At 29.2% G+C, this 144,179-nt stretch overlaps 2 protein-coding genes across 2 annotated transcripts; one reads left to right on the forward strand and one right to left on the reverse strand.

Annotated features, from left to right (window-relative positions):
- The first annotated feature begins 33,031 nt into the window (after positions 1–33,031).
- On the forward strand, positions 33,032–36,983 carry LOC122506424 (3-ketodihydrosphingosine reductase). The gene is made up of 4 exons (XM_043618587.1): positions 33,032–33,411; positions 34,215–34,644; positions 34,750–34,991; positions 36,651–36,983. Exons 1-4 carry the CDS (start codon positions 33,298–33,300, stop codon positions 36,861–36,863), a joined length of 999 nt encoding a protein of 332 aa, XP_043474522.1. The 5' UTR covers positions 33,032–33,297; the 3' UTR covers positions 36,864–36,983.
- A 13,066-nt stretch (positions 36,984–50,049) lies between these two features.
- Positions 50,050–100,942, reverse strand: LOC122506511 (lachesin-like). Its single transcript, XM_043618737.1, has 5 exons — positions 100,160–100,942; positions 64,808–64,959; positions 59,051–59,261; positions 56,591–56,932; positions 50,050–51,255 (listed from the first exon to the last, which is right to left on the reverse strand). Exons 1-5 carry the CDS (start codon positions 100,227–100,229, stop codon positions 51,062–51,064), a joined length of 969 nt encoding a protein of 322 aa, XP_043474672.1. The 5' UTR covers positions 100,230–100,942; the 3' UTR covers positions 50,050–51,061.
- Positions 100,943–144,179: the final 43,237 nt, after the last annotated feature.

Here is a 144,179-nt window from a genome sequence, read left to right on the forward strand (position 1 = left end):
CGGTTCGATAAATCTATCTTTGAAACTTTTCGGATAAAAATTTAACGAATTACATCGATTTAAAAAAAATTAATAAATTTTCTATTTAGACAATTTGGTATTTTTTTCAATAAATATATATTTTAAAGATTAACTACCTTCTGATAGTGTTAGGGAGTTGTAAAATATTACCTTTAGACTATTTACTGACTATTTGAAACAAACAATTACATTTTTTTCAATTTCATAAAAATTTACTAATTTGGAAAATTTTAGATTTTTATGATTTTCTCTAAAACTTTTGGCGAAATTTTAAATCTTTCATAATTTCCTTAAAGATAATCTCAAGACGATTCGATGGACCTATCTTTGAACCTTTTCGGATAAAAATTTAACGAATTACATCGATTTAAAAAAAATTAATAAATTTTCTATTTAGACAATTTGGTATTTTTTTCAATAAATATATATTTTAAAGATCATCTACCTTCTGATAGTGTTAGGGAGTTGTAAAATATTACCTTTAGACTATTTACTGACTATTTGAAACAAACAATTACATTTTTTTCAATTTCATAAAAATTTACTAATTTGGAAAATTTTAGATTTTTATGATTTTCTCTAAAAATTTTGGCGACATTTCAAATCTTTCATAATTTCCTTAAAGATAATCTCAAGACGATTCGATGGACCTATCTTTGAACCTTTTCGGATAAAAATTTAACGAATTACATCGATTTAAAAAAAATTAATAAATTTTCTATTTAGACAATTTGGTATTTTTTTCAATAAATATATATTTTAAAGATTATCTACCTTCTGATAGTGTTAGGGAGTTGTATAATATTACCTTTAGACTATTTACTGACTATTTGAAACAAACAATTACATTTTTTTCAATTTCATAAAAATTTACTAATTTGGAAAATTTTAGATTTTTATGATTTTCTCTAAAACTTTTGGCGAAATTTCAAATCTTTCATAATTACCTTAAAGATAATCTAAAGACGTTTACTGATCATTTGAAACAAAAAATTACATTTTTTTTAATTTTAAAAAAATTTACTAATTTAGAAAATTTTAGATTTTTATGATTTTCTTCAAAACTTTTGACGAAATTTTAAATCTATCATTACAAGCTTATAGATAATCTCAAGACGGTTAAATGCATCCATCTTTGAAACTTTTTGGATAGAAAATTAACAAATTACATTAATTTAAAAAAAAGTAAAATTTATTTTTTACAGTATGAAAATTCAATAACTGAATATAGTAACTTTTACAATGACACAACACATTGTGCAAGTTGAATTAGCGTTAAAACAAAGGTGAATGAATAAATTTATATAAATATAATTTAATACATGTAGATACACTGAATGATGAAGTAATAATTATAAAAGACTCTAAACTAAGTTCCATCTTTTATTTTTATATAGAATATCTAAAATCTAAAAATTCTCATCAAACAATTCATTGATTAAAGGGGGATAAAGATAATTTCAAGAAGAGACTCTACATACATCATGGACCACGTGCTAGACAATGACATCGGTGTGCTAATAATAGTAATGACGTATACATATATATGAAGAGCCGCACAGGAATAAGAAAACGTTATGCACCTGTCAATGCACCCGCATGCATCGAATATACACATATAAACACTGACGTCTTCTGTGGACGGTTTCAAAAGGACGATAAGTATGCCAACGAATTACAGGTATGTACATACATTTTTTTTTTAAGAAAAGAGAACGGGTATTGCATGAGCAACAATCAACTCTCTTAATACAAAAACATATGGCAAAACCTTCATTATTTTCTTTTATTCGACAGATGCAATTTATTTCCATTCGATTGTTTCATATGTATGGGAAAAGAAGATATGGGATCCAGGTGGGACCTATGGTTGCCCTGGAACTTTGGATTTGTTTGCAAACTTTGAATTTAAGTAAAATTTCGTTCCAAGTTCATTTTAGTTTCAAGTTAATTTGGTTTCCCTATATTAATTTTGGTTGCAAATTAATTTTTGTTCCAATTTTATTTTTGATACTAAATCAATTTATGATTTAAGTTAAATTTGGTTCAAAATTAATTTGGGTAAATGTAAAATTTGATTCCAAGTTAATTTTGGATCTAAATAAAAATTGGTTCAAAATTAATTTGGGTCAAAGTAATATTTGGTTCCCAGTTAACTTTGGTTCCAAATTAATTTGTACCAAAGTAAAATTTTGTTCCAAGTTAATTTAGTTCCGAATTAATTTGGATTAAAGTAAAATTTTGTTTCAAGTTAGTTTGGTTCCGAATTAATTTGAATCAAAGTAAAATTAGTTCCAAGTTAAATTTGGTTCCAAATTAGTTTAGGTCAAAGCAAAATTTGACTCCAAGTTAGTTTGGTTCCAAATTAAGTTTGGTGTAAGTAACATTTGGTTCCAAGTTAGTTTGGTTCCGAATTAATTTGGTTCAAAGTAAAATTTTGTTTCAAGTTAGTTTGGTTCCGAGTTAACTTTGGTTCCAAAATAGTTTGGGTAAAAGTAAAATTTGGTTCCAAGTTAACTTTGGTTTCAAATTAATTTGTACCAAAGTAAAATTTGGTTCCAAGTTAACTTTGGTTTCAAATTAGTTTAGGTCAAAGTAAAATTTTGTTTCAAGTTAGTTTGGTTCCAAATTAAGTTGGGTCTAATTTAAATTTGACTCCAAGTTAGTTTGGTTCCAAATTAAGTTTGGTGTAAGTAACATTTGGTTCCAAGTTAGTTTGGTTCCGAATTAATTTGGTTCAAAGTAAAATTTTGTTTCAAGTTAGTTTGGTTCCGAATGAATTGGATCAAAGTAAAATTTGGTTCCAAGTTAGTTTGGTTCCGAGTTAACTTTGGTTCCAAAATAGTTTGGGTAAAAGTAAAATTTGGTTCCAAGTTAACTTTGGTTTCAAATTAATTTGTACCAAAGTAAAATTTGGTTCCAAGTTAGTTTGGTTCCAAGTTAACTTTGGTTTCAAATTAGTTTAGGTCAAAGTAAAATTTTGTTTCAAGTTAGTTTGATTCCAAATTAAGTTGGGTCTAAGTAAAATTTGGTTCCAAGTTAGTTTAGTTTTGAATTAATTTGGTTCCAAGTTAATTTAGTTTCAAAAAGGTCTGTTTTTGGTTGTATACATCTAATAGTAATTTTTGATTTCTTATTATCTTTTTTATGATTTGAGGTCCAATAATAAGACTTAAAATCGATTGGTTTGTTAACCAAAATTGTTTTTTTATGGTTGTAGGTTTAATTATACGCTGTCCGTCTAATTAAAATTCATATATTGTAATTAATTAACGAAAAAAATGCATATATAAAATAAAATAAATACAGTAAATATAGTATATAATATGTTTTAATATATTTACATACAGTGGTTATATATGTATAATTTTTTCAACTTCCTAAAAATAAGGACGAACAGGAAACAAATATTTGTTAGGATGCAGGTGGTGGAATTGTCAAATATATATAGGAAAACCGAACATTCTCTAATAGTTGTCTCAGGTGACTTTAATAGCTTCCAGTTCGTATATATATATTCACATTTCAATCAAACCTACCACATAACCAATTTATTATTTGTACCTCTATTTTATTTTAAATAAAATTTTCTTCTCTTATGAACTAATTTTTTTATAAATATTGTTTTACATAAAAGTTTTTTATATTATTATAATTTTCATTAAATATTGCTGTTTAAAATGTTTTCAAACTATTACTATTTTACTATTATTTATTATTATTTTACTTTTTCTATTTGGCTCATTAATTAAATCAAATCAAAATTTCAAAAATAAGATTTATATCAGTCGATTTTTATGAAAATGTACAAATTAAAAAAAAATTATGGATAAAAAAAAAAAGTTAAAAAATATTAATTTTCTCCCTTCTTTTTCAGGTAAATAACTATTTTTACATAACTTTAAAAATAAAACTTTGACGAAAAAATTTTTTTATTAAAACATTCGTTTGTAATATTTAGAGAAAAATGAAAATATACTTGGATCTACTTTTTGAGTTTGATATCTAACATAGTGGAGAAGAAGAAAATACAACTTTGAGGGGGATCGATTTTTAACTAACTAAGGGGTCGTTTACCTTCGAAAGCAACAATTAATTCCAACTTACCCTACGAGTTGTCTTTCCTTATATTTTTATAAATACATTAAACATATGTTATTTTTTTGAATTTCACTGAAGCAAAACTGTTAAAGAAAACACTAAATATTTTAGAAAATTTTTTCTATTTTTTCTACTTCTAAGTATATTTTATTTTTAATATTTTATTTTATATGTGCAACTGTATGTATGCGTGTACGTTTATATGTGTAAATGTACATGTGCTAAGATTATATGTGTAAATGTACATGTGCCAGGATTATATGTGTAAATGTACATGTGCTAGGTTTTGTATGTGCAAATATATATCTGTACTTGCTAGGATTACATGCGTGTAACTGCATATGTGCAAGTGGTAGGTTTATATGTGTAAATTTACATGTGCATGTGCTAAGTATATATGTGTAAATGCATATGTGCTAAGTTTATACGTTTAAATGTACATGTGCATGTGCTAAGTTTATATGTGTTATATAGGTTTAAATGTACATGTACATGTGCTAGGTTCATATGCACAAGTGTATATGTGAATATATGTTTATTTGATGTAAAAGTTTTGGGTATATGTGTATGTATATGTCTGCATGTTTATATGTATATGTGAATTTGTTTTATGTATATGTGCAAGCATAAGTATTTAAATGTACATGTGTCTTTTGGGGGTGGATAGTTGACAGAGCATTCATACTACAGAAATTAAAAACTTTAGAAATCTTCTTCCTTTATTAAGGTGATTTCTTGCGAAAAAAAAGATTCTAAATAACCCATTGAATTCTAAAGAAAAGTAAATGTGCATTTAGATGCCTCTCAGCAGGTTGTAGCGAATTTCTTCATATTTCAATATAAATAGATGCACAGGTATAAAGGTGTATTAGGAGAGTCGCAAAAAAAGTGTATCGGACTAGCAGGTAAAATTTACATGCGCCAGAGAGAGAGAGAAAGAGACTGGATCCTTGGCGAAAAGAATTTCGGTACTGGGATTTCAGTTGACGAAACGGGTCCCGAAAGCAAAAGGTAAGAAGGAAGAAGAAAATGAGGAGGGCAGGGCAGGTGTTCCGGACAGTCGGTCCGCCTAGCAGCTGCCTCCCACCTGGGACGTTCACTTATACATATATATTGGTTGGTGGTATTTGGGGGCCTTATTTCTAACTTATCGTGTGCGTGCACACGCGCGACGACTACTATATACATTCACGTGAAATGCATGGAAAAAGATACAACGTGTGGGCCTAATGGGCACGGTGCCACCTGGCTGCCGAGATGTTTCGCCCTTCATTTAAACTTATACCGACTCACTGGCAGACGCCAGCGTAATGCACATCTTTTAATGGTACAAGTTCTTCAAGAAGGCGCTGTGTAATCGTTGGGTTTATATATATTAAGAATGCTGAAGGTACGTGCGCGCGCGCGTAAGCCTAACTTACGCGTTTTTCTTTAAAGAATGCTGCCACAATACACTTATATATATTGTGTATATATTGTCGAGAGAAAATATAAAAGTATTTCCACGTGCCGAAATATAAACGCATGTACTTATGCAACCCGAGCAACTTTCTCACAAGTGCTAATTAGCGAAAAGCTAAAATCAGTTTTTCAATGATTTTTTGCAATTTTCGTTCTTATTATACTTTCCTTAAATGATATTTACCCATTTTCAGAATATTTTTGAGAAATATTGACTTTAAATGATTACAGTAATAATTTTGTTCTATATGTGTAAGTGTATATGTACATGTGCTAGGTAACATATATGTATATATACATATACACTTAGGCATATAAACCTAGCACAAGCACATGTACATTTACACATAAGCACATGTACATGTGCTAGGCATATACACATATACATTTACACATATAAACCTAGCACATACACATGTACATTTACACATGTAAATCTTGCACATATATATTTCAACATATAAATCTAGCACATGAAAATTTGAAGTTAAATTAAGTTTTTTTGATAATGTGTACATGTGTACAGTGTACACATGTACATTATCAAAAAACTTAATTTAACTTCAAATTTTCTGAGAAATTTATGCCTTTTGTAATAATTTGAAGAAAATTATCACCGGTTGGTACTCTTTAATAACCAATACATCATGTCTCGTGTCTGTGTGAATATTGTGCGTTAAATATTGATTTCAGAGGTTGTGTGAAGAGGGCCCTGCAGCAAGAAAAAGATATCTATGGACTCTCAGGTTTCATAGATATCTACAATAGTTATAGTATAGCTCAGTCTCTCTCTCTCTCTCACTCTTTTAGTTTAAAAGAGATTCGTAGATGGATTAGGCTTCTTTTTCTTCATCGTTGAGGAAAAATTTTAAAATCCGGCTTTGTATCATCAGCTGGCGTTGATTCATCTCTCAGCAGCACACAGCCGCTTCGGCACCCTGTGAAGAGTTTTGCCTCAGAGCATTTTTTTTTTTCAAGATAAACGCTATATAGCAAAATCCTGATGATGAATATGAGACCAAACCGATATATACAACAAGACTATTGTATTTATTTCTTTTTTGTATTGGGAAAGAATAAAAACGCATCTAACAGCTTTATTTTCTTGTTTTATAATTTCCTATATGATAATTTATATTATCACATATTTAAATTCACATATACGCTTACACATATAAACAAAACCGATTCATATATTAATTTACACATATAAATTAGAGTCATTCACATATTCACTTATATATAAATTTTGCACATGTGAAAAAACTCATTCACATATACACTTACACATTCACATATACACTTACACATGTATACAATATTTATACATATATTAATTTACACATATAAACAAAACTCGTTTACTTTCGTATATATAAACTTGCACATGTGAAAAAACTCATTCACATATACACTTACACATATAAGCACATGCACATGTATATTTAAACGTATAAACCTAGCATATACATATATACGCACTTACACATAAAAACCTATCACATGTACATTTACACATATAAACCTAGCACATGCACATTTACACATATAAACCTAGCAGATGCACATTTACACATATAAACCTAATACATGTACCTTATATGTACATGTACATGTACCTTATATTATACATGTACTTATATGTACATGTACATATAAACCTAGCACATGCACATTTATACTTACACGTATAAACCTAGCACATGCACATGTACATTTACACCTATAAACCTAACCTAACATATCTATTAGAAAAATTAATTCTTTTAACCTCAAGTTTAAATGGTAATTATATATTAAAACTTTGTTATAGTATATCATAATAACGTATATTATATTGTAACATAAACATAGTGTGTTTTGTTTATAAGAAAGTATGTCACTTTTTTTTCGAAGCATTATTTATCTATATTGATTCTGTAATTTCCTTTAGTCGATTAAGCATAAAAATTTGAAAAAGAAGGTATACTTTCTATTCCAGAAGCACTGAGGTTTATTCTCGAGTAAATAATAATTGACTTGTAATGGTTGCAAAAATACAGAAGTATATAATTTTCGATACTCGAGTAGAATAATTAGAGTAATTTGACAATAATAATTATGTAATGTTAAAGTAATATTAATTGCGTGGGGTAATATTGAATTTTAATCCTAGGATAATTTTATTTTTCCTAAATATTATAATTAATTAATGATACTAAAAATGTGAATTTAACATTAATTGCAATTCTGTTTATATAGAAGAAGCTAAAAAGAAAGTAGTAAAAAAACACTTCCTTCATTTGTTTGTTTCATCATAGTTGTTGAGGGGTCATTTTTCATAATTTTGCTTTTTCATGACATGAAAAGCGATTTTGGACCTCATTGATTTGAGAAATGGAAGAGATATCACGTGATACAGACTTGGGGAGGGTTCAGTCTGGTTCCTGAATTTATATATATATATATACATAGATCAAGGGATATATTAGTAACGCCCTTCTGGTTTAACTCCTACAATATCATTAATGCAATTCTTCCTTTAAAATTATTTAACAATTTTTATTTTTTTTAAATACTAATAAATAATTTGCAACAATTTTTCTTTTAAAAATATAAAAATTGAGTTATTTTTTTTTTTGAATCCCTGCGTAAACTCCTTTATGAAAATAAATTTAATTATTACGAAGAATAAAAAAATGTTACATAATTGAATTTTTATTATTTGTGAAAATAATTGAACCAGAGTGTTTGTAATACAAACAGTTTATGCGACTATTGTTTGTTAAATTTGATTTTGGAAAAAATATCCTCTGGGAAATCGTATTTTGAGAAAAATATACGAAAATCGTTTGTTTATTATATTCGAAAAGTCGAGAGAAAAAATTTTGAGAGTTACATAAATGTTAAAATTAATAAAATATTTAGTTGGCTTTCAAATTACGTCGAATTAAATAGTATTTTGGATGGAAAAAAAATTTAACCCTTGGGAAGAATCGAACCCTGACCATTTGGGTGGACCATTCAGGACAATCAAGCACTTAACGACCGTGGCTATTGGAGATAACTTTTTTTATTTTATTTTTTTTACATTTTTTGCTTTTTTCATTATTCTTGTGAGAATATTGGTGGTAATTTATGTTGCCCCTGATGATTGTTAGAGTGCTCTGGTGGAAATTTGCATGTTAATATAATGAAGTATAATATAATGAAGTATAATATACTTAAGTTATCGAATATGTTCCCAACAGTGATTTCAGTAAATTGTTGGATGTAAATTTTCAGATGTGTATTAATATTACACTTTACTGTGGAATACGAAGAACACATTTTCTCTTGAGAACAGTCGCGAGAGAGTGAGAGAGAGAGTACACGATTCCTGGTATTTAATTTACCTTCTGTATATACGTTATACTTGTATTTGTAGCCTATATGCAAATGTGAGATGGGTAATGAATAATATTTAGTAGAGTCTAAAAGAATTAATATTCATGTGCGAATGTTGCATATCAGCGAGTTGCGCACTTTTTTTTTATATTCTTAAAAATATAAATAAAAACCTTTTCCATTTTTCACTATTTTTTTTGAATCTAAACCCAAAGACGAAGTATTATGTTACAATTACTAATAAACAACTCCTGGTTGATAAAATTTGACTTATAAAATAAAAAATTAAATTACTATTCTATTTTTAAACTGTATTTTAAATGTATTGCAGGTGCATCAATTACTGCTGGTGCATCTTTTGCTGAAATATCTCAGTAATTGAGACACTTTACAATTCACAACGAACTGCAAAAACAGCAAATGAAAATTTAAACCAAAAAACTATTTTTGACAAAATAAAATTTCCATTTTTAAATTTTCATTTTTATTTTTTTAAATGATAAAAAATTGACACGCGAAATTTTTTGAAAAGAAACGCTTTTTTTTACCATTATCGTCTGACAAGTATAGAATCATCAGAAAATTACTGGTTCTTCTTTATAGTTAAAGAATCCAGTTCCCGCATGTTGAGACTCCCAAAGAGATAGAAAGAGAGCAAAAAAGAAAAAAAAAAAAGAGAGAGAGGGATATTTTTTGGTGGGGCCTATTTTGCTCTCGCTTCTCACTCCCAGCTTCCTCTTTAAAGAGAGGAATCGCTTTTGTTTGGATCGCCAGGTGAATCAGGTATATATACGACCTGGCAAATCGGACCAGGTAGATACTCTTCCAACAAACCCAAAACCTCAACCAATGTCTGCAAATTCCCTATATATACCCATTTTCTTATTCCCAAACAAGAATCAATTTCTTGAATCTAAAAATTTACATTTTTGCAACACAAGAGAGATTTATGATTGTTCAAAATGTGCAAGTCATTTTTAGTTTGTGTTCCAAGTCTAATTTTTAAAAGAAAAATTTTTCCTTTTTTTAATTTCCCTTTTAACTAGAACGAATTATTAATATTTTTGATTGACATTGAAAAATAATGCAAAATAACGAGTAATATCGAGTAATATTTTCAAATAATAAACATAATAACAAAAAATAACATTAATTTTAATTAATTAATTAATAACATTAATATCTCATTTAGTATGTAATATCGAATTCAAAGTTAAAATAAAAATTAACGAGAAATAACTTGTAATATCGAAAATTTGTTAATTTTTTGTTATTTTGTAATATCGAGTAATATTTCGAAATAACAAATATAACGTTTAGCGTCTTATATTAATGTGGAATATTGAATGCAAACTTAAAATAAGGCTTAAAATAAGAAATAACATAAAAATAACACGTAATATCGAAAATTTGTTAATTCTTGCTTTTGGTAATATCGTGCAATATTTTTGCACGATATTACAAATTTCTCATTCTAATGTAATATCTCATAGAAACGTGTAATATCTTATTATTAACATGTCTTATTTCGTTAGAAGAGTGTAATATCTCGTTAATAATATGTAATACCTCGTTAATAACATGCAATATCTTGTTAATATTATGCAATATCTCGATAATTCCCTTTTTACTAGAACGAATTATGAATATTTTGATTGAAAAATAACGCTCAATATAAATGAAAAATAACGAGTAATATCGAGAAATATTTTCGAATAACAAACATAATAACGAATAATGACATTAATTTTAATTAATTAATTAATAACAATAATATCTCACTTGATGGGTAATAACGAATTCAAACTTAAAATAAGGTTTAAACTAAAAATTAACGAGAAATAACACGTAATATAGATAATTTGTTCATTTTTGTTATTTCGTAATATCGAGTAATATTTTGAACTAACAAATTTAATGATAAATAGTAACGTTTAATGTCTTAAATTACTAATTAATATTGAATGCACACTTTAAAAAAGGATTAAAATAAGAATTAAGGTGAAATAACAAGTAATATTGAAACTTTGTTAATTTTTCTTATAGGGTAATATCGTGCAATATTTGGAAATAATAAATTTCACTTACAAATGTAATATCTCATAGTATCGTGTAAGATTTTGTTAATAACATCGAGTAATATTGAAAATATTGAAATATTGAAATAATAACATTTAATATTTCATATTAATGTGTAATATCGAATGCAAACTTAAAATAAAAGGCTTAAAATAAGAATTAAAGTGTAATAACACATAATATTGAAACTTTGTTAATTTTTCTATTCGGTAATATCGTGCAATATTTTGAAATAACAAATTTCACATATACTAATGTAATATCACATTCTAACGTGTAATATATCGTCAATAACATTACATATAATATTGACTTTAAATGTATCATGTTAATTTCATGTATATAGTATCTCGATAATAACATATAATATTGCGTAAATATCAAGTTATACAGAATTAATATTATTAATTAATATTAATTAATTAATTGAAGTAATAACTGTACACAATATTATTAAGACCTATACAAGCCAAATATCTTAGGGATTTTTATAATAAATTTTTACGAGAACCAACATTATTTTTACTTCTCATTAAGATATATATTCTCAATTAAGAATTAAAAGGAACCAAAAGAGAAAAAAAAAATTAATATCGATTAAAATCACGAATCTTTCCCACGTTCTTGTCTTTTGCAATGATCCCAGCGTGTACCAAACAGTTCCCTAACTTGCTCAGGCAACGAAAATTACAAACTTCTCACACCCCAATTTTATCAGCCCCCTTTTCACAAGAAATTATTGATTAAGCAGCCTTGAGAACTTGTCTCTCTATATATATGTATGTAGGTATATGCCTATGTGTATTATACTAAAGTCTAAAGTTTAACAATTAGATTTAATGTATTTGCCGCAACAACAATATTAATATGACTAATGACAGGCGAGCTAAATTTGATAAATAACTTTACGATATTATAATAAATACAATTAAACCAACAAAAACGATAATAATAATAATAATAATAATAATAATAATAATAATAATAATAATAATAATAATAATAATAATAATAATAATAATAATAATAATAATAATAATAAAAATAGTAATAATAATAATAATTATTATTAAAATAATAATAATAATAACTTGCAATGTAATCTTGCTACAAGATTATAATGCTAGGGCAAAAAAGTACCTATTATTACCCTAGAGCAATAAAGTACTCATTATTGCCTTAGGACAATAAAGTACCCATTATCAATCAGGGGCGGATACAGAAAATCGAAAATTCTTAAAATTCAACATTTTTCTTTTATTTTCAAAGGCAAATTGCTTAATTATTTTTGGGCTCTTCAAAAATACTTCACTCGTTTTTTAAACTTCACTCTGTGGTAGAAAAAAACAACCCTGACCTCTAGCACCAAAAATCGAAAATTCTTAAAATTCACCATTATTCTTTTATTTTAAGGCAAAATGCTTCATTGTTTTTGAGCTCTTAAAAAATACTGTACTCGTTTTTTAAAATTCACCCTTTGATAAAAAAAAACTGTGACCCCCCTGGCAGCAAAAATTGAAAATCTTTAAAATTTAATATTTTTTTTTTATCTTAAGGCAATTTGCCTTAATATTTTTGGACTCTTCAATAATATTTAATATTACAAAAATATCTAATCACTTTCAGAGTGAATCAATATTCTTCAGGATCAGGAAAATAGTCGAAATTTTGTCTGGAAATGAGGGAAAAGTCAGGAAAAAACAAAATTAAATTCTTGTGTCAACCCTAATTGCTACTTTATAGACAAGCGGTCAATAAAGTGACCATTATTGCCCTAGGAAATTAAAGAACTCATTATTACCCTATAGGTATTGACCTAGGGTAATGGGTACATTATTGAATGTACCCATTATTACCCTAGGGCAATAAAGCAGTCAAAATAATAAATAATAATAATAATGACTATAATTATAATAATGTTAGTAATAGTAGTAGTAGTAATAATAATAGAAATAATACAATAACGATAATTGTAGTAATAATAATGATATAGGGATTTTAGTTTATTATTGATACGTCCGCATGAAAATGTCCATTACGGTCTGGTTTATATAGAGCAATATATGCGTATGTTCTAATGCGTGTACAATGTTGCAAAAGCGCATGGACCACGCACAAGTCTTGCTTCGATTCACATGCAAACGGATACAAGTAGTAGCTTGCCGGGAACGTTGGATCGTTTGCTGCCGGTAGCAACGACCCTGGATGCATCGACGACTCCTGGGGTTGTTCTGGGCAGGGTTTGTAGAGAGCCAGATAGAAGAGGAATATGCCGCGAATGAAAGAGAGAGAGAGAAAGCGAGAGCGCGAGTAATCGAGAAGAGTGAAAAGGATGGAGAAATTGAAAGGGTGGAAAGATGAAGTGAGAGGGAACGCAAAAAGGGCTAGGAGAGAGAAGGGAGAGAGAGAGAGAGAAAAATAGAGGGCGAGAGGGAGTTTAACGGGGAGTAGGGTTTCCGGGACTAGGGGAGTTCACCTTTTGTTTACTCTCTCTCTTACTCTTTTGCGAAAAATCTACTCTTCTCTTCCCTCTACAATCTCTCTCTCTCTTTAGTTTTCTCTCTTTTCTACCTCTCTCCCTCTCTTTCTTTCTTCTTCATCATCATCCCTCTCACTTGTACTTCCTGTCCCTCTTCGTCTCTCTCCTTGTCACGATTTGTCCCTCTTGCCTCTCCCTCCCCTCCTCTTGGCTATGATTCTCTCTCGTACACATACATATATACAGTGCTCTGCTCTCTACGCTATTGATCCCCAGCATCTACCGCGAAATAACGACGTACGCCCCTGCTCGCTATATAGCGGAAGGACAGTTTACGGGCTTGCTACACCGCTACTGCAGCAGCAGCCAACAGAATCCTTTCAATGTAAATTGACAATCCTAGGTCTGGGAATTCATTAAGGGTAAGCTCTAAGTATCCGTCGATCACCAAATATACAGAGCGAGAAAGAGAGACGGGCAGATTCTGCAAGGACGGAATCCACTTCACGAAAATCAATTCTATTAATTATTTTTTTAGAGGAAGGAATAATATTTATTTCTCTAAAATATTTTTAATTAATAAAATTTCCATTACTTTATATTTATAAGAAGTTGACGTTTTTTTAGGTTAGGTCCGGGTCTGATTGTGGAGATACGACATAGAAGGCAACGAACTTGTACGAGGGATAAGGTTCGACGCTCTATCATTCAGGAGGTCAATTCTGTAACTTTTCCACTTCCCACATTCACTTTCCACTCCAACAATCACTTCCAACATTCACTTCCCACCTCCCACATTCACTTGCCACCTTCCACTCCCACGTTCACTTTCTGCTTTCACATTACCTTTCCTCTGCCCACATCCACTTCCACCTTCCACTCTCACTTCTCACCTTCAACTCCCACATTCCCTTCCAAAATTCACTTTCCACTACCACTTCCCACCTTCCCCTTTACACTCTCACTTTCCACCTTCTACTCCCACATTTACTTGCCACCTTCCAAGTCCTACCTTTCACTCCAACATTCTCTTTCCTCTTCCCACCTTCCTCCCACCTTCCACTCTCACTTTCCACTTTCCTTTTCCTCTGCCCACATTCACTTCCCACCTTCCTCTCTCTCTTTCCTCTGCCCACCTTCCACTGTCAACTCCCACATTCACTTTCCACTACCACTTCCCACCTTCTACTTTACACTCTCACATTCTACCTTCTTCTCCCACATTCACTTCTCATCTTCCACGTCCTACCTTCCACTCCAACATTCACTTCCTACCTTCAAGTTTAGACTTTCACTTTTCTCTGTCCACTTTTCACACTCACTTCCCACTTTCTTCTGCCCACCTTCCACTCTCACTTCCCACCTTCCACTTTACACTCTCACTTCCCACTTTCACTTTATTCTGCCCACATTCCACTCTCACTTCCCACCTCCCACTTTACACTCTCACTTTCCTCTGCCCACCTTCCACTGTCAACTCCCACATTCACTTTCCACTACCACTTCCCACCTTCTACTTTCTACTCTCACTTCCCACTTTCACTTTCTTCTGCCCACCTTCCACTCTCACTTCCCACCTTCTACTTTACACTCTCACTTTCCACTTTCACTTTCTTCTGCCCACCTTCCACTCTCACTTCCCACTTTCACTTTCTTCTGCCACCTTCCACTCTCACTTCCCACCTTCCACTTTACACTCTCACTTTCCTCTGCCCACCTCCCACTGTCAACTTCCACATTCACTTTCCACTACCACTTCCCACTTTCACTTTCTTCTGCCCACCTTCCACTCTCACTTCCCACCTTCCACTTTACACTCTCACTTCCCACTTTCACTTTATTCTGCCCACCTTCCACTCTCACTTCCCACCTCCCACTTTACACTCTCACTTTCCTCTGCCCACCTTCCACTGTCAACTCCCACATTCACTTTCCACTACCACTTCCCACCTTCTACTTTACACTCTCACTTCCCACTTTCACTTTCTTCTGCCCACCTTCCACTTTACACTCTCACTTTCCTCTGCCCACCTTCCACTGTCAACTCCCACATTCACTTTCCACTACCACTTCCCACCTTCTACTTTACACTCTCACTTTCTACCTTCTTCTCACACATTCACTTCCTACCTTCCACTCCAACATTCACTTCCTACCTTCAAGTTTACACTCTCACTTCTCACCTTCTACTCCCACATTCACATTCCACTACCACTTCCCACCTTCCACTTTATACTCTCACTTTCCACTTTTCACTTCCCACTCTCACTTTCCATTCTCACTTCTATTCCCTCTTTTCCCCATTAGGAGGGGAAAGTGAGAAGCGAAAGTAGGAACTAAGAGTGGAAAGTGGAAGGTGGGAAGTGAGAGCGGGAGTGGAAAATGGGATGTGAATGTGAATTAGTCTGAAATTTTTTAAATTTATTCTTCACTTAAAAAAAAAAAATTATTTATATTAAAAAAATAATTCTTTTTTTTAGAAAATAAATATTTTTCTTAAAACTAAATATGCCTCTCGAAAAGAAAAAAGTATTTTAAAACAAAAAAAAATTAAAATAGTTTGTGTTATGAACAAACTAGGAAAAGTGATGATAGTTCGCAAAGTAGAAAGGTACAACAAACTTTGATTCATACAGTTTCAAAGCATTCCTCTACTATGTCAAGTTACTTTACATTATGTTATATATATATATATATAACATTAAAGCTCTATTATCAGTTGTCAACAACTTTGAATTTGAAACTTAGAAAAGCAAAAATTTCATTTTTCTACAAAAGGAAAATTTCTAAATATTTGAAAATTAAAATTTTCTAATCTAGAAAAATGATAAATTTACTTATATCTTAAAATTAGATTTGAAATATTTTTAAATAAAATTTGTAAACAAAATTCTAAAATAAAGATCTGAAATAAAATTCCTTTTGAAATATTATTGAAAATAATTAATATCGACAAAAGTTATTAATATTTTTTCTTTTTTTAAACGTATTTTTACAAAATAATGATAAATATAATGTGGGGGAATATGTAGTGAAAAAATCGCACCCTACGCCGATGATGTTATTTTCCTTACAATTTATATATGAATTGGGGCTAGAAATATTTTTTTGGAACGTTTCCCAACGGCCATTCGTAATTGAAGACTATCTTTCAAAAATTGTTCTTTTCTCCTACGGTATCTTTTATTTCGTTTCTAGTAGCATTTCAACAAAAAAAAAAAAATATAATATATCCTGAGCCAAAATTAATATTCAATTGTAATAAACATTTATAATAGAAATATGGTATTTGCATGATGATTTATTGTATTAAAAAACAAATTTAAAAAACAATTTTAAAACAATTTAAAAAAAAAACTAGATTAAATGTTTTTTTTTTAATTTTACAGAAATATTAATAATTTTAATAAAGCAAATAATAACCATAAAGAACTTGTATCATTAATAAAAGTAATTACTCGAAGCAAGGTAGAATATAGAATATAATTTATCCGGAAACGCTTAGCAATTGTGAATAGTCGACTGGATGACGTTTAAAGAGACGTGAGGTTTGCACAAAAGAGAGAGAGAGAGAGAGAGAGGATTTAATATTTGTTTAAAATTTTAATTAGTTCATCAAGTGGGAAAAATTAGGCCGAGTGCTACTTTCAAATGTGATTCTAAAACACTTAGCTACCTGGGATTTTAGTTCGATCATTCGTATAACGAGAGGTATAAGAGAGAGAGAGAGTAGTAGTGTATAATGTTTGGTCCCAGTTGGCCACCCTGATTCTAGATTTTCTCTCACTCTCTCTCATTCTCTATTTTCCTCTCACTCAGACGGTTGACAAATTAGCATAACAGGGGATCGACTCAACCGCCGAGTCAACCCTGACTTGTGAAACCCCCTGCTATGTCAGTCGTCTCGAGTGCCAGTTAGACATCAATGCAGAGGAGAAAGATCTGATATAATACAAGGGCGTTCGTTATTACCTTTTTTTCGTCAGTTCTCACGAAATAAAAAAGTAGGTCCTTTTATTAAAGAAGAAATAATTTCATTCATGACAACAATGGTAAACGAGCTCTGATAAAGTTAAACAAGTCTCAAGAAATAAAGCAACAAAGAGGTTGACAAACTACTGTTGATGAATATTCACTAATTTTTTTAATTAGAAGCTCTAATGTCTGCTATTTGTGACATAAAAACTATTCTATTAATGTTCTTCAAATTTTTGGGCAAGAAAAAATTGGATGGTTATGCTAGGTTAGTGTCTGTACTAGACGACACGAGACCCACGAACTTGCACGAATGATAAGCTTTGCCATTTTTCGGTTCGAGAAGTGCTAGTAGTACAATCGGAAAAGGACCAAACAGAACTGTAAGGGGTTTTAAGGTGAATTTCTGAGCTAATCTAATCACTTTCAATAATCATTATCGAGAAATTTAATATTAGTCCCTTTGCAGGAGTGTACACACAAATACTTTAATGATGTCCTTCTGCTAATTCTCATGTCTACCTCGTCAGGGTAGGTGGTTCTCAGGTACAACTGGGCCTACTAACCTAGGCAAAAATTCCTATAAGGAGCAATAAAGCTTTTGCCCTAATCGCCCCATGTGAATCATCCAGGAATTTAATAGTACTCGAAATAAAAGACGAAAGTAAAAATAAGCAAAATTTGTTCTAGACAGTGTTATGTTTCGTGAAGGATAAGGTAACGTTTGCAAATAAGATCAAAGGACACAGTGTGTGGAAATATCAGCCTATCACCTGACCCACTTCCAAGGGCGTGCTTAATCTATAAAAGATTGTCGGGCAAAGGTAAGAAGCTTCAGTAGGGTGTAGTCGGTGATCCAGAAAGGTAACACTCGAGATCCCCTACTTAGATTGTCGAACACATGATGAAAAAGACCTGAAAATACTAAAAACAATTTTCTAGAAAGTAGCATTGTGATGGTGTTCGGATTATCCTCGCGGTTAAAGTCAACTAGTCAACTGATCCTCTGATCTGTTTGGAGTCCCCTTTTCTGTTAAATTCCCTATGACGGAAGATTCAGTGTTAGGTGTTTACAGTCCGCTAACTTGAGATTCGTTTATCCTTACATAAAGTACATTGAGGACGTACCTAGCGTTTTGAATTCTCTGCCATGTAGGACCGGAGTCAACTCACCAATTAGCCATTTCTCTCTGTAGAGTTATATCTAGAAAGTTGATATATGCTTCCAGACTGCGAGGCCCCGCTGGTAGTGCACGAGACTTATCCTCGCTAATTCACTCCCAATTCTGATGGAATATTATCGGGATCAATACGATTGCAACTAAATGCTTCTCCATTTCATTGGGCACCAGTGTTTTTGCATTCTGGGCACTGTCTATCTTTCGCCTGGACTCGCTTAAGAGAATAATTCTCTCACCCAATCTCACAAAAAAAGTAGAATCCTGGTTACAATAAAGTTTTGAAAACTGTAAAAGCCAGCAACAGTTTCTAATAACCGGTAACAAATTAGATGTTAGATTATTGTTGGACGAACAAATATTTGTGACAGTCAGCAGTCATTCTTCATTCAGGAAGGAGGATCAAAGAGGGAAGAATCTAATTCTCAAGTTTACTTTAAAACAAAAGAAATTTGTAATTTACCCAATCGAATTATTAGATGTTATAACATAACCCCTCTTGGACCGCTATTATTATTTGTCCAGAGACAAAAATTTCAGTCCCAGAACCAGTAGTTGAAATTAAAAGACCATGGTCTTCTTAATTATCATCAGCACAAACTAGACAGACAAGTTTCCCCAAAGTGTAGAAAGTGAATCACCGATTTGCATTCTGTCATTGCCCAAGTTCGGAAGAGCAATTTGACAACAAAACTAAGGTCAAACGTTTGTTAGTCCAAGATGGATTAGCAACCTATTGGTGAAAGAGGTTTTTGAATTTCTACAGCTACAGGAAAACAGGTCTCCGAACGGTTTAATTTATTTCTAGCTAATAGGATGCAGACACAATGGTTTCCAACCTAAGTGCTAACTTTCTTAATCGTGAACTCCGTGTTAGACTCATATTAGATTAAATTAGATTATGCAAAGAAAAGTTTAACCGCAAGGAATCTACTATCTGGAATTTGCAAGATCTTGAGATCAGTGTTAAACATCCCGAGTGTTAGTTTTCAACCCCAGGCGCTTTCTAAAACCACAAATTTCTAGTCTTAGTCTCCGTATAACCAGGTCGAAATATTTGACATTCAGAAGACGAAAATATTTTTAATATTTTAATTTTAAAGATATGATAAAATTGTTAATTAAAGTTTTATCAACAGAGACATGATAAAAATATGCTTATTGAGAAATTCTAAATTCTGCAAAATGACCCAAATTTATTTTTTATATCGGAAATGATCTATTTTACATAAAAATGAAATAAATTACAGATTTTATGAATATTAGAAAATATGTTGAATTGATAAAACGGAAAATATAAATCAAGGATATCTTTTTCTCTTTTCGACTATCATAGAGTATTGATTTTCGTTATTTTCGTCATTGAGCCACATTTTTTTTGGATGAAACCAACTCGTTTCAGAGTGTATAGTTCACATTAGGGGGATGAATGACCAAGAGTATAGTATGCCAGAACCCTATTCAAAGTCAGAATTCTCTGAGTGGTAAAATTCAAATCACTCAATTATTGACGCTATTTCTTGAGTATGTTTCTTGCATCAAGAGATTTCATTCTGGTATTTGAATGTAAAACCAGTTTTTTTTGGCCTCACACAACAAATCATAATGGTTATTGAAAATAGAAGAAAAAAAGACTCTCCTTCCCACATTATTTCTTTTATGAATAATCATTTCACATATACTTAAATTTTGATTTATTTATTTTCTTGGGTAGGGCTACATAAGAATTGTGAATCAAAATAAAATTTATAGCTACTAAAGCAAAATCTCCATCACTATGTAAAGAATTATTGCATCAATTTTTTTTTAGAAGTTTTTAAAATTTTCCACACCAAAAAATTGCTCTCTTCGTCTCTTCAAATTTTTGAATATAATTCTTTTTACTCCACACAATATGTCAATGGTGCATTTTAACAAAATATTCACTGAGCAAGCAAATAATCTTTCCGGTTCGGAAAATGATACACACTCAATTTTTTTAGGGGATATAAATATGGGAGTTAAATAAAGTTAGTAAATTTTTAATTTGTAAAGAAAAACCAAAAATATTCACACTCATTGAGCAACTGAATGTTTTGGACAACAATGAATTTAATATTGTGGAATTTTGATTTCCTTTTTACGTGCCTGAATATTTTAACAAACGGATGTTTTAAAAAACAGTTATCGTAGCTGTTGTTGCGTCATGTTTGCAAATTGTTTTTTTAAAAGACACTAATTTTTACGACCGTAAAGTATAATTTTATTTGTGATTTGCTTATCAGTCTGGCGAGAGGAAAACTTTTCCAAAATTTAGAACAAGTAAACTTATTCTATTAGACTCTACAAGAGTCTGGACAATTAGGAGCAGCAGATAAAAACTGTTCAGGTGAATTTCTGAGCTATTATTACAAGATGCTGATAAACAAGGCGACAGTTACTAGGACAATTGTTTCTAAGGGATTTAGTACCATAGAAACGGTTATCATAATAAAATTTGCAAATGGAGACATTAGCCTAGAAATTTGTTGAAGGATTTGTTAACTTAGTGATAGATGACATCTTCGACTCGATTTAATTTGTTATTTGTCAACTTAATTCGTCTAAAACATATTAGACACAAAAAGGAAATAGTAGAATCCTGGTTACAATAAAGTTTTAAGAACTGTAAAAGCCAGCAGTAGCTTTTAATAACTGGCAACAAATTAGATGTCAGATTATTGTTAGACGTCCATACATTTGTGACAGTCAGCAGTCATCCTTCATTCTGGAAGGGGGATCCAAAGTGAAATAATCTAATTCTCCAGTTTATTTCGAAAAAAGAAATTTGTAATTTATACAATCGAATAATTAGATGATCATTGTTAGCCGTCAATGTGACTGTCGGACATCCGCAGAATTATTTTTATCGTGCACTGTTTCTGCGAACGATGTAGGAGTTAAGAATCTCTGTCAACGTTGGCTTTGAATACGTATTTTCCAAGCTGAGAATAATGTGAATTTGCAATCGTATAGCAGCGGGTCCAGGTAATTTATAAGAGAGCTGGATGTCTATCCCGGGCTGTGGCCGGAGTCCCTACGTAACAGGGCGCAGCCAGGAGGGATAGTTTTTTTTGGGGTGGGGAAGGGGAATGTGGTGTGCGCGGAAAGAGGTTGCTACGGGGTTGATGGCAAGCTCGCGAGACCAGCAGCAGCAATGAGAGAGAGAGAGAGAAAGACCCTCTCCCATTCTCTCTCTCCGTCTGTACCAGGAGTGTATCCTTCTCGGTGCATCGAGGGATGGATTCTCGTTCGTTCGCTAGCTCGCTCGGGTCAGTGCCCTCCCGTAACATTGAACCACCCTTTGGTGCAGTCACGGGCGAGCAAAAGGCGCTTGCGCCATTCCCACCCTCACTTCCGCCCTTGCAGATTTCGCCGGCCGGTCGACCGGACGTCTTCAACTTTTTCTTTTTCCAAACTCCTTTTTCTTTCTTGTTCTCAACCCTTTTTTTCTCATACAACATCGCCCAGCGTCTTTCTTTTTCTTCGATTTCATTTCCACTGTGGAAAATTATTCCAGAAATTCTTTCTTTATTTCTATTTTTTTGTTATAGCCTGCGCAAAAATTTTTAAATACAATTGTCTTTTAAAAAATTCCAAAAAAACTGTTGTTTTCTGGAGGAATTCTCTTGAAAGATTTTGATGACAGATTGCCTTTTGGGGTATGGGAAGAGATTTCTATATTTAGAATACTCGTGATATTACAAACTCGCATTCTGCATGCAAACGAGTATCATACGTGCGAATGCTACTCTTGGGAAATAATGGAGAAGTTGTTTCAAATTGTGAAACATATGTATATGTATATGTGTGGCTCGAGACAATTAGGATGTTTTTAAATGTTTGTTTAGAAATTCCGGAATGTTGATAGCAAGGGGAAAATTAAATCAAAGTTTGTAGCGTGTACAACAAAATACTTCCAGTTGTGAAAGGATGACTTTAGTCAAAGACATACTGGTGGTTGGTTGGATTTTTTCTTAAAGACCTAATAAAACTTTGGGAAACGGCTCTAGGACCCAAATTCAAAAACATATTGTGTTTAATTAAATAATTGTTGGATTTGGATGGTGTTGAATATAACGCCAATGCTCCGTGTCTCTTAAATATTTACCGGATTTACCTTGATGATCCCGTAGGTCACCACTTGATACGGAGCACCTAATCTGTTAAGGATTAGACTCGACTAGTGGGATTACAAACTAGGACATTATGATTTTAGGTGTCTGTTGCCGAGTGGTTTGTTTCCATTGTAGCGTAGTAGGTGCTAAAACCTCTTGATACTAAAATCTTTTCTTCTAAGTGGGATAGTTTTCAGGTGGATTAGGGCTCAACTATGCTGAAAGGGAAAATATATTTCATACCATCGATATCATCATCGACTTCAGTTAGTTTGTTATTTGTCATCTTAATTTGTCGAAAAAGGATTAGACACAAGTGGAAAATAGTAGAATCCTGGTTACAATACAGTTTTAAGAACTGTAAAAGCCAGCAGTAGCTTCTAATAACCGGCAACAAATTAGATGTTAGATTATTGTTGGACATCCATATATTTGTGACAGTCAGCAGTCATCCTTCATTCATAAAGGAGGATCCAAAGTGGAATAATCTAATTCTCTAGTTTATTTCGAAAAAAGAAATTTGTAATTTATACAATCGAATAATTAGATGTTAGATTATTGTTAGGCTTATGCGGTCCCCTTTGTAACGAAGGCATATTGCATTGCATGAACAATAGCCATAGGAGGTTCTCTTTGGGGTATCTCTAGAACGACTTTTGCAGTCTCCCAAAAATGTTCGCAAATCCCCAACGTCCCAACTAAACTATCGATAAAGATTTCGCTTAGGGGTCAAGATACAGAATGCAACCCATTAAAAAAGCTTTGCCATAAAACAAAATCAATCCTTCCCAACAATAGAACACTGTTTTAATTATAAACCATAAAGACAGTTTTATTATCCATAATTTTATTTTCTATAAAGTGGCAAGGGCTATAATTTTGTTATTAAGTTAAGATCGATTATTCAAATTTGGTGAAATTAAATAACTTTCTTGATTAAAATCTGCTGCGGGCAGATCGAGATGAATACGCGCTGTAATCGTAAAGTAGTTTATGCAACCCCCGAGCATCGAACTCCCTGGATTGTTCTAGAAGCGTTGACGGAAGAGAGCGCATGAGAGGGAAAGAGGAAGTGAGAGGGAAGTGGAATGTACCTTTAGCAAAAGGGAGACACAGAGAACTAGAGAGAGGGAGAGAGAGAGAGTGATAAATGGTGAAAGGGTGTGAGGCGTTAGGAGGGCTCGAGTAACGGCCTCGTTTTGAGGCATGCGGGATTTGCATTGCTGCTCGTTGAAGAATCTACGGAAGAGGAACATATTTTTTTTTTTAAACTGTAATTTTCTTCTTTTTCATATTTTTTATTTTCTCTCTCACACACACTAGAAATCGCGGGAAAAAATTAAGAAAAACCCATCGATGGCAAAAATCCCATGTTTTTGCTAAAAACATGTATTTGCCATTAGAGTATTGGTTAAAAGTATAGTTTGATATTCCATTGCGCAAAATGGAAAAAATTCTTCTAAAGGCATGTGCATACAATGTTTCTGTATTCAAAAGGAATTTTCTGCTTTACTCTCAAGTCAATACCATCATAGCTTTTGAAAAAAATTCTATGCTAATTTTTTATTTTGTAGCTAATTTTGAATCTAAAAATAGAAATATCAACTTGGTTTTAAAAAAAGGATGGAAAAGTTTCTAATTTGATCTGCACAAATTGTATTAATAATTCAAAAAGCTATATCTATTGTCCCAACAGATCTCGAATACTACTGCATTTCGTACTAAATGTCTATGAATAAGTTAACAGGAATCGGTAAATTAAATTTTGCATCTTTCAAACATCAACGTTTGCAAAGGGGGGGTCACAAAGTTCACTGCACTCGATTTTAGATAAAAAGAAAAAATATAAAATGTAAACTTTTTTACAGATACTTTTCGAAAAAATAATTTACCAAAAATCTGCAATATGTAATCGATTTGCGTTCCTGCTAAAATAAACGGAATTCTCGTACAATAGGGATAAATTTCAACAGTTGCATTAGTGAAATATGTTTGTTTGAAAAATTTATTGATTTCTGTATTATAGAATGTGTTGGAATGACCAATGGGATTCGAAAATTGGATTGTTGGATTAGAGAGGGGATTTTTTTTTGTGGGGGGAATGTATTATTTGGCGTTAAACGATGAATGTCACCCTATTAAGTATATGAACTTGAGGTTTGACTCACGCTCAGCTGACTTATTTTTCAGAGGGGGGAAATAATGATGAGGACCGAATTTATTTTATTCCTAGGGATTACGTCTTGTACGGTGACGCAACCTCCATAAAATATCGTATGTACATAATCGTCATCAATTGCCCTTATGACTTTCGCCATAAAATTTCAGGCAATGAAATGGAACATCATGATTGTCATGATACTTGATCTAATAATTCAATTAAGATTTGCAAATTCAAAATTCGAATTATCAAAAAGATTTAGAAGAACTAGTCTAAAATTATACAGTATAGGAATCTTATCGGTCATTTTAAATTTCTTGAATTGCAGGCAATTATCAGATTGTGTAAATCAAAAGGTTTTTATCAACTGCACTGATGAGAGGGTTTGTCGTTTCCCATATACATAATTATGTTTTCAAAGCCCGTTGACCTCTCACTGGGTTGCATTGGCTTTGGAATTTTTCAATTTTTTTTTTCACCCCAAAAGGGGGCCAATTTTTAGGAGGTTAAGAGGGTGTATCCGAGAAAATCTCACGTGAGGAGACGGAGAGTGACGTGAAGGGGTTGCTTGCAACGAATAGAGATCGATTGTGAGTCTGGGTCAGGCAAGGGCGTTCACCCCAGTTGCAGCCCGGGAGACACGGAACCCGGATTGTGGGTGCGGGATTTGGGGGAGGGAGGCCGGGGGGGGTAGTGGTGAAAAGGGTGGCGAACACTCCCTTCGTGTGTGGGCAATGTCCTCTAGCTTGAATCACATTTTTTTTAATGCGAGATTTATAGAATAAAGTTTGCAAATTCCAATATAATGTTTATAGTTTCGAAAGTCAGAAAGAATAACTGGAGCAAGTTAAATTTTTAGCCAAGGGTTTTTTTTTAAATTTCTTTGGGAATTTCCTCACAACCTACAACCTACCATCCCCATTCTGAATGACCATACAATTTTAGAATCAAAAAAACCAACGTCCTGTTAGTTCTAAATTCCTGTTAATCAAAAAAATCTTTTGCAACCATCAAACTAAAAGCAATTTTGCTTGTTGTTGGTCTTATTTTTCCGCAACGAAAACTAAAAAGTTGATTATAGAAAACGGAAGTTAGACGCAGGGTGTGGAAAAAGTTATCTATCTCTACTTTATGCTGATGCTGATAATGATAATGATGATTATGATAATGATGATTATGATAATGATGGTAACGATGATGATGATGATGATAATGATGATGTTTTGGAAGAATTCCTTTAGTTACAAATGGAAAAAATCCCCTGAAGATAATTTGCGAAAAAAGTTTATTTTTTTTACATGTTTGTAAAGCTCGATTGGCTGACATCATTGAATTCAGATGCTGCTCTATTATTGGAGCTGTGAAATAGATATGAATGAACGTGACGGCTAAATCAATACACCTCATGTTAGTGAGCTTGTAAACGTTGGAAAAGCGTTTCAGCAGTTACCGATTGTGCTTGACATAAATAGATATTTAATGGAATGTTATTTTTACTAAAGCAATGCCATAAAGAAAAAAGGTACTGCAGAGGACTGCGGATACTTTCTGCATTTACAAAACAATAAAAATTTTTTTGCAAATCAAGAATTAATTTTGTTTTCATCAACACAATGTTCTTAACTTATTCTTTTCGGTTTATTTATTTTAAAAAATCTTTAATTTATTTTTTTAAAATTTAGAATTAACTAATAATGGACATATCGTTGTTGAATAATTGGCAAAGACTAGAGGTAAATCTCTGCGAGTAGAGCTATCAAAAAAAAGTCTATTGATTCAATAATTGCTTTGGCTTTCCTACTCGATCTAGTTATTAAGAGATTGATTTTCATAGTTTACTCTATGGAATGTGACTGTAATGAGGGGAAAATGTCTCTGGATTCTAGAGACATTAAATCTATTAAAAAATACACAATTTTTTTTCTACACATTCTAGGATGAAAGGATTAAAAAAATTTAAAGTTAGGTTTATGACCTAAAAGTTTGGTTTATAGAAAAAGGCCTTTTTTTAAGAAAAAGGAGAATTTCGAAAGTAGAAAATAAAAAGAGAGTTTCATATACAGATTAAAGAAATTATTGGATGATGTATAAAAGGATTGTGAATTTATTATAACACACTTGCAGAGCTAAACGTCAGAGATGATAAAATGCTAAAAGTAGCGACTATTGTATAAGTAATAGGGTTTCTATTGATTTCCTTATTTTAAGAGAAGTTTTTAGAATTAAAAAAAGAAAATGTTTTTGTTTTTTTTCAGATTTCAAGTTGCAATAGACTTATAATGTTCAAAAATGGTTTAAAAATAATATCCCTTTTTCTTTTACTAAATACAAATATATCGAAAAATCTTACCTTACAATGAAGTCGTCAAATTTGCGAAACACCATATCTTGAAACATTACTCGAACGATATTTTCCACACTGAAAAAAATACAAAACTATTTTATAAAATTTAAAAACAAAAAAAAAACGCCCGAATAATTATACTAATTATAAAATTAAATTCCGGTTATCAAGCGAGCACTGCCGGTATCACGTGACTCTACAATTAGATTAGAAGTATTTGAATAAAAAAAAATGCATGAAATTAAAAAATTTTGAAAATAGAAAGGATTAAAAAAAATTAGAGTACAACTTTTAACACTTTTAGAAATAAAAACAATTTTTTGCAAAAATTAAATAAAGTTGGAAAATTAAAAATACTTTTGAAATTTGAAAACGTATTTCAAAACACGTGGCACTATCGGAAATGTAAGAAACTTATAATTTAGTGCGCATGACAAATGTCAAAAGTTAACAATGACAAGAAATTTCATGTTTTAACAGAAAGCGATTCACTAATGAAAACGAAACTTATTTTCTATTATTATTATTTCAAAATGTTCACCGGTTATTTTACCTGCTGCAAAACTTGAGCCCCGCCCGCAAGTCTATTGTTTCTAATCGAATGTCAATAAACTGCCTGCGGAGAATTGTAAATAATATTCCCGTCTAATCCTTCTTTTGTTGTAATTCCTGGAAATAGAGGACAAAATAAAAAATCAATTTTTATATAATTTCTAAGGTGTATTATTTAGTTTAATCTTTTACTAATAATTTTAAATTATTTACATATACTTCTTTATCTGAAATGAATTAATTTTTTAAATTAAAATTTTACTATAATAATCAAATTATTTAAATAGCGACTTCTTTAACTGAAAAATTAATTAATTATTTACATAAAATAATATTAATAAAAAACTTAATTTATAACACAATATAAGAAAATTAAATATAATTATTTTTATAGTACTTTTTTGAAAGCTTAGGGACTTTTGGGAAATCTGCTTACAGATACCTTGCATTCCGCATTCCAGCGTTATGTAGGTTTATAAAATAGTAAAAATAATATAAAAATAACAATATATGTTATGAGCTTTTAAAAAAAGTATATATTTAAAAGTTTTAAAAGTATTTTAAAATATTTAAAGCACTTAAAAGTACTTAAAGTGTTAAAAGCACTTAAAGTATTTAAAGAACTTAAAAGTACTTAAAGCACTTAAAAGTACTTAAACTATTTAAAGCACTTAAAGTATTTAAAGAACTTAAAAGTACTTAAAGCACTTAAAAGTACTTAAAGTATTTAAAGAACTTAAAAGTACTTAAAGCACTTAAAAGTACTTAAAGTATTCAAATCACTTAAAGTATTTAAAGAACTTAAAAGTACTTAAAGCACTTAAAAGTACTTAATGTATTTAAAGCACTTAAAAGTTTTTAAAGTATTTAAATTACTTAAAAGTATTCGAAATCAAAATTAGTATTCAAGTACATATGAATTATTTTAGATTGAAATTAAGACTTTAATATCAGTGATTTATATTAGAATTTGATCTTCTTTTTGTGTTTTTTGATTTCAAAAATTACAAATATAACTTTTAATCGAGCTTTAAATTTTTTGCTGTAAGTATCATTCTTCAGAGTTCACAGACATCAAATCATATAATTAATTTGATGTCTTTAGACGTCAAAATATTGAAAACGTCATAATTGTTGTCTATTAAATGTCTATAGACGTTTATATCGCCTATAGAAGATTGAATATAGATAGACATTGAAGATTCAATACTATATTTACTGTCTTTTCTTTGAAAGAGACAATATATTTTAATCTTTCCTTCAGTATTTATATACATCTTATTCCCCTATTACTTGCAGTCACCAATTTCATATTTACATATTTTTACCTCAATTGTAGGAAAAGTAAATAATAATCTTCCTTATCTGTTTTCTAATATGTTTCTTGAAAAATTTTTTTTCTTTTTGAATTTTGAAAATCTGATATCAGATTCATAATCGGTGACCTCAAAAAACCCCCGAGTTGCAAGTTTCAAGCGATTTCGTTGATTTTTTTTTAAATTTTTTGCCGCCATGTTGGTTCCACCATTTTGAATATTTCAATTTTGACTATAAATTCGTAATTTTTGAAAAAAAACCTAAAATACCACTTAAATTTTACGATTTAGTAGTTTTAATTATTTATTTTAGAAGCATTTTCTAATACTACTCGTCTGTTTACTGAAAATTGTTAATCAAAGGTTTCTGGAAACAGTGGTTACGAATTTAAAGTCAGTTTTTAAAAATTCAAAATGCCGGATCCAATATGGCGAACGAGAAAACTGAAAATACAGCGGATTCGTTTCAAATTTGTTACTCGAGGGTTTTTGGGGTCGCTGTTTACGAATTCGTAGTCGGTTTTTAAAAAATTCAAAATGGTGGATCCAATATGGCGGACTAGAAAATTAAAAACCCAGCGGATTCATTTAAAACTTGTTACTTGGGGGTTTTTGGGGTCGCTGATTACGAATACAAAGTCGATTTTGAAAAATTCAAAATGGCGGATCCAATATGGCGGACGAGAAAATTAGAAATTCAGCAGATTCGTTTAAAACTTGTTACTCGGGGGGTTTTTGGGGTCGCTGTATACGAATTCGAAGTCGATTTTGAAAAATTCAAAATGTCGGATCCAATATGGGGGAATTTTTTTTTTAACTTTATTCTATTTTTAAATTCGTTTAAATCTTGTCATTCTGTGGCTTTTAAGAATTCATAATTGTGAAATTCGTCAAAAATTTTATTGTTTTTTGTTTATAGAAGAATTATATTAAAATTTTTCTATAGAAGAAAAATTTTTTCGAATTAAATTGAAAATTTTCATATTTGCCATATCTGAAACAGAATAATTTAAAAATACATGAAATTCCATTGAGAAAAGAAGAGTAAAAAAAAAGAAATGTATTTTTAAAAAAGGGGGGTAAATGTCCTTTGTATCTTCCGCTTTAACCTGGTATCCCAGGAGCAAGTCCCAGGACGAGGTGAACGATCGACAGGGTGGTGGTGGTACGTGACCTTTTGCAGGAAGGATAACGGAAGGGGAGTGGTGGAGTTGGTGGGGTTGACTCTTGGGGGTGAATGCACGTAGGTATTTTGCTATACATATATATATTTTGTATATATATATTTATTCAGAGAGAGAGAGAGAGAGAGAGAGAGAGAGAGAGAGAGAGAGAGAGAGAGAGAGAGAGAGAGAGAGTGAGAGAGACAAAAGATAAAGGCTGGCAGGCTAATTGATAACCGATAACTATGAGACATCACTTTAGGGAAAATGACGACACAATTTTGTGATTTGAAATGAAGAAAAGAGACAAACAGCAAATTATTGAAGCTTATTTTGTAGGTAACTCTCTCTATATATATATATATTGAACGTGAACGCCTGAAATCGATGCAGATGAGGTTTGCGCTCGGCTTCACTTCTCTTCCAACCCTGATGTTGAGGAAATATTAACATTCAGCCTCACTATATACACTTTGCTTCTCATCTCTTTTTCAACTATAATATTCCATGTGGATAACATCAAAGAATTTTTATCCCTCTCAGAAAAGTCAATATATGCTTATTCTTGAACGTATATATTATATAAATTAGCATACTTCTCTTTCTTCAATAATCTAATTTATCAAAAAATTTACAAAAAATTAAAAATAATTTAAGATTACCATAAAAATTATAACCATATATATGGAATTTACCCCTCCCTCCTTTTTTCCCCACAAAACTCTTAATTTAAGAAGATTGGAAAAAAGAAATCCTCATCAATTTTAACTCTAAAATTTCTATTTATACTTTTTAATTCTCGATATAAATTATTAACATAAGAGAATTTTTTTTTTACAATCCTCTAAATTTAAGATTATTTTTCCCTAGACATTATAAGAAAAAGAATTGTTTTTTATAAACTTTTCTCCAATTCTGGTGTATGTATAGTGAAATAATGAAAAATGTGTTAAATTATAGGATTGCATGAGTCCTAAATGTTGAGAATCGATAAAAATAAGGCGGGGTGGAAGTCAGTGCCAGTCACTGACATAAATCAGTAGATGTTTGATGTTATCTTGATAATTTGATAAGAAAAATTTATATAAATGTAATTTGTCTAAATTTGCCTTCTATATTTATTTAATATTTCTGATGTTTCTAATTGTAATAAAAACAAATGACCATCAAACAAACTTTCCATTTAATAAATATTAATAAATTTCAAAATTTTAATTTTTGTGACACGCCTCGAAGAAACTATATTTTAGGTTATGTTTGCAATTTTTTTTAATAAAAATTTAACAGATTTAGATTGAATGTCTTAATTTAGTTAATTTTGATTTAAAAGTAATAATTAAAAACTAATTTTAATAAAATAAAAACATGTAGATACTTTTAGTTAAGGCGCAAATAATACAAACATAACCTTAAAATATATTGCTTCTTGGGTATCTTTCTTCACTGCGTCAAAAAATTCAATTATGTATATAAATAACTTTTCACCTATTTGTTAATTTTTAAATCGAAATTTAAAATGTTATAAAATATTTTAAAATGTAACTTTAAGTCTAAAGTTTCTACTTTTTATTTTTATATTCAAGAAATTATTTTTTCTTGTTTTTTTTTAAATAGAAATTCTTCAAATTATTGACTTTAAAGAAAAATGAGAGCAGAAGCATTAAAATTTATTGATTCATATATATGTAAATTTTAGAAATTATTTAAAATTATTGTAAAGTTCGTAATAAATCTTGTTTTAGGAGGTAATTTATAGAGTACGAAATATTGAAGAAAAATTATATTTTTTAGTGCAAATGTTTTTCTAATTATAGAGTATAAAGATTAAAAAAAAGTCAGGGAACACTTTTTCTTTTAATTTACAAACTACGACTTCATTAAATTAAGTAATATTAATTAATAATTAGGAATTTAAATTATCTGAATTTTTAAATTAAATAAATTCACGATAGAGGATTTATTTAATAATTAATAATTAAATTATCTAAATTTAATTAGATAAAATCTCCATAGAGGATTTATTTCTAAATATACTTTTTAACTTCTTTCTGTATAAAAAAAAATTAAATTTTGAACCTAAAAACATAAATTTCGAAATTTAAATTATTTATTTATTTAAATTATCTGAATTTTTAAATTAAATAAATTCACGATAGAGGATTTCAACTTCTTTCTGTATAAAAAAAAAGTAAATTTTGAATGTAAAAACGTAAATTTTGAAATAATGTAAAATAAACTGAAAATTGAAGTGAAGTTATTGAAAATTTACAATTTTTGTAGAAATAGAAATAAAAAGTGCAATAACGATAAAAATGGTAAATCTAAGAAAAAGTATTTTACACTTTTTGAATTATCGATTTGTAGTGTGATTGTTTCTACTGAAAGTTAAGGCCATCGCCACTTGGCGCCAGTTATTGAATACTCGAATATTGCCATCTATGTGAATTCGCCGGAACCTTTCACTGACCAAAAGCACCAAGAGCAAATAGTTATCAACAGTTTCCTGCTCCTACCGAAAGATGTCGACTCCTCAATTTTTTTTAATCTTCTGAAAGTTTTCAAGACTAAAATAAAATTGTTCTTTTCTTACCGGAAGTTGATAACTGTTTACAAGTTTGATTTATATGAAATTTACTTCATATCCATAGAGTAAAACTACAATTTTAACCGTAAAAGGGATAGATGACGTTAATGAAAATTTCTTCGATAAAATGTCAGCTCTATCAGAAAAATGCTTTATTGTGCGTAAAATAACCAAACAAATATAAACACTCCCTTAAAAAAAATTAAAGTTGATTTAAATTGTTTGTACCTTTACAATTCTTTAGATTTTTAACCTAATTTTACTAAATTATTCGGTAATTTTTCAAACTCTTTACTAGCCGGTAAATTTTCATGTGTATTTTACTTCACCTTAGAGGTTAATGTTGAAAAAAAATTGATAACAAAAAAAACTAGTGACAACATGGAACATTTTATAATAATGGGTGTTTGCATTTTTGTGCTACTTATTATGGTTTTCGCGCTAAAATTATTTTGCCGAACAAATATGAAAAATGTGGAGAATAAACACGTTGTGGTAATAATTATATTTTTAAACTAAACAAATAATTAATTTTAATTTAAAAATAAAATTAAAATAATTTTTATCTTTTAATAAAAAGAATTTTTTAATTAACAAATATTTCATAGGATTTCGAATTTATTTTTAATTTCATATTTTTTTGCTTCAAAAATTGTAAAATCCTTTAGAGTCAATATATAGGTTTTTTACAAATCTTTCGCCATATTGGATCCGCCATTTTGAATTTCAATATAAGTTAAGACCTACATAACAAATTTTTATATTTTACTAAGAAAGACAAATTTTACTACATAAATAGAAATTGGTTTTTTTTTCTAAAAATACAAATAGAATTCATTACACAATTATAATATTTATAGTTCATAGCCACTTTTAGTAACTACAATGTTAATTATAAATATACCTTTTACGATATAATTTTTGTAATGAAAAAAAAAATTTACCAGTGATATTAAATTTTTTATCTGAGAATTAAATACAAAAGAATTAATTAATTATCATAAATGATACATTGAAAATCAAATTATCATTAATTTTTGTCTTGAGAGAAAGAATAAGAAAATAAAAATAAATAACTAACTTGACTCGGAGTGATCGTTCAGTTCATTGTTTTATATTTCGAAAGATAAATAAGATTTGCAGATAAAGAAAAATCTGCAAATGTAAAATTAAAAATAAAAAAGATAAAAATAATTAATTTTGATGCATCAACAAAATTTGATATTACAAATGATATCGTTGATATTGTTTCTTTCTTTCTCATCTTTTTTTTTAGAAATATTGTCTTTTTTTTGCAGGTAACTGGCGGTTCATGTGGAATAGGAAAAAGCGTCGCTTTGATTGCTGCTCGAAGTGGAGCTCACGTGACCATCATTGCTCGAAACATTCAAAAATTGGAGTCGGCAAAAAATGAAATTGTTGAAGCTTGCAAAAATCCTTATACACAGAGAGTCGAATATTTGTCCCTTGATATCAGTAAAAACTACGACGAAGTAGAAAAATCATTACTCGATCTTGAAAAGACCATGGGACCAATTTACATGCTGGCAAATTGTGCTGGCACTGCAATTGCAGCAAAAATCGAAGATACGACAGTGGAAAATTTAAAAACCATGTTTGATATAAATTATTTCGGTACATTTTATTGTACAAAGGCAATTGTCCCAATGATGAAGAGTCGAAAGGAGGGGATTATTATTTTAACCGCTTCTCAAGCTGCCTGTTTAGGTTAATTAATTTTTAAATTAATAAGAAATTTGTTTGCTGTTATTAAAAATTAAAAATTTAATTACTAACTTAAAATTGAATTGGTAATTTTTTTTTTGCATCTAGGAATCTTTGGTTACACTGGTTATGCGAGTTCGAAATTTGCCGTTCGTGGATTAGCGGAATGCCTTTCTATGGAATTGTCCCCTTACAATGTGTCTGTAACTTTAAGTTTACCACCTGATACCAATACTCCTGGATTTAAACAAGAAGAACTGACAAAGCCCTTGGAAACGAAATTAATTTCACAAGCCGCTGATCTCATGGAACCAGATGATGTTGCAAAAACCATGTTCAAAGATGCTCTCGTAAGTATTTTAATAAATCACGAGGATTTTCTCTAAATTACGTAGGTATTAATACTTAGTTTCCATTCAGGAGGAAAGAGAAATTCTTTTTCAAATAAGTCGCACATTTTTTAATAATTGATTTTTTAAATCTCGAAATTTTAACCCAATACCGAAAAATTACTTTTTTTTACCTCCTTCCTAATGTAACTAACTTTTTTAATTTCAATTTGAAGTCAATTTTAAACATTTAAATTGTATTACAAAGATTTAATCAAAATGTAAAATTCTATGATCGATTTTAGAGTTCCAATGACAATTCGATAAGAATCTATTTTACAATACTCGGTAGTCTCTTAGGTGACATGTACAATTTGATGAAAACAACGAATGGCACTCAATTCAGAAAATAGAAAACAAGAACGAATGTTACTGATTCCAATAGTCGGCTTGAAAATCAGATTATTTTATACGCGAGGGTGGTCTATTTTTAGAATTTTGATTGACCATTTGGGACTTTTGAATATTTTTCAATATTTCCGAATTTTTATCCTAATTGGAAATAACTATAATGACCAAGTTCCAAATACATATTTTGTATTTTTGAAAAAATGGCATTAGTTATTAATTTTTATAGCTCAGAAATTCACCTTAAAACACTTGTCGAATTAAGTTGTCACCCCGTTCCAGTTCTCTTCGATCCGTGTCCGATTGCAATACTAGCGTGTCGTCTGGAAAAAGTAAACAAAAAAATATTTAGAAAAGTATTTATGAAAAATAAAAAAATTAATAAATTATTAAAAACGAAGATATTTAAACAAAGATTCTTTAATTATTCTAACATTTCGAGAGCCACAGATTAACAGCAAAATATAAAATTGTCACTTTCTTTCTTAATAAAAATCATTTCAGCAAATAAACGTTTTGACATAGTTTTCCTACTCTGTTTGGTTTGTGTCCAGTAACACCACTAGCGCCAACTGATAAGTTTTTTTACTTGAACCAGCAATGAGTTCTAGATCTTTCCGTTCATACGGCGCTAGTAGTCCAACCGGACAATAACGAATGAAAATAACTGTCATATTCTAAAAAGTGAACTTTAAAACTTTCATAGGTGAATTTTTCAGCTATTGTCAACTATTAACGAGTATTTTAATATTTCTTTAAATAAGCTGTCTAGACTTAGGTAAAAAAAATATATTAAGAATTTATCTCTTTCCTGAAAATATCAGATTTTAATTTCTTTAGGTATATCAATATTTTTTTTTCTATAAACAGAACACTTTTATTTCGTGCTTTAATAAATTATTCTGTTGCTATAAATTTTTAAAGATGTTTTAAAGCTTAATAATTAATCTCTTTAAAGAAACATCGTTCCGAATATTAAACAATGAATTATTGAAATTGATAATTTAATATTCAGTATTATCTGAAAATAAAAAAATTAATTGAATATGTTAAAATTACATTAAAATTTAAATTGAAATACTTACATTTAAATTTTGTAAAACAGAGAAAATTAAATGTAATATGTAAATATTAAGTAATAGTGATAATTAAGTAAAGTGAAACTGAGTGAAACATTCCTCCAATAGTTAAAGAATTATTAAGTTTCTTTTTTAATGAATAATAATCGTTTTCTATCAAAGTCAATATAATTAATTAAAAATAATTTTTCAGACTGGAAAATTTTTCTCGATAATCGGCTTTGAGAGCTTTATGGTGGCGACCGTCTGCGCTGGAATGTCGCCTTTTTCTTCATGGTGTGAAGTATTAATTCAATCAATATTGATGGGATTGTTCAGGATTGTGGGTGCTTTTTATTTAATTTCATTCCAGAGAATAATCATAAGGGTTATGAAGAATCGCGACAAAAACAAAAGAGCTGAATAGAAAAATTGGACTTTTCTAATATAATAATTAATATTTACAAGTGATGAGAGACCATAAGTATTTTGAAATATTTAGGAAAATATTATAAAAAGGCTTTTTTAAATAAATATTTTTATATAACCTCTGTTTATTACTATAGTGACGTACACTTACCATTGAAAATATTATTTTCCTTTTATTTAATCCTCTTTTGAAATTAATTCCCAAATGTATCCAGAATCAACGAGGAGATGATGATTTCGTCAGCTAGCAGTCCAGTGATCGGTGTGCCCCACATGATAATTTGAACGCTGCATTACCGACGACCGAAAGAAAACTAAGCGTAGTTCTCAAAATACTTACCAAGAAGACGGATCGCTCTTGTCGGACCATTTAATTCTCGTTTGCTGTTTGCGACTGTTTGCGACGGATAAACGTCATCATAAACATCGGTAGACTAATTAATTACTAATTAGATTATTTTTTCATGTTAAAATTATAATCAGTGTAAAAAAGAATCAATACGATAGTACTAAAAGCGTCTAATTACCGAAAGTACGGAAATTATTTTTCTTTCTCTCTTCTCCAAATCAATTAGTTTCGCGAGTGATATTTTTGGTAATAACAGGTCAACTCTATTATTCGATATTCACTTTTGATATTTTTAGCATTTTAAAATTCGTTTTACTATTATTTAAATAAATATTTAATTTTTTTATTTATTTTTAATTATCTATTTGTTTTAATTTAAATAAAAATAAATTAATTAAAAATAACTAGTCGCAGAAATATTAAAATAATAGTAAAAATTTAAACGTATTTTTAAATCAAACTTTGAGGTTAAAAAAGTAAACGCAAATTCTTAAAATTTTTAAAAAAGTAGATAACATAATTTTGTTTAAAAGTTTCTTTTTAATTTTTTGTAAATCTTTATAAGGCGATATTTTTAATAAAATTATCGATTTTAATAAATTCAATGATTTTAAAGTATAAAATTAACAGTGTTTAGAATTAAATGAAAGTTTGTTTAGGATTATTTTAAAAAATAGATTTAACGGTGTTGCTTATTATATTTATTTAGTTTCTCGTAATTTTATATTATTGTGTTCTTTTCGTTAAGCTGTATGAGTTTTGCACACATAAAATAGATTATTGTTTATTTCATACATGTTTTTCAAATAATACTTCGATCTTACAAAGATTATATTTTATCGGACATTTAAACATTTCTGACACTTTAATTACACCTGAAGTATGAAAAGTGTTTTTTATTTTGTTGTTCTAAGGATTATATTTTTTCCGCTAACATAATTTTCTCATTTATGTCTTCTCAAATTTATAAGTTGTTTTTAAAAATTTATTTGTAGGTTAAAATTAACAAAAACAAAATTTACTAATCATTTACTAATAATAACAATTAGATATTTTAAAAATTTCTTTCTTTTGCATTATAAATACTTTTAAAAATGTACAATTTTATACATGAAAATACTACATAATTATTTAATAATGATTTATTATATAACATTCAGTAGGTGTAAGGCAGCATCAGAATTTTTTTTAAATAAAAATTGAGATTTGTCACAAAGGCTGACACAATAAACATTGTTTGTTTTGCGTTATAATGATCCATTCACGTGGACATTTATTCTCTTTCGCATTTATTTTCTTCGCTCGTTTATTCATTCATTCTTTTCAATTTTTTTTCCTTCACTCTTATATAAACTGTTTTGGCACCTCTCCATGCATTTGAAGTCCCTTTTTTGTAGCATCACTTGAAGAGTGAAAACTTGAGTAATTTTTGCGTAATTTAAAAAGCCTTTTTTAAATTCATTTTAAATGTGGAAATTGAGTAGTTTTTGTGGAAATTAGAAAATTTTATGATTGACTTCCTTCGTATTTTTTTGACTTTGAAATTTTTGTATTTAATGATATTTATATAATTATAATAATAATAGAAAAAATTAAGGCATCGATATAAAGAATTTTCTCTCGACATTCATGCTTGAATGAGAGAATTTCGTGTTTCGATAATATTTTAAAAATTCGCGTGAAAAATATGTCGAAATGAAAATCTATTGGACGGGAGGGTCGACGTATTTTTCTTTTCCATTCCGATTACATTGTTAAACGATAAAATATTTAATTAACAATTGAGTAATATTTCATAAATTAACACAACATATGTAATTAGAAAATATTTCTAGACTTAATAAATTTGGCAATTAATTGATAAAATAATTTTAAATAATTGAAATTTTTAAAATTAATATATTACATACTTTACAGAGTAAATTTCAAAAATTTATATTTTCATTATCTTTTTGAAAATAAAATTTAATATCGGCACAAGTATTAGTGTATATAATAGTGAAAGTAAAATAGAACAGTCAGATAAGGAAAATTAAGAAATAACTGGTGGAGTTTAGTATCAGCCAGTCTCAACAATAATGTGAAATGTTCTTTTGTTTTCAAGAAATCGAGGCAAATTATATTCATTGAAGTTTCTTGTACAACAATTACATTTAACGGGCTATATTGCAAGCAGTTTTATACTTTTGAGAGTAATATTAATAGGATGAACACCTTCAGGCTGTTGAATCCATTTTATATACATATATATAGAGAGAGAAAGAGTTGTTAAATACATACCTCTGAAGTACTCTAAAATATTTAAAAACTCTTAAACTTTGGAAATATTTTTCCTTATAAAATATAACTCTTTTTAGATATTACGATTGTTTAATTTTTCTTTCTCTGGAAATTAACTGTTTAAATTTAAAAAGAGTTTTTAACGTACTTAAGTTAATTTAAAAAATTTATGTTAATTAACAATTTTTTAAAATGTATATAACAAATTGGGGTTTATTTGGTTTTACTTTGCTTTTTATTTTTATTTTGTAAAATAATTATTTGACTTAATTTTTGTTGCAGGCAGTTTCTAGAAATTAATTTCTAATTGCATCGACAGGTGGCGCCTCACTGACTTTCCCACTTACATGGAGGTAAGCAAACAAGTTGGGGTCACTTTCAATCTAGTCTTCAGTCGCGTGGTACCGGTCAGTCGTGTTCAATCAAGGAAAAAGAAAAAGTTACCAGTGAAGCAACAAAAATGAATCATCATTAAAAACCAGATAAAATTGATTATAATCTCAAACTGACAAATTAAAAAAAATGCTTTAAACAAATTGGGTAAGTTTGTTTAACCATACAACTAGTGACCAAAATGAGTCATAGAAAAAAATGGTTATAATCTCAAACTGTCAAAAGAAAAGATTTAATTAACCAAATTGGGGTCAATTTGTATAACCATACAAGTTATGACCAAAATGAATCAAACATTAAAAACTGATAAAGTTGGTTATAATCTCAAACTGTCAAATAAAAAAAATTCTTTTAACAAATTGGGGTCAATTTCTATAACCATACAACCAATGGCCAAAATGAGTCACACAAAAAAATGGTTATAATTTCAAACTGTCAAAAGAAAAGATTTAATTAACCAAATTGGGGTGAATTTGTATAACCATACAAGTAATTACCAAAATAAATCAAACATTAAAAACTGATAAAGTTGGTTATAATCTCAAACTGTCAAATAAAAAAAATAATTCTTTAAACAAATTGTAGTCAATTTGTATAATCATACAACCAATCACCAAAATGAATCAAACATTAAAACTGATAAAGTTGGTTATAATCTCAAACTGTCAAATAAAAAAAATTCTTTTAACAAATTGGGGTCAATTTGTATAACCATACAACCAATGGCCAAAATGAGTCACACAAAAAAATGGTTATAATCTCAAACTGTCAAAAGAAAAGATTTAATTAACCAAATTGGGGTGAATTTGTATAACCATACAAGTAATTACCAAAATAAATCAAACATTAAAAACTGATAAAGTTGGTTATAATCTCAAACTGTCAAATAAAAAAAATAATTCTTTAAACAAATTGTAGTCAATTTGTATAATCATACAACCAATCACCAAAATGAATCAAACATTAAAACTGATAAAGTTGGTTATAATCTCAAACTGTCAAATAAAAAAAATTCTTTTAACAAATTGGGGTCAATTTGTATAACCATACAACCAATGGCCAAAATGAGTCACACAAAAAAATGGTTATAATCTCAAACTGTCAAAAGAAAAGATTTAATTAACCAAATTGGGGTGAATTTGTATAACCATACAAGTAATTATCAAAATAAATCAAACATTAAAAACTGATAAAGTTGGTTATAATCTCAAACTGTCAAATAAAAAAATTCTTTTAACAAATTGGGGTCAATTTGTATAACCATACAACCAATGGCCAAAATGAGTCACACAAAAAAATGGTTATAATCTCAAACTGTCAAAAGAAAAGATTTAATTAACCAAATTGGGATGAATTTGTATAACCATACAACTAATTACCTAAATGAATCAAACATTAAAAGCTGATAAAGTTGGTTATAATCTCAATCTGTCAAATAAAAAAAAATAATTCTTTAAACAAATTGTAGTCAATTTGTATAATCATACAACCAATCACCAAAATGAATCAAATATTAAAACTGATAAAGTTCGTTATAATCTCAAACTGTCAAATAAAAAAAATTCTTTTAACAAATTGTTGTCAATTTGTATAACCATACAACCAATGGCCAAAATGAGTCACACAAAAAAATGGTTATAATCTCAAACTGTCAAAAGAAAAGATTTAATTAACCAAATTGGGGTGAATTTGTATAACCATACAACTAATTACCAAAATGAATCAAACATTAAAAACTGATAAAGTTGGTTATAATCTCAAACTGTCAAATAAAAAAAATAATTCTTTAAACAAATTGTAGTCAATTTGTATAACCATACAACCAATCACCAAAATGAATCAAACATTAAAACTGATAAAGTTGATTATACTCTCAAACTGTCAAATTTAACAAAAAAATTCATTAGATAAATTTAGATCAATTTTAAACAAAATCAACCGAATAAAAACTCGGATAATATAATATAAATATTTCTTTTTATTAAATCGAGAAAACATTTGACAATGAAAGTAAATATTACACTCTCATTCAAAACTATATTTAAATACATATATTATAAATAAATCTATGTCAGTGATAAATATTTAAGTTAATATAGAAATTGCTTACGATAATTGTTAACCCAGATTTCTTGTTAAAATAGATATATGCATATATGCGATGCATATATTTATTATATTTCAATATTTGATGTGATATTATAACAAGGACTGCACGATCAAATTTTGTTTGTGTTCGGGATAAAATGAATAATTCACTGAATCAATTACTAAAGCCAGCTAAGCATTAAACTACCGTAAAATTTATATTGCAACATAGTTCTCAGGAACGAGTTCAAATACATAAATATAAATACGTAACATAAAAATATAATTTATAATAAGTAATGTATCATATGATTATTTTTAAAAGCTATTATACCCTAAACATATTTAAATAAATTAAAAAAAAATAATACAAATGGTAATTAAAATAATAAAATTAGTTTCTATTTCTCCTAGTTGACTAATTTTGCTATAATTATAAAATTCTGACAATGGAGTAACAATATTTTTATTTATATAAAATTTATATTTTCTCGGGGAATGTCAGTTGATATTATCGTCGTCTCTCGATTAACTTTAATAATACATTATTTTATTCTATTCTTTAGTATTTCTTTGAATCTCTTTATTATACGTAATAAAATCAGACAATGCTTATATATATATTCAACTTTTATTATTTATACCTATATTATGCGACTTGCGCTAATGCGTTAATTATTGTTACTCCCATCGCGTGTGGCCAGCCCGTGCTATCCTCACAGCCATCCGTAGTATAGATATAGAATATATATACAACATGAACGCAATTTGCAATTCGAATCCGTGCGCCTATTTTCTATGCCAATGGCGTAGATATAACTACCCTTTCCTATACCTATATATATATATACGCTTGGGGAAAACTTGTAAAATTTAACATCTCGTGATATTTCAATTTCTGAATTTCATTTTCTTAATTACACTTTTTTTCATTATTTTTGTTTCTATATAAAACTTTTTTCTTTACTTTCTTTACTAACTGCAAAAATTCGTTTTATTTACCAATTTATCAATTAAAAACTTAAAATGGTTTCACAGAAAATTAAGTATATAGACACTATAAAAAATGTAAATAAAATTCTAACTTTTCTTGTATATAAATAAATAATAAAAATATATTTACTTTTTGACGACAAAAATTTAATCTATCTAATGAGTAGGGCTGCCACCCTTCATTTATGTCTCTACATATATATATATATATAGAAAAAAAAGATTTAGAGAAAAAGAAGTGATTTGTAAATGTATAGAAAAGGGGAATGAAACTTGTTTTGATGTTCTGCTTTTTTGGTCCATTACGAGACATAATATTTTTGGTATACAAAAATTAGGGTGCATTTCAATTTTTTTTTTTGCTTTTCTTTCTTCTTTCTTGAGTTTCTTCGAAGGGTGAAAACAAATTATGATAAAACCTCTTCTGTCATATAATGCGTGTTTGGTCCATGAAAAAAAATTCTTCTTTAATCCAACATATAGTATTTTTAGTGTGTTAGTCTTTTTGGAAATTTTCTTCAAAGACTACTTTGAGTTTGAAACAAAATAAAATGAAATGAATTTCAAAAGTTTTAATAATCAATGTTTTTTGCTTCTTTTCTTGTAAGACGAGTGAATTTCTTTCAAATAAATAAATTATTTATTTTGACCTAAATTTCAATGATACTGTGAAATAAATTAGAATTATTTAACCTAATATTTCTTTTAACTTATTTACTTAACTTTATTTGAATTCAATTTTAATTTTTACTTCACATTATATTAAAGCTTTAACGTTCACTATTTTCAGTCAACTTCGTTTTTCATTTTTATTTGGTAAAATAATTATTAGACTTAATTTTTATTGCAGGTAGTTTCTAGAGATTAATTTCTATTTTTTTCGAACAGATGGCGTCTCATTGCCTAGAGGGCAGCTTTCTTTTCCACTTATAAGGACATAACCTCACAAATTTGAGTCATCAGCAGTCTTTTTCAATCAAGCCTTTCAGTCGAGTGATGCCAATCAAGTGGTTCAATCAAGAAAAAAGTAAAAGTTACCAGTGAAGCCACAAAAATGAATCGTCATTAAAAACCAGATAAAAATGATTATAATCTCAAACTGTCAAAAGAAAAGATTTAATTACCCAAAATAGGGTTAATTTGTATAACCATACAACTAATGACCAAAATGAATCAAACATTAAAAACTGATAAAAGTGGTTATAATCTCAAACTGTCAAATAAAAAAAAATTCTTTAAACAAATTGGGGTCAAATTGTATAACCATACAACCAATGACCAAAATGAATCAAACATTAAAAACTAATAAAATTGGTTATAATCTCAAACTGTCAACTTTAAAGATAAAAATTTTACCTCGAAAAATATTAAAGTTTTACAATTATTAATTTTCTGTACATATAAATAAAAATTATATAAATTCATCAAAATAAATGTTTTTGATTCTGTTTTTAAAAGGAAAAATAATAAATTGTAAAATATTTATAGATACAGGAAAATGTAATATAAGATATAGTTTCCTATACAAATGGATTAATTTTTAATTAAAAGTTTTTCAAGTAAAGAATATTATTTTTTTATATTGTACACGTTATGTACTAATCTAGGCAATTCTCTTAATAATTAAATGTCGTAAAGATTTCTTTTACAACTAATGAGTTTTTGTCCGTTATCAAATCAGATAGCACAGGCGGTCAAACTCGTGTGCCAAAAAAAAAAATGTTAACAAATTCAGGAGAAATTATTACACACAAAAAAAGACAATGTAGGTTTTAAATTTAACATGTATGGCATTTTATTGTATATAATTAACGGTATTTATTTATACTATTTATTTACAGACAATCACATGAATCGTGGATATTTTTTGTTATTTATTTTCATTGTAAGCAACTTGTTTTTTTTTCGTTCGGAATGTTTTCGTTCGATCTCTAATTTACATTTTTTTTTTATTTTTCAATTTCTTACAATGTTTAATACGATCGTTTTTTCTTTTTTTTTATTGTTAAAATTGCTATTTTGTTTTTTGTTTTTTTTAATGGATACAGTCAAAAATTTTTTGTATTTATTATACAATAGTTTATTTTTTAATTAAAATGAAACATTTTTCGCAAATTAAAATTCAATTGTAGATTGTAATGTGTTTTTATTTTTCAGAGAGATAAAATTATAAACGCATTTGAGAGGTATTTTAATTTTTAATTTTCATTCTTGACAATCGCGAAGATTAAAATATGAAAATTAGAATGAATCAAAAGTTATGAGTTTCAACAATGAAAATTTAAATATAAATTGGGGCGTGCGACTATATTCTTCATATTGCACTTGACATATTTTTTCCTTTCTTTTTTTTAACGAGCTGATCTTTATAAGGGTTGAAAATATTGCCACAAAATAAAACGATTCGAACTTTTCTTTTTTGTTACTTTCAAATTTTTACTAAATTCTAACTTTAAATAGCGGAAAAATTGGATTTTTCGATTTTTTTTATTTTTGGAAATTTTCATATTTTAAATTTGAAACATTTTAAATTTGAAACATTGACTTTTCGAAGGTTGGAAAAATGCGAACTTTTGAGAATTTATATTTGAAGTTTGAAACATTATATTCCGGAAATATTATTGAAAATTTAAATCGTTTTGATATTTGAAATATTTGATTATATTTCAAAAGTGTTAAATATTTAATGTTTTGAAATCGTTTAAAAACTCTTTCTTTTAAATTGCAAACATTTTGAATATTTTAATTGTTAAAAATTTCCATTTTTAGAAGACTGTGAGAAATTTGAATTTTTTATTACCATTATTTTTCCATAAACAAAGAAATAAAGTTGGTAATTTTTTTTTTAAATAAAACTTCTTGACTTTTAATATTTTAATCTTATGAAACTTACGGTGGAGTTTATAAAAGACAAAAAATTCTCTTTAATGGACAATTGAAATTCAAAGTTATAAAATTTTAAAAAGATAAAAAATATTATGGAACGATAAAAATTCTCTCTTGAAAGTGTAGTAAAAAATGATGTTGAGCGCAAAATTATGTCAAGTCGAATTTAAAGAATATTTCATTTGTGGTTTTTAAAACGACCACTTTTTTTCTTCTTATTTTCATTAAACGCTTCTTTTTCTGGAGCAAATAAAATTTTTCACATTCTTTTTTAACAATTTTTGAATTTGTTTACAAACTCCAATATTTACTTAGAAAAAAAATTAAAATTTTCTCATCTCATGTTTGAAATTGGTTTTATAATTTAGGATTTTCTTTTGTACAAATAAACTCCGAAATATATGTTTTAGAAAATTTTTTATATTTCTAATTCAGTTTTTTTCGTTTACGTAAAAATATAAAAAAACAGATAAATAGAAACTAATAGATTTTATTTAATCCATTCTTTTCTCTCAGTCCTTATTGATTTTTCAGTCTTTAATAATAGTTTTAATTCACTCGGATGTGTTGGTATAAAAATTCATTTTACAAGGAAGAAAAAGGAAAAAAAATGAGCGAAAGCGATGAGAAAAGAGAGAAACTAAAGATTTCTCAGCTGAATATTGAGTAGTCTTCAAGAAAGGATGTTGATGGCGAAGAAGTGGAATAATATTAAAGATTTCAAGGCTCTTGAGAATAGAGGAATAGAAATGAAATTTACGATGAAAGCTTTCAATTTTTCAAAGATGAGCAAAAATCACTGTGGGCGGAAGAGAGGAGGCAAGTTACAACAAATTCCCACTTATGAGTTCCTGGAAGAAGCAAAAAATAAAATAAAAAAAAATGCTTTTATTTTATAATAGAAATAATGCAAATATTTGAATTTTATTTCTATTGAAATTCAAATATTTGTAAATATTTTAATAATTCAAAAAAGTGCTCTGGTTTTACTTTGCTTTTCATTTTTATTTTGTAAAATGATTATTTGACTTCATTTTTGTTGCAGGTAGTTTCTGGAAATTAATTTCTAATTGCATCGACAGGTGGCGCCTCACTGACTTTCCCACTTACATGGAGGTAAGCAGATAAGTTGGAGTCATTTTTAATCAAGTCTTTTAGTCGAGTGGTACCGGTCAGTCGTGTTCAATCAAGGAAAAATAAAAAGTTACCAGTGAAGCAACAAAATTGAATCATCATTAAAAACCTGATAAAATTGATTATAATCTCAAACTGTCAAATTAAAAAAATCCTTTTAACAAATTGGAGTCAATTTGTATAATCATACAACCAATGACCAAAATGAGTCATACAAAAAAGTGGTTATAATCTCAAACTGTCAAAAGAAAAGATTTAATTAACCAAATTGGGGTCAATTTGTATAACCATACAACCAATGACCAAAATGAGTCATACAAAAAAATGGTTATAATCTCAAACTGTCAAATAAAAAAAAATTTAAAACAAATTGGAGTCAATTTGTATAACCATACAACCAATGACCAAAATGAGTCATACAAAAAAATGGTTATAATCTCAAACTGTCAAATAAAAAAAATTTTAAGCAAATTGGAGTCAATTTGTATAACCATACAACCAACGACCAAAATGAATCAAACATTAAAAACTGATAAAGTTGGTTATAATCTCAAACTGTCAAATTGAAAAAACCCTTTGTTTTGGAGAAATCCATCTTTTCCAATAGCAGAAAGAAAAAAATTTCCCCAAAAAAGTAAAATTCCAAACTCAAATGCAAACAATGGAAAACAAAAATCTCGAACGGGAAGTTATACAACAAAATTCTCACTTATGACTTCCTGGTGCCAAAAAAAGGAGTTGAGTCTTATATAGACCGACAAGGAAACGTCGTTGAATTGAAATTCTCCGGTAAGGAACGGAAGCATCATGGCGTGCCTAATTGCAAAATCGATTCTCTTCCTTGTAGAAGTTTACGGAGGCGAAAGCATGTTCAGGACGGCTCTTCTCGTGAAGCTGAGCTCAGAAATAATATATGACTGTTAAAGGGGTGAAAGGACGGGAGGGATAAAGGGGAAGGAACTTTAAAGTTTATTCGGTAGATTAATTGAAGAACGGCAGGAAGATAAAATAAAAAAAAAAAAAGAAAAAAAACACCCCGAAGACGTTATGAGCTCGTAAGGTAACTCCAGTGCTCCTTCTTTCTTCTCTCAAAAGAACATTTTACGAGAAGTTATACGAAGACGTATCGATGAGTAGAAAAACAATGGCCAAAGGCGTAGTCAACTTTCTTTTTTTTTCCTCCTTCCTTTCTTCTCTCATTTTTCTCTTAAAAAACTTTCATCGAAAAGTAAACTCTCAAAACAAAATGTATGCAACTAAAAAGGAAAAAAAAAATTACAAGTAAGAAGAACGTTAAAAAAAACTCTTTTCAATCTAATAACATTTAAGAGCTTTGGTTTACCTTCCAACTTCATACAACAAGAAAATCAAATTCACAAGGAAAGGAAAAGAAAAAAAAATTCTTCCGGATTTTATTATGACTGATGAGAAATTCTTTTCTACAGAACATTATAAAAAAACTTCCCGCAAATAAACTGAATTAGAAACGAAAACATATAAACTTTTGTAATTAGTTTGAAGGAAAATATCTTTATAGAAATAAAATGATTCACGATTATATTTATTTTTTATTTTACGAAAAGGAAAATTGAAAATCTATTGGGAGCGTGTTCGACCCATTTCTCGAGTCATTGAAAATGTATCAATCGTTTTCAATAGGATTCAATTACTTTCTTCAAGGGAAGATTTTTTTTAAACGTTTTTATAGCAATTGGAAAAAAAATATTTTTTTGTAGAAAAGTTAAAAAAAAAGAAAACGGGGTTGAAAAAGAACGAAGTGGTAATGGAAATGAAGCTCCGGTGAGTGTATATTTTTTTTATATGCGATTCACGTTTTCTGGAATAGTTTATCGTTTCCCGGCCCCCTGAACATATACGTCTTTAGCCGCAGTGTCTTATTAACATAATTTGTACGACGATGCGGAAAAATTTTACTGCGGCATTCTGATTTCGTTCAATAATTATTATATACAAATGAGCAATCACTTAAATATATTTATATAAGCTTATTATCGTGGGCGAATTACGAGCAATAAGCATTTCGATAATATTCTCCACGCCACTGTGGGATTCATAAATTCAGATAAATCTCTATTTGCTAACGGCCGGATCAGACAGTTGTGAGATTAAAGCGTAAAAGAGGCGTTTCCATTTTGAAATTGAAACATTAATACCCTTTTTTTTGTTTCAGGATTTAGAGTTTATTTTTGAAAAAATTTTCCCTTTTAATTTTTCAAATTCTTTTTCAATATATTTACATAAACAAATATTTAATTAATTTAATTAAAATTATGATTATAATCTCAAACTGTCAAATAAAAAAAAATTCTTTAAACAAATTGGGGTAAATTTGTATAACCATACAACCAAGGACCAAAATAAATTAAACATTAAAAACTAGTAAAGTTGGTTATAATCTCAAACTGTCAAATTGAGCAAAAATTAATTAAACAAATTGGGGATAATTTTTGTAACCATTCTAAAAAATTTCAGTACTCCGAGTTAAGGTAAGAACTTAAAAAAAAATATAATTCTTCTTTTCACTTTATAACATGATGTTTAAAAACACCCTTAAGCAATATCTTTTTAATATTTAACATTTTCTTTCGAAAAAGCTTCACAACTCTCTAGCTTCATATTCCATCTCAGAGTAATTACCATTTTAATGCAACTATTTTTTTTAATAAATCTTTTGAATTTTTTAGCAACGAATTTTTCCATTAAAAGAAACTCCATAATTAATAAAATAAATTTTTTCAATGTTTCAATTTCAAAATAGATAGTCTCAAAATGATTTTTCCTCTTTTAGTGGGTACCGTACTTCAACAATAAACTCTTGTTTTAAGTTTGAGAATCTCATATTCGCACTTTTTTTCATCATTTTGATTGACAAGTACATTTCTTTTTTTGTAATTTGTAAAAATAGATAATTAATTAAATTATTCTAAGAGTGATTTTTTAATAAAAATTAGAGAATGCACATGTCTAACATATATAAATTTTTTTTTTATAAAACAATACTCTTTTAAATATAATGATTTAAAATTTTGTTTTTATCCTTTTAACACGACTTATAAATAATTAAGGAAATTTTTTTAACGTTTCAAATAAATTTCTTTCATATGAGTCATTTTATTCTTCTTCAAACATGATAAATAAATTATGTACAAATTCGAATAAAGAAGCACCATAGAGACAGAAATGTTGTGAGAAGAAAAATTTGTCAACAAGAATTTTAATCCTAGACTCCCCAGTAGGGGTAGCAAAGTAACACCATTTTTTAAATTTTTTATTCATTTTCTGAATTCTTCGACAAAACAATGTTATTTTATTAAAGATTAAAAAATTGTTATATTAAATTTATTTTCTAATAAAAATTAAAAGTTCTGGTAATTGAGAAATTCTGCGGTACTTTAAGGAGTTTAGGATTAGTATAGAATATATAAATACTTGTATTTATATATTTTATAATTAAATATAAACATTTTTAAAAAAAACTACATTTCTTCATCTCGTTCCCTGTTTTTTTTTTTTTTTTTATTAACAATGTTTTAAATCGAGCGCGAGGAAAATCGTCAACGCAGATTTAGTTAAAAACACATTATTATAATTTGTAACTATAATGGCAGAAGTAGGGTACCCCTTTTTTTTGTTCGTGTACGCCTTCTATTTATTTTCCTCTTTACATTTATCTCTTTCTTTCATACTTTTATATTATCTAGACGTATCATTTGTATTCCTCATTCACATCATCATCATTTTCTTTATTTCTTTTTATGATTAATTGTCGCCAAATTTTTTTTTTTTTAGGCGTTTTGTCCTAGGTTGCACGATACATTTGAGTACGTGATTTCCAGTCTCATGAATACCGTAGTCCGTGAAAAAAAATTGTATATTTAAAGTTTTTTTGAACCCCTTTTCTTTTAAATTTCAAAAGGTCCTGCAAAGAGCTATCACTCGAATTTTTAAGATTTCGATTGTACTTGATAAATTATTCACACACACATATATATATAATATTTTATATATATATAGTTATCATATGCAATTTTTTTTTTAATTAAGCTTCTTGATTATCGTGGCACTGCACTTGCAGGATAGGGTAAAAAACTTTGGGTAAGAACTACCATCATTGCCGTGAGCACAAAAATTAAAAGTCGTTTACTGTTATTTTGAGTTAATGTCACTCCACCTGCTAACCACCAGAGTACTTCACAACAACCGGGAATTGAGCTTTTTCCACGTTGTATTGCCGCTGGATGTTCACCTGAAACAACAGAGATAGGAGGAATTTTTAATTTCATTTCATTTATTTTATTCGTTTAAATAAAAAATAAGATTATTATAAAATATGAAGATAAGGATCACTTCGAGTCTTCGACTCTTAGTGATCCTTATCTTCATATTTTATAATAATTAAAGTCGACCGAAAGATCATTATTTTGGAAAAAAGAAATCTGTTTATGGAAGAATTCATAAAATCTTAATTAGGTTTCTTTTGTATAATTTTCTAACTTTTAATGGTCTTTTGATGATTTCAGCTGTACTTTAACGGATCGGTGCATCTTGGGTGATACGAACTTCTTTGAGTAAAAGTAATCAAGACCCCCGACACGAAGCGATTGATCCGAGAAATATTTCATACCAAACCAAGTCTGCGAATCAGTATTTCGTCACCAACCACTAGTGGAAGAACATTTCCTTGGATCAACGACTCTAAGATTAAATTAAAAGGTAAGTAACGATCACTTTAAATTTTGTCTGTCCTCTTTGTAAATTCGCTATTCTAATTTTCTTTCAGTGTATACCTGAAGACATCTGGATCTAATCTCTCTGATTCTAATTGTAAAAGATTCAAACAAAAACTTTAATAATTTAATTTCAATTTTAGTTTCACTTTCCTAAACCAGTCCCTTAAGATCTGAGCCGTCTACTCTGGACATTAAATAAAATATTATGTTCCATCTCTCCACTAAGATGTAACATATTTTTACTTTACAGAAGTCAACAGTGAAGGAAGGAGGATTATCTGCAATTACTTTGCATCAATCGTCAAAACCAGATAACTTCTATTGATGAAAAATAGTTATAATCTCAAACTGTCAAATTTAAGAAAAAATTCTTATTGTCCCACTGCTCCGGACATTAAATAAAATATTATAGCATGTTTAGTCTCTGTACGGAAATGTAACTTAATAACTTTACAGAAGTCACCGGCGAAGGGAGGAAGGTTATCTATCATTAAAACCAGATAACATCTATTAATGAAAAATAGTTATAATCTCAAACTGTCAAATTTAAGAAAAAATTCTTATTGTCCCTCTGCTCCGGACATTAAATTAAATTATTATAGCATGTTTAGTCTCTGTACGGAAATGTAACTTAATTACTTGACAGAAGTCACTAGTGAAGAAAGGAAAGTTATCTGCAATTGCTTTGCATTAATAATCAAAAACTTCTATTGATAAAAATTGATTATAATCTCAAACTGTCAAATTCTATATTTAACAAATAATCAATTTGTATTCAATTTGTATAACGGTACCCCAATCAGAAAAATAAATTAAACGACGTTTCAGACGGTAATCGAAGATGTCAACCTCCCTTTTGTGTGTCATGTGGTCGACAACAAGTGACTTTGGTAATTCCGGTAAACCGGAAACATAAACACAAACTTTAGCTATATGTGCATAGCAGGTGTCGGGAAATTTGGACATTGCTGTCTTATCTCATGTTAGAGCTGACGATCACTAAGTTTAGAGAAATTAATCAAAAAAATAGTTTTCGATAAAGTAGAAAGATTTCATTTGCTGAAGAATAATCTAGAAAAAATAGACGCGAGTAAGGTCGACCAGTACCTAACTTTGCAGATACTTTTGATTACAAAAAAATCTAATACAAAGGTATTATAAACTCGCTATAGACGAAATGAAAATTTATTTCTTGGTATCGTGCTAAGTATGGGCGATGCGGGTTGGTACTTTCTGAAAGGTTGATGTCACTAGGTGTCATTTGCGCCTGTTTTATGAGGACATAAATGTGGAAAATTTAGATCAGCTGCGTACTTTAAGTGCGTTGAAGACGATCACAAGTTTGCTGACTTTAAAAAGAGTCCCAGCTGCTTCTTATTTAGAGAAAAGTTCAAATCCCTCAACGTTGCCTGAAGTGGAGTTTTCAAGGTCTTCTTCTAGAGGAGGCAATGACATAATAGATCAGTTAGGACAAAATCAAATAAAGTAAATTCAAGGAATAGAAAATTATGATCATGATTATTATCCACTTAGGAATGATAAGAAGTCTTATTACGATAAAATGTTTCTAAGACGTTATGTGAAGAACATAAAACGTTCTAAAAAAGTTTTAGGAATGTTTCTAGAACAAAGACGTTGCCGTGCCTAGAGGGTTACCGAATTCCTTAAGATGATCCAAACTGTTTTTCAGGAAACATCCATAAGACACTTTTGGACGTCTTCAGATCAGACAATGACAAAGATAAAGAAATTATTTAGGTACCAGAAGCATAATTCACCATAAAAAATATCTCCTTATTAAAATTGAAGATTCTTCAAATAACGAATCCTTTATCCAAAAGATGACAAACTAAGAAAGCTGATAATTTAGTGAGTCGAGCAGAACAACAGTTTTTTTTGTCCAAATGACTTCTCAGTACAGAGTCCTCTGTATCTAACAGCAAATATTTTTCCCTCAAATAAATAATAAAGTACTATTAACAATGATCGATTCTTATCCCAAGCAATTATTAAAATAAAAGTAATCCGAATTTCAACTATCCCCCCCCCCAAAGAAAAAGTTTGTTTTGTTAAATCATTTCAAAAGTATAAACAAACTTATAAAAAAAATTCTGTTGAAAAACTTATTTTTCAAGTGTGTAACAAAAATATGTACTTCTGCTTTGTTTTCTGAATTTCTCAAGTCAGAATGCTCCAATAAATCTTTAAAAGTATAAGGCTGAATTGCAAAGTTTGAAAGCTTTTAGTATAAAAGTTTTAAAGGTTTTTTTTTCCCCCAAACATCAAATTTTAAACGCAGAAAACTTTATGGTTTTATAATTTTAACAACTCAAGTTGTAAAATACGTCGTTTAAAAAAGTTCTAATAAACTGAATCAATATGGGATATTCTAAATTTTATCACATAGTCAATAAAACAAATTTTTTCCTCTCAATAAATTTTTTAAATAAAAAAATTCTACATTAATGCTTCCTGTGATAAATTCATAAAATAATTTGGTATTTAATTATATTTAATTATACATCTTTTTGAATAATGTAGGTAATATAACTAGAGCGGTATAATTTAATTTAGTATAATTAAATAATTAATTGATCTTTTATTTCCAATGAATATTCAATTCAAATAATTCAATTTAACATTTCATTAAATTTTCATAAAAAATATTGATATTATACGAATTATTAAATGTCAGTAATTTCCTTTTTTTTTTAATTCTAAATAAAATTTCGTGTCAATTTTTACTAATTTAATACTTTTAGATATTTCTCTCTAACAAAATGTTCGTTTCATACAAAATTCTTATCTGAAATTTCTATCAAGTTTGTCAGAAGTTTAATGTGGATACGATATCGGAAAATACTGTCACAAAATCAGAAATTTCTGAGAAATTTGACATAAATTTTTTTTTTTACAAATAATACGATATATAGAAAATTCTCTGATGATTCTGACACGTTCCACGTATTTACATTTCGTATAAAATATGACAAAATAAATTACTATCGAATAATTTTATACTTTGTAACCTATATTGAAATTGATGTCACTGAATAAAATATAATAAAATATATTTTACATTATTTACATAATAGAGTAAAACGTAATATCAAATGTAATGCATAAAAAACAATTTTTTCTCTCGATTTTTTTTTTGGTTAATTATAATTTAATTTATAATTCAATCTAAAAAGCATAGTGAAAATGTGGAATATAATTTTAATAATCTCGACTTAAAAAAAAGTATTGCAATGAACGAGAATATTTATGAGAAGTTAATATATACGTGTATGTAAATGTACTTTCATAAAGGGCAGTGCTCTTGTAAGAAAAGTCTGTTTTTATAAAAATAGAACGACCTGCCGTGCAATTAATCGCATCACTGCTTACTCAATCGATTTTTTCATTAAGCTGCTCAAAGACACGAAAAATTAAATTGGTTTCGTTCTTAACGACTTGTGACCTTGTTAAATATTTTCAACAAGGTGACATTTAAGCTGACTCGATTTTTTTTTCTACTCATATATTTAAAAAAAAGATTATTATGAATAAGGCGGTGAAATTAAAATTTCCGTAACACTTCAAAGTGACTAATTAATTAGTAATTATTATTAAATTCAAAAAAAGGGGAAAAATTTTTAAGTTGATAAGCAAGAATGGTATGAAATTCTTGTATGAAGAATGTAATTAATTATTGACTGTTTATTATAATTCACTGCTTGTAATAATATTATAATTTTCAAAACTGTTTTATCGGCGGTGGATAATTACCGATCGTGGATAACGAAAATCTAAGATTTAACAAGTAGTTCACTTGGGACTTACTTTTGAAAAGAAAGCGCTGAGACAGAACACCTTTGGAATAAATTATAATTACTTTTAATTGTACCATATCTTTTAGTCACCTTTAAATAAATTAAAAAATAGTAAAAGAAAATTTATCTTCTTATTGAAATTATAGATTAGATTATCTTTAGATAATAAAAACCCCAAAAAGCCGCCCACTAAAAAAATTCTTTCCAATTCACAGTAATTGTAAGAATTAGCACCAACATTGCCGATTTGAGTAATATCAGAATATTCATAAAATTTCCATACCATTAACTCATTTCACCTCAATTATTATTCTAAAAAACAATTTCTCCACTGTTTTTAGAAATAACGACATAAAAATTACATTGATTTTAAAATTTTCCAAAACTGAATCTTGATTTAAATGATTATTATGCAAAAATGGACCAATTCGACTTTAAAATATCGAACTTACTATATATACAAAAAATTAGCATAATTCAGTTCGGAATGAAAATTGAATATTTAACGATTGCATAGATATGGAATTTTCATTCTCTATCGAGAAAATGACTTTGGAAAATTATTCACAGTAGTTCTATGTAGAATATCGAAAAAAAAATTTTTTCCTCTTCCAAAACGACGAAATGGTGGAAAAATGTTAAAAAAAGGTTTTAAATTTACAGAATTGATAAGAATTTGATTTTATTACAAAAAATCGAAAAGAGAGAGAGAGAGAGAGAGAGAGAGAGAGAGAGAGAGAGAGAGATTGAGAGAGAGAGAGAGAGAGAGAGAGAGAGAGAGAGAGAGAGAGAGAGAGAGAGAGAGAGAGAGAGAGAGAGAGAGAGAGAGAGAGAGAGAGAGAGAGAGAGAGAGAGAGAGAGAGAGAGAGAGAGAGAGAGAGAGAGAGAGAGAGAGAGAGAGAGAGAGAGAGAGAGAGAGAGAGAGAGAGAGAGAGAGAGAGAGAGAGAGAGAGAGAGAGAGAGAGATTATTGGAAATAGATTTTTTGGGGATAAATATTTAGGATTATAATTTATTATAGTAAAGTGTCCTATTACCATTCAGCACGTGGAGCACAACACTGGCGCTATCCAAATTATTTGGACTGCAAGTGTAGTTTCCTGAGTCCTCCTTTCTCGTATTGGGTATGATGAGATTGCTGATAAAGTCAGTAATGCCATCGACACGTTTCGATAATATTTGCACTTTATCGCCGGCATCGTAGTGGGGCACTCGATCGCCTTCGTGGTACCAGAACACGAAGGAAGGTATTTCAAGTGACTGCTTTATTACACATCGCAGTGTTACTGTATTTCCACTTTTTACATACATATCTCCATCGGACTTTTCTCGATTCAATTCAATTTTATTTGATTCGATCTCGATCTCGATTTTTGGCACTGAAAACATAAAGAAAGAAAAATTATTACAGACAAATCAGTGATTATTACAAATATAAAAGTTTCGATTTTTGCCACTGAAAACATAAAGAAAGAAAAATTATTACAGACAAATTAGTGATTATTACAAATATAAAAGTTGTTGTTGGACTCGACGTGTCCTGGTATTGTCCCAAAATTATAAAATGTTCTCAACGTGTTCTGAGAATGTCCCAAAGTCCTAAAATGTTCTCAACGTGTCCTGAGAATGTCCCAAAGTCCTAAAATGTTCTCAACGTGTCCTGAAAATGTCCCAAAGTCCTAAAACGTTCTCAAGGTATCGTCCCAATTTTCTAAAATGTTCTAAACGTGACCTGATAATGTCCCAATGGCCTAAGATGTTATCAACGTGTTTTGAGAATGTCCTAAAACGTTCTCAACGTTTCCAGATAATGTCCCAATTTTCTAAAATGTTCTTAACGTGACGTGAGAGTGTCCTTAAGTCCTAAAACCATCACATTGGGTCCTGAAATTGTCCTAATGGCCTAAAATGTTCTCAACGTGTCCTGAAAATGTCCCAAAGTCTTAAAACGTTCTCAAGGTGTCGTCCCAATTTTCTAAAATGTTCTTAACGTGACCTGATAATGTCGCAATTTTCTAAAATGTTCTTAACGTGACCTAAGAGTGTCCCGAAGTCCTAAAATGTTATCAACGTGTTTTGAGAATTTTCCTAAAACGTTCTCAACGTTTCCTGATAATGTCCCAATTTTCTAAAATGTTTTTAACGTGACCTGAGAGTGTCCCAAAGTCTTAAAATGTTATCAACGTGTTTTGAGTATTTTCATAAAACGTTCTCAACGTTTCCTGATAATGTCCCAATTTTCTAAAATGTTCTCAACGTGTCCCAAAGTCCTAAAACGTTCTCAAGGTGTCGTCCCAATTTTCTTAACATGACCTGATATAAAAAAAGTTCTTTTTTAATGTCCTAAGAATGTTCTGGAAAAGATACCCTATAATGACACCTCATGGATCTCTTTGCCCACTTTGTTAGGGAAACCAATTTTGATTAGCGGCTCATTGTGTTATATTTGCAAGAATAAATAATTTATTTAAAGAAACATTTTAAATTCTTTGTCACCCTTAAATGTTTTGAAAATACAAATTTTCCATAATATTCTCATCGTAAATTTTTTTCTTGCAGAAAGAGTGGAGCTTAGAAGTAGACCCCCCAGGGTTTTTGCAGATCTCTCTCCTTTTTTTCTATATTTTATTAAATTCGTCTCTATCTATAATAAATCAATCTTATACAAAGCAAATATGAACGTCACTTTGAATTGCAAAAAATATTTTTTTATGATCTTTATACTTACGAGGGAGTAACAAATAAAAATTTTTTTTTCAATTTATATATTTAATAGTTAAAATGCAATTCGAGTTTTTGAAAGAAAAAGAAACTCATAAAACTTGTTCCAACTGTGGGTGAATCCCTTAGGGCTCGTAAACAGTAATACGTACAATATTCATTGCAATCTCCACAGTTTTTCTCGTAAACAGTGTTTCGCGTTTCGTGCATTAAAAAAATATTTTACCACGAATTTCACATATCTCGTACTCCATTTATACATGTATAATTCTCTATATATGTGTTAAAAAAAATTCTCTGCCTTGCTTTTAAAAACTCTAACGATAATTAAAATATTTTTGGGGTAAAAAAAATAATTCAAACAAAAGAGCTTCCTGTATTTATTGCTCTATTTTGTGTTTTATTACTTTTTTCTTTTAACTTTTCCATTCAACGGCAACATTAAAAGCCGAGCATGTTTCGGTACATTATGGCTTAACTTTAAGGCAAATCATTATTACAACTATAACTTGTTGGTCGTTCAAGTCTAACTGCAGTTTTGCTATTTTTTTTTAGATGAAGTTTATAAAAGGATTTTTTTTTTGAAAAAGAAAATGTTCCACTTTTGTTTTTTTATTATTATTTTAGATGACCGAGTTTATTGTTTCTATATTTATTCTGTTATATAAACGATGAAAAAAAATTAATTAACATGCAAAACATTTTATTCTTTTGAAAATAAAAAAAAACAAAACAAAATGGAAAAATAAAATTATTGCAAAAATATAACAACGTACCAACGACATTCAATTTGATAATGTGACTCATTTTTGGTTCGGTGGAAATTTGACATTCATATTGGCCCTCGTCTTTTGCCTGGACGTATTTTATTTGTAGTTTCCATGTGTCCGCATGTTCGACGAATATCGACTGAAACCTATCGTCAGCGATGAACATTGCTCTGTCCACTGACAAAATGTGAGAATCCTTTTTCCTCACCCACGATACCTGCAAAATAAATAGTTTTAAATTGTTATTTTTACGATTTCAATTAGTTTACTACTAAAATATTATTCGAGGCCATGAAAAACTCTTTTTGCCCTAAATTAGGTTCATATTTTAAAACTATAATTCAAAACCCGCTGAAAAATAGAAATTAGAAATATTTAAAAAGCTTTCAGTTTTTGACGTGTAACAATTTTTACCATTAAATTTTTGGGCGCAATATAAAATTGAGAGAATGAAAATTCAAAAAGTCGAAAAACCACTATTTTATAAAGTCATTTTTTTTTAAAAGCTCTATAGTAGTCTTTGTTATGAATTTTATTTAAAATATTTTTTCCGCCTGTGACATTTAAGAGCAATAAATTCAACGCCTAACGAGCCTTGTTTGAATAGAATTCATGAAAAATTGTTCGAGTTATTACGGTTTATATCTCTTGTAGTCACAATAATTATAGATTTAGGCGAGTGACACTAGTTTTTTAATCCACGATAACCCAGTTAAAATATAAAAGGTATACACAAAGATAAAACAAATGAAAAACTATTGGAAGTAGAACACACAGATATTTATTTATTGAAACAATCTTTTACTTTTTTTAGGGAAATTTGTAATAATATCCAGTATGTCGATAAATATAAATTGATTTCGAATTCGGAAAATTACGATTTTCAATTTGAAATGAATTTATAAATAATTTACTCTCGTAGAAAATAAAATAAGATTATTTATTTTTATTCATATATATGAATTTATGACACGTTTTTAATTATGAAATATTTATTAAAATTTACTCGCTTGTGAAAATAAAACTTATGAATTCTAATGATAATTGTCAAAGAAGAGGGAAAAAAAAATGTAAATTTGTACCTCACTTGAAAAAACATTTTTTAAGGTTAACGCACGCGAGAGAGGACCCTTTCCTCCAACTCTAAGCTCTCGAATAGAGGTCTTCATTAAGTAAATCTTAATGAGGGTCAGACTCAGGACGTGCTCGTGAAACTACCGCTGCTACATTTAATTTGTAGAGATAGCATCGTGCGAGCCTAAGTACGTCCACGTACCGGTAATTATACGAATTCGCGTGTCGCTGGTCACTTTGTTAACGTCATGCCTCAACCGACTTTTAGATGGTGATAAATTTTATCTGTCTTCAATCTCTCTCTTATTTTTAAACGTTAGACACTTTTCATAACGACCAATTAGTCATTACCCCAAAATAAGGGTATCGTTAAATTAATTCAAATTAGGGGAAAAGGAAATTATTGTGCATAATACTTTTAGTTGTGGACGGTTGAAAATCTTTTTTTTTTTAATAATTTGTATTTTTGACACAAAACTTGTAATGATTGACATTTTGTAACTATTTAGTTAATTATTAGGACCCAGGGGGTCGATTTCCTACTTCTCATTCTCACTTCCACTTCCTACCTTTCACTTTACACTCTCACTTCCACTTCTCACCTATTACTTTCCACTCTCACTTCCCACTTTCCATTCTCACTTCCACTTTCCACTCTCACTTTCCATTCTCACTCCCACTTTTCACTCTCACTTCCCACTTTTTATTCTCACTTTCACTTTCCACTCTCACTTCCCACTTTTCATTCTCACTTCCCCTTCCCACCTTCCACTTTCCACTCTCACTTTCTATTCTCACTCCCACTTTCTATTCTCACTTCCACTTTCCACTCTCACTTCCACATTCACTTCCCACTTTCCATTCTCACTTTCACTTCCCACTTTTTATTCTCACTTTCACTTTCCACTCTCACTTTCCACTTTTTATTCTCACTTCAACTTTCCACTCGCACTTCCACTTTCCACTCTCACTTCCACATTCACTTCCCACTTTCCATTCTCACTTTCACTTCCCACTCTCACTTCCCACTTTTTATTCTCACTTTCACTTTCCACTCTCACTTCCCACTTTTCATTCTCACTTCCCCTTCCCACCTTCCACTTTCCACTCTCACTTTCTATTCTCACTCCCACTTTCCATTCTCACTTCCACTTTCCACTCTCACTTCCACATTCACTTCCCACTTTCCATTCTCACTTTCACTTCCCACTTTTTATTCTCACTTTCACTTTCCACTCTCACTTTCCACTTTTCATTCTCACTTCAACTTTCCACTCGCACTTCCACTTTCCACTCTCACTTCCACATTCACTTCCCACTTTCCATTCTCACTTTCACTTCCCACTCTCACTTCCCACTTTTTATTCTCACTTTCACTTTCCACTCTCACTTTTCATTCTCACTTCCACTTTCCACTCGCACTTCCACATTCACTTCCCACTTTCACTTCCCACTCTCACTTTCCACTTTTCATTCTCACTTCCACTTTCCACTCTCACTTCCACATTCACTTGCCACTTTTCATTCTTACTTCCACTTTCCACTCTCACTTTCCAGTTTCACTTTCACTTTCTCACTATTAGGAGAGGAAAGTGAAGGCTTTAAAGCTTTAAAGGTTCGCAGCTTTTTTCACGTTCATGAAAAAATCAAGAAAGTTTATTTTAGAAATTAATTTGTCCAAAGAAAGTAAATTTAAAAAAAATTAAAAACCGTAAGAATTTAATGACCAAAATAAATAATCTGTAATTCTTTTCAAATGTTTGAAATATTAAAATTTGAAATTACAAAAATTAAATATAAAATTAGTACTCCTTTGGAAAGTGAGATGTTTTTATTTTCGATATGTGAAAATGTTTTATATTTATATTTTATCTTTTTAATTTACCTTTACAAGCTTTTAATACACACTTTGGAGTCTTTGAAATTGACGACGATTGCATTTTACTGAGATTTCGTCGGGGTCAACAAAAAAAAAAGTGGAGTTTTCACGATAATGACTCTTAAGCAGCAGCACTTGAATCCGTTTGAAGTGTGGTACAAGCTCTTCACCTATCGTCGCGAAACTTAAAATTTAACGTCTTTGATAACTGTTTAAGTGTTTAAAAACGCATATACGCAGCACTTTCTTTACAAGAAATTTTAATCTTTAAAAATTTTTGTAAAGATACAAAAGAAAGGTCAGATATTAAATAACAATTTCAATTACGTATTAAGGTAAAATAAAATATTCATAATTGGAAATATTTTTTGTTTATTTAAAAAATATATTTTCTAGAAAATAATTGCGATATTTAAACTATATTTATAGTTAAATATATTATATATATATATATATATATATATTTGTATATACAAAAAAATTTGCATCACCAAATATATTCTGCTTGATATATTAAATGCCGAGGTGACATTTACGTTCCTGACTCCTATCTGTTGGATTTACATATTAAATGAAATCTCCCTTTTTTAATTTTAAATTTTTGCCCCGAAAAAAAGAACAAGACAATCTTTAGAGCGTGTAATAAATTATCATTTTAATTAATCAATTATGAGTTATCTGAGCCCGCAAACTAGAGGAATTATGGCGCGATCCATTGATGCATCCTATATAAACAAAATAATGGATTTCGACCCTTGCTTGTTTAAGCTAATTTTTTTTGTTCCCCCATGTTTCGTTTATCGCTATTGAGTTTCTTTAACAAACTTTTTAATAATTTTTAATTTGATACTCTGACCTAAAAACTAAAAAAAACGTGCGTAAATATATTGCGACGATACATAAAGTTGATTTAAATTTTTAATTTCTACCCTGTCTATAAATTTCCCTTGATTCAATCATAATATTAAATATATTTTTGATGTTTATTTGAAGATTCTTTAATTTTAATAAGGGGACTATGGGGATAGGTATACAATTTATAATGATTTTTCTAAAGCTTCTTTCGACAAAGTAAATCATAGTATTCTATTAGTGAAGCTCGAGGTCCTAGATTAAAAGTTATCTATAAAGAAAAGACTATTGAGGGACCTCTAAGGCTTTTGGATAAAACTTGAAAGGATTGCAGGTCTTGGTGATCAACAGTTTGTACGAATGGGCACTTTTAGCCCGTGTAATTAAAAATAAATAAATAGAATAGTAGGTAAACTGTGAAAAACATTTGAAAAGATACCAACATCAATTGAAAATTAAAAAAAAAAAAACTTTTCATTTGATAGAAATAATTTAAAATGCAAGTGAACCGAATAAACACGAGATTGAACTGACGTAAGCAAAACGATGTATCATTAACGCAAGTAAAACAAAAAAAATCTCTTTAAAATTTAACTAAATGTTTTCGCCTCTAAAAATGAATAATTAAACTAAATGCTTAGAAGTAGATAATGTGAAAATGAGAAATTGAAAAAAGAACACTTTTCTATGCAAGCATTGCATATAATCTTCATATATTTAAACCTCGTGTCAGTAATAGAGATTTTATGAGGGAATTCCATAAAAATAATTGGCGTGTACTCGTGTATAAGTTAGAGCGTGTCAAAACAGCTTTCGCAGCTTCATGACCTAGATTGTTTTAATTTACTCGTTTAAAGCTTCATTGTTTGGCTGTTATTTTCCATCCAACTGGCCTTTCACTGACATAAATTAAACATATACTCAAATTTAACTTGACAGCATATCTCGAAATGTTGACATAATTTTTTTTTTCACTGGTACTTTACGCAATCACCATATAGATTCATGCTAAAAGCACCATTAAATTTGCCATTTATCTCTTATAAAAATGGGAATAAATTCATTTATGAAAATCAAAATTTGTAGATATAGTTATTTTTTTGACCTGATGAATTCAATATTTGTTTTTTGTGCAAATAAAACGAGAAGTTTAATAATAATTTATAATCGTTCAACTCAGTGTTTGATATTTTAATAATTTATAAAATTGTGATGATTTATTTTATACTCGTTTAATGGAAAATTATACAAAAGTTTGATTATTGAGGATTAGGGTAAAATTTATGAGGGTAATAGAAGGCTCACCTTGTGGATGTTAATGACTAGGCGATGATTTAAGAATAGCATTCTTGATAACTTTGGAATTATAATAATGAAACCATTTTACACGTTAATATCATCTTGATGATGATGATGACTAGGCGATAATTTAAGAATAGCCTGATAACTTTAGAATAATAATAATGAAACCATTTTTACTAATATTATTTTGCAAAAAAAAAAATACTGCGCCGTCGGATTTTATAATTGGCGTGAAACCTCCAGCTCACGATTTTTATCAGAAAGCAAAGAAGAGAGTCCCTTATGGCAATTTGTCCCCTCGTGCATTTAGTCTATGTATACAAAACGAGGCAAATAAAAGACAGACGCCCTTCCCCACGTGTTTGGTGGGTTCACGTGTTAAATTGAAGAGAGCACCGTCTATCAACTGCAGCGCACAAAGAACTTTGAATTTCGCTTTAAATATTATTAAGCTTACTCTTTAATAGTTGTACTATCGATTTATGGGATGAAAAACATCTAGTCTTTGAAGCACCTCATGTGGTTTCTTTCATTAAAAATTTTTTAATGTCAAATGTGTTCATTGCAAGTGTCTTAAATAATTATCCAAGAAATTAAATTATTTCTGAAATAACTTTTTTTTTATAAGTAGTAATAATTACATAAATGCAACTTACAGATTTATTGCCTAGTTGACGGACTTTGCAGGGTAGAAAAGCACGTGTGCCCAATTGTGCCGTTATGTTCGTTGCACTGCTTGAGTCAAAATAAGGCCCTGTGTATAGTCCAGTCATTCTTTTTACTTTAGTATGCGATCTCGTACTCACTCCTAAAACAGAAAAACGAAATAGATTTTAAAAAATAAATCACAATATTTGATGAAAAACATTGTATCCGGACTTCCACTGGGTCACTTCTGAAAACTAACTTTCTGGTCTGTAACGTCGAGCTTCAATTTTATCTTATTAAACCTAAGTACCGTCACCTTTCAGCCTTCTTCTAGCGTCTTAGAAATCTTTAGTACTATGTCCTTAATGATTTTTTCCTCCCTTTTGTAAGTTACTTCTCCAATTTTAGTGAGGAAACTGTTTTTTGAAAAATATTAGTTATGTTAATCTGATTGGTTTCTGTTTCCTAAAAATACTGATAGCATTATAAATTTTAGGTTCTTGCTTCTTCTTTTGTGGTTGTAGACCATTTCAGTCCGTCCTTGATTGTCATGTTGACATTCTTCTGCACCTTACAGAACATCAGCAGCTTTCTAAAGGATGAAGTGGAACGTCTTCAAAGGTTTGAAGAGAGAGTCGTAAAAATGGTGAATCCAAGAAGATGGGAAAAATCGAAGAGAGCGTATCCACCAACGTCAGCTTAGACGTGCTCTTAAGGACTTAAGTTCTAATAAGAGGCGTTGGAGGAAAGTCCTACGTTGATGTTCCGGGCAAACCTTCACAAGCAGATAATCTCTGACGTCAAGAATACAAGATTTATAGGGGTAGTACCTAAAAAAGTGGGTAAGGGTACAATCCTGTCTCATCAAGTGGAGATTGTAGGTCACTAGGTGTCATGATAACATAATAAGACTTTGAAAGACGGTGGACAGATCGGCTGCGTGCTTTAAGTGCAGAGAAACAGATCACAAGTTAAAAGCCAAAATTGATGAAAATGTGTACAAACTCCAAGTATCTGATTATATTCCTCCAAGGTTTATGCAGACTTTCCCCTAGCCAGATAATAAAAAATATATTTACATTCACCTACAGATAAATGGACATTGATCTATAAATATTTTCAATTAGGATTTATGGTTTATTAAAAAAAAAACTAATTCTAATATCATAAAACATTTACGTGTAAAAATACTTTCTATGAAATAAAGAATAATGCAAAAGACCATAAAAAAGGGGAATGTATTTTAAACTATACCCTATGTATCCGGATCATATTAACCACCATCAGTATAACTTTGATATTCAGGACAGTAAATGTTAGCACTAGTTGAACTGACGATATTACAGTTTTACAACTAGTACAGTTTTCAGCCGATTGGGAGTTCCAACAATATATTCACATTTTACACCTGTGTACGAAAGTTGTAGTACTTAACTTTTATTATCAATCAGGCATGAAATATTACACTGCAAAATTATAGTTTATTCTTAATGTCGAATTTTATCATCTCTACATAATAAATACAATTATTTTGAGAAAAAAAAATATCTCCTAAATTTTACAAAATAATATTTTTGATAAAATTCTTGAGTGCAACACTAATTATTGAATCCAATATCCAATTTGGTTTACGTTATAGGTTTCGCACCTATAAAATAAGATATTCGATCGACCTATTTTAAAATTAACTCATTTCCGAATTTCCCTGACATCAATAGCAGAAAAACGAAGAGTACAACTTCCGAGTATCTGTTCATTATTTGCAAATTGACATATCGACGTTTGCATTGCCTGAAGGGTTGCGGAGCTGATTAATCCATATTACCTAGATCGATGTGATCGTAGGATTTCTTGCAATTAGTCTCTATGTTAAGTGTCTAGTGTCAAACGTAATTAATGATGCTTTTAACGATTTCTGCGCATGGAACTTTATTGTAACCAAATGGATTATTTTGATTAATTATAGCCTCGAATCGTATCATTTTTATAAAATTGAATAATTTTATAAAAATTTCTTGAATAAATTTTGAAATTCGGTAGTGAAACTTGATACTTTTTAATCATAGTTTTTAAATTCGAATGTGGTTAAATATTAAAAGGTAGAAATAAAAAGAAAATACAAATTTGTTTTAGTAAAATAAATGATAAGGAACAATACATTGTTACAAATACGTTGATTGAACATGACGTGTCTATCGACAAAGTATTAATTGTTTACTCAAAATCATGTTCATCACTTGCAAATTGTGATAACATGATTCAATTTCTGAGATTAACGCATCAGTAACAGGAAGTACGCTCGGCTATTGATGTTGGAACTTGATTGAATATGGGTGTAACAGAAATCAATATTATTTTTTTGTTCTCTTTTTTTTATTAACATCAAGTTACGTGTGATTGCATCGTATAACTATTCTACTTTGGAATTATTTAGTAGCAGTCTCTGTTGTAATTCTATAGTGGTTTAAGCATCAAAGGTTGTATTTGAATTAGAAGTTTGAATTATTAGTCACCCGAACCATTTCACAGCATCAGTTATTCGGCAGTACGAAACTTGGAAATTTCCACCAATTACACCAATTGATTAAAGGAAAGCAAACAATACAAATGATCAGAAGTTTGAAATAACTGTGAATTATAACTATTCTCAATCTTATTGTTCCAAATGTCAAAATTTCGTCTAAATACATCTAATTAAAAATCTATAGTGTTTGTACAAATTTGTTGTCTTGATTTTGATTATTTTTATACAAAAAATAGTATGCAAATTAAGTGAAGAAAAACATTCTTATATTGGAAAGCATTATCGTTTTAGTTGAATTTGACAGTTTGAGATTATAATCATTTTTTTCGTTCTTAATAACTTATAGATAATAACAAAACATTTTACAGTTTTGCAATGTTGATGTTTCTTCCAGCAACTGATAGAGGATTTCATGTAATTTTTACTTAAATTTGACAGTTTGGGATTATAACCACTTTTTTCGTTCTTAATAACTTTTAGATAATAACAAAACAATTTTACAGTTTTGCAATGTTGATGTTTCTTCCAGCAACTGATAGAGGATTTTATATAATTTTTACTTAAATTTGACAGTTTGGGATTATAACCACTTTTTAAGTTCTCAATAGCTTTTGGATAATAACAAAACCATTCTACAGTTTTGCAATGTTGATGTTTCTTCCAGCATCTGATAAAAGATTTTATGTAATTTTTACTTAAATTTGACAGTTTGGGATTATAACCACTTTTTTCGTTCTTAATAACTTTTAGATAATAACAAAACAATTTTACAGTTTTGCAATGTTGATGTTTCTTCCAACGTCGGATAGAGAATGACTGACGACGTGTCACGCATCCATGCGTTGCTTAGGAGCGATTGGTGCGCTACGGTGAGTGATAAGTGAATGAAAGTGACGATCAAAGAAAAACTCGATTATCGACAGCCGATACGTAAGTTAAGATCTGTTAAGTAGCGTTGATTTTTTTTTCTCTGCACGTATATTTGAAAATAATTAATGTAAGTCAAAAGCCCTTTTAATCGACAAGTTAGAATGGTTCTCCATTCATTTAAAAGCTATCGATTAGTCTTGAAGTTGAAAAGTTTAAAAAAGAAGGTTAAGTAGATAATGAAACTTTCGTTGATCTTAACCACAAGAGGAAGAGCTTAATTTAGGCAATTAAATTTGAATAGACAAAAAGCAAAAGCTCGCAAAAGTCTAGAAGTCCTATAGTGTCGAGTGTAATTACGGATTTGAAGAAAGAGTGGAACAAATGATTTTTCATCTCAATTCACGCTTTATAAGTGCAACATTTTTTTTTTTTTTTTTTTGATAGAGGAAATACATTGGAGTTGGCACTGTGAAAATGAAGGATTTAATTTTTACTACAAGCTCCTTTCTTTGTCCAAAGTGAAAAGCCTTCTTATACCAAGAACTTGATTCTCATTCCACTGAATCGTACGAGAATAATCTAACGCCTTTGTCCATAGACTTTGTCAAGACTTCCTCTGAATATATTCATTCGAGCAAGAAAAATACGACGTGAACTTTGTCAGAATTTTACTTCTCGAGATAAAATATTTTTCAAGTTTGTCTACCAGTCTATATTAAACACCCACACACACAACCATTCAAGAACTTATAAAATTTTACACCCCTAGAGAACTAATTTATTGATATCATTTATTAATAAATCATTTCTAGAAGAAATAAAAATAACCAAACCCCATTAAAAATTAAAAAAATAAAATTGGTTCAATCAATTAAAAACTATGTTCTTATATAAATTTCCACTATTTGCTATTTATAAATTCGTGCTTTATTGGCTAGAAGAAAATGTCTGTGTGTTTCTTTTATTGATGGAGAAGTGTAAACAAATTTTTCTCTTTACTCTTTTATTTCGACAAGAATGAAGTCGTGTATAACAGTTAGTGTGAAACTTTCAAAGCTCTTTTAAAGTTGTCGAAATAAAAGCACATAATGCAAAGTTTCGCTAAACAAAAAAGAATAAAAGAAATGCAAAGGTTTCTGAAGTAAACAATATTCACTATTCTAGTTGAAAGCATATGATTTGTTTGCAATAGCTCACTTTTGTATTTTTTTTTATTTAAACTTTTTTTGTTATTGAAGCGAAACTTTTGCAGCAAAGCTAATAAAAAAATTCCTTTTTACAATTAAGAGTAAAATTAAATTGAATAATTGACTTTGGTTGTCCTTTAGTGAAAAGCCCCGCCACCACGTCAAGGTCTACTGAACATATCCATGATGACCCAACACATCTTTTTGGATATTTAATTTTTTCTCGTTCCAGAAAAAAATTTTCGAAAAAGTTCTTTCGCTTTATGACTATTGTACGTTAAATTAGATTTTTTTCTGCTCCAGTAATAAAAAGAAATATGTTCTTTATAGAGGTAATAACAATGCGATAATATAATTCCTATGCATATTGATTTCTTATAAAAAAAAATATGCACATAATAAAATAACATGATAAAAAGAAATGGAAATGCATTTTTTGATCGTTAAAATTTATTACACGGATCAAAGGCAAATTTGTTGGGTGATAAAGAGTACTATTTTATAATTTTATGTTAACAGGGTGATTATTAGTTTAGTATTTCAGGGAAATGTTGCTTATTACAAATAAGATGAACTTATGTTACTTAATTAGAAGTGTACTTTGAGGTATACTATTACCTGTTGAATCACTTCCCTAATCTTTAATTATCTCTACATAGAAAAAATATTTTACGTTTAAAGGAAGATATTAATTTTATTTTTAATTAATATTGACTGTTACGAATCGATACTTTATCAATTTTTCTCACTCTTGAATTTTAACTTCAGGATTAAAAGTGCATAATAATTATTTTAATCGGAAATAAATTTTTTTATGTAGATGATCTATTAGCAGCAATTAATGTTGTTGCTTCTTTTGTTTTAATATAAATTGCAATGATATTCTATTTTTAATTTCTAAATAATTATCTAGAAAGAAAAATAGTGCTTGGGGTGAAAATTTGTCTAGTATTCCAAGATAGAATAATTCGTTTTAGAAATGAAAATTTGCAGAACATTTTTTTTAAAAATGAGTACTAGTTTTTATCACTGGATATCTGGATAAGAAGTTTGTCTTGAGAAATTTGCAAAGTTTTCAGGCTCATTTCCTCAGAGTGGATGAAATATTGCAGTGAGAATTAGATATGGTTCTGACTGTGTGTTGTGCACTTTTGGAGTGGAGGATGGTTCATTTTCAACATGGAAGCTGGTAACGCGTGAAACTTCCCACTCGATTTAACATTAATTCTGTAGATTAATTACTTCACATGGAGGTAGTGTTGATTGCCTGGTTTCATACTCGTATACAAAGGTTTTGAATTATATGCATATTTATACAAGCAGGTTTCGGTAGCCCACTAACGATGAAAATTTACAAAGCATCACTTGCTTGTAATTACAATAAATTTTAAATGACAAAAAAAATTTTAAATATATGCTTTTTATTTTCATAGCCATAATATTGCTTACTGGGAAATTTTTTCACAAATATATGGGAAAATTTACTATAAAGATGCAGATGCAATTTTTGGCATCGTCAATTTCACTTGCACGCCACCACTCCATATTCACAAGTACACTTTTATAGCCAGACTGGCGCCGTCCACTTTCGAGTAATGTAAACGAACATCGAACTTCCATTCGGTGTGGTTTTGCTCATTTCTAAAGTTCGACTTTGAATTTTAACAGAATTTCTCTCTCTCACACACTAACTCATTTTTCTTTTTTACTTTCTTGTTGGTGTTTAATTTTAATTAAACTTTCCACAGGGTTTTTTTAATGTTTCTAAATATTATTATTTCTTAATTACAAACTTATGGTAATTTGATGTAAAAGTTGTTAAGCAATTGAATGAATTTTGAATATCTGTTCCGTTCACCACAAAATCAATACAATGGGAGAATGTATAATAGGGCGTCGACATTAATGATAGATTAAGAACTGGATGATCTTGTAATAAAATGAAAATTCGTTTCACTTTTGCAATTCAGATTATCCAAATTTTCAAAGTGTTCCATTTTGGGTATGTTTACGGAGACATAAAGTGCGACGCCTGTTATGATCGTTACGTGTGACGTTAATGCATCCAATTAAGGTGCGTTAATATACACCAAAAATATGACACCTATGGTGCGCAACTAACACGAGATGTAGGAATGTTATTGTTAGAAACAGTTTTATTGGGTTATAAAGTTTCTGTATTTCACGCCAATTTGGATTACATGTCATTGTAATAAACAAGTTAGTTTTAATAAATATTCATTCTAAATTATTGCATCTTGATAATTTTGTAACATATTTCGTGGAGAACCTGTAATTAATGATAATAATAAAATAAAACTTATCTAAATATTTATGATTTTAATTAATAATGTAAACTGGAATTTTTATTGATAAAGATAAATTTGATCAATAGGAAGGTATCAAACATAAAAGGCTTACGTCACATTTAAAGTTGCGACGTTTCGATGGTGTGGTTTACCATCCTCTTCAGGCTCATTTATCTAATAAATAATAATATTAAATTTTTAATTATGATTTGTATTGGTAAAAAGGTCTGTTTAAAAAGCCATTAGATATTTGTTTTGTATACGTTTCGAAAATATTATTAAAGCGATCTACCTCCTTCACTCGCCTTCGAGCGAATGACTCTGCTCTCTGCGAGACGCTCCTTATATACCAGCGCTTCGAGCGAGTGACGTCTGATTGGTAGGTAGCGAACTGGTGGGGCGCTCAGTCTCTCGACCTCAGCGCCGTGGGAGAGACTTGCTCGCAGTAGCAAACCTAAGCTTACGAAGGGCAGTTAAATTTTCCGCAAAGAAAAAATAAACAAAAACAACACAAGATTACCTTTCTTCAGGCAGATAAAAAAAAATTGACATATATTATGTCTTGCTTTTCAAATGATTTTCCATGCGAGATTTATTCAATACTTTACAGATATTTCTCAACATTAGGAGTGAAACATCAAAGTTATTGAATTTGTATGTTGTTACTGTCTAATTCTGCAAGGTGGTAAAAATCCATTTACCAACCACCAAAGTTAATAAACTATATTGAGGATTTCCCCACCAAATTTTCATTCTATAAAAACAATTGACAAGGAGAAATCTGGGCAGTCGACTGCGTAAACTTGGCGAAACTAAGTAAGACAGTTAGCCGTTTTTTAATTGTTACAAGTGATTTTGGTCTCGAGTGAAGACCCAAGGACAAAGTTCCTTTTATAAACGTTCTTTCAACTCATGAGTTTTGAGTAATTTTCTACATCGGCAAATAATTTGAGAATTAAGTGAAGGACATTAAAAGTTGATTGAGATATTTACGAGAAGAGATTTAAACTGACAAAACAGCACAAACTACAGAATTGTGAGTTTACATTTATTATTCCTTTACAACATAGCACAACACAAATATATAATTGAATAAATGTTATTATATTTTATTTTAATAAAGATAATGAATTATAAAATCAATTTATGAACTAAATCTTAAGTTTCACTTTTTCAAAATATGTTTCTTTTTTAAACGTACAATTGAATAATAATTGTATAGAAGAGAAAATCCACTACCTCTTTAATTTTCTTTATTAATTTGCCAAAGAGCAAATAGGTACGTTACTAAGGATAGATTTAAATTAATATAAATAAATTTTTTATTCTATTATTTTATAAATTCCATTCTTAACATCCATCAAAAACAAATTCTTGAAAAAAATTTTTTTTTTGCGTTTACAGTGACCTTACTCCTTAATTTACGCTGGGGCCCGTGCAGTTAATGCTCTAAATAAATAATTTATTTTTACCCTTTACTGGATAGCATAAAAATCATTTTACAAATTCCAGCTAGTATGATCACAAGAAAGAGAAAGATTGTTAAAAAATTTTGTAGTCCTTCCTTCACAATGCTTATGACGATAAAAGTTTATTTTTACATTTTATTGACAAGTGAAATTTTTATGATGATAGTGAATTATTTATGTATTTTTTATTACTTACTAGAGGGATGACAGATAGCAATGAAATAAATAACTATGAATAAAAAGAAAGTCATCACCCTTCTGATTAAACTATATAGTATTTTTCTAGCACTAAACGAATTATTCAATGTTTGAAATATTCATATTTATATAAAGAATATTTATATCTATTAATAGTTGTCCGCTCTCTACTAAAATATTTAACAAATCATTTTGTTTAATTTGTCATCTCCTTTTTATTTTCTTAACGTTTTGAAAAGATAATAACAAAGTATACATAATGATGCAATTAATTTCTTTACCTGCTAAATGGGAGAAAATTTATTATTTACTCGTCTTAATTCTTATTCTTGTATATTTCAATGTTGATGAATTGAAATAAAATATTAATTTCAATGTCGACAGGAATAATTTATTATTTATCAATTCAATAAAGGATCTTTATTTTAATGATTGATGAAAATAATTGTAATAAACTGCATTTTTACTTGTTAGTTAAGTAGAATTTAATTTTTAATGATTTAATTGCATGTAGAATTTTTTTAAAATAAGAATGACAAAAATAATTTATAACTAATTAAAAGTTTCTGATAATGGCATCAAGGATTTATGCTACAACACCGCTGCTAATTTAAATTAATCCAATCTCCCTATTACATAATTTATATCTCTAATATTGTAAACTAAACATATGTTAAAATAACTTGGCTCTCGATAATATTGATCTATGGCGATAAAATACTGAATGCCTGGCTTCGTTACAATATTACATGTCCCCTATTTCCCAGCATATTTTGATCTTAAATTTTCTTTTATTTTATTAATTTCTTCGTCGCACAAGTAATAATTTCTGAATAAGGTTAAAAGTAACTTAAATGCTGATTTGTTTTCTGCTATTTGAGTTTGTGTTACTTTGTTTTTGATAGTTTGATGATGTTTTTTATGTAATTACTGTATTACTGTACTTACAAAAGATCACTTTTCATTGTTGCAAATAACAGGTATTTTTTTAAATTTGTGATTAGATTTTTAGTTCAATTAAAGAAAACCTTTTTATTTATTAATTGTATTTAGTGAATGCATTTCGTAATCTCTTTTAATAGATGAGATCGCGCCCAAGCAGTTCTTCCGGCAATGAAAAAGATGATGTTTCTCAAGAGAGTTCACGGGCTAACAGGAGATGAAAGGTCAGGAGTCTGAAAGGTTAAAAATAGAATGCAGTTTCACGAAACAGGTGCCTGGTGATTCTTTATGGGAACTTTTATTAAGAGCAAATTAGCATAAGCTGAAGATGAAAATTTGGTTTCCCTAAAGATACGGTGTCTGAATTTTGAACTATCTCGAGGCATAAATAATTAAACTTTTTGAAGACACGGTGTCCCCTAGGTTCTTAATTACACATAACTTACTATTTTTAATAATTCTATGTGTTTGTATCCTCGTGTACTGCTTTTGGGTATTTTCAAGTGAACATGACGTGGAACTTCGATTTTTTAATCTTTTTATTTTTTTTTAATTTTTAACTTTATATACCAATTATTTTTTTTATCCCACGTACTTATGTATCACCTACAAGTAGGGTGACAACTGGTAGAGGTCCAGCGGAGCGAGAAAGTTGCAACTTCCCTCGAGACCTATAGTTCTCGGAAGCGAGTGAACATCAACGTTGGTGTGCTTTGGGAATCTCGCACAAAATTGCAGAATTTAGCATCAATGATATGGTTTATCTCAACTAGCCGTACATTGTATTTAAAAATCAACTTTAATGAAATCCTAATTTGATTCAGGGGTTTCTTATTCTAAAAAAAAGAATAACTTTAAATCTTTTACTTTTTTACCAGTTTTATGTTTTATGGATAAAATATTGGTTTTCCCCTGAATGTTAAATTGTGCATTAATACACCTCAGTATGGAATTTCTCTTCCGTTGCTTGTGCTGAAAACAAACAATATCAATATATGATCGGAACATCGATTCTGAATTTTATTTACTTTTTAATATCCCCTCTTGATTTTAGATAATTCGCAACATTTTTCTCTTTTCAAAATACACTTTTCCGAGGGGACGGAAAACAAAAAGGAGAAACAATCTTATATAGATTAAGAGACTTATTTACTTAAGAATTTTTCCTATTTAGTAAAATTTGTTTTTGAAATATTAAACAACAAAATAAAATTCAATACATATCATTATTTTTCTTATACATTTTTTCCTTTTTATTTACGTATTTTTTTTTTTATTTGCAGCATATTACAATGAATGTACCTTTGAGAACTTGCTTTTTGAATGTAGTACACTGTGTAGAACAAGAAGAGAAACAATTTCGAGGCGAAATATCTTGACATAGTTTCGTGCACGGTATGATGAGGCTCTACTAAAAGAAATGCCATATCAAACAGAAACCTAACAGGCAAATTTTTTTTAAGAAAAATATCTAAGTTTCATAAAAAAAATGTGACAAAAGTTATTAGATTTCATGATTTATTACATATCAAGTATGCTAAAAATAATCTTAGTTACACTCAGATTGTAAAAACAAACTTTTTATTTTTACAATTTCTAAAATAGGAAATTCGGAATGTTTTCTTTAAATATTTAATTAAACTCTGTATTATTTGCGTAAATACTGGCCGAGTTGCATATAAAGGAAATGCATATAAATTAAATTAACAAAAGGAAAATAGAAAGGACTTTTAAGACAGAATCCCACATAGAGTCCATTTATACCCACATACATATATATGAAATTACATTTGAAAATGAACATTCGAAATCTAAACTAAGTCGATACTCGTATTTCAATTTTATGTAACTATAATACTGCTTTTGCAAGAAAGGAACAAAGCCGATCTCCTAGGAGTGTAAACGATATAGCGTCAGCCACATTTCATTTCGTTATAATAATACTTCTACTTTTGGTATTGTACCATGTAAACGGGGTTATGTTATTATTTTCAAAACCCAGGTATTTCAAATTTCTAACAAAACTGTTAAAAATAAAGTGAAATTTATTTTTATCTGACTACCCACGTAAGGATATGGTTATCGACTTCAAGTAAAATTAAACTAAATTTTTTTTTAATCGACAGTTTAAATTTCTAATTTATTCATAAGTTATTTGAAAGTTGATTGATTAATTTCTTTCAAACTAATTTTGCAACTATCAGACGGAAGTCTAAAAATAAATTTCAAGACGAAGGTAATTTTTAGAATATAACACTGAGGTGAGACTAAAGTTTCACTTGCTTTCGCAAAGAAACCTGGTTTTTATAGTAGAATTTTTTTTCCAATTTCAGAAAGAATTCGGTTGATAGTGGGATACAATCGATAAGGGGGTTTTGTACAATATAGTAATAATGATACACATAAGGGTATGTGTAAGGCTTTGACCCTTCGGAATTTAGACGCGTTTCAGAAATCGATACGTAAGTTGTGGTGCCTTGGCACGTGCACGACTTATTAATTGTAATTTTAAATAGCTAGTAAATAGATTGTTGAGTTTTAAATAATAAAATTTTAATTTAGAAGCATAATAAATAATAATTATCATGAATTTTCATTAACAGTGTGATATTTAGCCAAACGTGGTTCCACTGGATGGAACAATCTAATTCTCACGTTAAAAATATGATTTGTAATTTATACAATCGAATAATTAGGCATTGAAGGTTTGTTACTTTGTGATCAACAGATATTTCGCGGAGAATCTGTAAATAATGGTAAAAGTACCAGAAGTTTATCTACTTTACTGTTTGTGTCATCTACCCTATACCCTTCTCTCTTAATGATCAATTATTTCCTGATAAGCTTCCAGAAAAATTTTTGATCTCTCAATAAGAAAATGGCTCTTGCCTTATTTTTCTCCCTTTGTCCTCTGTCAATTCACATTGATTAGTCCATTATTATCACCAAAAAATGTTGTTTTTAATCGAAAAACCTTTTCACGATTCTAATATTGAAATTCAATTCTCCAAGTTAAGGTCGGCCCTCACAGATGTTGCGTAAGACGGGAAAATTCAAATTCCAGGTAAGGTTGGCTGAAGGGATACAGCAGCAATTTAATAATGCACAAGTCTTGGAGAGAAACATCAGAATAAAGTTCCGATTTGATATTCGCTTTCTGTACGATTTCCTCTATTCGGTGCTCGTAGTTGTAAAACCTCAGTGGTGGTATTAATATTTTAAGACAAAAAAATAGTAAGTCAAAAATTTACTTTACATTTCAGACTCAGTGAATAAATCCATCTTTGATTTTTCGCTACCACTTAAATTGAGTATTTCAATCGAAGATGTGAATTTCGTTTTTGTAGAGCCACTGTTGGGTTTTTGGTTTTAGTAAAACTGCACATCTGATTCAAATATTATTTAAATGCATTGATATCGATCGCTCCGAACGACACTATCTCAACTCTGGCGCGTGCTGTCTCAACTCTAGACTTTTCACTAAAGGACATCCAAACAGCAAGAATGGAATCAAAGAATTCAGAAATAATACCCAATGTGAGCAGGCCGGAGATGGTAAATCATTTGATTAGAACTCGATTGTGGGGTGATCAATTTCTTGCAGGGCAGTAAAGATTAGATCATAGTGGAAGGAGAAAGAAGTAGAAGAGAAATTACGATCAGTCTCTTAAGTGTCAGCAGCAGCAGAAGTGCCGTCAGTCTGGTGTCTTCGGAGTTGGACATGGAGGCTATCAACGAAGAACGTGTAAGATGCCAAATGTTAAAAGCAGAGGAAGCTGAAATGCCTTTCAAAATTGATGATGAAGTCCAAAAAACAATAAAGGATTAGATAAGGAACACTACGTGGAATAATTTTCGTGCATCAGATGTATCAACAAATTTTACCAATAACTTCAAATAATAGACTACAAGATGCAACAAGAGGTGTACCAAGTTACAATTGAGATCCGCGACTTGGATTGTCTTACCCAGGTAGAAAAGTCCAGCAAGCAGTTGTCACTAACCTCAAGGAAAGGGAAACTTTGAAGAAAGGGTCCATAAAGATAATTTTTCTGTCGTTCCTAATCAGAAGAAGAGTGACAGTCATCATCTATCATCGATGACTAGATTATGGCTACAAGAAGAGCTTATAAGACAGAGTCTTTAGGCCAAGGTCTTTAGTATCCTTTTTGAGGATACCAAAAAAGTCTCCTAAAGGCCAACAAATAAATAGGTCAGAAGAAGAACGACACCATAGAGTCGCGATTGCGACTAAAAGGGACATTCACCTACGAAGTTTAAAGCCAAAAGGTAATTACGTTCAAAAAAAAACTAAAACAGTGTCCAGTAAAAAAAGACCGTAGTGGTTTTTAGCAACTCCACCAAAATATGTTAATATTTATTCGAATAAAAAGAGAGATTATAAACTGCTGATAACTGCCTCAAAACAAATTATAAATTTAAATATTATTTCTAATTCAGGAGTGTACAATTGACTGTTTAGTATTTATAACCAACCGACAATAATTGACAGTAAAAATAATAAACATAGATTATAATCTGCAACACCCTTAGGGACATGAGAAAAGTAGTTAGCAACAACATTATCACTTGTCTTAGTTAGGTATTTCAACTTAGTTCCCAAAGGATTCACTGATTATTTTGACTGCGTTATAATAGTTATATTTCTCTCAAGGTAGCAGAAACTCGATTAACTTTTAATTTAATAGCAATAAAACTATTCGCTAACAAAAGTGACAATTCATTAAACAGTGTTTATTTAGTAACACAGAATAGCAATTAGATTAGTCTTTTTAGCTTTCAATTATCAAATTAATCATAAAATTATTTTTTTCCCATAGATCGAAATTATTCCCTTTTGTATCTTCTTTTTACTAATCAGATTTCACATATTAAATTCTACCAAGAATAAAAACGATATTTACGAATAAGATTTCTTTTTAGATGAATAATATTATATGTAATTTTAGCCGCAACATGAGAAACAAGAATGTGAAATTTGTATGAAATTGAAAAGTACAGAGTGAAAATAAATGAAAAATGCAATTTGGCGTTGAGAGTGTCGGGTGTTTGATAGGCGAGACAGACTGAATAAAAAGGCAAGTAAAATGTACTGCTTTGAGAAGCATTTTCTTCTGGGTAAATGGATGTAGAGAATAGTACCAGATAAGTGTTTCGTGGATTAGTTTTCCTATTTTCGTAGCAATGTCTTGTTTCTCTTTTTCTTTTGGAATAAATCCTACAGGGACTTTTCTTTTATACCAAGACTTTTTTCCTTTCTTCTTTTTTCGTTGAGGGAAAAAAATGGATGTTAATCCAAAGATTTGGATCTAAAAGCGGAACAAAACCCGCATAGAATAAATGTCACATCACCTTCCATTCGAAAGTACATAACATTATATTTAAACCTGAAAAAATTCTTTCTTGATGGTAAGAAGAAAAAATAGGAAAATTGATTCGTGAATTGTCTGTACACGAAAGGGCCCACACCATTAATCCTCTCGACAGCTATAATAACGAACTTGGCTCGACGATGGAAGCAGGAGGAGGCTAAGAGGCTCCTGTTTTCTCCAAGTGAATTATTGCAGGCATCTTTTAGCAACGTGCGGACAATTTAATAAAAAAATAAAGAGAAAAAATACTATTACGCTAACATTTTTATCACGAACTTTACTCTTTTTTTTCTTGTTTGCTTCCTCCTTTTCTTTAATCATTTCCTCTCAACACTTACAATTTGTCATTATATAGGTAAACAGAGTTAAAAGGATATAAATTTAATTTTTCTTTAAAGTGGAATTTTGTTTGTTCCCCTTTTGTTTAACAATACTATAACTTGTCTTCAATTTGAACTACTTTCAATTTAAGGAGTTGCAATATTTATGTTTGGGAAGTGTGCCAAAATTTGCAGTGGCTTAGTGAATCTTATTTGAAGTGGAATACAGACTTTTTAAGGTGAATGTAATAATTTGAAATCATTATATAAATATCGTAGTAGATTTCTTACGTTTATATAATAAAGTATCTAAAAAAATACCATTTGCTGCTATTGTAATTAGTTTTTAATACTGTTGTTGGAAACTATCAATAATTTCAATCAATTGGAATCACTGTATCAATTGTTAGTTCCCTTAATCGGAATTAATAACAATTTTAACATCTGGCACAACTAAATATTCTGAATATATACCCTGAAATCCCCACTCCTACTTTTCGCGCATGCGAACTGCTACACTTGGGAGCAGAAGAGAGAATGACGCAACTCGCCAGAGGTTCCGAATATATACCCAGAAATCCCCACTCCTACCTTTCGCGCATGCGCATTAGATCCCCTGTCGCGCTACTCGCACCTACTCGCGTCAGATTCGTCCCACTCCATCAGTCCCACTTCAGCCACCGCTGACAGTACTTCGACCACTGTTCAAGAACTGGAAAAATTGCGCGACAAGGTTTTTAAGGTGAAATTCTGAGCTATTCTATCACAATACATATAAATCTTTTTATTTAATTTTTTTAATCCAAGAACCTGTCCATAAACCCATTCTCGAAAACATGCATCAAACACTTAATAGACTATTGTTCTGATTTTAAAATAATTATCATCTTTCCAACAATTACCATCTCATTTGTTAATCAAAAAGAAAAAGTTTTTAAATATTTAAATTTCACATTCTATGTAATATTAATAAGTTCAATTCAAAGTAATAATTTAAATTACTCATTAATTTGTCCCAACGACAACATTTTTATCAAAAAGTTTCATTTCATTGAGAGACTAGTTGACATACTTCTTTTTCAAATGAAATTTGATGAATTATTTAAATATTTTAACTTTATAATTGTATGTTATTAAAAACATTGAATTTCAAATTAAAAAGCAAAATATGTTAAATAAAAATGGTCTTAATCAATTTTTTTTTTATTGAAATAGAGTTGTTAGCAGTTTACACCGGCAAATATAGCGATGAAGCTGATGAATGTTTTATGAGAATATTTTATTTTAAAATACGGCAATCCGAGAAGTATGACGTCCATATTAAACATTTCAAAGTTCAAGTCTTTGCAGAATGTAATTTACTCGGTTGGCTCATCTGCCGTGAAAGCTGGTATCGTGGTTGTTCTAAAATTTGATTTAATTTAATTAGACTAATATTTTGAATTTCAACCCTTCCATAGACGAAAATTAAATATGCAATTGTGCAAATTAACGGATGGAATGTTTCAAAAGGGACGAAATTACGCAATATACATGTTCACCAAAGGATTAAAACGAATTTAAATTTTTTATTTCCCTTTTTTCGCATTTACGTATGTAGTTAAAAAAAATGTAATTTTTTCATTTCAAAACTAATTTCAGGATAACTTGATTATTATCCCATATGTGTAATTTATTCAGAAAATTTTTTATTTCAAATTTCTTTGAATTCATTTTTTTTATACAAAATCAGTGGAATTAAACAAATTTGTTGATTTTTAAATATTATGAAGGTAAACTGAATCATTTAGTGGAACTAATTTTGAAGAAAACTGATTAATATTGCGAATGTTGTCGCAGCTTAATTAGCTTAAATTAGAGCAATAGAGAATGATTGATAGCAGTCAACAATAATGAATAGGATCATGATTACATATTTAATAATAAATTAATTTAATGATCAAATATTGATTCATCCATGGCGCTGTGCTAAATTTGCCTCTATACTATAAAATCATATATTGGAAAATAGTTTAAATTCTTTTGTTCTATTTAACATGAAATTTCAACCGCAATTTTCCACACCTACATACAATAGATATAGTCATGTGGAATATTATTTTTCTCCTGATTATCGTGACTTTCGCGAAATACTATCACAAAGTAAAAGTATTATAAGAAATCTTATTTTCATTCTTCAGGGGGGTCTAAAAGTTTTCCAACGGCGTACACACATTTTATTAACAGAAAAGTAAATCCTCTTATGCAGTTTGAAAGCAAGCGGAGCGTAACAAGAAGAAAAGTCTGTTGGGTAAGCATCAGAAGACTGGATCATGATATGTATAAAGAAAAGAAGAAGCATATAATCGGATAACGCTAAACAAAAAAATTCCAACGAACTAGGAATATAGATCGATTAAATCTAATCTTGTTCGCTTCGGTGAATTTAAACGGTGGTTTGGGAAATTCGGTACCCCACATCACCACCACAAAAGGCTGGCATGCGTCGATTCTGGTGGCACGGTAAAGGATTTTGCAGAATTCCCGAACAGCAAGTAAGATTCGAGGGTGGGTGGACAACTTGCGCAGGAGTCGCGCACGCGCATTTACCATTTACCCGGCGACAAGATCATCTACTATATGTAGATAACAGGTACTACCTTTAGCTGCTCCAGTTCTACTATATGCCATGCTGCCTGGAACCTGGAGTAAAGGGAGATGTCTGAGAGGGAGGGTGAAAGGAAAGTTTCTCCACCGGTCTTTAAAGTAGGGGGGGCATGATCCAATCTTACTTCCCACCGTCCTCAATTTGAGAAATTTCTTTCATTTCTCGATTTCTAGTTAGAAATTTATTACAGTACCTGATATCTACTTGATGAAAAGATATTAAAAGGACATTAGCTTTGAATTAGAGAAATATGTATGCCATAGCAAAATGTAGTCAGCGTCTTTTTGATCTAATATTAAATACAAATTCCCCTTATTATTTATTTTCAATAAAACTTTACATCTAATTATAATTTTAGGGGAAATTATATTCACAGTAGGAAATTTTCAGTATACTTCAAGTAGATACCCAAGATTAGAATGCATGACCTGACGTTGAAAATGCATTAAGAAAGGTATGCATCAGACGAAAGATAAGATCACTAATTCGTACGACAGTGTATAAAGTAGAAAATAAATTACAAGGAAAACTCATCTTAGAAATAGAAAATTATTTCGAGAGTTAAAAATTTTATTCCGGTAATTTCCATTTATAGTATTATAACAATGGAAATATGTTTAAAATACTTTAGAAACTTAAAAAGTTCAATAGTAAAATAGCTCAGAAATTCACCTTAAAACCCCTTTTCACTATGGGAAATAAAGTTGCAGTTATCCAACTCTCGAACAGTGGTCGATGTACTGTCAGCGGTGGCTGAACTGGGACTGATCGCATTGCGACGAATCTGACGCGAGACGGTACGAGTAACATGGTGGGAGATCTAATGCACATGCGCGAAAGGTAGGAGTGGGGATTTCAGGGTATATATTCGAAACCTCTGGCAATTTTAGTCATTCGTTCTTCTATTTTCAAGTGAAGCAGTTCGCATGCGCGAAAGGTAGGAGTGGGGATTTCAGGGTATATATTCAGAACCACTGACTAGTTAAAAGTCATTCTTTCTTCTGTTCACATGAGCGAAAGGTAGGAGTGGGGATTTCAGGGTATATATTCAGAATATTTAGATGTGAGAGATATTAAAATTGATAGTAACTCCGAATAAGAGAGCTAACAATTGATGCAGTGATTCCAATTGATGGAAATTATTGATAGTTACAGTCGTTGCTAGTTTCCAACAACAGTAATTAAAACTTGTTATAGTAGCAGCTAATGGCGTAGAATTCCAGTGGAGTCTCGTTCCTTTAATGCAAATAGTAATAGTAGGAAGATCCTACGCTTCTGATTTCGCTAGAGAGGACGCGACCGATTATGGGTTTTGAGTTACTCGATGCACGACAGGTAAGCTACGTATTGATGCCGTTACGGTTGTATGCGAGAGAATAACAGAGAATTGACGACACTATACACCATAGTGTATCGTATTACGATATCACGTCTAAGCTCTAACAGAGATGAATTGGTCTCTATACAATAGTCTCCTGTCTTTTTATACCCCCCTTTTCAGTTATATATATATATATATGTACTATATGATAGCGGAAAGAGGAATTTCAAATATGGTTTGGATCCTCTTTGACTTCCGCTTTATTATTATACCAAGTGTATCGTTTTACGACATTACTGCGTACGCTCTATACGTTACTGTCGGTTCGTAACGACGTTTTCAAAGTATCATCAGCGTAACACACGTTTCGCACCGATTCGCAGATTTGACAATGTTGGGTTTGTATACATGAAGAGACGAGAGAGAGTTTGGATTTTAATGATGAAGCTGTAAAGGACCACACAGAGGGTGAGCCTTTCTCCCGGCACATACGGTATGAATGATTAAAAGGTTCAAACAGAATCGTTTGCCCTAGATCGAGCTACTGTTGGGGGGTCTTTATAAATTCTTATCACAATGGATTTCAACTATTTTATGTATTATAGTTCTTTAATATATATCTGAGTTTTTAAATGAAGGGATCGATTTCCCTTTTCGTGATTGTCACTTAATAGGGGAGAAGAGATTATCTATTTTCAGCACATATATTTTAAAAAAATTAATCTGAAACTCTTTCTTTAAATTTAATTCACTGATATTCCATTTCTTGAATGTTTGGAAACCCCCATCTTTTTAAATACAATAAATTATTCTCTAAATAATCTTCCGATTATCTAAGAACATATACATATTTCTGAACAGTTAAACATAAATGTTGACTTTAGGAACAAATTCCGCTACATGTAATGTTGACTGAAGGAAATTTTGCCGAACTTCTTATCGTAAGATGTAAAAATGGCAAATTTATATTTAAGCATAGGAGTATAGTGAACAAAGTGGCACTATAACCATTATACGATAGGAAGGTTAATGTAGGTTAATGGTCAATTGGTAGCTGGAGTAATATTGTAAATTGTGAAACTTTTACATTTTACGCCACACACCAACGGGGTACATATTAATTTAAACTTCACATTTCATTATCTGTTTATAAATGTTTCTTTAAATTAAATGTAACAAATGTATTCTTTAATTTTATTAATACACTGGAATCTTTTCGGAGTAGAACCGGTTTTATCGACAGTCGAGTTCTAATGATGTGTACTACATCATCATTTTTGTTAAAGTCGGAGGCTCTACAGATAAGGAGTGCTTCTTGACGACAAGACCCTCCAAGAAGAAGATCTTATTAAAACTCGAGGTTCTTCAGATAATAAACTTAATACTCAATGTTTCGTCTACGAAACAACTTGAAATTAAAAGTACTCGCATTTGTCTGTACCATTGGGCTTTTTCGCGAATCGTCCTAGAAATTTTATTATTCTTAGTATTCCGCGTACGACATAAATAAAAAAATTCTGCGTTCCTGATATCTAGTCCTACAATCATGTCATTGTAATTCCATGACTGAATCCCTTGGGTGCACTAAAATCTACTAGCGTCTGAGGACTGTAATCCAGAAGTCAATTCCAGAATATCATCAAAAGAATATAAGCATCGTGAACCTAATAGAAACAACTAGAATTAACTGGAGCAGTCAAGATGTTAGTAATCGTTCCATCTATCTGCAGACAGCAGCAAATTAGATTTTTCCAAATTGACATTTTTGAAGACCTGCAATGTGACGGTTACCACAAAACTTTTTTTTATACAACCACTAGTTGAACTAATTAATGAAGGATGAAGATCCTAAATTTTCTAATTGTAAATTGTTAATTTTACAAACTTAAATTTCATTTTGTGTGACAATTTTTTGTCGACGAGAGTTTCTTATTATTATTCGAAATGTCGAGATATCCGTTTAGTCAGGCAGTAGATTGAGTTTGGTTGCTGTGGTTAAAAAAGTTTTACTACCTATGTCCAAGCCAGACGGAAAGTTTTACAGTAGTTTCTGACTAATCTAACTTGACATTTTTCCACTTAAAAATAACATGGTCGTAAAGATTTTTGATAGCGTTCAAAAAATCCAATCGTTCTTTTAAATTATTTTTGCAATTTCATTTATGATATAAAAAATTTATATTTATTCACCTATAGAAAATAAAGCGGAGTAAAATTAAAAAAAAAAATTAATTATTCTAAACTTTATAACAATCGAAATGATTAATTCAATAACGTAAAAACAATAAATTATCTTTTAATAATAGTTAGTAAAATAATTATTTAATATTGTCAGTTTGTATAATTTTAACTCTTCCAATATTCTAAATTCAAATAATAATTGCAATCATTCCGGGTTAATACTTATAACTAAAAAGCCAATTAACATTTTATAAAAGCGTTCTAATTAGTGTAATAACTATTTTGTTTATAATGATCATCATCATGATTTTCGAATTATTTTGCAATTAATCAAAACTCAAAATAGTAATTACTAATTTTCGATTTAAGTTCGTAATGAATACTAATTACAATAAATACAAAATAATATTATATTTTGTAACATTAATTATTACTATTATTATCAAATAAAAACTTTTTATTTTTTAATAAATTAAGAACCAAAATATCTCTCGAGATTAAATAATGAAACATTCTCATATATATTAACATTACTAACATTTTGTATGCTAACATACAGCGAGCTTTATTGAAAATCAGCTTTTAACTTTTAAGAGCGTAAAAATCAAATTAAAATTAAAAGTTAAGAGGAGTTTTGAAAAACGATTCAAATGCTCATTAAATTTTGCATATTAAAATGAAGCAAAAATTTTAAATAATTTCCTCCAATTTTATTTAAAGTTTTTACATGAAAAGGGGAGCGTAGAAAATAATTCTGAATTTTTTCCCTCACTTTTAAAATCTCTACATTTGAATTAGAAAAAATTGGATATAAAACAGTTATTAATTAGTAGCAAAAAAAAATTTTATAGAAAAGGAGAAATATAATTAAAAATTTATAATTTAGAAAAAAATATATAATACCAAAAACTGGAAATATCAATTGAATACATATAAAAAGGAAATTGCACATATTATATTATTGCGGGAGAAAAATGACAAATTTACGATTAAATTAAAGTCTTATAGATTCCCTTTTTTTGGGGAGTTTTGAAAAGAAATTGCATAACTCTGCGTTCTGCGAATTCGCCAAGTCGTAAAGATCGTTCCTTGCCGTTGAAACTTTATTTAGCGATTTATCGTGACTCACGGGAGCGTTAAATGTTTCTTGGTGTAACGAAATATTTCATGCAGTCTCCTCCACTCCGTTAACCCTCCGACCTTTCTTCCACCTTCAACTTCCTTCCGTTGTTCAGTGCGCGCATTTTACGTTTTATCAAGAAAAATTATAGGTTGACAAAAATTTGTCTAACAAAACGTTACCCAGCGGAAAGATCAAATAAGGATAAAAATTTTTTTACAAACCATGAAAAGTATTTTACATTTAATTTAATGGATATGCATTCAGTTGGGTGTCTAGAAATAAAAATGTTTAAAAGGATACAAAATAGCTCAGAATTTCACCTTAAAAAACCTTGTCGCGCAATTTTTCCAGTTCTTGAACAGTGGTCGATGTACTGTCAGCGGTGGCTGAAGTCATCTGTCTGAAGTGGGACTGATGGAGTGGGACGAATTTGACGCGAGTAGGTGCGAGTAGCGCGACAGGGGATCTAATGCGCATGCGCGAAAGGTAGGAGTGGGGATTTCTGGGTATATATTCGGAACCTCTGGCGCGTTGCGTCATTCTCTCTTCTGCTCCCAAGTGTAGCAGTTCGCATGCGCGAAAAGTAGGAGTGGGGATTTCGGGGTATATATTCAGAACCTTTGGCAAAATTAGTCATTGTTTCTCGTGTTCACTTGCGTGAAATGTAAGAGTGGGGATTTAAGGGTATATAGTAATCAAGTAAATTAAATATTTTACCAAACACAAAAGAAAAATTAGTACAGATATTACATATTATTGCTTATTCAAATTAACCGGTAATTAAAAAAAATTAATTTAAAGACTTTGAATAAAAAATAATAATGTTTTCAGGTAACAGTGGACGAGTTTTCGAAAATAAGTTCTCGTAAATAATTTGCGAATCTAGTTACTACTCGATAATAAAAAGAATAACAATGTCAACTAACCAAATGAATATGATGTCAAAGGAAAAATAAAATCCACTTCGAAATGAATTCAAATTTGTCATTGAAGTGAAATCAAATTACGTAATTGCAATCCAAAACAGAAACTCTCACTTGAGCTTAATAGTTATTATAAAGAAAAATGAATTGTATCCAAACGGTGGAAATTATTAATTGAATTGTAGTTTAATAATTAATAAATAATCAATTAAATTATTAATTATTAGATTTTATAATTAGATAAATTGTTTTTAGTGAACAAAAAATATAATATATATAATTTAAAACAATTTAAATTATCGAATTAAGCAAACAAATTAAAAAAGGGAAGAAAATAAATATGTAAAAAAAAAATTTTTTTTGAATACATTAAAATAATGTAGACATTTTAAAAAGTACAACAGAAAAACAATTTCACTGTTAAAAGAAAATTTCTTTTGTTATTCAGACGGGAACGATTATTTACCGCAATTAGCAGTTGGGGAAATGTCTTCATTTCTATACAACCAGAACAATGACTATCATTAACGTTGCAGAAAAATAAGTACCCACTTGCAAAATCAGGACGCGTAAAAAGCTCGACAAAAAGAGTCGATCTTTTCATTTTCATGTTTTCTTCGATATTTTAGACAAGTCATTGAATAAACCCTCCCTTGTGGTAACGTTATATATATATAATTATATATTTTCTTTTCGAAATCAACTCCCCTTTGGAAAAATACTCCCTACTCATTAAGTTCTCTCTTTTTTTCTATTTCCTCGTTCGTGTAATGTTTTTCTGTGCATAAAAAATTTCCAAAGCTAAAAAAAGTAGAAAAAATACAAATATATAAAGAAATCGTATTTTTAATTGATGTGTTGTATTTTTATTCGAATAATTTAATGGGGAAAAATTTTTTTTTTGGTTTTCAAATTTCTATGAACAGTATTTATTCTGTTAATCAATACTTTCGATTATTACCTAAAAAAAATAATAGTTTTTTTTACGATTAAGTTAACTAATTATTATTTTTGTCATGTACACAATGTGAGAATGATGGATGAAAATATTTTCTGGTTTTTTTTTCTAATTTCAATTTGAAGGGAAGTTCTCTACAAATAGAAGGTCATTCGATGTTTATCGGAGTAAATTAAAAAATCATCACTCTTTGACAATAATGACAGGCATCAACTATTTATCAAACGATTTATTTCTATTTCTTTGTTTATTCAAAAATAAACTTTTCTTCAAAGTAAATTGAAAGTTTTCTGATATAAAAAAATATATTCTTTTTTTTGAAAAAAGGAGAAAAAAAGAATCAATAAAATCAAAAGTGAATTTTTGAAAAATTTCCAAAAAAAATTTTTTTTAAATTGTAATTATTTGTTGTGTTCATATTTTTTGTTTTTAATCGCTAATTAATGAAATAATTCAGTGTCGAAAAAATTTTAAATTATGATTAAAATCTTTCTAGGGGAATTTGAAGTAAAGGTCATTCGATTACAAAGACTTGTCATGTTAATAAAACTCAAATTAGGAAAATTTGATAACAATCTTAATAGGGTTGGTGAGAAAATAATCAAATTTTAACTTCTAATGAAATAATTTTTGATGTTAGATTACTAACATATATTTGTAGTTATCAGATAAAAAAATTTATACATTTTTTTTTTTTAATTAATTATTTCAAACATAAGTATTGATTGAAATTAACCATTGTTAAATTTTAACCATTGTTGCAATGGAAATTTTTTTCCCTAAAATATAATTTTCCGTGAGGTGAAGAAAATTCAAAAAAAGAAAAAAAAATCAAAATTCAGCAGATCAAAAATTGTGATTAAAAATTCACATTTTATTCAGAAAGTAAAAAAAAATTTCACTTTAATTATTTGATTTCATGATTTTGTTGAAGGAAATTTTTCTTTTAAAAATTAGAGGACTAAAGGGAAAAATAAATAACACAGTATATAGAAGACACACGAAAAAAAAGTAAATCAAGAATTGGGTTTAAATTCGTCTGTCCTTTTGATTCGTATTCTGTCGAAAGTCTCGGATTGGACTGACCCTGTTCCTCGTAATTGAATCAATCGGTAAAATTCAATTGAATTCCAAAACCTTGGGATATAGAGAGACGTATCGGTAAAAGTCTGATTTAAAAACGAATACAGAGAATTTAGACTATTAAAATAATTACACCCTTGGCCTAATTTTTCAAACTAGGAGACAAAACAAAAAAAAAAATTGATAAAGATAAATAAAAATTGTAAAAATAATAATAAATAAAAAATAGTAGTAGAATAAAAAATAAATAAAACTTTGTTGGAAAAAAGTAAAAATCCTTTTGTATTTGACACAAAAATAACGAGTGAAATAAAATTGGTAAAAATGGTATTTTACTTTTTTTAAACAAAAGTTTTTTTTTTTTAATAATAAAACAATATTTTTCTAACAATTTTTTTTTATATAGAACCATATTTTATTCAAGCTTCGTGTTTTTTGTTTTCTAATTTTAGAATTTTTTGGCTATTAAAATGTGATAATAAAGTAGAATGTACTCTACATAACATTATAAAGCTTTTCCACTTTGAAAAAAAGGCAATATTTTTTCGTCTCTTTTTTGTTGGTAAATCTCACTAAAAATGTATAGCTTTATGATTAAACGGAATATAAATTTATTGCTAAAAATTATAATGAACATCTAACAAAGTTAATAAAAAAAAAGTTCCTTTAAAGAGCTCCTCCAGTCTCTCATGGTAAAAATTACCCAGATTAAAAGACTTTAGATAAATTAATTCTTAAATTAACATTTTCCATTGTTGAAAGTTCTCAACTTTAACTTTTAACAAGGTAATTATTTATACTCTATTCTAGAAAAAAAAAGTCAGTTAAAATAAGTACGAAACGTATCCTACATAAATCGTCAAGTTTAGAATCCAAAATTGAGTTACGGAATTTTTTTTAAATTTTTATCAAAAAGTTTACTTGAAAAAAATTAGGGAAAAAAAATTAGAAAAAATATTTTTTGTTTAAAATTCTCTATGATAAAATCATATTGATCTTTTATTTTATTGCAACTTTCTAAAAGTCTCATAGAGCTTATTTTGTTTGATTTTCAAGCCTGACAAATGTTTCGTATATTTTTGTCAAATTTATTTTCTCGCTTTTGTTATTCGTCAGAGTTAAATTGATCGAAATGTAAAAAGAGAGAAAGAGAGAGAGAGAGGGGGAAGTTTGTTTCATTTGTGGGGGTTAAATAAGTCTTCGTTAAATCAGAGCAACGAAGGAGGGTCACGTGAGAGAAAGAGAGAGTGAGAGGAAAAAAAAAATATCGTTCACTTCTACTTTACGTCCTTCCGCTTCTCATGTCAAAAATCCCTGCAGCCATCCAATCGACTTAGTAAAGTGTCGAAGAGAGATTTTATGAAAAGGCTCCACGGTAGAAGGTTTAAAACACCTTTTTCACACCTGATGCTCTGATGCCAATATTTTTCACTTGATTGGATACTCTCCTAATTATCAAAGTTCTCATAATTTTATTAATTTACGTTTTGTGTGGAAAAACTTTTTTCAAAGTAAAATGTGAGATTATTTAAAAGTGTGAATATTAAAAAATATATAGGGGGCTAGATTTATTGAATTTTTTTGATATTTAAAAAAAATATAAAAGAGAAATAATAATAATTGAAAAATATTAAAATAACTAGCAAATGATACGCGTGCCAGCTCATCGAACATTTTTTTTAAATATTGATATTGCATTTCTTATTATTTTGTAAATTAAAAAATGTTATATTTTCAAAAATTCCGATAAAATCCTTTGAAACAATTCAATTATTTTTATGAATTGTAAAATTCTCAGCAAAAATTATTTAATTATTTTCATAAATAAGAAAAATCCTTCGTAATAATTAAAATATTTTAATAAAAAATTAAATTCTACAGAGGAATTAAATTATTTTCATAAATTAGAAAATTCTTCGAAAGAATTAAAATATTTTAATAAATAATAAAATTTTACAAAAGGAATTTAATTATTTTCATAAATAATAAAATGTCTCGGTCGAATTCAATTATTTTCAATGCACTTTTAATAAAATTTCTCGAAAGAAGACAATTATTTTTAAAAATATTAACATTTTAATTATTTTCAAGAGTTTTAATAAAAATTCAATTATTTTCAATAATTTAAAAAAAAATTCTTCGAATCAATTCAATTCTTTTTATAAATTGGTAAAAATTATTGGCAAGAATTCAATTATTTTTATAAACAATTAAAATGTTTCGGAGAAATTCAATTATTTTCAACACAATTTGAATAAAATTTCTCGAAAAAAGACAATTATATTCCAGATAATTTTTATAAAATTTCTCTTACAGGTTCAATTATTTTTCAAAATTGTAATAAAATTTTTCTTAAATTAAAATTAAAAGTTTTCAATAAATTTCTTTGAAAATTGCAATTATCAAAATCTCCAATTAAAATTACTCTTTAAAAAATTACATTATTTTTACAAAATTTAATGAAATTCTTAAAAAAAAAATGTAATTATTTACAAAAACTGTAATAAAATTGTTTCATAAGAATTTAATTTTCTATTTTAACAATTTTAACATTATTTAGTAGGAAAATCGTTAATTACAATTAATAATAAACACGATTATTTAAAAAACTTAAAAGAAATTCTTCTTCAAATTCAATTATTTTCAAAATTTTCAGTAAAAATTATTTTTAAAAAAACTTTATTATTTTCAAAAATAATGTTAAATGAATTTTTCAAAAAAAATTCAATTATTTGAAAGAATTTAAATATAAATCTTGCTAAGAATTAAATTAATTTGAATACAATTTTTATTAAATTTTCTCGAAAAAATTCAATTATTGAAAAAATGTTGATAAAATTGTATTCAAGAATTCAATTATATTAAAAATTTTTTTTATAAATACTTTACAAGAATTCAATCATTTTCAGTATATCGACGATTTAATTATTTCTGAAAATAATTGAATTCTTGAATAGAATTTTATTTAAACCTTTTTAAATAATTGAATCCCTGCGAAAAAATTCATTATATCTATAAATAATTGAATTTTTGCAAAATTTTGAAAAAATAAGTGAATTTTTTAAAAGAATATTTTATTAAAATTTTATTAAAAATAATTGAATTTCCACGACAATTTCATTAAAATTAGAAATAATTGAATTCTTGAATTAGATTTTATTAAAAGTTTTTTAAATAATTGAACTCTTGTGAAAAATTCAATTATTTTTAAAAAAAGATTGAATTTTTTTGGTTATTTTTTACAAGATTTTTAAAAATAGTCAAAATTTTCGAAGAAATTAATTAAAATTGTATTGAAAATAATTAAAATCCTGATAAGAATTTTATTTTTTATATAAAAATAACCTAGTTGGATTTTTTATGAAGATTTTTTTAAATTATAAATTGACTATAAAGAATTTTATTACAATTACTGAAAATAATTTAATTTTTTATAAAATTTATTTATTTAAAAATTTCTTTTATAAATACCTACTTCACAAGAATTCAATGATTTTTAGTACATTAATTTTTGAAATTTTAAACATTTAAAGAGAAAAATTATTTAAAAAGTTAAATATTTAATTTATTATTTTATTATTTAAGTTAATTATTTAAAATTATTTTTAAAAACAGCAGAATGAGAATGATTTTTGTTATCATTTCATAAATTGTAATTATTCTCGATATTAGTTAAATAAAAAAGACAAAAAATTTAAAAAATTATTCCAATATAACAGATTATTGAAAATAATAAGTACGTAGAGTAATTTTTATTTTATTTTTAATAATCATAAAACGAATATTGTTTCCGTTTTAATATTTAAATATTTCCTACATGAACAAAATGGAAGATTACAGAATTACAGAAAATTAATTATCTCATTAGTGATAAATAGAGATTATAACTTTTAACCAAATGTAAAATTTCAATATATAAAAACTAAGATATTATGTGAATTATTTTATGAAAATCTAAATGTTTATTTTTAAATTTAAAACCTCTTTGTCAATGAAAAAAATTTTACCAGATGAATGCAAAAAAAAAACGAAAGGGAAGTTCTTTATTATTTTTACAATAGGATTTTTTTTCATAAATTTATGGATTTAAAAATTTTCAGATATGGGTCAATTGATAATCAGTACAATAAGAGAAATTTAATAAATTTTACGTGAATATTGAGAGAGGAAACGAGACAAAATGTGAGGGAGGGGAAAAAATAGAGAAAATATAGAAATTAATGATGAATGTAATAATAATAAAAAAAAAAAAAAAAAAAATGAGAAAAAAAAGTAGTGAATGGCATCGTTTGCTTCAGGATAGAGCCTAATCATTTTGATGTTGGAGTTAACGCAGCAGGAGTAGTTAGTGTGTTAGCTCTAATGAGATAATTAAGTTTAGTTGCCTTCTAACTGATTCACGGTAGCATAAAAATGTCAACTCATTTTCTATTTTTTTTTCTCTTTTTTTTTAAAAAAACCTTCGTGAAAATGTGCAGACACTCCAGATATTGGAAAAATTTTAAAAAGCATAAAATATTTAATGCAAAATATCGATAAACGTTTTTTTTTCTCTTGTTGGATGAAAAGAATGATGGAAATTTCAAAATATTTATCAAATTTTTTTTCTATTATGATATTAAAGATTTAAATTTTTTTCACATTTTTTTAATAATTGAAGAGTGGAAGAAGAGTTGGTGATTTAAAGATAATCTCTTATTTTCGCTGTTAGATTCGAGAAAAATTTAATGAAATTTTGATTATTTTTTTCCAGGACAAAATAAAAAATGATTTATAATTTACACAATCGAATAATTAAATGTTAAACCATTGTTAGACGTCAATTTTTCATTTCCAAAGAAAAAAAAAGGCAAAACCCTCCAACCAAGATTGATATTATATTTTTGAGAAAATTCGACCCAGTTTATCAAGTAATTGTCCTTCCTTTCTTACGTATAAGAAAAATTTACTAAATGAACTTTACTTTACAAAAAATCACTCTACAAAGGAAATACATCCATTCAAGTCTTATTTCTACGATTTCACCAAAAAAAGGGAAACAACAAAATGTCGTCTGTTTGTCAGTTACTCTCCAAACAGAAAATGCTGCCAACCATGAAAAAATTGAACGTCAAGTTGATAAACACAAATCGCAAGACAAAAAAGAAATAAATTCCCTATTGGTCGACCCAAAAAAGGAAGTTTTGTCAACTTTCTCGTTTATTGTGAATTGTGATTCGCCACAAGCATCGCAGGAGCGAAAATTCAAAAGACAAAAAATGTGGACCAAAAAAATAATTTCTTTTATAAAAGTAAAATTAACTCCTTCCATTAATATTAACTTTTTAGAGTAAAATTATTATTATAATTTGTTTTTATTATAAATAATAATAAAATGATTTTTTTTTATTTAAAATAATAATAAAATTATTTTTTTCACCTTTAACAATAATAAAATTATTTTTTTTTCATTTAAAATAATAATAAAATTATTTTTTTTTCATTTAAAATAATTTAGTAAAATTTGCTCCCTAATGGACACAGAAGGTTAATTGAAGTTTTTCTTTTTCATTCTTGCCAAAAAGTTTTTGAACTTAAAAAGGGATTATTATTTCAATAAAGCACTTCAAGTTAGTATATCAATTCTCGAATTTGATTTTAACTCCATTCTAAGTAACTTTGATAAAGTTGATGATGAAATTACAGAATTAGTTTCAAAGCCAAGAGAGAAATCTATAGAGTTCAATATGGCTAACAGACAAATTTTACATTGATTTCAGACAGACAGTTTCCTGTTAAATATAATATACAATAGTTACAAACAATGATTGATATGGCAAAATTTATATACAACGAGAAGTTAAAATTAATATATTTTTATAAACTTTTTTTTATTTATTATTATCTACAAAAAAAAGAAATAATTCTTCCTATTAGCCGATCCAAAAAAAGGAAGTTTTTTCAACTTTATAATAGTGATAAAAATTAAGGTAATAATAATAATAAAAATAAAAAAAATTTGAGGTTATGTTTGTAATTTTATAGGGTAAGATATTCATTTATAATATTATTGTACTATTGCATTCAGTGCTGCCAAATAATGCACAAGAATTTCCCTAGGGTGGCCATTGGGTCCTCTACCCTAAATAAAAATACACAAATAAGATCAAATTTCAATATAAACGAATGTTTTTTTATGTCTATACGTATTTAAAATAATTAATAAAAACATATTTTTTTAATTATTAAAAATAGTTTTTGTAATAATTTTTTCTAACAAATTTTTGTAAATTTTTGTAAATTTTTTAAAGATATTATTCTGTTTGATTATAATAATAAAATTGAGAATATTACAAACAGTTTTTATTGCAACGTTAACTGTTAATTTAGTAATGTTAATAAAACAAGAGGTAATGACCGTTTATTTGCAGCAATATTATTTTATTAATACTTTAAATGTTCAACAGGGTTTGTAAAATTCAAAATGCTCAAACCACTCTACTGAGTATAAATAAATCTCTATTATAGTATACATAAATGTACCAAAAGACTTTTGTTTGAATTGAAAAATTGAATAAAAAAAAATAATAATTAATAAATAAATTTTATAATTGAAATTTAAAAATTAATATCTTAAATCCCCTTTTTAAAAATGAATTTTTTATTGAAATGAATTTTTATTTCAATATTTGAAAAAATTTTACCATTTCCTACCATTTTTTTTAATAGAGGAAATTTTTTTTTAAAATTCTGATGAAAATAAAAAGATGAAACGTAAACAATTTTTATTCAAATTTTTGAGATATAAATGCCATAGAGTGCATTAGGCTATTATTAATGAGAAAAATGTTTATGCTCCATTAATATTTTATAAGTGTGATGCTTGTCCTTTTTTTTTCATGATGAATAATCGGTTCATGTATCTTGATTCATATTCTGATTCAAAATTTGATTGATATGAAACTCTATATCTGTATCATTTTCCCTATACCGAGATAAAATCCACATAGCTCCAAAGGCTTTGAAATCCATCACTTGGAAACTTTATCGTGTTCATAAACTACGTCATTTACAGATATCATCTTTCGTTTTCAAGTTGATATCGTCGTCGTTTGTCGTCTTTGTAAACTTTGGTCAATTTCATTTTTGTTTTTAGCAAAATAAATATAAAAAAAAGAAGAAGAAGAAGAAAAAACTTATCGGATGGATAGTTTTTTCAATTTTTTTCATTACAGTTAAAAAAACAAATTTTCTCCAATCTTCTCACAAATTCGCGTATTTTAAAAAATTGTTAAGTTCTTTAAACTTCTAAGAAAAGATTGTTTTTTTATTTTTCAATTTTGTTCATCGAATTTTTTTTTATTCTTACTCAGCTGTTTTTCAAAATTATTTCCCAGAGTTTTCAAAGGAAATGAGTAATTTTTTTTAGAATTTAAAAAAAAATTCGAAAGTATACCTCTTATTTGGAAATTGGAATTTCAATGATGAATCAAAAGTTTAAAATTCAAATATTGAAAGGATTTTTAAATTTTTTTTTTAAATTTTACATAGTTCAAAACTAGAGGGAAAAAATACTTTTTTGCAGCTGTTTTTCGAAAAATTTCAAAGAACTTGAAAAGCAAATTGAAAGTGAAGTACGAAAATTTATATGCGGGAGAATTTTCTGAAATGTCTGAATAAATAGATTTTGAAAATTTTTCACATTTTCTACCAAAGAATTGCAATAAAATAACAAGTTTTTCAAATATTTACGGAAAATTTATGTAAAAATAAAGGAAAAATTGATTATTCTAATAGAAATAGATGTTTTAAATTTTTACTTTGGTGCAAATGTTTCTGGAATTTTTAACTCAAGATTCTTCAAAAGAAAGAAAAACAGAAAATTTTCTCAAATTTTCAAGAAAGAAAAAAACTTTCTTAAAATAGAAATGAAACCGATTCGAAAAACAAAGACTTAAATTTTCTGAATTTTTTTATCCATTCTTAACTTTTGCGAATGATTCTAAATTTTTTACTAGATGTAAGTAAAACATAATAAGAATGTATTCTCAAAGTTTCAGAAAAATTAAAAAAAAACAGTCGATTTTACAAGCAAAACTATTTTTTAGTGTTTTTAAATATTTTTAACCGAATGTTTGATGATGAATTTAAGCTTCTTAACAACCGGGAAAATGTTTAAATTTTTCGGTGTTGTTACAGTGTAAATAGAGAAATATTTTCTCAAAGTTTTAAGAAAGAAGAAACTTTTAAAAATATAAAAAAACAATTCGATAAAACGAAGACTTGATTTTATGGAATTTTTCTCCATTATTAGCTTTAGCGATTGATTCTGAATTTTTTGCTAAATTTAAATAAAATATAGAGGAATGTTCTTTTTAAGTTTCAGGAAAATTGAAAGAAAACAATCGAATCTAAAAACAAACTCAATTTTTAATGTTTTTAAATTTTTTACCGAATGTTTGAAAATGATTTTAAGCTTCTTAACAACCGGGAAAATGTTTAAATTTTTCGATGTTGTTACAGTGTACATAGAGAAATGTTTTCTCAAAGTTTTAAGATGGAAGAAACTTTTAAAAATATAAAAAACAATTCGATAAAACGAAGGCTTAAATTTTTCGGAATTTTTCTCACTATTAGCTTTTTGCGAATGATTCTGAATTTTTTGCTGAATTTTAATAAAACAGAGGAACCTTTTTTTAAAAATTTTAGGAAAATAAATAGAAAACAATCGATTTCGAAGAAAAAAACATTTTTTCGAGTGTTTTTAAATATTTTTAACCGAATGTTCGAAGATGAATTTCATCCTCTTAACGATTGGAAAAATTTCTAAATCTTTCTGTACTGTTTCAGTGTACATATAGAAAAGTTTTCTCCAAGTTTCAAGGAAGAAGAACTTTTTAAAATATAAAAAAAATATTTTTTGAATTTTTTCCACTAACAGCTTTTGCGAATGATTTTCAATTTTTTTGCTGAATTTAAATATGAGGAATGTTTTCTCAAAGTTTTAGAAAAATTAAAAGAAAGCAATCGATTTCGAAAACAATACCATGTTTTTTTGTTTTAAATATTTTTAACCGAATGTTTTATGATGAATTTCATCCTCTTAACGACTGGGAAAATTTCTAAATCTTTCGGTACTGTTCCAGTGTATATAGAGCAATGATTTTACAAAATTTCAAAACAAAGGAAAAATTCTATTCCAAATATTTTAATTTTTTTGAAAAATTAAAAATTTTCGAAAACATGTTGATAATTATATTGAAAGCATTTTTTTTTCACCACATGAAACTAGTGACACTAAAGAATAATTATAGTAAATTATGAGTAGGGGGGGGGGGGGCTAAAGAGAGAGGCCTTTCATCTTCAGGAAAATCGTTAATCCCTCATTGAAATTTGTCAATATAGAGGAATCACTTGAGCGGAAGATGTATTGCAGCTGTTTTCCAAGTGAGTTGTATGTAGTTCACCGGTATCTTCTTTAAGGAGTCTTGGCAATCGCAAGAGTGATTCATGGGTTATACGAGTGCTTGAGACTTGCAAAGCAGTAGTAAAGAAATTCGAGTGGAGTTTGCAGAACACCTTCACGAAAAGAGAAGAGAAGAGAAGAGAAAGAGGGAGAGAAAAAGAGAGTCTTGGTTGTTTGCCCACTTCTTTTTTTTTCATCCTCGCATTCGATCGACAGATCCGGATAAACGTCTCCACTTTCGATAAAAGAGAAAACCGATTCAAGTGCTTGATATGCATTATACAATATACCCCACAAGTATATACCATACCAGCTGACCCGGTGTGGTAATAACCTCTTTTCCTAATCCATTTCAAGAAAATCCTCGAGAGAATAATTTTTCGGTTACACTTTATTTGCCAATTCAACGATTCACCCTTAAATGAAAAAAAAAAAAAGTTCAATTCACGATTCACTAGGTTGCTTACCAGATATGCCCAAAAGTATCCAGAAAACGAGGCACAGAACGTAGTAGTTGATACAAGAGGATGTCCTCATGGTGATAATGTCGACCACGACGACGTATTGGACGAGGATGACATTTCAATAGAAAATTTTCAATTACACACCATTTCTTCCTTTCTCTTCTTTTAACTTAAAATAATCCATTTGATATTTATTCAATTGCACACTTTTGTTATTCTTTTTTTTTTCTTTTTAAACGGGACCTCGTGCATCCCGGAACATGTGCTCGCGATCACGTTCCGGCTTCTTAAACCGGTCACATAATCGCGCCTTGTTTTTTCTCCGTTTCCCTCTTCGTTGTTCGCTTTGACAAAATTCTCCTCTCCCCTTTTTTTCCCCCCAACTTGTCGAAAAATAGAGAGAATCTTCTTTTTTGAAACGAAAAAAGAAAAATAACGAGGGGGGAAAAAATTATTTAAAAAAAAATTTCACCCAACTTTTGTTTTTTTTTTTTTATTTTGAAGAGTATAATTCTTCTATTTTTTTTAACGGCAAAAATTTTCTTCTAGCGGAGCGTACTGATTTCGCGGCGAACGGGAACTTAATTGCTTGAGTCTCTCTCGCGAGCGTAACGAGATTTCAGGGGGAGTGCTCGGCGTCGCGACGACCCGGGCGAAGCTCTATGAACCCTGGTGCCGGGCTCCTGTGGCACTGTCCGCGCCCGCCCGGGATACGCGCAAGCGTCCTCCTACTTTACGATCAAACTCCTCTCAGTTTCTGTGCTTTCCCACCCTGCTTTCTATGTTTCTCTCTCTCTCTCTCTCTTTTTCTCCCTCTTTCTCTCTTATTTTTTGAAAGAGAGAAAGTAGAAGAGAGGGAGAGAGAGAGAGAGGAGAGATAAACTGTCTCTCACTCCTTTTGCTTAGTTTGCCTTCTCAGTCGCACCGTTGCTCCTATTATTTGTTTATCTCATGAATTAGTACTTTCAACTCCCGATTGATTGAACTCCGCACTTTATAAGACGTTTTTCAATCACTTGCGAAGGATGCCATACCGCCGCGCTATTCGTTTCTCACCTCCACTCTCACTGCAAATACAAAGACCATTGACTTCACCATTCTTCATCTTTTACCCTTTCATTTTGTATTATTGCAAAATTATAATTGCCAAGTCAATTCATCAACGTTTCAATGAGTATTTCAATTTAACTTCTTAAAGTTGAAAACAAAATATTGTATTTTCTTTATGGCGAAGATTATTTCATTCAAACTAAATTTATAAATACAAAGTCGTAAGTTTTCAAAATAATGATCTAGATTTATTTTGTAGAGTTCACAGTTTAAGGAGATAATACAATGTAACTAATTACCATAAGGTATAAAATAAACTTCGTGGTCACTTCTATTTTGCAAAAACTGCCAATAATGCACATTTTCCGCCATATTGGATCCGCCATTTTGAATTTTGCAAATCGGTCCTCATATTCGCAATCAGCGACCTCGAAAACCCCCGAAAAACGAGTTTTAATCGAATCCGCTCAATTTTTAAAAAATCTCCCGCCATATTGGATCCGCCATTTTGAATTTTGCAAATCGGTCCTCATATTCGTAATCAGCGACCTCGAAAACCCCCCGAGTAACGAGTTTTAATTGAATCCGCTCAATTTTTAAAAAATCTCCCGCCATATTGGATCCGCCATTTTGAATTTTGCAAATCGGACTTCATATTCGTAATCAGCGACCCCGAGAACCCCCGAGTAACTATTTTTTAAGCGAATCCGCTGAATTTTTAAAAATCTCCCGCCATTTTGGATCCGCCATTTCGAATTTTGCAAATCGGACTTCATATTCGTAATCAGCGACCTCGAAAACCCCCGAGAAACGAGTCTTAAGCGAATCCACTTAATTTTTAAAAATCCTTCCGCCATATTGGATCCGCCATTTTGAATTTTGCAAATCGGACTTTATATTCGTAATCAGCGACCCCGAGAACCCCCGAGTAACTATTTTTAAGCGAATCTGCTGAATTTTAAAAAAATCTCCCGCCATTTTGGATCCGCCATTTTGAATTTTGCAAATCGGACTTCATATTCGTAATCAGCGACCCCGAGAACCCCCAAGTAACTATTTTCAAGTCAATGCGTTGAATTTATAAAAAATCTTCCGCCATATTGGATCCGCCATTTTGAATTTTGCAAATCGGTCGTCGTATTCGTAATTTGGCACCTACGGGACATAATATGTCAAAATAACGAAAATTTTTCTAAGTGGGACATAATATATGTCCCACTTAGAAAAATTTATGTTATTCCCATAAAAGTCAACCAATTAATTCGCAGTAGATTTCTTTCTATTCCGAATGACCGCTGCTACAAATAAAAAAATAATAATTTACTGCGAACGATTATAATTATTATAAACAATTGGTAAAATATTTATAAGAAAATAGTGAAATCTAATTTTTCCAAATTTCAAATTTGCTTGAAACTTCTTACTCGAGGATTTTCGGGGTCGCTGATTACGAATCTAAAGTCAGATTTTAAAAATTAAATTTGAATATTACTTTGTTTAAAATTGAAATAATTTCTTTTTATGTTACTCGTATCATCGAAATACAAAATAGAATTATTTCCACAAAATTCTATTCAAATTATTCGCAACACTAATAGCATTTTTATTATTTAAATGGATGCGATGAAGAAGGTAAACGAAGAAGCAAATGATGAAAAGCTATTGACAAATTCAACATTCAAACAACTAATGTTTGCAGAATTTAATTCTCATTTTGTTTCAAAATGAATTTCAGAGAAAATGAGACTTCCAGACAAAGTGAATTCATCATGAAAATTTCATTTGTTTTCAATTATTCAAGAGAGACTGCAAAATTTCACATTTATAAATCTTAACCATTTATTAAATATACAAATAGATTATAAATTAAATATTCTTGTGTCAGAAAAGTGGCGATTTAAATTGCTTTCTTTTTTCTTAATTTCAAAGAATTAAAGATAATATTTAAAATAGCGTTTGATAATATAATATTTAACTTTGTGCCATGTACATTAAAACAAATTTTGTACAAACCAAAGTTCATTTACGTTTTACATAATAGAGTAGGTATAATTTATAATTTACAAGATAAACTCAAAAATTTTTTAAAAAAACTTTTAATTTGTATTTTTTTCTTCTCTCTTTTTTTTAGAAAATAGTGACTAATAGTACATGTGATTCTATAGTGTAAATAAACACACGTTTAACTGGTTGGATCCAATTTGAATTTTATACTGGTCTGTTGTGATTCTTCTATACCAACAAAACTGACTAGTAAAAAAAAAAAGAGTTGGTTTTAACATTTTATCGAATTTATTTCATTTATTGGACAAATAAAAATCACTGCAGTTTGTATTAAAAATTCGTATTTTTTATTATTTTATAATTGCTTACATGCGGTGTATATGAAATATTTATTTCAGTTATGATATTTTTATTTTTTACCTCTGAAATGGGGAATGTGGAATTGCGTTGAAATTGATTTAAATAAAATTAAATGTTATATTTTTATGAAGAAAAAATTATAAAAATGTACGAGTTTTTCATGTATAATTAAAATTAGTTCAATTAAAAATAAATTTGCTAAAATAGTGATTGAAATGTTTTTATTACAAATAAATTTGAGAATTAGATTGTTCCATCTTCCATCCTGAATAATGTTTGTTGACTAGCACAAATATATTGTCGCCTAACAATGGTCTAACATCAGTATAGTATTTTGTCCTGATCTTCACGTGCAGTGTTTTAAAAGTTCATCTTGAAATTCATCAAATTTTGCTGTTTGAAAATATTGTCATTTCCTTGTAAAAAGAAGTATTAGCGAACAAAACCATTGTACATCAACGACACGAGTTAGGACTACCATCCTAACGACCACTAGACTCAGAAATTAGAAATTATTATTAATTATTAATTAAAATTAATTCGGGAAAAGACTAGGGAATATAATAGTTAAGTTCGACGTAACAACATTGTCTCAGTCTCAACTGAAATAAAATTAAAAGTTTCATTATTAATTACTAATTAATTCTTTGCAACAATCAATTGAAACTAACTAAAATTACATTCATAAGATTTTCCCCAGTAAAATTTACGAAAGTTAAATAAATTCTTCAGCAAGTAGAAAAAAAAGTACCTTATTCATACAATATCAGTTTCTCCTCTCCAGCAGCAAAACTTTACTCCCATACACATTTTGCCATCTCAGTTTCCTTCCAATTCTTGATTAATAATCATGGCAACTATTGATCCGTCTATGAATAAAAGTGGGATGTGTATCAGATCGTGAAGAATTTCATTTTCATCTATTCAACTCTCAAGCAACTTTCAAGTTGCTACATTTTCATTATTGTAGAAACTGATCTCAATTCCTCGTCTTATTATTGACTTAATGGCTCAAATATATCGAATAATTTTATAATTACACATCTGATTCATCATTTTTTTTTCTTTAGCCCCCCCGCAAAAGTTTTCATATAATGATAATAATAGGCCTTAAATACGGATTAAGTGAAAGATATAAAATGATTATTCGACAAAAAAATAAAGCGCTTACTCACAATTTATACATGGTAGATAGTTTTAAAAAATGCAGAACATGCGAAGCTATCTGTTGCTGTTGAATTGGTATAGCGGAATAAATGCTTTCAGTGCATTCGCTTTTGAATTAGTTATTTCCATAAAACAACGGAAGAAACTAGCTTAACTGAAAAAAAAAATTTTCTTTTTCAAATGCGTAAAAGTATAAAATTGCAAATTGAAAATGTGTCAGTGAGTAAAAAAATCAAATATTTTATATATGTCAAATAGTGGGGATGGTTAAAAAAAACCAGATTTTTAAAAAATATATATACAATACCCTCGCGAATGAGATGATTCTTTTATATTGATGACTGTACTCGTCGTAAAGAAAGCAATAATAAAATATAAATCTTTTTATCCAATCAAGAGACAGTTTATTTTTAAGAGTGCAGTGGAAAACATTATTCTTTTCAGAGAGTGACCCTTGAGAATTCGCAAACTCTCAGTTCTGTCAAAAACAAAAGTTATTGCGAATGTTCTGTTATCTGGGGACACACTGTATATATATTCTTTTTGGTTTACCATCTGACTACTTCTACATCCAGTAGTTTATTTTTTTTTTTGCAACCTCTCATGATTTGTACTTTTTTTCTAAATTTTTTTTTTCTAACCAATTTTATTTGCTCATTTTATAAATTCCTAGATATACTGTGTTAGACAAGAAAAATCGATTTTCACGTACAAGGATCACAATCATATCATTTGCGGAGTCTTTATTTCTTTCTCTTTAGAATACATCCTCGAGAAAAATTTCTTAATTCAACAAATAAGAAACATGAAATTTTCTAAAACTTGCCTTACTTACGGTTTCTTTAAGAGTATCTAAATGTCAACAACAGGCTCCTCAATTTTTAAACCTCTCATTTAGTTGATGGGATACTTTGGAAAAAGAAGCAATTTTCCGAAAATCGATTTTTCTTTAAAGATAAAATTCGATTGTACGATACTTAAGGTAAATGAGAATTTTTGACGAATGCAATTCTAAAGAAATCCTTTCATTCAAAATTTAAAGGAGTTTAGAAACAAATTTTTTTATCAATCTGTAATGTATGGAATTTTAAAATGTAAAAATAATGTTCATATTTCTCGAAATTTTTTTAAAACTTTATTTTCAATCGTTTTTTGTCAATTATAGAATGACAGTTTGACTTGAAGGAAAATGTCAATTGACATGGCTTTTGATGTAGAAAATAGGTTGAAATATAAGATTAATGCGATCAAGAAACTCGTCAATCAGATTACCGCGCAAACTGATATTATTTTCACTTTCTACAGAGACTTATATACTTTTTGACGCAACGACGAGCGCATGATTTATGAATTTTGTAATCCGATAGACGAACAATATTGATCCAATAGAGATATTAAAATATAAAATTCTTTATTTTAAAATAATGCCTCAAAGTGAAAGGGAATATTTAATATTGCAGTTGCGACTTAGGATATAATTAGGATCAATTAGGAGTAACCTACTATTTTTGCTAAAAAATGGAACCCCGTATTATTTTTTTAAATTTTATAATGTCTAATTTTCTATCTTATGATTTAGTTGGCGCGAGGTTGCAGTGTCCTAACAGGAAATCTCCTTATTGAAGATGTGTGGTAGTTTGAAACACCGCAGTTAGAGCGAAGATCATTAGAAGATTTCCTCTCCAATAAGGAGGTGAAGGACCTTAATTACCTTCCCAGGAAGCGGGGCTTACCCAGTTTATTAGGGGACACTTTGACTGAATTGAAATCTAGATTTCAGGATACTTCCAATTATTATTTTAGAACGAAAAATCATCCTCATGATGTTTTGGAATATCACAAATTTTTCTGAGCACTTTAGAAGTATTCTGGATATTATTTTTGGACGACTTTCTAACACCGGACAAATCCTAAATAAAGGATGGTTGCTGACTGTCACAAGTATTTCACCTCCCAAAAATAGCGTTATTATAAATTATAATAATTATAAATATTTTTTCTAATGAACATAGATGTTAATAGGAGTAAAATTGACGAAGTTATGAATATTCAAAATCCACTCGAATATTTATGTTCAGATCAATACTTTTTCACAATATTTCTAAAACCTAACGATTCAAAAATAAAAACACCAGTTTCTTATTTTAAAATAATTCCATTGAATGTAAATTTAAAAAAAAAGTTTATATCACATTTAAACATGTAACATGAACGGTATACTAAAGATATGAAAATAGCCGAGAATATATTCTAATGGGTACATTTATATTAGAAAAAAACAAGTAGAGAGTTGAAGGATGGAAATAAAAAGAGTAGATAAAGAACCCGTACTTCTCTGCATGAATTTTCCACTTCCTTGCTTTATTCTCTGTTAATATATTTAAAAACAGATCAGAATCTTCTTTATTATTAATAAAAATGAACGCTGGCATGAAATTTTAATTAAAACAACGATGACATTATTTTTTAATTCAATGTTCCAATCAACTTGTTAATTATTACTTAATGTAACTGTTTTATAATTTTAAAAAAGTATTTCTTACTTTTCATATATTAAATAAAATACAAATACACAAATGAAATTGCATTCTTTTAACATATTTGTTTTAAGAAACATAAATTAATTGAAAAATAAATTTTCACAAAATGAATGAGATAGCGATAGTGGAAATGGATAGTATAATTCGTTTTCGGTTGTGGGGGAAAAAAAAATTAAGAAAACAGTAGAGTAATGCTGGTAATTCGAGCAATTTTGGTAGAGTCAGCAGGAAATCGGTGAGATTGGAGAAAAGGGGTATTGAAAACGTTGACCTTTTTCTCTGACTTTTAGAAACTGTACAGTGTCCTAAATTCACGGAGGCGAAATTAAGGATTAAGATCTTCCTTTTCGCGCTGTGCACATTCTTTGCTCCATTCTTTGCAACCACCTAGCAATGCTTGTTTATCTTGGTGAGTGTTTTCTTTTCTTTTTTTGTTAAAACCAAATTTTTTACAAGACGAGACAATTCTCCTTCGTTATATACAAAAGAAAAGGTGCAATGTCATTTTTGTAAAGAAAGCTTCTATTCGTTGATAAAGACTGAATACGTTTCAAAAGACAAATATAAAACGAAAAACTTACAATAAAAAAAAAAATTGCCATTTGTTTGCAGTCTTGAATAAAAGAAACAATTTTTTTTTAATGTTATGAGAAACAATGAGAAATGATATGAAATATTTTCCATGTAAATGTAATTTTAGATAATAGAATATGTCAAGGTTATTTACAATAATTTATCGAAATAAATTTGTTCATCAAAATCATTGAATTTTTTTTTAAGGTTGAATTATTTTTCAACTCCAATGAAATTATAAAATAGTTGAAAAAAGTCCTTTCCACTTCAGATCACGTTCCCTAGATTTCCTTCATTGCTTTTAAATCGAGGACGTAGTAAGTTCCAAAGAATGTATTCTATTGTTTTAGAACTTTACTCACGAGACCAGGTGCACTCTTTTAAAATTAATTTCATTGTCACCTATATGCGATTTCTATTCAAAGTCCACTAAATTTTATTACATGCCCACTGTATCTTTTCACTATTCATTAAAGTTGTTGCATTTTCTTAACCTTTAAATTAAACAAAATTATATTTTAATTATTGATTATTATTGTGAAAAAAAATTACTTGTAGAACAAAAAAAAAAAAAAAAAAAAATTTTGAAGTGCATTAAAAATTAATTAATTTGGAAAAGTTTATTCTAATGCACAAGTACTCTATGATTGTTTTAAATCGCACTTCAACTATAATTAAGTCATGAGCAAAGCTGGTAAATTATGTAAAAGAAAGCTATTGACCCTGTTGAAAAATTGTCATTGAGGGGATAAAATCGAACTGAAGTCGAGTACACTTGAATTTTCTTCGGGCTGGTTTGAACAAGAAAAGCAAGTTTTATTGAAACGAATCTCAGTTCGATTATTCGACTAAATATCTCTGAGATCGGTCTTGGAAGTTGAACTTTTTTAAAAACCTCGGGAAAAACCAGCAATTCTCGATTTAGTATCATTCGAGTATACTTTCTTAACAGTACAATTCAATTTACCGACTGGGAGTTCTTAAAAATACTATTAAATTTTCTAGCAAAGGTTCATGTTTGTTGTAAATATATATTTTTTTACTGCGGCTTTCGACCCCAAGGAGAATATTTTCCGGCTACTTTAGATCGTTTCAAAATTGTTATTTGGCATTTCAAATTGTACAAATTTCTTTTTAATGTTCCTCTATTTCAAATAAAATTAAAATAAATTTGAGAATTAGATGGACATGGTCCACATCTTTTAAAATTCTATGGGTCAGTACGCTTACGAAGCTGGCGAATAGTGATAGTGATAGTGATAGTGATAGTGATAGTGATAGTGATAGTGATAGTGATAGAGATAGTGATAGTGATAGTGATAGTGATAGTGATAGTGATAGTGATAGTGATAGTGATAGTGATAGTGATAGTGATAGTGATAGTGATAGTGATAGTGATAGTGATAGTGATAGTGATAGTGATAGTGATAGTGATAGTGATAGTGATAGTGATAGTGATAGTGATAGTGATAGTGATAGTGATAGTGATAGTGATAGTGATAGTGATAGTGATAGTGATAGTGATAGTGATAGTGATAGTGATAGTGATAGTGATAGTGATTCCTGTAAAAAGAAATATTTTGTTAATGAGGTTCTTAAACTAACATGATATGAGAAAGATGAAAAATAATTTAAATACAATAATTTTTCACACTATGTCAATTCTCATTATTTAAAGTAGAAAAAAAGATTATTAATTAAATTGCGCTAATGTCGTTAAAGTGTATAGCACTTGAGAGAATAATTTTATTAGCATGAAAAACAGCGTATGAAAAAATAATGACATTAGTACATGCATCTGGTGTAAAGTGACCATAAGGAGTAACAACCCGTTACTTTTAAAGCCAACGCATCTCTCCTAGGTACATTCGTGATGCTCGTTATATGAGAGAAAAAAAAATATCAATACCAAGTTCGATGAAAACGTTGCTCAAGCAAAGAATTGCAACTTTATACTCGTCGTGATGAATCCGTGTCAAATTGGTTTTATCAGTTACATGTGCACAAACACACTTGACATTTAGAAACCCAATACTATAAAAACATTTCTTTTTCCAGTCTTTACCTTCAGGTAATGGTTGTTATAAAACGAATCACTACTGATGTAGGTTTTCAAAATAGTTTTTAAATCTTTAATTATACGTTTCCAAATAAAATATCCAAATAAAGGTTAAATTTCTAGCTGTAAGTCAACGTTTCTAACGGATGTTTGCATAAATAGAAACGTTCCATTTTTCTATTAAAGATATTAAAAAAAAATTTTTTTTTTTGAATATCGACAAGAGATTTAATGTTTCGCGTCTTTTTTTCGGTAATTAATACAGAAATACATCTAAGTTTATGTGAACTGTATAAATTTGCGGATGGGAAATTTAGGATTTGCATAAAATTTGTTACTGGAAAATCGTACCATGATCTACATAAAGAGAATCAGTTATTGCGGATTAAATCTGTTCTCATAGGTCTTAAGTAGAACGATTTAATACCTGATTCATTACTTTATAGTTAGATGGTGTTACATATGAGAATTATGACAAAAGATTAAATCTTTGAAGGTGCACATTCAATGGAGGGTTAGAATTTCAGGAAAAAGCATTATATTTCAAATTTCTTTTTCACCTAGGTAATTAATTTAAAATATAATCTTAATTTTTTACCAACATTTCACCTTATCTGTTATTCTCCGCACTTTATTTCCATAGTGCATAAATATTAATTCGTTAATACTTTTTTTTCCTTTCTTACATTTAAACTTTATTGTACCAATTATAGAATGTTGCGTGCAATATAAAGTTACTTTTACTAACACATTATTTATTGATCCGCCGTTTTTCTGAAAAAAAGTGTTCGTGACGATTAACTAAAACTGATATTTTCGTCATTGATTTAGCAATAGTGGGGTAAATTATCGTCCACGAATTGCATAAAATTAAATACGAGACAGAAAATTTTCATTTTTTATAACAAGTTGTGAAATTGAAGAAGAAACTTTTATACTGTACGTCATGTCAGAGAGATTATAAATTTATTATCAATGTGTGGTATTGAAGACAGTTTTGGAATTTTTCCATCATCGACTCTCAGACTGATGAAATTGAAATGTAGATATCAGATGAGGATGGAATATAAAAATTGTGATGCAGTTGCTTTCCTGGCATGTTAATATGCATCACTTGTGGAAGTTGAGCCTTTTCAGTAATACTGTTATTCTCTTCGTATTCCACGCCTGTCGACAAACTTATTCTGATCGCGGGACTTTGAAAATTAGAATGCTCTTCACATTTTTCACGAACTGGGAAAAAATATTTTTATTTTAAATAATATGTATTGTACATAGGATTTTTTTACTCTAACTTTAGGTTGAATTTCGTTCATGGGATTTGTATTATTAATTTATTTTGTTATTATTTTAATAAATGGATTTTTAAAGAAGGTAAAATTTTGTACCCCAGTCGACGTTTGACAATACACTAATCAAAATTAAAACTAGCCGTTTATAAGGAGCAGAACCGTGAACGTTAATTAGTAGAGTGAGTCAGAAGCCAAAGTGACCCACTAGTCAGTATTGTGCCAGTCGTTTCTTGTCGTTGGCATTTCTGCTTCCCAATTTGTTCAGGCAGAATTTCCTCTAAAATGTAAAAAAAAAAAATTAATTAACTTTTAAGTAGTAGCACCCCGACCCGAACGCCATCAGACAATCAAAATTTGGTAAAAACGAGAATAAAAATTTATTTCTTCCAAATTTAACAATTCTAATCATCTGAAAGTCACCTGAGTTCTAGTAGGGACTGAACCCCACACAATCCTGAAGAATAGAGAATTTTATTTCAATTTTTAAGTAGTAGCACCCCCACCCGAACGCCATCAGACAATCAAAATTTGGTAAAAACGAGAATAAAAATTTATTTCTTCCAAATTTAAAAATTCTAATCATCTGAAAGTCACCTGAGTTCTAGTAGGGACTGAACCCCACACAATCCTGAAGAATAGAGAATTTTATTTCAATTTTTAAGTAGTAGCAGGTCCACCCGTACGCCATCAGACAATCAAAATTTGGTAAAAACGAGAATAAAAATTTATTTCTTCCAAATTTAACAATTCTAATCATCTGAAAATCACCTGAGTTCTAGTAGGGACTGAGCCCCACACAATCCTGAAGAATAGAGAATTTTATTTCAATTTTTAAGTAGTAGCAGGTCCACCCGTACGCCATCAGACAATCAAAATTTGGTAAAAACGAGAATAAAAATTTATTTCTTCCAAATTTAACAATTCTAATCATCTGAAAGTCACCTGAGTTCTAGTAGGGACTGAACCCCACACAATCCTAAAAAATAGAGAATTTTATTTCAATTTTTAAGTAGTAGCAGGTCCACCCGTACGCCATCAGACAATCAAAATTCGGTAAAAACGAGAATAAAAATTTATTTCTTCTAAATTTAACAATTCTAATCATCTGAAAGTCACCTGAGTTCTAGTAGGGACTGAACCCCACACAATCCTGAAGAATAGAGAATTTTATTTCAATTTTTAAGTAGTAGCACCCCCACCCGAACGCCATCAGACAATCAAAATTTGGTAAAAACGAGAATAAAAATTTATTTCTTCCAAATTTAACAATTCTAATCATCTGAAAGTCACCTGAGTTCTAGTAGGGACTGAACCCCACACAATCCTAAAGAATTGAGAATTTTATTTCAATTTTTAAGTAGTAGCAGGTCCACCCGTACGCCATCAGACAATCAAAATTTGGTAAAAACGAGAATAAAAATTTATTTCTTCCAAATTTAACAATTCTAATCATCTGAAAATCACCTGAGTTCTAGTAGGGACTGAACCCTACACAATCCTGAAGAATAGAGAATTTTATTTCAATTTTTAAGTAGTAGCACCCCCACCCGAACGCCATCAGACAATCAAAATTTGGTAAAAACGAGAATAAAAATTTATTTCTTCCAAATTTAACAATTCTAATCATCTGAAAGTCACCTGAGTTCTAGTAGGGACTGAACCCCACACAATCCTGAAGAATAGAGAATTTTATTTCAATTTTTAAGTAGTAGCACCCCCACCCGAACGCCATCAGACAATCAAAATTTGGTAAAAACGAGAATAAAAATTTATTTCTTCCAAATTTAACAATTCTAATCATCTGAAAGTCACCTGAGTTCTAGTAGGGACTGAACCCCACACAATCCTAAAGAATTGAGAATTTTATTTCAATTTTTAAGTAGTAGCACCCCCACCCGTACGCCATCAGACAATCAAAATTTGGTATAAACGAGAATAAAAATTTATTTCTTTCAAATTTAACAATTCTAATCATCTAAAAGTCACCTGAGTTCTAGTAGGGACTGAACCCCACACAATACTAAAGAATAGAGAATTTTATTTCAATTTTTAAGTAGTAGCAGGTCCACCCGTACGCCATCAGACAATCAAAATTTGGTAAAAACGAGAATAAAAATTTATTTCTTCCAAATTTAACAATTCTAATCATCTGAAAGTCACCTGAGTTCTAGTAGGGACTGAACTCCACACAATCCTAAAGAATAGAGAATTTTATTTCAATTTTTAAGTAGTAGCAGGTCCACCCGTACGCCATCAGACAATCAAAATTTGGTAAAAACGAGAATAAAAATTTATTTCTTCCAAATTTAACAATTCTAATCATCTGAAAGTCACCTGAGTTCTAGTAGGGACTGAACCCCACACAATCCTGAAGAATAGAGAATTTTATTTCAATTTTTAAGTAGTAGCACCCCCACCCGTACGCCATCAGACAATCAAAATTTGGTAAAAACGAGAATAAAAATTTATTTCTTCCAAATTTAACAATTCTAATCATCTGAAAGTCACCTGAGTTCTAGTAGGGACTGAACCCCACACAATCCTGAAGAATAGAGAATTTTATTTCAATTTTTAAGTAGTAGCACCCCCACCCGTACGCCATCAGACAATCAAAATTTGGTAAAAACGAGAATAAAAATTTATTTCTTCTAAATTTAACAATTCTAATCATCTGAAAATCACCTGAGTTCTAGTAGGGACTGAACCCTACACAATCCTGAAGAATAGAGAATTTTATTTCAATTTTTAAGTAGTAGCACCCCCACCCGAACGCCATCAGACAATCAAAATTTGGTAAAAACGAGAATAAAAATTTATTTCTTCCAAATTTAACAATTCTAATCATCTGAAAGTCACCTAAGTTCTAGTAGGGACTGAACCCTACACAATCCTGAAGAATAGAGAATTTTATTTCAATTTTTAAGTAGTAGCACCCCCACCCGAACGCCATCAGACAATCAAAATTTGGTAAAAACGAGAATAAAAATTTATTTCTTCCAAATTTAACAATTCTAATCATCTGAAAGTCACCTGAGTTCTAGTAGGGACTGAACCCCACACAATCCTGAAGAATAGAGAATTTTATTTCAATTTTTAAGTAGTAGCAGGTCCACCCGTACGCCATCAGACAATCAAAATTTGGTAAAAACGAGAATAAAAATTTATTTCTTCCAAATTTAAAAATTCTAATCATCTGAAAGTCACCTGAGTTCTAGTAGGGACTGAGCCCCACACAATCCTGAAGAATAGAGAATTTTATTTCAATTTTTAAGTAGTAGCAGGTCCACCCGTACGCCATCAGACAATCAAAATTTGGTAAAAACGAGAATAAAAATTTATTTCTTTCAAATTTAAAAATTCTAATCATCTGAAAGTCACCTGAGTTCTAGTAGGGACTGAACCCTACACAATCCTGAAGAATAGAGAATTTTATTTCAATTTTTAAGTAGTAGCACCCCCGCCCGTACGCCATCAGACAATCAAAATTTGGTATAAACGAGAATAAAAATTTATTTCTTCCAAATTTAACAATTCTAATCATCTGAAAGTCACCTGAGTTCTAGTAGGGACTGAACCCTAGCTAATCTTAAAGGAGTGAATATTTTATAACAATTTTTAAGTAGTAGCACCCCCACCCGTACGCCATCAGACAATCAAAATTTGGTAAAAACGAGAATAAAAATTTATTTCTTCCAAATTTAACAATTCTAATCATCTGAAAGTCACCTGAGTTCTAGTAGGGACTGAACCCCACACAATCCTGAAGAATAGAGAATTTTATTTCAATTTTTAAGTAGTAGCACCCCCACCCGTACGCCATCAGACAATCAAAATTTGGTAAAAACGAGAATAAAAATTTATTTCTTTCAAATTTAAAAATTCTAATCATCTGAAAGTCACCTGAGTTCTAGTAGGGACTGAACCCCACACAATCCTGAAGAATAGAGAATTTTATTTCAATTTTTAAGTAGTAGCACCCCCACCCGTACGCCATCAGACAATCAAAATTTGGTATAAACGAGAATAAAAATTTATTTCTTTCAAATTTAACAATTCTAATCATCTAAAAGTCACCTGAGTTCTAGTAGGGACTGAACCCTACACAATCCTAAAGAATAGAGAATTTTATTTCAATTTTTAAGTAGTAGCAGGTCCACCCGTACGCCATCAGACAATCAAAATTTGGTAAAAACGAGAATAAAAATTTATTTCTTTCAAATTTAACAATTCTAATCATCTGAAAATCACCTGAGTTCTAGTAGGGACTGAACTCCACACAATTCTGAAGAATAGAGAATTTTATTTCAATTTTTAAGTAGTAGCACCCCCACCCGTACGCCATCAGACAATCAAAATTTGGTAAAAACGAGAATAAAAATTTATTTCTTTCAAATTTAAAAATTCTAATCATCTGAAAGTCACCTGAGTTCTAGTAGGGACTGAACCCCACACAATCCTGAAGAATAGAGAATTTTATTTCAATTTTTAAGTAGTAGCACCCCGACCCGAACGCCATCAGACAATCAAAATTTGGTAAAAACGAGAATAAAAATTTATTTCTTCCAAATTTAACAATTCTAATCATCTGAAAGTCACCTGAGTTCTAGTAGGGACTGAACTCCACACAATCCTAAAGAATAGAGAATTTTATTTCAATTTTTAAGTAGTAGCAGGTCCACCCGTACGCCATCAGACAATCAAAATTTGGTAAAAACGAGAATAAAAATTTATTTCTTTCAAATTTAACAATTCTAATCATCTGAAAATCACCTGAGTTCTAGTAGGGACTGAACTCCACACAATTCTGAAGAATAGAGAATTTTATTTCAATTTTTAAGTAGTAGCACCCCCACCCGTACGCCATCAGACAATCAAAATTTGGTAAAAACGAGAATAAAAATTTATTTCTTTCAAATTTAACAATTCTAATCATCTGAAAATCACCTGAGTTCTAGTAGGGACTGAACTCCACACAATTCTGAAGAATAGAGAATTTTATTTCAATTTTTAAGTAGTAGCACCCCCACCCGTACGCCATCAGACAATCAAAATTTGGAAAAACGAGAATAAAAATTTATTTCTTTCAAATTTAACAATTCTAATCATCTTAAAGTCACCTGAGTTTTAGTAGGGACTGAACCCTACACAATGCTGAAGAATAGAGAATTTTATTTTAAGTTATAATTCATAATTATAAATCAAAATATGTGTTATGCATATTAAATAAAGCTGTAATTAAATTATTCACATCATCGTTTTACAATATTGAAACATGCCAATGTATATCTCATTTCTGTAAAAAAAACTTCCGCATTTTTTTGTTGTAAAATAAAAAGAGAGCTTGAAAAGTTCAATAGAGGATTTTATAAAAAAATTGCTTACGTGTTGCGTTTAAAAAATATGAAATTGATCGACAGATATTTCCTTCATAGAGAATATTCATTTATATTTTATAGTACATGAGCATGTAACAAATTAAAAATAAAAAAGTCAAATATATTTACACAACCTACTGGAATATTTTTCATATTTTTAATTACATTAAAATGATTTTAAATGACAGGTTTCATTTCTTTAGAATTTCATTCACTTCGAAGAGGAAATTCATTACTTGTTAAATGATTCTGTTTCCTATAATGAAAACTGGTTAGTGGAAAAGGAATTTGCGTTATTAAAATTAAAAAAGCGGAGTTTACGCGTGTAAACTAATTACTAGATATTTCATTTAAGAGGAACATGTGCTTCGCTAGCTTGAATAAATGAAGACCTTTGCTTTTTAAACAAATATTTATTATTTTAAAATATGGCATAATGAGAATATTTCTCTAAGTATATTATAATAATATTATTAATTATTTGAAAATATGAATTAAAATGTGTGGAGGAAATAAAATTTAAAAAAAAACGAGTGAGTGAAAATTCTACTTGAATTTAGTAACGAACAATTTTCGCATTGTTCTCATAGTTGCCGGCAACCCTAGAATTTTTCTCTCTTACTCGCCGCTTATCCATTTCAGTGGAAAGCTAATTTGTGAAAGTTCGCAAAACACGTAGAATAAATACGTTCTTCTGTCTGACATGTAGCTCGTGCAAAAGCGCGGCACTATATCGGTGTCGTTCGTCATGCACAAGGCAAAAGTAACGATATTATCGTCGAGGTGACATAATTGTTCAGCTAAATGATAAATAGGCAGTCGCAAATAAGCTATCGTTCATAACCACCGTTTTCCATCGATTGCAGATGCGATGTTACTGATCTATTTATGTCACCCGATCCATAAGCCGACAAGCAACTATTAAATTCATATTTCTATCTAAATATGCTTTTCAATATTCCAAAAAATTAATTCATTCAAATTTGCTCTATTATTATAAATTATAACGTCCTGTAACCATTACGTCACAATTCTAATTTTCATTCCTAAAATTATTTAACCTTTGAATCCGAGATTAAGTATTGAACCATTTATTTGTTTAAAAAATATCTCATTCCTTTTAAATTCAATATTCTTTATTTTTAATTGAACTAAAGAAATAAGAAAATAGAAAGTGTTCCTAAGCTACTGGATGTAAAAATCCAGACTTAAAAATAATTAAATTTTAATATTTAATTAATTTTAAACAACCATATTTCTGGGACATAAAAAAATTTCATTAAATAAACTATTTAGCGCCAGGTTATTTTTAAATAAACTTTTTCAAATGCTATTCTATAATTAACTATAATTACAAATTGATAATTTTCTCGAAAATTGAATTTAAAAATCCGTCACTTTAAATTAATTAACCCGCTAACTGAAAATAGCGACTTCCTTCTACAAAGAATAATTCTGATAAATCTCAATGTCTGCTAATACCGTCAAAGAAGTATTTTTAGGTCCAAATTGTTTTTAATTTAGGATCTGTTTTCAAATTATTTGAATTATTTAAATTTTAGTTTTTTATTTAAATTTATTTTCATATTTACATTTTGCTTGCGATATTTTAAAATTTATGTGATAAATTTTCGGTAAAATTATAATCTAATCCGTGCACATATTTAAGTCTCTGAGGTATCACACGAAAATCCCAGACAGTGAAGATAGACCGCCAGTAGTATAAGCAAATTTCATTCCGACAGTCGAGAGGGAAACGTATTATCAGTAGAATTGCCAAAATTAAATCAGACATTTCAACTTGAAATATAATTGAATGTTATCTTAGTATTAATAAATTTAATGTTGTAATTTTTAATCTGATTCCACCACAATAATTTTCTGTGATTTAATTTTGTTCTGGAAAAAAGTTTCCTTTTTTTATATATATACACAAATAGGCAAACTATACATTTTTTTTTTTTAAACTTGCAACAGCCGAAGAGAAAAGAAAATAAATAATTTATAACTTGCGGCCAAGAACCTATTATTGTTTTTGGCATTATATTGTTGAGGTTTTATGAAACACTCGATACAAAACATTATGTGAAAGGTACAAGTGTATATCATATATCAGACAAGTTTTATAAGTTTTACCGCTAAACTTTGCTGGAGGTAGTCGGTTATACACTGATGCATAATTCTCGCCAACTCAAGCGACTTCCCAAGCACTTTTGAATCTAAGTTTCTCATAAAAGTTTCGGGGTTTTATCGCTGTCAAAAATTTTTGCCTTAATTGGAAACAAATTTTAAGTTTGGAGAAAGAAGAAAAGTATATTCTTTAAGTTCCGTTACAACCTACAAAGATATATGATCTTTTCTGTATTTTTGAATTTTAATAACAAAAATATTTTCTTGATAAAGTTTTCTTTAAGCGAAAAATCACCCCAACTCTCTTTTATTGAAAGTAATGTTGCTTCTTCTTTTTCATCCTAAGCAATATTCGATTTTGTAAATTACAAATTATTTTTAATGTGGGTTCGAGGATGGGACTAAATTTTCTTTAGTGAAAAGCCCCACCACCACGATATTACGTTCCCATTAATTTTACCAGAACTTTAATTATTATTAAACTGAACTGTAAACTCTAAATGTTTATAATCTTTTATTTCTTGCTGTTCAAATTTTCCTTAGTGAAAATTCCCAATACCACGATATACATTACCAGGAAATTTCATCAGTACCAAAATTATTACTAAACTGAACTGTAAACGCTAAATGTTTATAATCTTTTATTTCTTGCTGTTCAAATTTTCCTTAGTGAAAAACCCCACCACCACAATATTTTCTTTCATCGTAAGCAATATTCGATTGTGTGAATTACAAATTTTTTTTAATGTGGATTCGAGGATGGAAGTTTTTTCATCCTATGTAATATTCGATTGTGTAAATTACAAATACTTTTTAATGTACGTTTGAGGACTTTCATCCTAAGTAATATTCGATTGTGTAAATTACAAATCATTTTAAATTTGGGTTTGAGGAATAATGAGGAAATTAATTAGACAACTTTCGTCGAAATTTTAATTTGCTTTTTATAACGTGATTATTTACAATCAAAGTTCGAGTATATAAAATTTTTCTAGAATTAGAAATACCTTTGTAAAATGGTTTTTAGTGACTGACGCTGATTGCCTTTTAAAGTAGTCTTTTAAATTTAACATTAGTTCACGTGCTTTTAGAAAGGAAATTTTATTTCTACGGTCTTTCTACGAGTAATAGGAAACTAGTTTAGATATTATAGGTAATTTCTAGAAGCTCTTCAATAAGACTAAGAGACGTTTAAATCCAAATAACATTTCCGATTACACTGTGGATTTAAACTAAATAGTTACTGCAAATTAGAACTAAGAGGATAGGAGTCTCTCTACAAAGAGGTTCTTAAGAGAATGAGATTCTCAAATTTTAAGATGTGCAACCAAATTAATAACCCAATTCGATAATATTGTGCATCGAATTGTAAATTTGATACGTAGAATAATTATTCAAAAAAAACGATCAATAAACCAATTTTCTTTTCAAACATAAAAATACAATAAATATATTTTACGTTTACGCACTATTGTAAATGTACAACAGAAACATTTCTGTGGGATTGTGTTACATGTTCAGTGAAGACCCCAGTTGGCAATGTGCCAAACAGGTGTTTCCAGAGATTATCTGAAACAAATTCTGCGCGAAAAATAGATTCCGTTGTGTAACAAAAAAAAATATTTATATACAAATAAAGATTACAATACAGGTGAAAATTCCGAGATTACAACAGTTTTATAAAAGGGATTTCATTTTACTTTGAAAGTAGTAATATTAATTTCATGAAACAACGAAACCTTGTTCTACTGTCAGTACATTGCAAAAACATTTTTTAGATATTATTTAACGAAATAAATGCACTTTAACTAAATTGCATTTTTATGTGGGCTTTAATATAACTTGGGACTATTTAATTTTAATCTAAAATTATTAGTTATTGTAATTCTAGCCGCTTGATAATTTTTCTTAAATCGAAATAATGAAATACTAAAGCCCAGAGGAAATAATCTAGGTACTGTATTTCTGCACTAAAATCCATATCAACATTTCTCCTTTTGACGTCTTTTTGATGAATTTCATGATCTTATAAATTAAATTTGCATTATTATCAATTCGTATAATAAAACAGGGTTCTATCAGTGCTGTATTAAATTATGTATTCAAATTAATTAGTCACTAATTAGACATCATTACGTGAATATTGGATAATATTGTTAATATAATTAAATATTTAAGAGAACGTATTTTTTTATATATACTGTGACTTAATAAGGTTGTGATAGGTTCGCAAATAGATAAATCGATGCGATTTTCAAGCTTCGTAAAAAATACGAATACTTTTACCATTAAAAATCCATTGTTCTTGAGTGGATATATTCAACTGATTTAAATTTCGAGAGCAAACAAAGTTCGTAATTAATCCTAGCCACTAAAATATCTAGTTGTTACAGGAAAGGCAGAATGCTTTCGATTTTACATATAGATATTAATGAAGTAGGTCAAACTTGTCATGTCACGAGACCTAATCTTTTTGGAATAATCGCAGATTTATGGGGAAAGACTCTAATTGGAGTAAACGTTAATTAGTCCAGATTTTGAAAGAATTTATATAACGATTCAAATTTTGGAACGCGGACATAATGATCTTTTCATTATTCACCGTGATATATCTTACCAACCATCACAGCCATTATATTCATCCTCAAGATTTCTATTATCTTCATTGTTCTCTTCTTTCATTCTTGCGTAGAATATATATATATACACAATGTATATAAAACTGCAGTATAATTCCTGTACTCAGGACACTCTTAGATGCTCTTCGTGTATTGTGTTACATGTTTGGAAACATTAGTCACTCAGCTAGAAGGAGAGAGAGAAAATAGTCTGCACAATATGACTGCAATGCAGAACCAAGTTTATGGTCACAGGACAGATAATTTTGTCTTTGCCAAAGCCTCCACGAGGTAAATAGTGGTTGTCGATATACATTTCATCAGAACCTTAATTATCGCTAAACTGAATTGTAAACTCTAAATGTTTATAATTTTTTTTTTCTTGCTGTTCAAATTTTCCTTAAAGAAAAGCCCCGCCCCCACGATATACATTAACAGGAAATTTTATCAGTACCAAAATTATTACTAAACTGAACTGTGAACTCTAAATGTTTATAATCTTTTATTTCTTGCTGTTCAAATTTTCTTTAATGAAAAGCCCCAACACCACAATATTACGTACATATTAATTTTACCAGAACCCTAATTATTACTAAACTGAACTGTAAACTCTAAATGTTTATAATCTTTTATTTCTTGCTGTTCAAATTTTCCTTAGTTGAAAAGCCCCACCACCACAATATACATTTCGATATAAATTTAAATCATCATAGACGGATATAAGATGCTTTTACATTTAACGTAAGACAAATTATATTTTGCAAATAAAATATGTAATCATTATTAATAAACTAATAAGTGACCCGAAAATGTTTGAAAATATAATAAAATTTTTAATGTATTATACAAAAAATGTACCCATAAATTTAAGAGTCTACTTTTTTCATATTCCGGGAAAAATAATAAGTGAGTTCACTATGCTTTAATTAGATATTCGAGATAGGACGCCAAGAGTAAACATAGCTTCTGCTTTAAAGGGCTTGTTCGCTGCCAAGGGTGAATAATTTCTAGCTTAAGAAATAAGAGCAAGCTATTTTCTAAAATATAGATCACACAGATTGAACGAATAAGTTTCATTAAATTGTACAATAGCGTGTGATATGCTGCTCGTATGATAATTTGATGCCTAATCAAGATAAGCTTCAATTTAATCAAAATAGCTATAAATTTTAAAGGAAAAAGAAATATATATCTTCAATAGAACAAAAAAACAAAGAAATTGAACCAGTGCTCCAATTTCTTTAGCACTAATATTTTCTGTAAAAATGAATATACATTTTTTTTGACTATCTGTCTACAAAAGAATAAAATGAATAAAAATGATTACATTTTTTTTTATTACGATGTAAAAGAGTTCAGGGTATTCCTTTTTTTCATATACATGATTCTTTTTTTCTTTTAAAAAAGAGTTTACGATTTCCTTATACAGTAATATTGTTTCGTTGTAGATGCAAATATTATAGTTGTTTTAGGAACGCAAACGACTGCAATACTTTTATTGCAACTCCATTCACACAGAACTTTTTTTTTACACCTTTAATAAAAGCGGCATTTTAGAACAAAAAAAAAAACAAAGAGAAACAAAAGCATCGCGAATGAGAAGAGAAATGCACGTTACGAAATAAAAGCTAAGCTTGTTAACCCGTTCAGAAGTGACTCGAACAGATTGTATATACACCATTAATATGCAAGTCATGGAGTATAGTCTTAGCTCTTATTATCTGCATTGTTCCGCTTCTAAGATTCTACTGTCGAGAGTAGATTGAGCATTCAAAACTATTCTCAAAAACAATAAAGATGACATAAACTTGCATAATTTAATAAGTCAGTCTAAAAACAACGAAAACTGTTCGAGAATATAGTTTCTAAATGGAGTATTTTTAGTAACAGGATATTATTATACGTTAAGTTTAAATTACTAAATTTTAAAAAGGGACTTGTAATTTACACAATTGAATATTGCTTAGGATAAAGAAAATCCATTCTCGAACCCACATTAAAAGGTAATTGGAATTTACACAATCGAATGAATTTAAGATAAAAAAAGTTCCATTCTCAAACCATTACCAGTAACATAAACTATATATAAATAACATAAGTCTTCCTTTACCTAAATTTAATTTAAATTAAATTTAAATTATAATTAATTAAATAATTATTGCTAAACTGAACATGTAAACTCTTAATGTTTATAATCTTTTATTTCTTGCTGTTCAAATATTCCTTAGTGAAAAGCCCCACCACTACGATAAACATTACCAGGAAATTTTATCAGAACCAAAATTATTACTAAACTGAACTGAAAACTCTAAATGTTTATAATCTTTTATTTCTTGCTGTTCAAAATATCTATAGTGAAAAGCCCGATCACAACAATATTACGTTCCCATTAATTTTACCAGAATCTTAATTATTATTAAACTCAACTATAAACTCTAAATGTTTATAATCTTTTATTTCTTGCTGTCCATATATAAATAACATAAGACTTCCTTTACCTAAATTTAATTTAAATTAAATTTTAACTATAATTAAACTTTTAAAATAAATTTAACTATTTGAATAAATAATTAAAATTTAAATTAAATACGAAGCGTTAAGTAATTACATATTATAATTACAAAATATAGGGGAAGTGCGCCGGTTGTGGGCACGCTCCGGTTGTTGGCACCCCTACGTAGTAATTTTGTATTGTTTTTGAAGAGCAACATATGGGTGTAGATTCGTTCAGAAAAAAGGGTTTAATTTTTTTTGCAGTGTTGTCATTATATTTTGTGATTTACCTTCGTGTTTAACCAAAATCCTGCATCATAAAATTTGTTGGTCTTTTTAAAAAATGACTGTCTCTTAAAATAAAGAAACTTTTATTTCTTCTTTATTTGTGTTGGTTTCCTTTAATATTTTTCCATTTTTAGCGGATTTTTCAAGGGTGCTCACAACCGGGTACAAAAATTTTTTTGTCAAAAAATTTTCATTTCATTAAATTTCTAATAAAACTTTTTTTATTTAAAGGAATCAATTTAATTCCTTCACTGACAGTCACCTTAGACCTCTAGCTTTAAATTCGTACACATATATTTGTATAATATGCACATGGACAAATGTTATGAGGCAAAAACAAAAGAGTGCCCACAACCGGAACACTTCCCTTAATTAATTTCTGACAATAACATTTTTTGCATTCTAATAATTACAATGGCATGCGAGTGTAAATTGCCTAATATTTGCATATAAGGAAATTCTTACGCTCTTGAACTTATTAGCTTCTCATAAACGTTGACGCACAGGGAACAATTTAATCAAACATGAAAGATGATATTAAATTCATATATAATTTTCCGTACACTAGAAAACAAATAAACGTTGCAACCAAATTGCAGCTAAACTTGAAAGCTTTCTAGTTACAATGTCCACCGGTTGATGTACAAATGTGGTTTTGAAAAAGAAGACGATTCAAACATTTTAAAGTTTTACGACTTGGATTGTATTCAAGTTATAAATTAATAATTTATTCCTCAGCGAATATCGTTGTCTGAATTTTTAATGTTTCAACTCGATATCATCAAAAATGAAGTGAACAATTTTTCCTATTGTTATTTTCGACAAGGATTAAATCAAATTTTTTTTACATATCTAACAGAGGAAAAAAAAGAACAATAAAATATGTATAGAAACATGTTTTTCTGTATAGAGCTTACAAAAGCAGTTTTCAAAAGTTCATTATTCTTCTCTACTATTCGAACTATTTCTATGTTAAAAAATATGAGAAATGTAAATTTTTATTCCATTGCCTTTGGTTTTGATGGACGTCATAAAATCAAATTCAATAGTACGTGGAAAATTTTTTATCGTCAATCTTTGCCTTTATCGTTGAAGCTTGAGAATGATAAGAAGAGACTAAATTTATAGCTTATTCTCATGCGAGTCTCGCTTCACACTTGAGTTCACCTCACCCCCAAATAAATTGTCTCGTAACACGTGTGAAATCGATTCAAGTTTCTGTAACTACTTGACTAACTGGAAATTTCTCCTCTAAATTAACTTGCAATCATCTATATATTTCTCTTTTATATATATATACGTAAGTATGTATAGTGTGGTATATATCAGGCTCGAGATGAATTTTACCTTTCTTGTCTCAAGTCTTTTGCAACAATTTGCATAAAAGTTACGAGAGCGGAATGAACTATTCACCTGTTAATGGAATAAAAGGATTTAAAACAAAATTTGAAGACTTAAAAAGAAATTAAAACGGATACAATTTAGTTTAGCTAAATACAAAATGAGAGGACCATTTGCAGTTATAAATTTTATGGTTTTTTGTGTACGGGTGTATGTACCCCCTAAAACCCTATTGAGTACTGACATTCGTGACTTTATCGCATGTTTTAAAGTAGATGTTTTTTATGTTTGAATTTTATGACAAATCGATTTAACACAGAGCTCCAAGTCTTCTCTCTTGGCCAACTATTATTAGGAAAATTACAAACTCGTGCGACATGATTTTTATTTATTTATCCTGAAACCATAGAACAAATGGTCAGTATTTTTATATTCAATTAGCTTTTTTTCATAGTGTCAGTTACAGCATATAATTAAAATTTTCATACAAAATTTACAGTGGAGTGTGAATAGAAATTCTTTAATTTGAACTGATACTATAGTTATAAGATTTTAAGAATATGAATTTCTTAAATGAATTATTAATGTCACAAAAATGACATTTTGTCTTTGTGCAGCTATCAGTTTTCCGTTAATTTTACCAGAAATTTAATTATTATTAAACTGAAATGTAAACTCTAAATGTTTGTAATCTTTTATTTCTTGCTGTTGAATTTTACCAGAACCTTAGTTATTACTAAACTGAAATGTAAACTATAAATGTTTATAATCTTTTATTTCTTGCTGTTCAAATATTCCTTAGTGAAAAGCCCCACCACTACGATATACATTATCAGGAAGTTTCATCAGAACAAAAATTATTACTAAACTGAAATGTAAACTATAAACTATAAATGTTTATAATCTTTTATTTCTTGCTGTTCAAATATTCCTTAGTGAAAAGCCCCACCACTACGATATACATTATCAGGAAGTTTCATCAGAACAAAAATTATTACTAAACTGGAAAGTTAACTCTAAATGTTTATAATCTTTTATTTCTTGCTGTTCAAATATTCCTTAGTGAAAAGCCCCACCACTACGATATACATTATCAGGAAGTTTCATCAGAACAAAAATTATTACTAAACTGGAAAGTTAACTCTAAATGTTTATAATCTTTTATTTCTTGCTGTTCAAATATTTCTTAGTGAAAAGCCCCACCACTACTATATACATTACCAGGAAATTTCATGAAAATTAAAATTATTACTAAACTGAAATGTAAACTATAAATGTTTATAATCTTTTATTTCTTGCTGTTCAAATATTCCTTAGTGAAAAGCCCCACCACTACGATATACATTATCAGGAAATTTCATGAAAATTAAAATTATTACTAAACTGAAATGTAAACTATAAATGTTTATAATCTTTTATTTCTTGCTGTTCAAATATTCCTTAGTGAAAAGCCCCACCACTACGATATACATTACCAGGAAATTTCATGAAAATTAAAATAATTACTAAACTGAAATGTAAACTTTAAATGTTTATAATCTTTTATTTCTTGCTGTTCAAATTTTCTTTAGTAAAAAGCCCCACCACCACCATAGAACAAATGATCAGTTTTTTTATATTCAATTAGCTTTTTTATAGTGTCAGTTACAGCATATAATTTAAATTTTCATAAAAAATTTACAGTGGAGTGTGAAAAGAAATTTTTTAATTTGGACTCATACTAGATATAAGATTTTAAGAATAGGAATTTTTTAAATGAATTATTAATATCATATAAAAGACATTTTGCCTTTGTGAACCTATCAGCTACTATTAATATTATTATGCTAAATTAAAAATTCGAACTAAATTTACTAAAATAACTTGAAAGATATTTAATTATATACCTATCTTTAGAAAACTGCTATTTCGTAGAACCTTAAAAATATCTTTTTAATGCATAGATGTCGTAGATTAAAGGGGTTAATTAAATTTTAATATTCGGTTACGTGAAAATAGATCAACCTGTGCATAATGACAAATATAGTCATTAGCTATGTTTTATTACAAATAAATTTCTCATGTTTGTCTTCTTTTGTGAAAACATAATAAATTATAAATATGTTGATAGAGTTCAACTTTTACAACTTTATTCTAATAATAAATTTGTTTGTTTCGAAAAAAGTTTATTATCTTAATATAGAAAATAGACATGTTCTTTATTGTCTTAAATAGCTAGTCAATATTTTATTAACATCGTCAATTATATTCAGTGGAAAATGGAGGAGGGATGTAAAAGTAGAAAGGGTAGTGGAAAGTGAAAGTGAGAGTGGAAATTTAGAGTGAGAGGTGAAAGTAGAAAGTGAGGGAGAAATGTAAAAGTATTGCACCTTGAGTATTGAATTTTCAATTCAATTAAAATTTAAGAGGTTAAGAAACAAACGCTAACAGTCTAATATAGAAAGTTTCGGGGAAAAAAAATTTAAACAGAGAAAGAAAACAAAATTTTTTCATTAAAACTACTTTTTCTCCAAAATAAACATGAATTTTAATAACTTTTAATATAACGTGACCAATTTTTCAGTTTCAAAAAGTAATTATGTTGAGGAAAATTATAATTATGCTTATAAAGTAAAGGGGAGTTCTTATTTCCAAAGTGATGCCTTGGTTAAAGTGTTAGAATCGTGAGGGTAAAGTTTCCTTTCAGCGCATCGGTGGTGAAATGAGCAAAGTTTTTCTCCCGTGACAAATTAGGCACGCTTCCATCAAGATTAATTATTCGACTTGCAAAGCAAAATCAAAAGTTGAATAAGTATCATGTGACATTGATATCTTTTATAACGTCCGGTTTCCCTTTATCAGCGCGCAATGACAGTGATTCAAGGTATAACTAAATTGAACATTGACACGCGATAATCTCATTATAGACATTTTTTTTTCCCAAACCATTTTCCTATCTATATAATTCTTTTCTTCAATTTCACTTATTTGCAAAAGTGAGCATCGTTCATTTTATAATTTAATACGATGAAGGTGATTGTAGGTTAATTTAGCACGTTTAACGAGCAGTTTTAACAATTACCGTGGTCGTGGCACGTTGAAAACCGTATCCGCTTTTCCTCACTCTCTCTCTCGCTAACTTTATAACCGTAATTAATTATGTGAAATGTCCGCGAAACACGACGTAAGTACTAAAATAAGAAAACTGGAGAATCACTTCTTAAGCCACTTTTAAATGCGTGTTTTCTATATTTTTATTTTCAAGTATCTGTTTAATTAATTTTTACAAAAATCAAAACTGTTTGTCAAAAATAAAAAATTATGTCGTAATTCTGTTAGGAATGTTGAACTATTTTATTTTCTCTTAATAGCAAATGAGAAGGATAGTTGGGGTTTATTTTTACGCAAATTTTTAAATAATCTAAGATTTACTTTAAATTCTAAGTAACAGTTATTCCTTAATTTTCAGGTTCCGCTTAGTGTCGGTTTCAGTTGTTGTTAGAGTCCGGAAACCAAGTACTACCGCCGACCATTTCCGAATTCTCGAGGGACCTCTGGGTTTCATGATGGGGAAAGGGAAAACACTTCTTGTACGCATAAGTAATTCAACATGCACAAGGTAACTCCATCCCCCTACTTTCCATTTCAATTTTTTTTCTTGGGTTTAATTTTTTGCTAAATCGGATTCTACGTCTTAAACAATAATTTCGTGTAAAAAAAATATTTTGTTTTGTTAATAAATAAATTAATAAACTTATTTATGAAATCATAAAAAAATCCCTTTAAAGGAAAATTCTTTATTCATAATAAATGACTGTTAAAACTTTATTAAAAAAAAACTACCCAAATGGAATTTTACGAAAAACATCGTGAGAATGTCAAAACTTATTTAGAAAGTTTTAAGATGGTCTCCAATTCTGGTGTTTGTGTGGGTGTGTGTATGGCTTAAGCAAAACGCTTTGCGGACTTAGTCAGCTACATCAATGTTTACTTTGAGTAAAATCTTGTTGTGCATACACAGCACGTTCATTTCCCACATGTTTCTTTCCGGCATTGTTAGACGCAACCCATACTATGTCGAGAAAGAAACTCTCGCAATTTTCTTCATTCATATGATATGCCAAGAAAATTTTTACCCCGCGCGTTCGAAAAATATAAACTTCACTTTTTAAAGTGTGTATATATAGAAAATTATACATGTATGGAAAAATTGCAGTTGTAACTTTCTTCCCGACACTTCTTTTATTTATTTTCACTATTTACTTAGGTAACAAAAACTTCAAAACACGTTATGTGTATTTTCTTATTTCATTTTTTTTGTTTCTTTTCTAAATTCTATGAAAATATAAATTTGAAAAGTATTTTTAGATTCTTCTATAATATCGAGAAAAAATAAATTCTCTTTGAAAGTGCGCTCAATGTAAAAATCAAATTTAAATATAATAGATTTATATCAAAAATCTATTTGAAAATAGATTTAGTGAGGTAATTGTTATTAAAAATCGTTTTTATAAATATAGAAAGTGAAAATAAGAAATTCAATGTCAAATTCATTTAGTCTTAGTTTGATAAAACACAGGAAGAACAGAGAACGGTTCTGTTTTGCATTACAGTGACGCTCCGGGTTTTGTAGCGTCCAGAAATGTTTTGTAAAAATGATATAAGATCGTAATTTTTAAGTAAAAACTTCATTCTCTTTTTAAAAAAAACTTTTGATACCCCAGACAACATTTAATACCACACCAATAAAAATTAAAGTAGTACTAGCTGCGCACAAAGAATTTTTTACACTATTAATATTTTACATGTTTCATTTATATTTTATTTTTTTAATCATTCTGGAAATTTTAATTGATCCCCTAAATAATTGTTCTAAATAATTGGTTGACAATTTCCGCTAAGGCATTCAAAACGCGAACAACAACGTCGAAGTCTGCCACACTAAAATTTAAAAAAATGATTTTAATAAATTAATAAGTTTTAGAAAAAAAAATTACTAATAAATTAATATTCACAAATATTAATGACTTACCGCTTCGCCTTCAAATTTACATCTTTGGCCATTGACGGTCAAGACGAAAAGTGTAGCGCACAAAAGCAAAATAGTATAAAACTTCATCTAGGAAGATGGTGGAAATTTTATTTCATTTAAAATTCATAATTAGATTCTCATAATTAATAAAAAGGTAATTATCATAACTTATTATAACTCTATTGTAATTATTATAACTTAATTTTACCTTTCTAATTATTATTGTTCAGAACGGTTACTCTTTTTTAAAACCAAACTTTTGTAATTGATGATTAACAAAAAATGACACGGTTTATATATTCGTATACTTTAACAATTATTTATTTAACATCAACATAAATTGTATTATTTTCGTTTAAAACTGAATATTTTTCCTTTCTTCAAAAACGAAATGTTTTTGTTATATTTTTCCTTGTTTACTTGTCGTTTATAATAAAAAAAAAGTTTATTATACTTAATAACTGAAGGCGCAATCTCAAGGCAGATACTTAGAGCATGTACTGTTAAGAGTACATGCTAAAAGGAACTTATCGCTTTTGTTCTAGGTGATCTTCTAAGAACCACACCCTTTTGCTGAATTATTCTTTCTCCAAGAGAGCTATGGAAGGACTTGAAAACTCTAGTTCCGGTGATGTGGTTAAGTTATGGACTAATTAAGGTCTTACGAGCTAACAAGATTCTAAGTCGATCTGCTTCCTGTGCTTTACAATTATTTTCTTCAACACTTGCTGGACTATAGCAATGCAAGTCAAATACTTTTTTTCAGTGACTGTTTGATGAAAACGTCAATGCCAATTACAAATCAAATTGTTGATAACAAGTTATGTATCCCAAACTGTCAAATTTAAATACCATTTAATATTATTATTAAGAATGAAATATTAATAAAAATAAATACATTTTTATGATTATAACCACCCTTTTTATCTTAACTCATCGTTCATCAGAGGCATGATTGCCACAGTAGGAGATGCTTGTCAATTTTTGTGACACTTAATCAGTCTCAATCAGATCTTTGAGGGGAACACATATTACAACCATTGCAACCAAGCCTCTCCCTCACATCGTGCTTTTGATATCAAACTGTTGATAACAGGTTATGTATCCCAAACTGTCAAATATAAATACCAATTTTAATGGAATAATTGTATAGAGTATTTTTTTCTTGAAGGAAAAAAGAATTGGAATCAAAACATTAACGTCATTCACTTTATTTATCAGTGACTGTAAGATTAAAACGCTAATGCAAATTACAAATCAAATTGTTGATAACAAGTTATGTATCCCAAACTGTCAAATATCAATACCAATTTTAATGGAATAATTGTATGAAGTATTTTTTTCTTGAAGGAAAAAAGAATTGAAATCAAAACATTAACGTCAATCAAATTATTTATTATTGACTGTAGGATTAAAACGCCAACGAAAATTACATATCAAATTGTTGATAACAAGTTATGTATCCCAAACTGTCAAATTTAAATAATATTTTAATAGAATAATTTTACGAAGTACTTTTCTCCTGATGAAAAAAAGAATTGGAATCAACACATTAACGTCAATCACTTTATTTATCAGTGAACTGTTAGATTTAAACGCTCAAGCCAATTACAACTCAAATTCTTGATAACAAGTTATGTATCCCAAACTGTCAAATTTAAATACTAATTTTTATGGAATAAATGCTATCAAGTATTTTTTTTCTGGGAGAAAAAGAATTGAGAAATAAAAACCTTTCCTAGAAATGAAATACAAATGCAATTGGAAATATTAGATTGAACTGTTTAAATGGAAAGGTGTGGATTTGCAATTTTAGGGACAAAATGGAACGTTTGCTTTCTAGGAAGGAAAGGTCGTAAATCGATCGCATAGTATCTAGTTTCATGGTATATTCAACGAATGCACATTAAGATCTAATGCAATTCATGTAGAGTAGCATAACGTTGAATTCTCCAGGGAGGTTCCAATTATGTTTCGTGTCCAAACGCAGTCTAACCCACTCAAATAAGATTACGTGCAACGCCTTACACTTGCCAATGTATACGCTATTGTACAAGGCGTCTAAACAAAGTTTCATGTCCCCTGTGTATTCTGCTTTACCAACATCGCAGGACAACATTCACTTAAAAGTAAAATATTAACTAACTGAGAAAGTTTCAGTTTCTCAAGGACATTCGAACCCATCTGCAAATTGAATAATGCACTTTTGAAATAGATTTTACAAAAAACTTATCTTTGCTTTTTACATATTTAAATCGCAAAAGTTTTTAGAAGATTTTTTTATTAGTCTTTAGAAAAGGCAATTTTTTAATTTAGTAAATTGACTTTTAAAAAATTATTTGACACCGCAGAGAATTAAGACTGGGGGTTGATAGCGAAATACCATAAAAATTGGTATTTACATTTGACAGTTTGGGATACATAACTTGTTATCAACAATTTAAGATCAAAATCACAATGAGAGGCCCAGCTTCCCCTACAGATGCGATGCACACAACCGTTTTCCCCCTCCTTTCATGATCTACCAATCACGTAATTGCTCGTTTAACTTTTTTTGTTGAGGCATGACACTCTTTAAAATTAAGTATAAATTTATCGGAAAAGCATTTAGTGCATTAAATGAAATTCCTGTTTTGAGATTATTATTATCATATATTATAACGAAATTACTCTCATGAGAGAATTTCCTTCCATCTACAGAGTCCATGTTTCCTTAATATTCAGCCCGTGTTAACGGTAACATAACAATGTCAATCCAAAGTCAATTTACATTTTATAAAGTTTGTTCAACTTTTGAAGAAGTGAGTAATTCCTTATTTCGGAATAAGTAAATAATTTCTGCAGCCACTGAGAATTGGCTTCATCAGAAAGTGCAGTTCCAGAAATTATATTTCAAAAACGTTCTCATTATTCATTTTTCTTTATTGTTCTTTCGCTAGAAAAAAAATAAACAAAAGCTTTTTAATGTAAATTTCCTACACACACAGTTTTTATTAAAAGTTTAATTTTTAAAATCTTCAAACAAATGGAAAACCTTGTAAAAAATTCAGGATATATTTTGAAAAAAGTATATTTTAACATTTTTGTAATTAAAATTATATTTTTGCTTACTACTGTTTTTTTAAAAGAGAAAATATCTTTATATTATATTTTGACTTGAAATGAAAGCAGTTTTCTTTCTTATATTTTAATAAATATAATGTTACCGACAGAGATTCAAAGAAACATTGTACTTATTAAAATACATCAAAAGAAAAAATAGTTTTTTTTAACTTAGTAGAATCAAAGAAATTTTTTTTTATTGACATTAAAACTTTTATGAAACTATATTTAGAGTTTTTTTTATATTTCAAAGAAACTTCTTTCCAAACGTACACATATTAAAAGTTTTTAAGGTCTTTACATCAAATATAGGAAAACTCTGTGTATACTTGTATGCAATACTGCATATATTCAATAGCATGTACTTTTTGCGACAAAATTGTTTAAATTGATAGAAACAAATTCTTACTGGACCATCTAAAATTAATTGAAGTGAAAAATTTTATTAGTTTAATAGTTTTTATATTCTGGGGTCACATAGAATTACGATGTTTCCGATGACGACAATTGATAACTTATGCGGTAGGAAAGTAATGTGTTTTAAATAAAAAAATTTAATGATTTTTTAATAAAAAATCACAAGTTTGAAAGATTTACCCATTTACAATTATTTATAAAGTTTTTATACACTTTGAAAAAAATCTAGAAATATTTTTAGCCCCAGGGAAATCTGAATTTTATTTTTTTTGTCCCAACTCTTGAAATCTGCTTTGCTTGAGGCAATTACCCCCATACCTTCACACTTACTCTTTGCTTCAAGTCAAATTCTTAATCCTACATGGAAAATCGAGAGAGTCCGCAATATTAAAAGAAGAAAGCCAAAGGAAACCGAATTTAAAAGAAAAATAATCTAACGTCCCATTAAATCCACCTGGTTCTTCATGGCTGACTCCTCGCCTCCTATATATTTTACTCCCTTTACAAGAAATCTTTAGAATATAATATATGATCAAAAGTGCATCTCGCTTTTTAAAAATAATGGCTTCTCGTTTCTTTCTTTTTTTTCCCCCTCTGTCTAAAATAGAGCGAGAAGTCAGTGAGAAAAATCTAATTGAGAAATGATGAGTTTATACTTTTCAAGTAAAGGCAATGAGGGAAATTGAAAGAAGATAGAAAGCACGTGTGTGCCGTTACGTTGAATCCCTTTGAAATCGATTTTAAAGTTGGGGGGTATATCTATTGGTTCCAATTCGATAGTTACCGATCGTCCTACTTTAAGTGAAAGTTGATTACCGGACCAGTAGATTCAGCGATACGATCATTCAGGACCAATGGGGGATGGTACTTTATCTTTCGTTCACATGATACGTGGGAGATAAACTTCGTTTACACTATATCCATGTGGAAAAGACATTTATCGATTCGTTATCATGGACACTGCGTCAAAATAGTTAAAACGAAAATTGTTAAATAGCCAAAAAATAGTTAGAAATGAAATAATAAATTCTTTCAATTACTATTATTTAAGGGCTTACATTCACTACCTGCCTATTGTGAATGAACAAGACCAAAAAAAATTCTAGAAGGTGCTAAAGATGTAGGAGATTCATTATATGGGAATAGAGGTTTTTGGGGTCGCAGTCAGTTTTCAAAAATTCAAAATGGCGGTTCCAATATGGCGGACGATTTAAAAAAAAATTGTTCTGACACGTCCTGTTATCATCTATAGAAATTTATTTTCAATATTTTCAAAGCCTCTTCTATCTTAACGCACCTTTTAGAATATTTTGAACGAAAGTCTCGTCTTCTACATCAAAGTGTATCAAACTCTACGCGTTCTTTCCTATGTTGCCTCTCAACAGACTCGACGTGCTCAGAAAGTTTAGCTCTACTACTTTTTCAACAATTCTTTTCTCACATACTAATGAATAGTCCTCGATTTTTTTTTCAATTCACCCTCCTCTTAAAACACGTTAGCATAAAATTCTAAATTCAAAAAATCGAACACTGTCAGCAACAATTTTTTTATTAGTTTACAGATAAATACACAATAATGATGAATTGCATTCTTCGCAGAGTATAGGGCGAGAAATTGGAAGTGGGTGGAAGTCAAATGATAAACTAAAATGCGGGATTCACCTTCACTTGCAGATATGCTTTATTTCCCTCGTGAGATAGGAGAAGAAAAATATATTAAGGATCTAATATAATAAAACCAAACAAACACCATGTGATTGCCTCATGAATATCTAAGTATCGGTTCAGCATTCTGAATAACTTCAAATTGGAAAAATAGTATTTCATTCTGATCAAAAATAATTTTTTTCGAAAGTTCTTTCTTGGAAAACAATTTTTGAAACTTTTTTTTGAACTACAACAATGAAAGATAAATCTACCTTATACACTGTAAAAAATTTAGGGAGTTTACGGACTCGGGAGTTGGGAGTGAAATTTTTCGAGTTAAAAATCAACTCCAAAAGAGAGTTAATTTCTAACTCCCTTCATTCAACACCCGCGCGAGTTATTTTTTCCATGGGGAGTTAACATTTGGGTGTGAAATTTTGACTCTCTTTATTTAACTCCCCTGGCATTAACTCCCCAATGGGTGCGACTTTTATAGACCCCCCGGGGGAGTTAAAATTTAACTCCCTTTTTTTACAGTGTATTATTATTCAGAATTATGAAATTAGTAGCTTTTGTTAAAAATGATGATTCATTTTTTTCTCGACAAAGAAATAATATTCCTGACATTTTCTTACGAAATACTCTGAAGACTGAATAAAATAAAATCAATGAAATTTCACTGTGCAATACAGGGAAAAGTTTCTTCAGTAAGCGAAATGCAGGTTAAGTCTCAATTTAGATTCAAGAGGGGTGTGTCTTTTTCTATCGATCGATGCATGATAAATAAATGTTTGCCAAAAAAAAATCTCCTTTTCAAAAAATTTGTTTTAAAATTAAACTTTTTCGAATCAGATCGCGAATTATACAAATTGTAAATCTTTTAAACATTTCAACAATAGTAATGAGGCCAATTCACACATTATTACAAGATTGTAGAAGGACAACAAACCAACATTCAGAACATGTTTATTACAACATTATGCGTTACGAACATTGGTAAACTGAACTTGTGCTTGATAATGACTACTTCAAAATCCAGACTAAGCGTCCTTGACAACTTTAAAACAATAATAATGAAACCAATTTACACTTTAATACACGAACGACAGTTCGGCTACTCGTCAGGAATCTAAAGTTGAAAATTTCTACATTAATCAAATATTAGGTCGATGATTATTTCGTAAAAATTGGTACTTAAAGTTGACAGTTTGGGATACATAACTTGTTATCAACAATTTGATTTGTATTTTGCATTAGCGTTTTAATTGTACAGTCACTGATAAATCAAATGATTGATATTAATATTTTGATTCCAATTCTTTTTTTAATCAGAAAAAAGTACTTCGTACAATTATTCCATTAAAATATTATTTAAATTTGACAGTTTGGGATACATAACTTGTTATCAACAATTTGATATGTAATTTTCATTGGTGTTTTAATCCTACAGTCACTGATAAATAATTTGATTGACGTTAATGTTTTGATTCCAATTCTTTTTTTCTTCAAGAAAAAAATACTTCATACAATTATTCCATAAAAATTGGTATTTATATTTGACAGTTTGGGATACATAACCTGTTATCAACAATTTGATATCAAAAGCACAATGTGAGAGGGAGGCCCATCTTGGTTGCAATAATTGTAACATGTGTTCCCCTCAAAGATCTGATTGAGACTGATTAAATGTCACGAAAATTGACAATCATTTCCTACCGTGGCAATCATGCCTCTGATGAACGATGAGTAATGATAAAAAGGATGGTTATAATCATAAAAATATTTATGTATTTATGTTTATTAATATTTAATTTTTAATAATATTATTAAATGGTATTTAAATTTGACAGTTTGGGATACATAACTTGTTATCAACAATTTGATTTGTAATTGGCATTGGCGTTTTCATCAAACAGTCACTGATTACTAAAGTGATTGACTTTAATGTTCAGATTCCAATTCTTTTTCTCTCGAACAAAAAAATATTTCATATCATGTATTCCACAAAAATTAGTATTTAAATTTGACAGTTTGGGATACAGAACTTGTTATTAACAATTTGATTTGTATTTTGCATTAGCGTTTTAATCTTACAGTCACTGATAAATTATAATGTGATTGACGTTAATGTTTTGTTTCCAATTCTTTTTTTCTTCAAGAAAAAAATACTCTATACAATTATTCCATTAAAATTGGTATTTATATTTGACAGTTTGGGATACATAACCTGTTATCAACAATTTGATATCAAAAGCACGATGTCAGAGAGAGGCTTGGTTGCAATGGTTGTAACATGTGTTCCCCTCAAAGATCTGATTGAGACTGATTAAGTGTCACAAAAATTGACAAGCATCTCCTACCGTGGCAATCATGCCTCTGATGAACGGTGAGTAGACAAGAGATAAAAAGGGTGCTTATAATCATAAAAATATTTATGTATTTATATTTCTCTATTACTGTAAAAATTTTTAAGAATTAATGATTTCATTCACTATAGCGTTGCAATTTCAAAACTGAAGGAAAATATGAGACAGTAAATGAGGATAAAAATCTTCAAGCTCTTAGCTTTCTACCCTATCGCACAATGTACTTTTAATTAATACTTGACTTTTTCTCCTTATTACATTTTCCACTGCCTTAGTAGGAGCTAAAAGTCTGAAGGATAATTATTATTGTTAAAGTGCACAACTGCACACGCCTTAACGCTTTAGTGTAATGCAACGTATATATATATTTTTTTTACTAATTAAAAAGAAAGATCTTCTGCTTGTCTTTAAAACTTCTAAATTAAAAGTTTTTACTCCAATTTTTTTTTTTAATAAAATGTACAACTTACAATTTTTTAATTAATAATTATATTAACGTAAAATTTTAATTTCTCCTTTCACGTTGAGTTATAATGAATTTAAAATTTAATTAACGTAAATATCTATAATTTCTCATATTTGGATAATTGATAAATAAATTTCATGAATTTCATAAATACGCGTGTGTGTGTAATTAAAAATTGAACAATAATTGGTTTATGAGTATGCGCATTAATAAATTCATTAAATGAATAGGGTGTGTGTGCGTGAATTTGACCTGGCTTCTGTTAATAGGAACAAGAGTGTCATCAAGACATGGTTATGTATTTTATTTAAGCTAGTCGTATTATCTGTCTCATAAATTTTCACTCTGCACATGTTTACTATAGGCTAAAAGGGGAACGTCGAGCAAATGCGGGTGCGAATCAGCTGATACCATCCCAGATACCAAGGACCATGTAAACGACATGAAGGACTTATTGCTAAAATGTTGATGGAATTTACCGACTTAACGCTCTATTGATTTTTTTCTCGATTAACACTTTACTTTTTGTTGAATAATTATTTTGTCATTTAGTTGAAAAAAATTGTTTCACAAATATTAATTAAAAATACGATACACCATATATTTTTTGATAATCGATAACTTTTAATCAATTTAAAATGCAAAAAAGGTGATTTAAAAAATTGAGACCAAAAGAGTATTTGCAGTAAAGCTCTTTATATTTATACTCTATCTCGGATTATATGCATAAGATTTTCCATGTCTATAAAGTTTCTTTTTTGTGCTATGATAAGATAATAGCATGAGAATTTTTTTAAAACTAATAACTGGTAACACTTTTTATATTCACTGTACATAACATATTCATAAGGTTTGTTCATAAATTATTTTAGTAGGTAACGCTTTTTCTATTCACTTTTTCAATGAACAAGACCGTAAGATTTTCCTTTTCTCAAAGAGGTAACGCTTCCTCTTTTCACTCCCACTTTAATGGCATAAAGTTTTCCTGCTTCATGCTTATTTGCATATTTACTCGTTTCGTGAAAAGGATTCACAAATTCAGATCTATAGAAAAAGACCAAATGCTCCTAATACTTTTGCTACTCCTATGATTTTTTTCTCTTTAGCTTCAAAAGTTATCTAAAAAATTCTTCCTCTCACCGAACTCTCAAATTATTTGTGTAAAGAATTTTAATTAATAAATTATTTAAGCTATGATAGGAATGCAAGAAGACTGGTGTCCTGTGAAATGGAGAAGCAATTAGTCGCAATCATAGTGATTCCAATAAAAACCATGAGGAGAGATTAGCGAAGACCACGCAGAGGATCTGCTTCTAGACTAAAGTCTGACTAGGAGAACTTCCGCGTGGTTCCCGCTGGTCGCGCACATCAATAAGGGTCCAGGGATGGTGAACCACCTCGTCACCATTCTCTGTACTCGATTGATCTGTACTCTATCAGAGTTCCAGTTTAGCAGGTCCTCTTCGAACTGAACGACATATAAGGTACTCTAGAGAAGACAGTTAGCAGATAGGTGACGATTCATGGACCCAAGGGATAAAGTTCACAGTTGGTGTTACCAACCACGAGGAAGCGGAAAGTTTAGAGAACTTAGGACCCACAAAGATAGGTTTTATATCTCAATCTAAAAGTGATGGTCACTAGGTGTCATCGAAGTCTAGATTACGACCACATAGGAAGAGCTTGGTAAGGCGTCAGACAGATCGTCTGGGTGCTTCAAGTGCGGAGAAGTCGATCACAAGTTCGCGAACTACAAAAGGATCCCAAGATGTTTTCTTTACAAAGAGAATCTAGACGCCAAAGTAAGTGTCGATCACGTCACAGGGTGCAGAGTATCCCTAGTCTTTAGAACAGCTCTCGAAGTAGCTAAGAGGACGCTTGCAAGAACAAAAAGTAAAGCCAGATAGTAACAAAAGGCGTGAATGTTTTTCTATTTACATTTTCTAATTCTTCCAAAGGTGCTAGTAGGTCACCAGCTTTATTACAGCCGTACTATTTATTTATTAAATTTTTAACAAATCCTTAAAATCTAGAAGCGCGAAATGCAAGGTCAGAGGGGTCTGAGTTTCAAGTTTAATACTTTTATCAATAGTCTTCCATACGATGAAGGGAGAAAGAAAATATTACCTGGGCTCTCGGAGTTAATCTATCCGAAAACAGTAATTAGGCATCTTTTTCAAAAATATCCATATTTATTTTCTCCACATTTATGAAGTTCGTAATTAGATGTATTAAAAAGTATAAATACGTTGTGATGATAATGTGAGACGAGATATTTTCTATTTTTTTAAAAAAGATAATAGTTAGCCTTTAGAAAAAAAATACATATTGTTTTAATAGAGGACTTTTTGAATGAATCATTTTTTTCATTATACCGTATCCATGACGTAGATATCAGGAAGCAAAAATTGCAAAGGACAGCGGTGAAAGAATAATTGGCAGCTTATTCTCTGTCGTGCACAAAGGAATTTCCTAGAAATATTTTTAATGGTTCAGATGAATATGAAACTGACATTTTAAAGTAAAGTACACCACTCGCAGAAGGTGACCTTTTGATGGAAATACATTTAAAAATATTTTTTTTCGAAATTATTTATTTTCCTCTCATTTAAATATATTAATTTATATTTAGGATATTTTAATTTATATTTTGGATATTTTAATTCACATTTCGGATATTTTAATTTACAGTTTTATTTTATAGGAAAGATTTAAGAAAAAATAATTAACACTAAACTAATTAGTCGAATTTTTAATTACTTCATTATAAAGAAATGCATAAAAAAAACAATTTTAGAATATGACAATAAAGTTTTATAAAGATAAATAATTTTATTAAAAACGACTGTACTAAATCCGAGCTTACTTTAAATTACATTTTTATTGTGTATATAAAATACAACACGAAGCTTGAAACAACTGAAGAAGTAGCTTTCATATTTCTATGAAAGGGAGCAATCTAATTACTTTTAAGTTCCTATCACACAATAAAGGCAAATTCAGAAATATAAAGGTAATCCTACTTTGAATATATATATTTCGAATGGTTTTCATTATATAAATGTCTTCATTTATTTGCAAATATAACAACGAAATGGAGGAAAAATAGAAATGAAAAAGACATAAGCGACGATTTACATAATTCTTTTCTGTTAATACTTTACTAATTAAGTTATTACTTATTTTTTGGTCCAACATCAATTTTTAAATAATGCAACCATGTTACACCTTTAATATCTACTTTAAATTACTCAAACATACTACCAACCAACCACTATCATTTGTGTTAATGAGATTTTAAAAATAGAAAAATAATTTAATACAAAGATAGTAGAAAAATATATTAAGAGTCTAAAATGCAACTCAGCAAAATATTTTAATAAGAACTCGGATAGGATCCAAGAGAGGCTCTAAAGTGTTTTCAGACTCTTGTTGATAACACAATTGCTGGCTAAGGTGTCACGTTCACCAGTATGTCTATACAGTTACTAATGAACTGTCATTCGTCGTATATTCTTTCATTTTGACGATGAATATAAAAGAAGAAAAAAAAAGGAAAAAGATAGGGAGGAAAAGAAAGAAAAAGTAAGAAGAAAAGAAATGGTACTTGAGATGAATGAATCTGCTTAACAAGGACAAGTTCATCTTATAATACTAGAGGCAGCAGTGTCAATGCGGTGGTTATGAACTCTAGTAAGTTGGTGTCTGCCACTTAAAACGATGAACTAGGAAAGAGGCCTTACGCTTTTCAAATGCGCTCTCTTTTAACGGTGTCACTCTCGTTCAAAGCTCACAGATATACTAAAAGCCTCGTTCATTTAGCAGTGTCTTCATCCAAACGAGGAACAGTGTGAACTGCTTTCAACGAGCTTAAAGGATCGAAACCCGAAAGCACCAACCCGTGCACTTCGATAAGATATATATATATACATACATATATATAATTCTATATTCAAGTACAGTCCCTTACTAAATTATTGAACCAACTGCTCTACTTGTTCCGTAAGGGTGCGGTTAACCCCAGAATTTGTTTTAGGTGAGCTGATGTCGATACTAGCCTCATTTCATTTTCTCACCCACAAACTTTATTTTATGGCTTTTTCGATACTCTACGTGACCAACATTTGATTTTCTAACTAGAGATTTTACTGAAAGATGATTATCAAAATTGGAATTGGAATCTTTTAGGGAAATGAGATTTATTTTCGCGACCATTTCTTTTCGGGTTTACAATATTTTATTTTAGATTTCAATTATTATCTATATAATTAGTCTTAAATGTTTGATTTATTTATTTGTAACTTTTGTTACTTTAGAAGAAAGTAACCAAAAATAAAAGATTTATTTGTAGGGAAATGTGATTTATTTTCGCGACCAAAGTTTTTTTTAAGCTTTCTATTTTTGTGTTTGTATAACCTAGATTTGAATTATTTTTAACGAATGTTATTTATTTGTGCAAACTGTTACGGAATTATAGAAAGTAATTTCAATTCATTTAATGATATTTTTACTTTAATTGTCATATATCTATTTATTTATATGTATCTGTCTTAAGCTTATCTGGCTATACAAGTGTTTTTACATTCGTACAATTCTCTTCTCTTCTGACAAAATTTGACTGGCACAAATATATTGACATTTAGCAATGGTGTTAAATTTAATTATTCGATTGGGTAAATTACAAATTTCTTTTATTTTGAAGTAAACTTGAGAATTACATTGTTCCATCTTGGATCTTCCATCCTGAATAAAGGATGTCAGCGGAATGTCACAATTATATTGACACCTAACATCAAATTATTCGATTGGGTAAATTACAAATTTCTTTTGTTTTGAAGTAAACTTGAGAATTAGATTGTTCCATCTTCGATCTTCCATCTTAAATAAAGGATGTCAGCGGACTGCACAGGTTGAAGACTATAATAAGAATTAAGAGAATTAAATAGCTGTCCTTTCTCGATCGGCGTCGAAGGTAACTTATCCACCACCGGTAAATTATCTGCGGTCGATAAGTGTAGATGTCTGCAATTATTAATATTACACATATTTTAGTAGAACAGTCTTTCCATTGTCAAATAGCAGCTACTAACATTTTCTTCTCAAAAGTTACATTCTGAGAAATCTTCAACTATGTGTATGTTAAACTGCTTTTCACAAAATTTAGAACTATTCAAAGATTTACATCTACCTTTTGAACACCATTCACATGAATATGGGTAGTTCTGGATTAGAAGACAAGTGTAGCTAATCAGTGATAAGTCCATTTGAATAATAGTTACCATTTTCACTACCATTCATCAAGACCATGTTAAATTTTAATTCTCGACATGCATGCACACTAAAATAAATTAGTTTTTATTATATACTTCTGTAAATCAAGAAAAAGTTACAACATAAATTTTTCGATATTGAAGATCTTTAACATTAATTTTTAAAAGATTTATTTATTTTTTATTGTAAATAAATAAATTAATAAATATGTATATTTAATAAAGCAAAATAATGAAGTATAGAGATGAATTATTAATGCTAAAAATCCCTATGGGAAATTAACGATTGGCTTATAGTGATAGAGCATTGTTGACAAGGTATAGTGCCATTACTGGCCCAAGCGTTAGCATTGCCAATTTCCCATAGGGGCATCGATCATCTGAGATAAAAGAATATTGAGATTCAAACCTGTGAGAATGTGCGAAATTGAAAAATATGCCAGGCACGTTACAA

Source organism: Leptopilina heterotoma, unplaced genomic scaffold, assembly GCF_015476425.1.
Source record: "Leptopilina heterotoma isolate Lh14 unplaced genomic scaffold, ASM1547642v1 Lhet_42, whole genome shotgun sequence".
NCBI lineage: Eukaryota > Metazoa > Arthropoda > Insecta > Hymenoptera > Figitidae > Leptopilina > Leptopilina heterotoma.

Excerpts from the sequence above, each read along its gene's own strand:
- LOC122506511 (XM_043618737.1), bottom strand. The coding sequence starts at position 100,229 with ATGAGGACATCCTCTTGTATCAACTACTACGTTCTGTGCCTCGTTTTC. Across the intron at positions 64,960-100,159 it reads GATACTTTTGGGCATATCTG|GAGTGAGTACGAGATCGCAT; the intron begins GTAAGCAACCTA and ends TTTCTGTTTTAG. Across the intron at positions 51,256-56,590 it reads TGTGCTCCACGTGCTGAATG|GTGAACATCCAGCGGCAATA; the intron begins GTAATAGGACAC and ends CTGTTGTTTCAG.
- LOC122506424 (XM_043618587.1), top strand. The coding sequence starts at position 33,298 with ATGGAACATTTTATAATAATGGGTGTTTGCATTTTTGTGCTACTTATT. Across the intron at positions 33,412-34,214 it reads TGGAGAATAAACACGTTGTG|GTAACTGGCGGTTCATGTGG; the intron begins GTAATAATTATA and ends TTTTTTTTGCAG. Across the intron at positions 34,645-34,749 it reads TTCTCAAGCTGCCTGTTTAG|GAATCTTTGGTTACACTGGT; the intron begins GTTAATTAATTT and ends TTTTGCATCTAG.